General features: G+C 38.6%; 3 protein-coding genes and 1 long non-coding RNA gene across 5 annotated transcripts in view; 2 read left to right on the top strand and 2 right to left on the bottom strand.

Moving 5' to 3' along the window:
- The window catches only part of hacd1 (3-hydroxyacyl-CoA dehydratase 1), a 39,024-nt gene extending 32,128 nt beyond the window's left edge, over positions 1 to 6,896 (bottom strand). Inside the window, exons 1-5 of one of the 2 annotated variants that reach the window (XM_073836869.1) lie at positions 6,739 to 6,896; positions 5,312 to 5,429; positions 3,764 to 3,782; positions 3,588 to 3,676; positions 3,314 to 3,429 (exon numbers count right to left, since the gene is read on the bottom strand). In XM_073836869.1, the coding sequence (XP_073692970.1) occupies positions 3,314 to 3,429; positions 3,588 to 3,676; positions 3,764 to 3,782; positions 5,312 to 5,429; positions 6,739 to 6,857 (461 nt within the window). In that variant the 5' untranslated portion in view covers positions 6,858 to 6,896. Of the gene's footprint in view, positions 1 to 3,313; positions 3,436 to 3,587; positions 3,677 to 3,763; positions 3,783 to 5,311; positions 5,430 to 6,738 lie in introns of both variants that reach the window. The other variant, XM_073836868.1, reaches the window with a different exon arrangement.
- Positions 6,897 to 22,530: 15,634 nt separating this feature from the next.
- LOC141331835 (transmembrane protein 236-like) lies at positions 22,531 to 96,714 on the top strand. Its single transcript, XM_073836871.1, has 4 exons — positions 22,531 to 22,805; positions 25,459 to 25,531; positions 54,288 to 54,411; positions 94,268 to 96,714. The coding sequence occupies exons 1-4, from the start codon at positions 22,531 to 22,533 to the stop codon at positions 95,065 to 95,067; spliced, it is 1,272 nt and encodes a 423-aa protein (XP_073692972.1). The 3' UTR covers positions 95,068 to 96,714.
- A 13,606-nt stretch (positions 96,715 to 110,320) lies between these two features.
- Positions 110,321 to 117,490, bottom strand: LOC141332453 (uncharacterized). Its single transcript, XM_073837586.1, has 3 exons — positions 116,424 to 117,490; positions 110,788 to 116,280; positions 110,321 to 110,458 (listed from the first exon to the last, which is right to left on the bottom strand). Exons 1-2 carry the CDS (start codon positions 117,488 to 117,490, stop codon positions 111,495 to 111,497), a joined length of 5,853 nt encoding a protein of 1,950 aa, XP_073693687.1. The 3' UTR covers positions 110,321 to 110,458; positions 110,788 to 111,494.
- A 146-nt stretch (positions 117,491 to 117,636) lies between these two features.
- On the top strand, positions 117,637 to 119,222 carry LOC141332310 (uncharacterized). Its single transcript, XR_012355297.1, has 2 exons — positions 117,637 to 118,590; positions 118,905 to 119,222. It is a non-coding gene; the product is annotated as an uncharacterized lncRNA (long non-coding RNA).
- Positions 119,223 to 124,060: the final 4,838 nt, after the last annotated feature.

Consider the following 124,060-nt stretch of genomic DNA (forward strand, 5'->3'; position numbering starts at 1 on the left):
CGAGCTCATAGTTAGCGCGATGATTTGATCTTGGATGTAGTAAGCGAGGTACGAAGAACGGACCCCAGGTTTTAGAACCATAACTGCATCTCTCTTAGTTACACTTACTTATAAACACTCTAAATAGCAAAAAGTCCTGTGCAGTGTTAAATTGGTGAAATCATTTGATTCCGTCAACCATAATTTATTGCTACAGAAACTTAGGTCTATAGGTATTAGCGAAGCTCCTCTTAAATGGTTTGATAATTACCTTTCTGAATGGAACCACTGTGCAAGTATAGAAAATTGTAATTCTCCTTTTCTCCATGTTAAAAACCCTCCCTAGGATCCATTTTATCTCCTATTTTTAGTTCAATGAAGATTTATCAATGACTTAGGCTTTGGTGTGGACTCTGCCAATGTACATCTGTATGCCGATGATAAAATTGTTTATTCAGCAGCATCTTCTATAAATCACTTTAAATTTTTTTCTATAAATCAATTTTATAATTTTCGACTAAACCTAAAAAAGGTGTTTAATGTAATACAACAAGCTGAAATTGGTTTTAAATTTAAATAAGTTATTTAGGCATATGGTTGAATGAAAGACTAGCTTTTAACATCCCTATTGACAACCTGCTGAAGAAGCTTAGGCTAAACTAAGGGTTAATTTATCTATTAAAGGTTGTATCAGCGATTTCTAGCCTGAAACATAAAGTGTCAAATTCAGCTGACCTTTCATCACGATCCGCTCGCTGCCTGCCCCATAAATTGTCTGTGAAAAAAACGCGTCTCTCTGGTCAGCCTAGGGTCCGAGATATGCCAAAAAAAACAATCGGCACTACCAACCTTTCCACAGATAAACAAACAGTGTTCCAACCAATCAGCGTCAGGGGTTTGGTGTTGTTAACTTTCCTACTGGTGCAGGGATGTGAGGGAGGCGGAGCGAAAGTCCACAACACCAAACCCCTGACGGTAGTGGTAGTGCCGATTGTTTTTTTGGCATATCTCGGACCCTAGGCTGACCAGAGAGACGCGTTTTTTTCACAGACAATTTATGGGGCAGGCAGCGAGCGGATCGTGAAGAAAGGTCAGCTGAAATTGACACTTTATGTTTCAGGCTAGAAATCGCTGATACAACCTTTAAAACAGGGGTTTAAAACCTGTCCTGAGAGACCCCCCAGCACTGCATGTTTTGTATGTCTCCCAGTTCAGCTCTTCTCTACTCTGATAAGCTGATTAGTTAAATCAGGTGTGTTAGATAAGGAAGAAATACAAAATGTGCAGAGTTGAGAGGCTTCCAGGACAGGATTGAAAAATGCTGGCTTAAAAATTTGCTTTACCTATGAAGCTAGGACAAAACTGAGGTTTTTACTTTTTTTTTTTTTTATCTGTTATTGATTATGGTGATCTTGTTCATAAGGATTTAGCTTCGTCTTTGTTAAGGAAACTGGATTCTGGTTTTCATGCAGCATTACATTTTATGTATAGCGCAGAACCGCGTACACATCACTGTATACTGTATAATCTGTAGAATGCTAATCTTTAGAGCATAGGAGGAATTTGAACATGTACATATGTATTGCTAAGGCACTCCTTGGTAAATTAGCTTCTTATATTTCAAACTTTTTATCTTTTATCGTTTTATACAAACTGTGGTACTAGAATAGTACTAGATCTCAGTTACATCTTCAACTAAAAGTCTCAAGGGCATCTTCAGTATTGGTAAACATGCTTTTTTTCTTATGCCCCTTTGGCATGACTTGCAAAATATACTTAAACTATAGTTTTTGCCACCTTTGAGTGCTTCTAAATGTACTTTTAAATCTGTTTTAAAAGAGTCCTTTAGGTGCTTTTTCTTTTTCTCTTTATTATGGCTTGTCTTTTCTGACTAGAGTTTTGTCCTTTTTTTGTGAAACTGTGTGCTACCATCTTGTCAGGTTCTCCCTGTAAAATGAGAATATGATCTTAATGGGATCTTTCTGGTTAAATAAAGGATAAATAAATAAATAGAGTATGTGCTTTCTATACATAATAAAATGTAATTTTACGGTAAAAACATGGAAATAATTTGTTGTGTTTATCCTGTTGTTTACTACATTTATTTGTTTGGTCAGTGTCGTTGTGGGTTTTGGTTCTTTTGGTGTTGAAAGCTAAAAAGACATTAGAAATAACTGAAATCATTTGGCAAAGTGATATGGACAAGCAATGTGGTCAATGTGGAAACTTTGTTTGCCGTGCCATGCCCTGAAAATAATTGGACAGCTTAGAATGTTCATCACCCAATCAGATTCAAGCATTCAGCAGCCCACAGTAATCATTACAAAAATGTAATAATAAAAAAAGCTGATGTCTAAGTCTTCCAAGTGTATTTTAGCAAAAGTCATCATTACATAACTGCAAGTTAGACAGCATTTCCAACCACCATGCACCTAGTTGTGATCACTGGTTATCAGTTATGCACAGAACTTGCTAATTTTCAAAACATTTATACTGCAGAGTAATGCAATAAACTGAAACTGAAAATGTAATAATTTATTAATTAATTTTATTAAACAATATAAAGTAATTTTGTAAGACTGTTAATTTAACTCAATAATCTTAATTATGCTGAAAAAAAAAACAATCCAATAAAATATCCACACTACAATTGGACAGAAAGTGCATTAATATTAAATATCAATATATTATTTTTATTCAGCTCTATGCAACAGAATCAGATATAACTTTTTTGACTAATTACCCACATGTATAATCATATAAAGCTATTATTATCAGAGCATGTGAGCAGAGCATAGCGGGGAGCAGATAGGTGCGCCGCGTAATAGGCTATACTGTATTTTCATCCATTTTTCTCTTTGGGCCAAAAACAGCAAATTGAAAATTACAGATAATTTTCGCCGGCCGAAATTTCGGTGCATCCCCTACTACTACTTATTTTACACAAAACAGTAAAATAACACTGATATTTATGGCTGTGTAAGCACTTGTACAGATAGAGTTTGTGTGGAGAAACGTACTGCAAAACAAGCCACTCTGCGACGCTGAAAACACTACATCATGAGCTACTGATGTGTTAAAGTACACAATACAAAGCAGAAAATCACATCATGAAGGGTGTACACCTTGTGTTTAAAGGAGTTGCAACACCTTTTTCTAGTTTTTGAGGTCACATAAGCAAAACAAACAAACAAATAAAGTTTTTGGTCATTAAAATCATTTTAGCTAAAAGAAGACATGTTGAAACCACACCATGCAAACTGAAACCTGTGAAACTAAGTAATGCAAACTCTGCTGTTAGGAAATGAAATTTAGTGACATGCCACATTTGTACCTGGCCCACTTGATGAAGTATGGCAGATGATTGAGCAAGTTGAAAGTGTAGAAAGAGTAGCGAGTGATCTCTGTAATCGTCCAAACTACTACGAACAATATCACACTCTCCTCGTTCTGAATCTTAGCATGTTTCAAATGAAAGGAAAAATGTTAAATGTAAAAAAAAACCTAACAGATTGTACACAGGTTAACAGTGAATAGTTTCCATAATTCTGAGAGGTTTTATGGTTGTACAATATTTGAGAATTAATGTCCATATCATGCACACTGACCTGTCTGATGCTGTTTGTAATAAACCAAACCATGAATATCCGAGAACATACTTGGACCCCAGTCACAATTACAGATGTCCGCACAAGTCCTTTAACACACCAAAAATAACACCTGAAAAACTCTTCATATATCTGGAATTAGATACTTATATAACACTTTAAAATGCAGTACATACCAACAGCACAGTGTCCAACCTGAAATAAAAACAGAAGCAATGAGCTAAGAACATTTCCTTCAGAAAAAGAATGAGCGCAAGAAAAATAAATACAGACAGATTCAGTACACAGATGCAAGCATGCTAAAAGACACAACTCTTCAGTGAACCCATTTTAATGCTGCATGTCTTTTTACTCAGTCCCATAAAATCAAAAATAATTGATAACATTTTAATCACCATATTTTAGCCAATTTGTGGGTAAGTTGCCTCATAATAACGCTTCTGGGTCACAGTTCCTTATTTATACTTTTTTTTTCTAAATATTATTCTGAGAGTGAAAAGCAACAAAAATACAAACCATACTACATCACCAGAATTTATATGTAACATAATGTAATATATATGTAATATTTATGGTGCTCAGATATGAGATGATGGTATGGAATTGACCTTATTCTTTATTCCATAGGTTTAGAACACACTAACAGTACAACTGGAAGTAAACAACAGTACTTCTATATCTGCCTCGGCTGACTCAGAGGTTAAGTTACAATGCTTGAATGACAAGCACCATCTAATGGTCACACTTAACATGACATTTACATTCACTGCAGTGAGTTGAGTGTTCATACACACTGTTTTATTTATTTTAAGTGTCCACAGAGCTCATAATGAAAGGTGGCTGCTCACTTCTATGGGCAGAAGACTTAAAGTGATCAAAGGTTGCAAGGCATTACTGTCTCAAAAATGGCTGTTGACAATATCCCAAATGTTACTTCATCTTTATCTTTGAAGGTTCTAAACTTTTAACGGATCCTAACTAAGATTTATTTTTGTATTATTTATTTTTTTACCATTACTACCATCTCCACCTGCAAGTACTGTCTACTTGGCAGATAACAAGGTGATGACTATTTTGGCTATCAAGGTAACACTGACAGAGAGAAAGATTTAGCAAGGCTGGATCCAACATTCCTGACATAGTTGAGGCTGGGTATAACATTGTTTAATTTAAATGTTATCTTGCGCAACCAAATATATGTTTATAACTGCTTAGAAAAAAAAAAACAAGTGTCAACTCTCTGTGCTTAATTCATATTTATTTGAATGTATCTGTGTTTCTTGTGTGGTGCTTGGTAAATACATATATTAATTTAAAAAACACAATATTTCTCATTTTAATGAGTTTAAATCCCACATTTAGATATTTTTAAAAAATGACATCAGTTTTCAAAATGAACTATGAGGTTGCACCACTCAGGATCATGTGATCATAAATGCCAAAATCATTTTGTTGAAGAATTAAGTTGCTCACTTTTGCTTTGAACGTAGTGTCACCTTCTTGCAAGTACACAAAAAAAGCTGTTTGGAATTCACCTAAATAAAAGCCCTTAAGTCAAGTGTGAGAATTTAGGAATTGAGCCCACATATTGCATGGTTTTCTACAATTGTTAATTAAAAAAGTAAAAAATAAATAAATAAATAAATAAATAAATAAATAAACTATTGAAGTAAAATAAACTGCAGGTTTACATTACAATGGTGGTTAAAAGCAGCTGATCTTACCTCTAGTAGTGCAAATGTCTGGAAAAATTTAAGTGTCCTTGCTATATTTTTGTACAAGCCTTTATGGGTGCCTTTCTGAAGATAATACCGGACCATGGCAACAGCCAGTACAAGCCACCTGCAATAAAAGAAAAAAAAAAAACACTTTAACACCAACACTAATTAAAAAAGTATATAATGTATGCAGTACAGGCTGTGCTTTTTACCTTAATTCCAGGTAAAGATACAGCACATACACATACGCAAAGTATAAAGTAGTTAGCCATTTAAACCACATTTTTATGCATGAAATTCATTGCACAGGAGAATAAAAAATCTAACTAAGTTACATTTTTATTAAAGACAGGTAGCACTAGCATATTTTTTTAAGTCTAATCAGCTAACAAAAATATTTTTTTACAATTTAAATTAACAATATATTTGTCAATCAAATTTAAAAACAAAAGATATTTGATTTTCCATCAAATATTAGTAAAACATATCCATAGTTCATGTACTTTTGGGTACAGTTTACAAGCCTTAAAATTTCCATTTTTTATCCTATCTCATATTGTTGCAGCATTTGCATGTTAATTGCAATTAAATTCAGAATGAATTTCTTTAGTTTACATTTATATTAAGTTATTTTATATTAAATTAAGTTTTAGATTCTTTCTTGATGCACTTAATTGGGACTTAAGTACATCTAGAATTTCATAATCATTTATATTGTTTCTGAAAGTGCACTTCTGAATGTGATCAGCATTTATGTAAACTGAAATATACTTTATTTCTATTGAATCTTGTCATGCATTTGTGCTATTAAACAATTTTAAGTTGCGATTTTAAACATTTAAAATGTAAAACTGTAAAGATAGCATTCAAAAACACACTACAGTTAAAATTATATATAAGTACTTAACATGTGCTTTACGTTGGTCCACACTTCTATTTCACAAGAATATGCGCTTTAAGTCTACACCAGTTTAGAGCACGTTAAGTTATGTTTAACTGAAAAACTGGTGCACCGAGCTTTCATTATAATTATCGTGTTTTATTTTTCTTAGTTACATTTTGTCTATCGAGCATTTTGCCATGCCGGGCCAGAGTTCCAGTGTCAGCGCTAAACATATCACTGCGACAGTTGAGGGGGCGACACTTGCAATACAGTCAACCGTATTAGGAAAGGCTGAGCACGCTTCGGTAGCTGTGAAGAATATTCCTGTTACTTTGTAACAGCTGACCTTTCTAAAATAAAACGAACTATTACGTACGCGCTCTATGAGTGATTAACAGTAGTCTTTCGTGAAGGATTTAAAGTTGTCTTTGGTAACCGAACAGCTAGTCGAATGATTTACAATGGTCAGAACTATAAACAGACACACGACTGCATTCAGCAAGTACATTGAATAAAAGCAGTTCAAACTTAAACTTTCACCAGCAAGTACCCAGCTGTCATGGCGATATTGTAGAACGTGAGCCATGCCGTTGCGATGGCGCCTTTCGTCCGCTTCTTGTTGTTGGTTTCTTTCTCTTCAACAGTTCCGTCCTCCTCGCCAGACGCCATGGTACCGGGTACAGACTGCGAAAGTCACAAAAAAACATTGCGCCAGCACAGCTGTCAGCGGGGGCTGGTCATCCTTCCACGGGACCCCTTTGAAGGAGTCATTGCCTACTGCATGATTGTCCACAAAGGAAAACGCTTTTCAAATGAATTTGACTCATTATTTCACTCAAAATATCATTAAGATAACATAAAATATATGAACCAAAATTAGGTACAGTGACAGACATTAACCTTCCCATTATAAGGTGATATTTGACCCCTTAAAGATTTTTTTAACCTTTGTAATGCCAACGTTATTAAATGTATGTCATCTTTTGTGCCAAAAAATTGATTTATTAACTTTTATCAACAATTTTAGTTAAACAATGAATTCAATTAAAATAATAACATACAAGCAGGCTGAATAAGTTAGCAGTTAATTTAAATCAGCATCAACAATTCATATTTGCATGGCACAAAAGAGCTCAAATGTGGCATTAAGGAATATTTTTTTACAGGTGGAATTAATGAATTTTATAATAACAATGTTAGGAGGTTTTAAATTTAAAGTTTTGAATATAGAAATTTAAATAACTCAATGTATACTGAAACCGACAATAGGTGGCAGTAAGTCAAAGTCTTTGTGACTGAATAATTCATTAAATCGATTCGTTCAAAAGCGCAGTTTCATTCATAAATAAAACAGCAGCGTGTTAACTGTGGCTTTGTTTTACTTTCTGTGTTTTTCTTGATAAAACCAACTTTCCCGTCTGCTCCACATCGTGAGTGAAAGAAAATATCCCTGAAAAAACGTTTAGGAGAGCACAAATATCACTAAATATTAATCAATGTGATGTTATAAAATACATATTTTAAATGAGGTAATACATTTACTACTTACATTTCCCTTTTAAAAGCGACCTCTGCTTTTAAATATTTAAAATCTGTGAGAAATGTTTAGATGCACACAGCATATTAATGATGATGGTCACTGCAGTCCACTGGATCCAGTCAGTATCCAGTCCAGATGGTGGATCAGCACCTAGAGACGACCTCTACAGCCCTAAATGTCAGCGGAGGCCAGGACAACTAGATGAGCCCTAGAGACAGATTTCACCCTAGTGAACACCTCGTCAATTACACACCCATTGGCACAAGACTACAGGAACCAGACAAGTCCTCTACTAAGTCTGACTTTATTACAGCCTAGATTTAAACTGCTGGTTTCGTCAGGCCAGATGAGAATGGAACACTATTTCAACACACTATTTCCCTGTTTAATACTGTAAACCTGCTTTGACACAATCTGCATTGTAAAATGCGCTATATAAATAATGGTGACTTGACTATTGTACTATTATGTTTCACCTGATAAATGGATGTGAAATTATCCTGTTTTTTAGATTTTCGTTATTTAATTTTCCAATTTAAAGGAGCACTTTTGTGATGCTGCAAATGTGAGTGGATATCTAGCTTGGCTAAAAACTGCAGAGTAATACATCTCGTCATGCTGAAAACAAAGAATGAGACTACTCTCTCCAAACTCTTAGCAAAGGCTGTTGTTTAAGATGATAAATGTAAGCACTACAAACCTTATGACATTTTGGTGCAGGGAAAAATATTTAAATTGTTTAAATTAAATTATATATAAAACCAAAATTAGGTACAGTGACAGAAATTAACGTTCCCATTATACAGTTGCAATCAAAATTATTCAACCCCCTTGACCTGCAAGACATTTTGCTGCAGAGAACAACATTTTGTGAAAACAATTCAACAAAGGCATGAGTAAACTATTAAAGAAAGTTTATAAATACACATTTGAGTAATTCTGAGAACGTAAGTTGATGAATAATGACAAAAAATCAAATTGGCTCTAAACATTCATGTTCAAAATTATTCAACCCCTGAAAGTAAATTTGGTGTAGAATCTTTTATTCTTTAAAACCACCAATAAACACTGCCTGGAAGTGCTTAGATGCTTCTGTCACCTTTCTGCTGCAATCTTGGGCCATTCCTCCCCTGAAAAAGCTTTCAGATCACTGATAATCTTTGGTTTTTACTTTGCCACTGCTTGCTTCAAGTTCAACCATGTATTTTCAATGAGAATTAAATCTGTAAACTGAACAGGCCACTTAAAAACATTCTATGACTGATTCCTAAACCAAGCTTAAGTAGATTTGAACGTATACTTTAGGATGATTGTCCTGCAGGAAAGTCCATTGATTATTAGCTTTAGACTTTGCACAAAAGGCATCACAAAGTTTGCCAAAATGGTCTTATACTTTCATAAATCAATGATATCCTTTGTATGGTCATGTTTTCCACTTCCTGCTACAGTAAAACAACCCCATAACAGGACTGGCCCACCTCCATGTTTGATGATGGAGATGGTGTTCTTCTGTTTATAAGCTTTGTCATTTTTGCACCAGACATACTGCTGATCCATACGCCCCAAAAGTTCCAGTTTGGACACATCACCCCATAAAACACTCTTCCAGAACTCCACAGGTCTATCCAAATGAATTTTGGCATGTTCAAGGCAGCCTTTTTGTTCTTCTTGGTCAAGAGCGGTATTCAGCAAGATTTCTCAACATGAAGACTACACTTGTCTAGTGTTCCTCTTGTACACAGCATTGAAATATTTTTCCTCCTTTCGTTGGGTCATCTTGCAAGTCTTTGGCTGTACATTGCAAGTTTTTCTCAGTTGATCTAATCAAACATTTTATGATATTGTGCTTTTTTGTTCAACAGCCTCAAAGGTTTTCTGGTTCAACACACATTAATATAAGGAATACGGCTGCCAGCTGTGTCTCTAGGGACTTGTAATGTCTTAGAAATCTTCATGTAGTTTTAGACTTTCTAATATAGCAAACTATTTCTTCTCTATTGATTTTGTGTGAGCTTTGTTGACTTTACCATATTTGCTACTCCCTATCAGCACATGCATGGGCTAAGAGTATACTGTGTTACACCCCAAGCTAATTCCATTTTGAATAACTGTCTTAAAACAGCAATGTTGAATAGGGGTTGAATAATTTTGACATAGCTGTGTTATTAAAAAATCCTATAACTCAAAAACATTAAATTATATATTGACATTATCACTTTTTAATATGCCAGAAAACTGTTGTAGGATGCAATTTAGTCCTGGATCTTCAGAAAGAGCAAAAAACATTTGTAAAGTCCTGCATATCACTGTAAGGTGATATTTGACTCCTTTTTTAAACCTTTGTAATGCCAACTTTATTAAATGTAGTCATCTTTTGTGCCAAAAAGTTTACACTTTAACTTTTATCAACAATTTTAATTAAACAATAAATTCAATTAAAAAAATAACATACAAGCAGGCTGAATAGGTTAGCAGTTAATTTAAATCAGCATCAACAATTCATCTTTGCATGGCACAGAAGAGCTCAAATGTGGCATTAACAATATTTACAGATTTTTTTTTTTTACCGGTGGAATTAATGCATTTTATAATAACAATGTTTGTTTTTTTTTTTTTTTAAATGTAAAGTTTTGAATATAGAAATTTAAACAACTTAATGTATACTGAAACCGACAGTAGGTGGCAGTAAGTCAAAGTCTTTGTGACTGAATAATTAATTAAATCGATTCGTTCAAAAGCACCGTTTCATTCATAAAAACAGCACTGTGTCAAAGACTATAGCTGTGGCGTTGTTTAGAGCACAATCAGACAACAGTGTTCCTAAAATCTAGTCACTAATATTAACCTTTGTATAAAATAAAATATATATATATATATATATAAAACTATATGTATAAAACTGTTGAATAAATACAATTTCACATTTGCAAACTTCCATTATAATAATTAAAAAGCTTAAAAATATATAAAAAGTCTTAGTTCATCGCTATATTACAAACCTGCATTTAATTAATATAGTTCTCTACACTGCACACTGAATCTATTATTTACATAGTCTCTACACTTTGTTTCTTATAATGAATAACAAAAACTGCAGTCTCCTTTCACGATCTGTGCTGTGAGGAGGAATTTTATTCAACTAAAAACACAAAATGAAAAAAAAATGTAGGTGCATTTTGATATGAACTTGTACTTTATGAAATTAAACTTCTATTTTAATGAATTATATGCAGTAATAAACATGTAAACTAAAGCTGCATGATTCTGGACAATTTTCTTTTATAAATTGGAGATCACGATTCTCTCACGATTCTAAAGAAAAAAAGGATTAGAAATCGAAAAAAAAAATTACTTAATTTACTAGTGGTTCTGACAAAATGTTCATTGCTTAAGTCTATATTCGAACAAAATTTAAAGTCAGTGTCTCAATTAATAAAGACTTGTTTCACTATTGGAATCTCCTGAATGAATGATTTAATGATAAATAGTTTTTCAAATGTGCAGTTGTCGCCACCCCCTGGCGGAAGAGGAAACGTTACAATACTTATATGTTAAAAAACTTTTGTTTAAATCGCTACTGGAGACAATAAGTGTTTATACCCAAACAATAAGCTTTTATCCAAGTACTTGCGTTATTTATATGTCTGTATCAAGAAAATAATAATCATTATGTGGTTGAAAAGACTGTTTGTGTTGCTCTTTCTGGATCAGCAGCAGTGAAAATGCAGATTTGAATGTCTTTAATACTTGTTTCACATTGTAAGCGTCAGTGGAGCGTGAGCAGCACAATGTGAAATAGTTGTATAGACACCGCTGAATCGTTGCCATTCAGGAATAAGATCACGTGGGTGTTTGAATAGAGATAGCAATCTTTTAACCATTAATTGTGCAGCAGTAATGTAAACACTGCTAAATGTTTTGCTAGGATATCGTCACGTTAATAAGATCCGATGTGTCTCTGAGATCTGGTGCCACAATAGAGTGAAAGAACATTAAGCTTGTTCGCATAACAGAATAATCAGAAGGATCCCAGCATAAGAAAGAAGTGGATACTTTATTTTTAATGCCATTCCAGATCGTGTCAAAGGATTGTTCAGACTTTGAAGCATGCTGTTTTGTAAACGAGGCACAGTGTCACGGAGAGTTCACAAAGAAACATTTGTTGAAAGATGAAGTGGTACTATATCTGACTGCAGCTAAGTAAATGATTTCACAGCGGTTGCGTAGTCTGGAAATGTCCATTTTATTTGATTATGTTGTCAAAACACTGGCATGTAATAGGGAAGGGGCACTGATACTGTTTCTCTGGGGTATTTCTAGGATTTGAAAACATCCCGGGCTGCTGCCAAAACATCAGGGGATAGTGGTGATGGGTGGGAGATCACATAATGACTGAGTTATCCTCTATTATGTAGAGGGAGGTCAAAATGGCAATGTTCACCTTAGATTCAGAAAGAGTTACAGGGGGGTAAAATGACTTCAGAAAGATGGCAGCATCATTATCTTATTTTTACACAGAAATTGGTAGTTATATTTATGAAAATCTGCTGACTTTAGCAATCTTTGTTGCTTTTCTCCAAAGTTTATATGCCTGTTATTCAAGAAGTATTAAAGATATCTTAATGGCCTTTTAGATATTGGGTCTTAACAGACTTTCCTTTTGGCATCTTTATTTTTAATGCCCTATGAGATTCGGTTCCAGAGATAAATCATTAAAATGCACAGATTTTCAGTGGTCAAAAACCAAATGTGGGTCAGTTTAAAATTATTTTCTGAGTGCCATAAATATTGTCATGATTCTGGTCTGTGTTTCTGTGTCTGTGTCTAAGGACTTTCATTTTGTAGTTTTTCTCTCTCATTGTTGACGGTCTCCCTGCCACTCTGCTCCCTTGTTCATCACCATGGACACTCATTTGACCACACCTACTTCCTTGTTAGTTTCCACGGTTACTCATTAGTTCATTACCTCAGCCCTGTGTATAAATAGTCCTTGTGTTTCCCCTATGCTTTTGTTGGTTGTTAAATGTGTAATGGTTGTCTCTTGCCCTTGTCTGAGTTCCTGTACCCTCTGGATTTTATTGTTTTGTCATGGATTCCAATAAACTACTGCATCTAGATCCTCTTTCGCCTTGTATCTTCTAGCAACGTTACAAATACTATTTTTCTGATCTTTGTGTGCCTGTAACTCAAGTAGTATTACCGTTATGGTAACACTTTCTATGAAGCCCCTATTTATAATACATTATGAGGGTATTTCTAAGGCATTATAATGAATGCATAATGCATTATAATACAACTTATAATATGTTATATCATCTCATTAATACTCGTAACAACAATTATAATACATTATAATACTTGAGTATTTGAGGTTATAACTATTAAGATTATGATTATTTATAACACGCAATGGATGCCATTCAATATATCTAATTTATAATGGACTATATCATATTACATTTATTTTTTCATTTATATTATGTTTTATTAATATATGGTCCCCTTATTCTACTGACTATAAGCAACTTTTCAACTACATGTCAACTAACACTCCTTAGAGTAGTAGTAGACTTAGTTTAAGGTTAGGCTAGGTAGTAGGTTCATGTACTTGCAAAGTTACTTATAATCAGTTTGCCATTTGGGGAACCATCAAAATACAGTGTTAGCATATATTTTGCATACTACTAATAATAATTACTGTTAGCTGACATGCAGTTGCAGAGTTACTTATCAAAAGCTGTCTGAAGGATATACCATCCAAATAATCAAACTGATAATACAAATACAAACACATTTATCTCATCTAATACCTGATCTTATGGCTCTTTGAGAAATATTATTATAATTACTTATAAGTGGTCTTTGTGTGCTTTAAGTAAAGTGACATGAGAAACATGGCAAGATATGAGACTTATAATACGTTATAACTATGGAGGAGGTAATCATACTCTTAAAAGCTATAACCACAAATAAGTAAAACATTATAATACATTAAAACTGTTCTTATGAATACTCATAAGATGATACAACATATTATAAGGTTTTTTATAATGCATTATAAATGTATTATAACGCCTTAAGAATACCCTTATAATGTATTATAAATACAGGCTTCATAGAAAGTGTTACCGAAGCGAATCTACAGAGAGCAAGGTAATGTGCCTCAACTTGACCATTTCAGTGCACTTTTAGCACTCAGACAGCTATGTTCTATGCGATTATTTAAAGGGGTCCGTTGTTTTTGGGGTGTACTTGAACATGCTGTCATGCTTAGCAGTTCGAAAAACGCATTACTTTTCACACAATTTACATTATTACAATAGCTTTCTCCCCAGGCTGGCACAAACGGCTCGATTAGTTCCGGGTTCTGCCATCCGAAAAACCAAATGTGTTGTGACTGGTCAGCAGTCACACTGTGTTGCGATTGGCAAACAGCGTAGACCGCGTTCCGCCCTGCTGTGCCCCTTCCCAAGGCAGCAAACTAGATAAAAGTGATTCCTATGTTTTAAATATGGATTTTTTTTTTTTTTTTCTTTTTTACAAAAACACATCTGATCGCTAAAGGAGGCTTTTACTGACCACCCCGGAGCCATGTGAGGCACTTTTTTTATTATGGATTGACGTGTTTTCAGTCTATGCTGTTCTATGAGTGCCAGAATTGATTTAATATAACTCCGATTGCATTTGTCTGAAAGAAGGACAAAGACCCTTTAGTTAAAGCTCGCCGTTAAGAGCCGACCTATGGCTCGCTGTAGCATCCCAAAAGCGGCCGTCCATAATACATGGCTAAAGTTAGGCGAATCCCCCACCCGCCAATGAATTGAATTTCAGTAGGCGGGACTTACGTTGTGACATAACAGCCTCCGGAAAACAAACGCTGTAGTCCAAATAAGTCGTTTCGTTGTAGTTCTTGAAAAGGGATTTTTAAAAACTAAATATCTCCCCTTGGAGTGGACTTTGAGATTTGTAACTTTGTAGATGTTTTTTATGCCCAAACATACACACCACACACTGGCTAAAGTTCAAAAAGTGAAAAAGCATAATAGGACCCCTTTAACAAGATACAGTTCTAATTTCAACATTATTTATTCTCAGAAATTGTTCTTCAACTGTATACAAAGTGACCAACATTTGGTTTTCAACCACTGAAAATGGGTAACATTCAACAATCTGGAAATGGAGCCTTATTGAGATGCCCATATCTCAGGGACTGAATGATGTAGGTCCTTGAAAATATTCCAACTATTCCAAAAGAAAAGTTTATTAAGAACTAGAATCTAAAATCATATTGCAATATCTTTAATACTTCTTGAGTTATAGGCACGCAAACTTTGGAAAAATACCTATATTTAACTATGGCTATATGTCTTTAATAATTGATGTAATCTCATAGTAATTGTTGCCATTGCGTAACAGATACTGTGTTTTTATGTAGTCTGGTGTGAGGTTATTTTGTGAGTGGTCACCTAAGAGACATAGTAATGGGGTTAGTGGGATTTCACATTTAAAATAAATTGATAGTTTTGCAGTAACATCTTTCCAAAATGAGGTAATTGATGGACAGGACTAAAGTGCATGGAGATAATCATCTGAAATATTTGGTGTGTATTAGTGGATACATTTGTCAGAATTCGCCATACCCATTTTAAACAATTTTGTATTGCGTTAAATAAATTCTATGTAATATTTCATATTGGATTAGTTGTATTTTGGTATTTCTACTCAAGCTGAATGTACTCATACAAATTTGTCTCCAAAAATTATTATCTGTAATTATGTTTAGGTCCTTTTTCCATTGCTTAATCAGAGTTGAGTATAGTGTCTGAAGATATTAGTAAGGTGTATAGTTTTGTCAGTAATTGTTTTGAAGTACTAATCCTAATTATTTTTCTGATAAGAGCTGGTGGTTTGTTGAAGTTGTTGCCAATTTTAGTTTTTATGGAATTTTTTATTTGTAAATAATAGAAAAAATGATATTTACAGAAATATTTCTGCATAAGTACTGGAAACTTGGCAAGCTTATTGTCTATAACAAGGTGATGTAAATGTGTGATTCCTTTATTTTTCTATTTTTTGTTAACAATCGCAGCATTATTAATGGTGAAATCAGGATTATGCCATATGGGAGATAACATCTACAGAAAATGCAACAATAAGCCCGCAAAGATGTTGTTGTTCTATCCTGATGCATGACAGCTGAGGAATCCCGGGAAATAAACCATAGAACTTTGACCAATGAGAGGACATTTTACTTGCGCGTAACTTGTATTAACACATTTGGTCCGTTTAGAAACTTTGCCGTGTGAAAGCAAACTGCACCAAGAATAAAATGCAACATTGTAATAATTTTAATCCCTGTTTCAGATGTGAAAGCACCCTTACTATTTATTGACTGAACTATTTTTTAGTGGGTTGTGTAGGAATCATTGTAAACAACTAGTTGACTCTTGGTAATATGGACATTTTTACTGTGGCAATTTGTCCTAGGAGGGACAGTGGGAGATTCATCCATCGATTTAGGTCATCTTCAATTGCTTTAATTAGTGGAACAAAGTTTAGATTGAATAGTTCTGATAAATGAGGAGATATATGTATTCCTAAATAATGTCTGTTCATAAATCCTGTAAAAGTTTTTTTAATTGGTAAAATAGTAGATTTTGACCAGTTTGTGGTGTAATCTGATACTTTCAAGAATTTAATAATAAGACTGATAACAGTGTCACAGTTCTGTCTGTTTATGTATTTGGTTTCTCCCATTGTCTCCCCCCGTTGATCTGTCTGCTTTGGTTTAACCCTCATTAGCGTCATCCACTTCACCTGTCTGCAATGATTAGTTACCCTTTATAAGTCTGTCTTAGTGTTTAGTTCTCTGTTGGTCTTTAATGTTGTTTCGACGTGTGTGGATGTACTCTGTGTTCCTGCTTGTTCCAGTCTGATTCCTCTGAACATTTATATTAAAGTAATTGTTTGTTTGTATCTCGTCTCCTGTCTCGTCTGTCCAGCACCTAACCGTAACAGAAAAGGCAGACCGAAACAGTTCACAGTGTTTTTTTCCCTGCTTTATTTTCCAGTTTTTCTCAGTGTTTGTTTTTTATTTTTATTATGGATAACCCTGCCGTCCTTCTCCTGGTGCAGGGAAATCGCTCTCTCGAGGACCACACCAGAGACTTTGTGCACCTCGTACCACACATGCACTACCGGGTTAGCTGCCACTGTAGGACTTAACATCGCCACCAAAGCGCAGCTGTCCGGGGATGGTCCTCGGGAGAGCCTTGCCGATTACATCGAGTGCGTGCTGGAGTCCAGCAGAGCTTCGTTGACCGCGGAGGATGACACCAGCCCCACTCAAGACCCAGAGCCCAGCCAACCTTCACCCCGACACGTGGAGTTTGAGCCCGAGCCCACCGCGGATGACGAGCCAGAGCCACAAGCGACAGAGCAAAGGATCACCACAGAGCCAGAGCCCTACACGTCCGAGAGCCGGCTACAGCAACCGTGACGGTGGAGTGCTGCGTGGAGCAAGAGAGGGCTATGGAGAGCCCTGCGCACTGCACCACTGCTGGGGGTGAGCTGGAAAATAACGCTGGGGATTTAATAGACTTCTTGGTAACACTTTATAATAACGTTTAGTTGTAAGTCTTTTATAAGTGATTACATAATGATGAAATAATCATTTACAAAACATTCACAAATGATTAAGTGATATGCTAACAATTTGTGTATGTTTTGTTAATTCATTTACAAGTCAATTACAAGTTAATTTACAAGTAATTAGTTAATGAACTAATTATTTACAAAACATAACTGTGTTTATAAATTATTAATAAGTGATATGTTAATTTTATTGTAAGTAATATGCTAACGGTTTTACCAATCTGTCGTAAATTATCTTAAAAATGGCATGTAATGCAATAAAAAAAAACAGATCTTCAGTAAATGGTTAAAAATAATATATTAATTACTTATTAATCACTGAAATGTCAACATTGTACTATTATCTCAAACATTTGTTAATCATGAACAAATGATGATCAAACCATTAGTAAATAAGTACATAATTTAGATATTTCATTAAAGTTGTAAGATGATGATGCACTTAACACTTCATGCACTGTCGCAGCTTAAATTACGTAGTGAAGAGGGAGGGGCTATCAAACTGTTTATAAATGACAAAATAACCTTATATAATTCATACACTACATGGTGCATAGTGCATAAGTAAATAGTGTATAGTGCGTCATTTGAGTCGCAGCTCATGTTTGCCAGAGAAGACATCTTTACCCTCACCAGTCAGCCCTTGCAGTACACATTACAAAGTATTCAAAAGCTGTTGTGTAAATTCATGAATAAATCATTTACAAATCTTTCTGTATCCCCTAATCTAAAATGTAAACTACTCATCATTTGTGAATGTTTTACAATCCTGCCGGTTACACGCTGTGTGGGTATACACACTGGGGGAAAGACCTTTGAATAATGAGTAAAACATTTACAACTGATGAGAAGTTTACACTTTAGATTAGGGGATGCAGAAAGATTTGTAAATGATTTATTCATGATGTGATCTTCAGTGAAGGATAAATTTAAATGATTGATATTTTAATTATTTTTAAGTGACATATATTAACTAGTAACTTATTAACTGTTATGGAGTGCCCGGCAGCCCCACTAGAGGGCCCTCCGATATGAACTCTCTTCTGTTTTGTGTTCACACAACCCACCATGCTTTTACTCTTGTCTGTGTTATGTTCTCATTGGTTCCCCTATTCCATGTGTCTGTTCCCCATTGGTTGTTTCTGTAATGTGACCCCTTGTGTTTGGTATAAAGCCTCCCCCTTCCCCCTCTGTGTTTGCTGATCGTTGTTTAGCCTTAGTGTTTCCATTGTTCATTGTTTTCTAGCCTAGCCTTTGTGTTTTTGATCTTTGGACTGTTTCTACGTTTTTGAACCTTGCTGATTGCCCCTGACCTTCTCGCCTGTGTATTGGATTATTCTTTCGGATTACCCTTGTTCCTGTTTGCCGGTGTTTGACCCTGCTTGTCTTGACCACTTCTACAATAAAGCTTGCAATTGGATCCACCTCAGACTCCCACTGTTACATTAACCACTTACTAAGGATTTGTTTGATTATTTCATGATATGCTAATTTTTTTTAAAGATAACTTATGACAGATTTGTAAATCATTAGCATATTACTTAATAATCATTTGTAAACGTATAATCATGTTTTGTAAATTATTAGTTCATCGTTATCTAATCACTTGTAAATGATTTATTACTTAATCTACAAAACAGAAAAATACTAACATATCACTTATTAATCATTTATGAATGCATAGTCATATTTTGTAAATGATTAGTCCATTAACTAATTACTTGTATATTACTTGTAAATGAATTAGCAAAACATACACAAATTGTTAGCATATCACTTATTAAACATTTATGAATGTTTTGTAAATCATTATTTTATCACTAACTAACCTCTTATAAATGACTTACAACGGAACGTTATTATGAAGTGTTACCGACTTCTTTACTGAAGTACCTCTGGAACTTAACTCTGGGGATTTAATAGACTTTTTTATGGCAATATCTACCTGTCATGATCTACCTGTCTAGCCTCAGAGTCCAGAACTCCACCTCGGCCCTCCGACCCTTCGGCTTCCTCCACCAGGCTTCCTCGTCTCTCCGGCTCCGCCCTGGTCGGTCGTCGTCCCTCCGTCACCTCAGGACTCTGCTCCTTTGGCTGCGCCTTGTCACTCCGTCCCACCGGCTCCTAAGGACTCCTCCCTCCCTCCGGCACAGCCACCATCCTCTGTCGCTCCAGCTCCGCTGCGGACCTCTGGATCTCCGCCTCCGCCTTGGTCGCCAGAGCCTCAGGCTCCGCCTTGGCCCTCCGGATCCTCGGTGTCGCCCAGGATTTTCGGCTCTCCGTCTCCGCCTCGGTCTCCTCTGCCAGCTGCTCCGCCTCTGTCGGTCGGCCCCCTGGAGTCGTCAGCCCTTCCTCCACCATGGCTCTTCCCTCCGTCGGCTCCACCGTGGGTCGTCATCATGGCTGCGGTCTGGGTCTCTCTCAGCCTCTCTCTCCTCCCACCATCGTCACCTCCTTGGACTGTTTTGTTTGCCCCTAGGACTCTGTTCTTTGTCCCTCTCCCGGGGTTCCGTCCTCTGCCGAAGCCTCCTCCCACATAGACTCTGTTTTTCTGCTTTTTCGCCCCTCTTGTCTTGTTTGTTTTTGTTTTCTGCGGCGTGAGGACGCGCCTATCCGGAGGGGGCGTTATGTCACAGTTCTGTCTGTTTATGTATTTGGTTTCTCCCATTGTCTCCCCCGTCGATCTGTCTGGTTTAACCCTCATTAGCGTCATCCACTTCACCTGTCTGCAATGATTAGTTACCCTTTATAAGTCTGTCTTAGTCTTTAGTTCTCTGTCGGTCTTTAATGTTGTTTTGATGTGTGTGGATGTACTCTGTGTTCTTGCTTGTTCCAGTCTGATTCCTCTGAAGATTTATATTAAAGTAATTGTTTGTTTGTACCTCATCTCCTGTCTTGTCCGTCCAGCACCTAACCGTAACACACACATATATATATATATATATATATATATATATATATATATATATATATATATATGTGACCCTGGACCACAAAACCAGTCATAAGGTTAAATTTTACAAAACTGAGATGTATACATCATATGAAAGCTCAATAAATAAGCTTTCTATTGATGTATAGTTTGTTAGGATAGGACAATATTTGGCCGAGATGCATCCATTTGAAAATCTGGAATATAAGGGTGCAAAAAAATCAAAATACTGAGAAAATCACCTTTAAAGTTGTCCAAATTAAGTTCTTAACAATGCATATTACTAATCAAAAATTACATTGTGATAGGTTTACAGTAGGAATTTTACAAAAAAATCAATCATGTAACATGATCTTTACTTAATTTCCTAATGATTTTTGACATAAAAGAAAAATCTATAATTTTGACCCATACAATGTATTTTTGGCTATTGCTACAAATATACCCCAGCGACTTAAGACTGGTTTTGTGGTCCAGGGTCACACACACATACATATATATATATATATATATATATATATATGACTTGACCTGACTTTGAAAGAACAGCTGTGACGTGACCTGACTTTGAAGGAACAGCTGTGACGTGACTTGACCCTGGAACAGCAGCTTTGACGTGACTTGGGCAGCGTTTGTAACAGTTACTGTTTTAATAATTACAATTGGTATATATATATTTTTTTTCTATAAGAATGGCTACTTCTCTTTTCTTTGAGTTATAGGCTAAAAAAATATCTGTGTAAATTGTGCCGCTAATAGATAAGTTTCTTGCAACAGACATACTGTATATCAGCATTTAAATTTTTCAGGTGGGGGTTGATATTTTAGTTCTTTTAATTGGTGAATTAATGCCTCATACATTCTAACTAATTAACTTCATATGTTTTCTCATTCTAATGGTATTGCATACTGCTCTATTATTCTTAAGATATTTGAACAGAAACATTTTAGTAAAGTTACAGGTTGTGGTACATGAAATAAAAGGATGGATGGAACACCTAACAAACAAGATTAAGAAATTTGAAAAGGCAAAATGAAATTAGAGCACACAAGAAACTATTTGTTTATTTATTTATGTACCCCTCCCTTCATCCTTCATGCACCTTTCACCTTCCACCAAAGAAATTGTCCAAATTTAAATCCAAGTAATGTCAGGGCTCCTGTACAGTTGCCTATTGACATACAGTTTGTCTATTTGAGACTCGCTCATTTTCCTTTGTTCCTCTGTTGCTTCATTATCGGGATTAGTTTTTTTCAACGCTCTTGAATTTCTCAGGGAAACTGGTCATTCATCCCAAACTGGGTACCTCATAGTTCTCTTCCTTTAATTTTCACTAAATCTTTGATGGCTTTAAATGGACTAACTTTTAATCTTACCATGATCACTTTCTCTGATAGTGACCATGAGATGGAGGGATGCAGTTTAAACTGATTTAAAAAAAATTGTGTCAATAACAGTCTTATCAGTGGTACTTGCTAAGACAAATGTCATTTACTAGGGCTCATACTTGGGTTAGTGTTAAACTTCACTTCATGAGTCATTCATCCAGTACTGTTTGTGTTAATGACGTAAATGATATATCAAATCATGAGTAGTGTCAAGGAAAGTTGTGTTATTACTTTTCCAAGACTTACAAATTTCACCTGGTGTACAAAAAATCTCATTGCATACCTAGTGTCTCAAATATCATAGAGACTTTGGGGTGGGACCTGGGTCAGTTGGCAACCATCCAGAATATCCTAGAAACCTAGGATATCTATATCTATAATAAACACTATAGGTAAAACAGCCTAGTAAACTACCTAGTTGTGCAGTAAAATCCTTCAGAAATCCTTTCTTTTTACACCAATCAGTGTACCCTCATAATACTTCATTGCATGGGTCATGCAAAATAGGTATTTTATTGAATATATAGATATATAGTATTGTGTGCCACTTGATATACCTGCTTAATGTATAGTTTCAGTATGGTTTCATTGTAGTTTGTGCGTAAATGTGGACTGGTAGTTGGTTTGTTGCGTAGTTTCTGCATGTAATGTGTTTGGGTCCTGGCCACACAATAGTAGTGCAAAGTAAGCAGTAGCCTCACCAGCTGCTCAATTGTTGTGGATGGAATATGCCAGTGTTTTGGCACAATAAACCCCCGCCCCTCCAGTTTAGGAACTGGAGGTCAACGACAACCCCCCCCCCCCCAACCCCGCATCCCTTCCACAGCATGGGCTCAGGTAGCAGGATTAAATTTGCTGTTTGTGAGGTGCTGCAGTTTGCCAGTTTTTGTGTTCCACTTTTTATCATAATGCAACGTTTTGCACTTATTGTGGCTCGAGTAAAAAGTCAATTGCAACCAACTGGTGGAAATTCTTCAACAGCATATTGGCTAATTGTGGCTTCATCTGTTGCCTATGTAACATCAGTGGCAATGCTGATTTGGCTACCTATGAAGTATATGGTGTTTAAGAAGAAGAAGGCACTGGTTGCTCGGAAGAAATGGTGAGTGAAAAAAAGGAGTGATTTCGCTTGTGGATTTTATTAAACATACAAATATCTTTGTCTCTTTTGGATACGTTGCCATAGGGCTGGACAATAATTCGATATCAATATATATCGTGATAGAATTTTTTTTTGCATATATATACTGTATATATGTATGCAAATGTATATATATAATTTTATACATTAGCATTTGTCACTGAATGACGTTCAGCGCTCAGCTGTCAGAAAGAGCAAAACAATTGACGTACATCAAAGACATGCTGCTAGCGCTCAGCAGCAGTAGTTGGTTTTAGCTACAAAATGAGTATCCCTGACCGCAATACAGATGTGGATGAACAAGCTTCCACAAGAAAGAAGGCAGACGAAATAGTTGATAAGAGAGGAAAGACTAATTCAGTGGTGTGGAAGTGGTTCGGCTTTTTAAGTTCGGATAAACTCTGCCATTGGTAAGTTATACACGGTTCATGCAAATACTCGCCATAATATCAGCGCTGACCGTTCAAATAGATTTTCAAAAAGGCTTTGACTTCGTTAAATAAACAATCGCGATAGGGCTGGATTAAACTTTAAGAGGCAATGATGTAAATGAATAAATATGCACGCTGCACGTTTCAAAGTCAAAACGCGGCACTGATGTCTTTATATGAATGTATCTGAAGGGAGCCGACTGTCCTCAGAAACGTATCGTTGGCATTTTCATTTCATGCCTGATAAAACTGCTTTAATGCTGCTTTGTATCAAAGTCCCTTTAAGGCAAGTCATGTCACTCGGCGGCCATCTTTGAAACGCCTCTCGGGCATACAAGTGCAGCTCCTATCTGTTTGAATGGGGAAACATCAAATTCTCCAAAACTGTTCACCAAGCTTACGATTAAATTTCATATTTTAAATCTTCAAAGAAATCCAACAAGAACTGGCTCATAAATATGGTTCCTTGTGCTCCAATAGCGTGAAAAAACGCTTATTTTTCTGGCTAGATGAGCCAGTGCGCATGCGCAGTACTGAGCACACGTCTTAGAGCGCCGATTGTTTCTATAGCAACCGGGACTTCTAACGGCAGCTGCAGTGACGCGCTGACTTTTCTAATCAACTATTGCACGAGTGACATGTCTTGGGTATTCTATAGTCTTTGTTTGTATACAGCCGTTACTAGGGAAACGGTAATATTTCAGCGCTCCTAAAGCGCCACCTAGTGACAGAGAATGAATATGCACGTCCACATTTTCAGATGGTCAGATTATTGCAAATCTCAACCAATGTTTTTTATGCAGCAAACACAGAGTTGTAAATGTGAAAGAAGTTAATGTGCTTTCTAAAAATCTAAACAATTAAGACAGTTATATTTATGTTTTAAATAAATATAATACATTATATACTTGATTTATTCCTTTTAATGGTATAAAGGCTAAAATGCCATTTTATAAGATTTTTTTGTGAAAAAACTTTATATCTGAACTGTAAATTATGTAATTTTATGGCTTAATATGGCTTAATACCGTACATCGTCCAACCCCACTCATACTGTTCATTTTACTTGTGCAAGCTCTTAAAAAGGGTCATAAATTGCCTCAAATTGATATTTAAAAATTCTGCATACACTGTAAATAATGAAATAAAATTCATTCCTTGATATTTGTTGATATTTGTGTATTGAAAATATTTTTGATTGACATTTAGACTCCTATCTAATTTTTTTAATTTAATTTTTTTTTTTTTTTGGGCTAGTTAAAATAATTTTCGGGCTACCAAAATCTGAAGAGTATCTGTCCAAAGGGCTACCAGAGATTTAGAAATTTTGCGAGCCCTGACCTCCTTTCTGGAAGAGGATTAATAATTAGTTGGCCTAGTGGCATAATTTTTATTATGATGTCTTTCCCCCTTTTCTGTTGCGGCCAGAGCAGTGTGTTTTCGTTGTTGCTCACTCTTTATTTATTTTATTCTTTCTGTTTCTTTATCTGAAAACTGCTGAAGCAGTTTGTTTGTTGTTTAAATTTATATGAATAATCAGCCTGCTCTAGTTTAAATGGAACTATATTATTGTTAATAAGCTGAGTCTGATAATTTTATTTATGTGATAGATTATTTCACATTTCTTGTTTGTAAAGGCTAAATAAAAATAAAAAGTGAACCTTATTTCTTATTAACCTTATTTAACCTTATTTATATCGACCGAAATTAAGAAATATATCGTGATATAAAATTTTGCCATATCGTCCAGCCCTACGTTGCCATGGTAAAATCACATTTTAGACTTGGCACCAAGTTATTAACACAGAATACTGTGATATCATTTGAATGATATTGTGGTATTATTTGAAAAATCTTGAAGAGCCATATACATATGAGAGTAATTTGTTATTATGATACTAAGTACTATGATAAAACCATTACAGTGCTATGGTACTAAATTATTATTATATTTGTATCAACACAGTACTTCACAGTAAATACAATTGAATTTACCATGCCATTTATTTACATTTAAACTATTTATCAACATCAAAGTGTTTAAGAATATGGGCTTTGTGAACAACAACAACAAAAAAAAAACAACAACTTTATTTTACTCAAATGTTCTGATGTTAATTATTCTTTGATCAAATCTCATTATGATAGAATGACATAACTGTTTTGTTTTTTTTACCTTTCAGGAGACCTGTTGCTTTGGCCTTTGTGCTTCTCTCAACACTGCCCTGCTTTGCCTTCCTTATAGCCAGCTCTGAGGTGAATACATTTGACTATTCACAGAAAACAGACTTAAACAGATTGAAATCTTTTGTAACAATATACATTGCCATCAAAAGTTTGTTTTCTAAAATTTTAATACTCTTAGTCATATGTTAAATATGTTAATATGCTTATATTTTGACAAGGTAAATTGATAAAGTGATAGTAAAGTGAAAGCAAAATTCAAAATGAATTTTGAAAACAATTTTGAATAAATTCTGTTCTTTTTAACTTTTTTTTCATTGAATTCTAAAAAAAGGATCCCAGGTTCCTCAATCAATCAATCAATCAATCAATCAATCAATCAATCAATCAATCAATCAATCAACTGATTTTAACGTTGATAATAAATCAGCATATTAAAATAATTTCTAAATTATCATGTGATACTGAAGACTTTGGTAATGGCTGATGATTATTCAGCTTTGCCACCACAGGGATACATTATATTTTAAAGTATATACAATGTTATTGTTTATACTGTATTTTTGTCAAATCATTTTGTCAGCTTTGAGGAGCGTTAGAAACTTTTTTTTAAAAGTAGTTTCTTAAGCAGACTGCAAACAGACTGCAACACATGGGATTATAGGGTTATAGTGACATAGTAAGGGCTAAGCTGTCTTTGATAGCTATGATGTACTGCATTGATAATCAGTTGCTCTTCTTATTTTGGTTTACAGTTTTGGGTCTTTAGCCTTTCTTTCACTTTGTTTAAATATCTTGTTTTTGTGTGTGTGTGTGCGTGTGTAGTGCATAACGTATGAAGTCACTGTTAGACATTTCTGTAATTTCTACAGTTATTTACTGTATATCACCCAGTATAAAACAGCAAATTCCCTTTAAAGTAAATAACTGTAATTCCCTTTGCATCATGGAAATTTTCTGTGATGTCAAACACCACTGTATTTTTTAAAAATTGCTGAATTTGCGGTAACGACCTCTTTGGCGCCACTCTATTGAGGTAATTATTTTCCTCATTTCTTACATTTGGACTGACAGGATTTTGCGCTACAGGAGTTTATCCTTCGTGTCAGAAACAGCGCGAGTGAAACAGCGTGCTTAGAGTACTACTGTACTTCAGAAATATACTGGGGCATCAGTTTACTGTCCTGCACCTATTGTGGATAGTATCACGGATTTTAATGGTTTCTATACTGTCTTTTCTCGCGTCGCGCCGCTCGCGTCTGAGGACACGGAACCAGCGGGGCAGAGCCGGGGGTTTCCCCCGGGGATGGAACCCGCAAGCGGGAGAGTTCCGGAGAGCATCTGCGCTGTGTATTGATGCACCTTACGAGAGAATATGACAACAAGCAAGGTAAAATATATATTTGTATGTCTGTTTGTGTGTGGTTTGTAAGATTTTTGGCCAACAATTTAACCTATAACATTTACTCGTCAACATTATGGTACATAAACTTTACCACGGTAAACTGCTGCGTACTTTAAAATTAACAAACGACACTGTCAGCTTATTAAATTACCAAATAAAATTATTTTAATGCACAAGGCATAATCGTATATTAACAGTAAGTTAACTAATGTGAAATTTTGATCGTGTTAATTACCGTTGGCCAGTAGTCTAGTTGAGAATACAAAGTTGTATGTTAGCTAGGTTAAAAGTTTTATGACTAGCTGCCTTTCTAGTTTTAGCATTAGATTTACAAAAAAAAATGAATTTAATATTTACTGCATTTTGTGTGTTTAAAGGCAACTCAAATGAAGCATCACAACTAGGCGGCTGCATATATGAAAAGAAAAACACCTAACCCTAAAAAAATTCTAACAAAAGGTTTCTCAGCTGTTTTTTGTAGTATTAGGTGTCCTTAATAACATACTAAAAGTTTACCAAAGTTTGACCACTAGAAAGGTGTCATTTTCAAGATGGAGTCCAAGATGGGCAGAAAACCATTAAAATATCCTAAATCCTTCATTATTTGATCTAACCAAGTAATCTTGGTGTCTAACCCCATGTTTTCTGGGTCTATGTAAAAGTTATTGCACCCAAAAGTTCCTTAAATTGGAGTTGTATAACTTTGATCATAAACAACTCTGAATTATCCTGAACAGAGGCCTGTGTGTGAACCCTCTAAAATGGACACTCATTTCAAATTGCTTTAATATATAATTGTACTTGTAATCACTTACAGATGCATCTCAATAAATTAGAATGTTGTGGAAAAGTTCATTTATTTCAGTAATTCAACTTGTGAAACTTGTGTTTTAAATAAATTCATTGCACACAGACTGAAGTAGTTTATTTAATTGTGATGATTTGGCTCACATTTAACAAAAACCCACCAATTCACTATCTCAACAAATTAGAATTAGAATACTCATTAGAATACTCAAATTAGAATACTTAAAAAAAAAAAACAATAAAAAAAACTTTTAGTGAATTGATGGCCTTCTGAAAAGTATGTTCATTTACTGTATATGTAGTCAATACTTGGTAGGGGCTTCTTTTGCTAAAAATTACTGCCTTAATTCAGCGTGGCATGGAGATGATCAGTCTGTGGTATGGAAGCCCAGGTTTCTTTGACAGTGGCCATCAGCTGATCTGCATTTTTTGGTCTCTTGTTTCTCATTTTCCTCTTGACAATACCTCATAGATTCTCTATGGGGTTCAGGTCTGGTGAGTTTACTGGCCAGTCAAGCACACCAACACCATGGTCATTTAATCAACTTTTGGTGCTTTTGACAGTGTGGGCAGGTGCCAAATCCTGCTGGAAAATGAAATCAGCATCTTTAAAAAGCTGGTCAGCAGAAGGATGCATGAAATGCTCTAACATTTCTTGGTAAACGGGTGCAGTGACTTTGTTTTCAAAAAGACATAGTGGACCAACACCAGCAGATGACAATGCACCCAAAATCATCACAGATTGTGGAAACTTAACACTGAACTTCAAGCAACTTGGGCTATGAGCTTCTCCACCCTTCCTCCAGACTCCAGGACCTTGCTCTCATCCGAAAAGAGGACTTTGGACCACTGGGCAATAGTCCATTTCTTCTTCTCCTTAGCCCAGGTAAGGCGCCTTTGATTTTGTCTGTGGTTCAGGAGTGGCTTAACAAGAGGAATATGACAACTGTAGCCAAATTCCTTGACACGTCTGTGTGTGTGGTGGCTCTTGATGCCTTGACCCCAGCCTCAGTCCATTCCTTGTGAAGTTCACCCAAATTCTTGAATCGATTTTGCTTCACAAGCATCTCAAGGCTGCGGTTTCTTTCGGTTGGTTGTGCATCTTTTTCTTCCACACTTTTTCCTTCCACTTAACTTTCTGTTAACATGCTTGGATACAGCACTTTGTGAACAGCCAGCTTCTTTGGCAATGAATGTTTGTGGCTTACCCTCCTTGTGAAGGGTGTCCATGACTGTCTTCTGGACAACTGAGCAGAGCTCATTTGTATTTAAAGGGTCCATGCGATAAAATGAGCTGATATTTTGCAGAGCTGATTTTGACAAGGTAAAAGGGTGTTTTTTACACTACTATTGAGCATTTTTAACCAAGTATATTACAGACTTTTCATTAAGACCATAAAGAATCATATGAACTTCTGGAAAATGGGCATCCCCTTTAATATACACGACTTTCCCAATTTGAGGTGAATTACTGAAATAAATGAACTTTTCCACAACATTTTAATTTATATATTTATATTTTAATTTTATAATTTACCTGTATCTATCATGCAAATATGCTAATTAAAATATTACATGGCCAAAACATGTATCAGGCACCAGTATTCCTGGTCTAGGAGGAATACTAAAGAGTAATGGTCATTTTAAGGACCTGATGGCCGCCATTTTGAAAATGGGGCCTTTCTTGGAGTCCAACTTTGGTAAACTTTTAATATGTTTTTAAGTACATCTGATACTACTGTAAACCACTGAGAAACCTTTTGTTAGAATTTTTTTGGGGTCAAGCCATATATGCAGCTGACTAAACGGACAGGAGCAGGCCAGCCACGCTGGGACTGATATTTCATGGTAAGACAATCACTTCACTATGATTTTGTGTATTCCATATGGGGGTTTGTCTTTTACAAATGTGTAATTTCTTTTTTTTTTTTTCTTTCAGGGAACAAATTTCTCTATGTAACAAAGTGAATGGTGAGCAAAAGTGGCCTACGTTTTGGAGCAGCACCTGGAATGCCTTAGATGGGAGAAATGGCGAAGATGCACTGTTCCAGCATTGGAAGACTGTGTATATGCAATGTTTAAATAAAGAATGTGACATTTTGGAATAATTGTGTCTGTTTGAATTGAATCTCAGTAGGACCTATAAAATTAATTCTATATAAAAATTAAAAATTTAATGACATCTATATACAAAACAATGAATTACAATAATATTTGGCAGTACATTACTACAGTGCCTTACTGTAAACTGAAATACAGTTGGGTACTGTAAATTCTAATTACAGTAACTTACTGGCAACAGTGTTGCCCAGCCCCAGAGCACTCATGTCAAGGACCAGTGTTGGGTAAGTTACTTTAAAAAAGTAATTAATTACTAATTACTAATTACTTAATCAATGTTGTATTTAAAGTACTTATCTAATTACTGTGTCCGAAAAGTGATTTAATTACTCAATAAGTAATTTAACTAAATACTTCTTAAAATCCCTATAAACCTTGAGTGGACAAACAATAGAAATTAGACTCTTTAAATAATAAATAATTAAATAAAACATATGAGTCAAACATGAAATAGTTTAGCCTTTTAGCTTTCTGAATCATCTTTATTACATTCTATAATAATTCAAAAATTTTTAGTAAGAAATGTAACCTTCTTTAGGTAAGAAACAATTCCTGAATAACAAACAATATTATTCTGCAACATATCTGAATAACAAAAAAGCTTAACTTAACAAAAGTTAAACATGACATGTATCAAGCTGTAAACATGAAACTTAGTACCATATTCATACATAATGTATGTAATCATGGCATGTGTTTCAACAAAGTGAACTGTTTCAACAAAGTGAAGTTAACTGTAACCTTTAGGTAACAAACAGAATTCCTCTGAAACTTCCTCAAACCAATGAGCACTATATTTCATGCATACTGTTGTAACGTTGCTGGAAGATACAAGGCGAAAGAGGATCTAGATGCAGTAGTTTATTGGGAATCCGTGACAAAACAATAAAATCCAGAGGGAACAGGAACTCAGACAAGGGCAGAGACAACCATTACACATTTAACAACTGACAAAAGCATAGGGGAAACAAAAGGATTATTTATACACAGGGCTGAGGTAATGATCTAATGAGTAACCGTAGAAACTAACGAGGAAGTGGGTGTGGTCAAATGAGTGTCCATGGTGATAAACAAGGGAGCAGAGTGGCAGGGAGACAGTCAACAATGAGAGACAAAAACTACAAAATGAAAGTCCTTAGACACAGACACAGAAACACAGACCAGAATCGTGACATAGCCCCCACCCCCTCAAAGGAGCGGCTTCCAGACGCTCTAAACAAAAACAAGTCCAAGAGGGAGGGACAACTCAGGCAGAACAGGGGGAGGAAGGGAGGGCCAGGTCCATGACTGGGGAACTGAAGCAGAGCGGAAGGCCAGGGTGGAGCAGACTGAGCAGAAGCCCACCAGGGCGGCGCAGACGTAGCAGGAGCCCACCAGGGCTGAGCAGATGGAGCAGGAGCCCACCAGGGCGGAGCAGACGGAGCAGGAGCCCTCCAAGGCGGAACAGGAGGCCCAGGAGCCCTCCAGGGCAGGAACAGGAGGCGCAGAAGCCCTCCAAGGCGGAGCAGGAGGCACAGGAGCCCTCCAGAGCGGAACAGGAGGCGCAGAAGCCCTCCAAGGCGGAACAGGAGGCGCAGGAGCCCTCCAGGGTGGAACAGGAGGCACAGAAGTCTTCCAGGGCGGGACAGACAGCCACGTCATGGACTGGGACCTGGGGAGAGCAGAGACAGAGGAGACAGACAGAGCAAGGAGAGAAGCTGAGAGTTCATGGGAACACGCTGCCTCCATAGCCGTGACAGGGCAGACAGGGAGCCTAGGCGGTGCAGGCAGAGCAGGGAGCCTTGGCGGTGCAGGCAGAGCAGGCATGTGGCTTGGGAGCGTTGGCTCTGCGTGGCTTGGGAGCGCTGGCTCTGCGTGGCTTGGGAGCGAGACGTGACTTGGCAGTGAAGGAACAACAGCTGGTGCAGACTCAGGAGAAGCAGACATGACGTTCACAGGCTGTGGTTTGATTGACGTGACGTAAGCGGGCTCAGGCTTGGCAGACATGACATTGGTTTGGCAGACGTGACGTTAGCGGGCTCTGGCTTGGCTGACATAGCATTAGCAGTTCTTGGCCTGGCTGAAGTGGCTTTAGCAGATGCTGACTTGGCTGACGTAGCATTAACAGTTGCTGGTTTGGCTGATGTAGCATTAGCAGTTGCTGGCTTGGCTGGTGCTGATAGTAAGAGATCGACTGATCGAGCTGACAGCAGTGGTGGGTCCTCCAAGCTTGATATTAGCCTCTGATAAGTCATGAAAATGTGAGGGTGTGATGTTGCAGCCACCATTTCATTAATAATTTCGGGCATGACGGTCATCTTGGGTGCAGGCTTGGGCATGGCGGCCATCTTGGGTGCACACTCTGGCGTGGCGGCGGCCATCTTTGCGACAGGCTCTGGTGTGGCGGCCATCTTTGCAGCAGGCTCTGGCGTGGCGGCCATATTTGCAGCAGGCTCTGGCGTGGCGGCCATCTTTGCAGCAGGCTCTGGCGTGGCGGCCCTCTTGACGACAGACTCTGGCGGGGCGGCCATCTTGTGCAGTAGCTCTGGCGTGGCGGCCATCTTGACCGGGAACTCAGGAACGGAAGCCATTTTGTGAACGGGCTTTGGGACGGCGGCCATCTTGTGAACAGACTCGGGAAGGGCGGCCATCTTGTGAAGGGGCTCTGGGTTGGCAGACATCTTATGCTGTGGCTCTAGGCTGGCAGATATCTTGTGCTGTGGCTCAGGGCTAGCAGACATCTTGGGTGCTTTTCATTTCTTATTTTTGCATCCTCGTTTCCTTTCCTTGCTTCCTTTCCTCGCGTCTTAGCTCCACCCCCTTAGGATACGAGGGAAGGATTTAAGGAAAGGAAATGAGGATGGAGGAATCAAAGGAGGAACATTGGAATATTCTTGACCACTCAAGCGTCACTTCAAAGCGTCATCTGCTGCGCTAAAGAGATCTGCCCGTATGTTGTTAAAGTTCGTTATTTAAGGCATTCATAATAATTATTAACAAAGCAAGATGCCCTGTTTAAATATATGACATTATTTACACTGCAAAGGTAAAATATAAATGTAAATTATTATGACACATCCGAAGGGGGAGGAGTGCGTCACGTTTAGTCGATAAAACACTTCCGCATAGGAAACACCTGCGTATCCTCGCTCAAGACTCCTCAGGAAGCCTCCTCACTCCTCGATCCTCGCCTCCTCACGGTGCAATTAAAGAATTGACATGTCCTACAAGATGGCTGAGCTCGATCGGGTTCCGGGTCATAGGATGGAGGACGGAGGAGCGAGGAAACGAGGAGGGATATTGAAAAGCACCCCTTGTGCTGAGGCTCTTGGCTAGCAGACATCTTGTGCTGTGGCTCAGGGCTAGCAGACATCTTGCACTGTGGCACCTCTAAAACACCCACAGTTACCGGAGAATTGCAAAACAACAAGACAAAGTTGATGAACTGTGCGAGGGTCCTTGATCGCCTATGAGACAAAAATACATTTCACTTCACACTTCACATAAGAGCATGATAAATAAAAGAAAAATGTATTTTAGGGTAAGGCCAAAATTTAGCAATTTGCATTTTATATATATATATATATATATATATATATATATTAATTACCTTAACAATGACATCAAGGAGAGATGCTGTCAGCTTAAGCTCATCCTGCATATTAGAATCTCCAGAGTTGGAAGAAGGGTTCCAAAATAGCAGTTCTCTTCTCCTTGCAATATGCAGGCATGTGATTGGCATGCAGGCATGTGATTGGCTAAGGACAAAAAAGCAGGAAAATATACTAAGACACCCCCCCCCCCCCCCCGTTGGGAAAATTAACCGAAATGAGCATCCCTAATAGCTAGCAAATACAAGTAAGTTAATGTTAATGCAGCTTAAACATCCTGCCATAGTAGAAAATCACTCAAAATCGATCATCTAATCCAGGGGTCTTCAACTAAAACGGCTCGAGGTCCAGTAATGAACCCTGCGCACCAGCCGAGGTCCAGACAATTATATATAAAAAACTGTTTATGTTTTTTTTTTTTTTCACGAGACCAGGGTATCTGCAGCATATTTTATCTTAAATTCTAGACATTTAAATACTTTTTTTAAAGACCTGAACAAAATTTAATTAATAAATACATTATTACAATGACTGTAAAAAGCATGATTTACAATTGAGATGCAGATTTCACAAAACAAAAAAGATTTCTTAAATTATAAAATTCACATTCCAGCCTTCAAGAGTCAAAAGTATCAATTCTTATATTAATTTAAACAATTATTGTCAATCAAGTATTATATTAATTAACATATATTTTATTGCCTTAATTGTTTAAATTTGTTTAACACATGATCTTGACGATCCATCAGATAACATTTACAACTCTACGTGTTTGGTGCTTAAAACCATGGACTGATTTGTTTACATTGGTCTTTTTGACAACAGTAGACATACGAGCTGATTAAAAATGTCAGATCATTCTCTTCCAGCAGGAGGCGCTATCAGAATGGTACACAAAACAGCGCCGCAGATGACTTTATTTATTCAATGAATAACCTTATAAAGTTCCATCGCAATTCTTGCCTTTTAGTCCCCACATTTAAGACCACCTGAAATAATTAAGTCTTTCTTAACCCCTAATAACACTACAGTCATCAATAAAAATAAGAGCTTCATTTCAAGAACTGACTTTCAAAAACCCTTAGCCTACACAAAATACGTTTCTTTTTATTTTGCAGAAGAGAAATATTAGGGAAGTAAATTAATATCAGCATATGAAGTATATTCGTCTATCATTGTCTCTTAGAGAATGTGCACATTAGATGCTGAAAGCGCTGTTTTTACTTTCACTTTAATATGCAGTTTTCACGTTGCTTGTGTGATATCCATTGGCTCACCGTCGTGGTTTAAAATATAAATATGTATAAAAATACAGTATAAAAAGATATATTTACAATATTTTGCGACGTAACCCCAAAATAATGCATTTTCCATCAACGTTTTTCACTCACTGAAAGCTACATCTGTCTGCCGATCTCTGCTCTCCTCACTGCACGGAAGATTGCACCCAAATGCTGACCCTAGTGTGCTTAATATAAATGTATTTATTAGAAATAGCGTTTGGCATTTTTTTTTATTTTATTATTATTATTATTATTATGTCAAAAGCTTTCACGGTCCGCATGGACGCATCTTGCGGTCCGGAATCATACTTCGCCATCCGCCATTTGCGAACGGTCGCAAATACGTGACATAGGTCACATTTTCAGGTCGAAAAATCCGGAATTCCGGATTAATCCGGAAAAATCACATCCCTGAATATGTCTAGCACAACAGTGAGTGGCATCAACACGATACAATACTCCTTTAGAAACAGATACTCCCGATCAGTGAAGCATTTGATTCCAAACTGAGTGCAGACAGTATTTAATTCAGCAAGGGGAATGTCAGTGATCCTGGACAGGACATCATGAAATGAATTCCATCGTGTTGAAACAGGCATTATGAGCTAAAGCTGGCAAATTGAGCCTATTTTACAACTACTTTCCCGCTGACGAGTGGCAGACACCCCTCCCATGACACGAATCGCGTCTGTTGTGCAGTAAATTTCATGCGCGAATGAAGCGAGTAAACTAAAATGTTCAAGCGTCCAACTACGCACCATTAGAAATTGCACTTCTGTAGATGAATTTTAAAATTAAGTTCAGTGTGTGTGATGCACACCTTAAGTGTGGAGGGAGAGAAAACTGTCCTTCAGATTCTGCGGAGAGGGTCTGCTCAACATCAGTAAAAGTCATCTCTTCATCTTCTTCGGATTCCTAATCAGAGTCTGATTTTTGGAACATTCTAAAAAATTGGACCCGTTGTCGGTCACGGTGGCTGTCACTTTGGAGTTCAGTCCATAAGCCGAATGTACTTGCTCGATTTGATTGCCGATTACATCATATGTGTGTCTCCCTCGAACTCTTTTACATGCTAGTGCTGCATGTCCTCGTACAAAAGTAGAAGGATCAATCCAATGTGCCGTCATTCCGAGAAAACTTTTGTTATGGCTGGTCCAAATGTCAGCAGTCGTGGAAATATATTCCAAACTCTCGAATGTCCCTTTAAGCTCCATTTCCATGTCAGAATAACACTTATCTAAGTAAGTCGAAAACGTTTTTCGATCAGGCAGTTCTGCTTTTTTGCCACACACAGGTATTTTGTTTAATATGCACCTAAAAGATGGAGATTCTATAGTACGCAGCGGTAGCATCTCTTCCACAATGTAGCCTGCAATAATTTTTTAAGCTCACCTTCAGACACTTTCTGCGCTGTAAAATCAAGTTTCGCCTGCTTAGCAGGAGTTGCTGCGGTGTTATCCGTCGATGATGATGAACAAGGATCACTCAGAAGTGTTCGTCTATGCTGCCGTGTCAGGTGCTTTAGTAGATTACTTGTGCTATTGACAGCGGCCGATAGTTTTTTCTCCCCAGGACATAGCTTACATATTACTGTAATGTTCTTGTCTGCTTGTTTCAGAAAAGTGAAGTGATGGGAATATATCCATTTTGTAAAACAGCCACTCGCCTCAGCCGAGTCCGACATCTTCCGCTTTAGAATACGACAATGCAGCAAACTGTCGCGAAATCACGTGCACCTGCACTACAACGATTTTAAAGCGGCAGAGTTTACTTTTACCTTTAGAAGATAAATTAATAAAATTAAATAATGATATTCAGCGAGTTTAATTTTTTTTTACAATTTTAGGCAAGTACATTATAAGTAACTGTAATTAAAATACCTAAAAATGAACAGTAATCAGTTACTCTACTTTCTCAGTGGAAAAGTAATTTAATTACAGTAATGCGTTACTTAGTAACGCGTTACACCCAACACTGTTGAGGACTCCTGTAAGCACGAGCCAAAGGTCAGACCCAAGCCGCTAGGCTGAGGACCTCAAGACATAACCTTATACATTTACCAAGGCGAAAAAGGTAGAATTAAGAGGACAAAATATGTGCCTGCAGGGCAGAGATGTCCAATTTATAGAATCTTGCTAAGGTAGAAGGTGACGACCAGCCGGTAGTCGCAGAAATCTCACCAATAGAAATTCAGTTGTACCACACTAAGGAGGAGGCCATTTCTTTGGTGGAGTGGGCCCTCACCCCAATAGGGCACTGCAAGCCAACTGAGGCATAAGCCAAGGCTACAGTATCCACTATCCACTATCCTGCCTCGTAACTGGCAGCCCTTTAAAGTGGCCTCCAAAGCATGCAAAAATCTCTGAACAGTGTCTGAACAGACAGAAAGCTCAACATACACTGAGCAGGGTCCCAATCCAGTATGCCCCTCTGCAGTGAAGAGCGCTAGAAGGGTGATAACCTGGGCTCTAAAAGGAGAGGAGAGCACCTTAAGCACATAACCGTGTCTCGGTTTAAGGACTTTACAGCTATTAGGCCCAAATTCAAGGCAAGAAGCATTGACTGACAGCGCCTGAAAGGCGCTAAAGCCAGAAGGGTGGTCTTAAGCGACATGTCACAATCTGGCCAATTGGAGCGGCTCAAAGTTAGGACCTCGTATGGCCCATAGGACTATAGATAAGTCCCAAGTCAGCACTGTATGAAGACAAGGCTGGTTCAATCTCTGAGCTCCCCTCAAAAACTTAACTACCAGGTCGTTTCTGCCAGTTGACTGACCAGCTTCGAGGATATGATTTGCTGCGATAGCTGCCACACAAACCTTGATTGTGGAAAGAGTGCACCCTTGTCCAACAGCGCTTGCAAAAAGGTTAGCATGTGGGCAACATAGGCTTTATATACATTTCTGCAAAACTAAATATAAAACATACCTACACATAAAAATCACTGCAGTTTCCAGTTAAAATAAAATAGTAAATGGTACAGTAAAACTCTGACAACTTTTCCTTTTCACACAAAGTATGATTTACAGGTACAGAGTTTTGATTAATAAAGCCTACTTTTCACACAGTTACTTGCAAAATATTACAGATCTGGCCATTAAAAATGCGTCTATTTTCACGCGGCAGCCTGCAATTCGGCACGCGTGAGCACGCGTCCTGCCGCAGCGGCTTTTTTAGATTTTTTTACAACATTGTTGCACTTCATATAATATCCACCAGGTGGCGCAAGGAACAACATTCTGTAGCCAAACACCATGGCCAGCTCTAGTGGGCGTTGGTCACAAATACCAGTACAATAGTTCAATGATTCCTCTTTCCTGAAATTATGGTTCAAACCAATAGCAAAAAGATAGCCTATTCATAAGCAGGTGCAGTTGTATTGTTATTTTGTTTTCTTTCTTTGTTTTCCTGACGAACATTTATTAGACTGCATCGGAAACAGAAATGTTAATTTCGGTTATTTTATTTCTCCAACCGACAACTGACGTAAACCGCTAAATTCGTTTTCAGGGATTAATTATACACAAGCAAGAAGCAGCATAAACATCAGAACCTCACGTGCAGAGCTTATGCACAGAGAAAAACCCAATAAACCTATATATAATAATAAATAAAATAGGCCCACATAAGAAATATATGTTTTTCTTTTCTGAATGAATAATAATTTAACAAATTAATAAGTAGCAAGCCTATATGCAGAATTTTAGGCAATTTCTGTGATGCGCCCTTAAACCAGCATCTTGTTTCCATTTTTTTTTTTTTACAAATAGCCTACACGTTTTTTTTTGTTTGTTTTTTTTTATTTTTATTGTGATTGTACACAAATAACAGAAATATGTAAAATATCATAGTTTTAAGCAATGCCGTACTCTTGAACGAGTATTGTAAGCTGTATCCACTTTATTAAGGGGAAAAAAATCGAGTGATCCTGACGGCGCCGCGGGCAGTTAAATTACTTGACAACTTTCACCTTCAGAATAAAATACATTAGGCTATATATTTCAGCGTTTTAAAGCAACATCAAATTAAGATATGCATGTTTAAGAGGTAGTTCGTCTTTTTCTTTTTCTAAGATACACAATTTTAGATACACTGACAATTAATTTGAGTAGAGACAGATAGAAATGGGAAGGATAAATATAAACTACAGTATTTTTGCGATTTTGGTGCTTAGAAATGTATTCTAAGCGGGCCGCGGGCGAATAATATAGTTAATATAGCGCGGAGCGGGTGGATGCGGAATAAAACCTCGTGGAAGCGGGACTGGAAAAGCACTTTGTTATATCCTATAGACTATTTAGATACTTCATCATCAAGCAAAAATTTATTCATAAGCAGGAGCAGTTTTATTATTATTTTCTTTTATTTGTTTCCTGTTGAACTTTTATTAGACTGCATTGAAAATAGAAATGTTAATTTCTGTTTTTTTTTTCCAAACGACAACCAACGCGTTTAGTTATTATTAACGACAAGATTGTGTTAAATTACATTTAAATTGAAACGTGGCTGTGACACATTAATAACAGTTAAATTCGTTTTGAGGGGTTAATTGTACACAAGCAAAAAGCAGCATAAACATCAGAACATCACGCGCAGATCTTATGCACAGAGAAAACCCAAAAAAGCTGCATGTAAAATAAATAAAAATGCCCATATGCGAAATATAAATTTCTTAATGAATAATAATTTAACAAAACGAAATAAAATAAAATTAATAAGTAGCAAGCCTATATGCAGAATTGTAGGCAATTTCTGTGACGCGCCCTTGAACCAGCATCTTGTTTACATTTTTTTTTTTTTTACAAATAGCATACACATCTGTTTTTTCGTTGTGATTGTACACAAATAACAGAAATATGTAAAATAGCATAGTTTTGAGCAATCCCTTACTCTTGAACGAGTATTGTAAGCTGTATCCACTTAATTAAAAGGGGAAAAAAACGTGATCCTGACGGCGCCGCAGGCAGTTAAATAACTGGACCACTTTCACCTTCAGAATAAAATATATTATATATTTCAGCGTTTTAAAGCAACATCAAATTAAGATATGCATGTTTAAGAGGTAGTTCCTCTTTTTCTTTTTCTAAGATACACAATTTTAGATACACTGACAATTAATTTGAGTAGAGAGGAATAGGAATGGAGAGGATAAATATAAACTACAGTTTTTATAGAGGTAAAAATTAATTAATTTATTTATTAGTATTATTACTATTATTATTTTGATTTGTTTTTGCGATTTTGGTGCTTAGAAATTTATTCTAAGCGGGCAGCGGGCGAATAATATAGTTAATATAGCGGGAGCGGGTGGATGCGGAATAAAACCTTGTGGAATCGGGACTGGAAAAGCACTTTATTGTTATATCCTGTAGACTATACTTCATGATCAAGCATGGGCGTCGGAAGCAAAATAAATGTGGGTGGGTCCTCCCCCAGAAAAATAAATACTTTCGTATATGCCATTTTCTGTAGTCTGGTGCCTTTTATTTAATGTTTTTACACAATGCAAATACTCCATATTTACAAATATTACAAAAGACGGCTATACTGCAACATTTTCAGTGGCGTAAGTGATAATACGAGTAACATATCGTTTTTGACGCGGGAGACCCGAGTTCGCATCCGCCTTTTGGTGAAATCATTTTCGAAATCGTCTCCCTTTTCACTTATATCATATCGGAAAGGCATTTGTTTATTAGTTAATTAATGAAATAATTGAAAAGTTGAAATAAAGTATCAACTAGGGTTAGGTCACCTACCGTAAGTGTATCTGAGCACTATACTGTACTTTTAGGAGTGTTAATAATTAATTTTATTATTATTATTGTTATTATTATTATTATTATTATTATTATTATTATTATTATTATTATTATTATTGTCTTTAGATTTGTTCTTACATTTTGATGCCGTACATTAGTATGACGCACTGCCCATGCAGTTTTTTTTTTCTTTTTTCTTAAAAACTAATTGAAGTGAAAGGGAAGAAACCCATGTAGATTTGGCCTAATGTCCATAAATACTAGCCTAGTATTATATCCTAATATAGAAAATAATTTAGACAAATAAACAGAAGGCTCACTTTTCAAAACAATAAAGCTTAGCCTATATGACTGACAACGAATACAACAATTGTTAAGTATCAAAAGTGCTCCAGTGAGTTATGCAATTTTTTTCCACCTTTTTTTCTTTTTCTTTTTTTTTTTAAGTGGAAAAGTAGTTCTTCTATTTCGGAGAAGTTCATTAAGTCTGTCTCTTAACAGCTTCCAGTCACGAACTGCGGGTTGAATCTCCGACCAACGATCAGTAAGTTTTTTTTTTTTTTTTTTTTTCATCTTTAAACAGCTCCGATTCATTTTAGCCTGGAACTAGGCTTAAGTCTGTTCTGGGAAACCAAAGGGAAGTGTATTTTTTTTTTTCAGTTTTCTGAAAAGTAGCCGTTAATGAGGCATCAGCGTTAAGCGGCATGCAGTATAAAGAGCGAAATGTTTATGAATGGCAGAGTGGGGGTGGGGTGGGGTGTTGAATGCTGTCTGTTGCCTTGTTGTAATCAACATTTGGAGACTTGGGGGTGCTGGGGGCGGATTCCGACTGCATTCAGTTGCATTTCGAATTCAGCATTCAAATGCATGCCAGGGAGAAGGGGAAAGCTTTCCTCACACGCTCCACTTTTTTCAAAACATTAGTGTCCAACCTGACACGCGGGTCAGTGGATAAACAACCCGAACCCGACCGTTTTCAAATAACCCACCCGCAACTCGGACCGCAGAATAAAAAAAAATAAATATTGTACCCGACCCGCCTCCTGACCCGTATGTTTAATACTAAAGTGATTAAGCTGTGGAGATGCAGTCTGAAATATCCCGACATCAGAAATCCATTGGTGTACAAGCTAAAAAATAAAATTAAAATAAAACAATGTGTCCTGTTGTAAAGTCGTTGCCGTATTGTTGTGTATGAAGTTCAGATGTTATTATTTTAAGAAATATATATGTTTTAGGATTCTCCTTATTTTTGTTTTAGACATCCATCAATTACGGTGAATAAAAAAAATTCCGCGCTGGTGGAAACAAGACTTTCGCTTCTACTTTTGAGACCGGTGTTCGGACGTTTTTCTAAAAAAAAAAAAAAATAAGAATTCAAAATTCTAAATTTATTGTCATAAAAACAGAAGGCGAATATAATTCAAAAATGTTAAGTATTTGCTGATTAAAGAAAACATGAAGGATGCCGCTTAATATTTGGCTTTTACGTGAACTTTAAAGCATATCCCTCATTCCATTTGTTTTCTTTGTTTTGTAATCTTTATATTATTTTCGTGAAATGTATTTTTGCTCAACATGCATTTCTCGTGGCCACGAGTTTAATGAATAAACCAACCTGCGTGACATTAGTAACCCAAAATTATTTGAGATATTTCGTTTTGAGTTAAGAAATTGTTTGCCTATATTAATTGTTATAGAAATTAATAAAATATTAAATAATTATACAGGCGATGCTGTATATGCTAATGCTGTCTGTGCGCAATGTAGACAGCTTTCACAAGTGTTTACATGTATTACATGTTGGCCCTGCAATTAAATAGCCCTGCAAGAAACATTTCATGCATCCCACAATCTTGTCCATTGACTGACCTTCTTTTTTTCCCATTATATTTGTATTATTCGTTTGTATTCGTTATTTTTTCCTTCATTTTGATCTCGTTACATAACATTCTGAATGTAAATGATACTGTAAAGGTGCTATGACTGGGGTTTTTACTGGAATGCAGTTTAAAGGTTAAATTTAACATATATTGTATTTTATTTAGTCTAACTAATAGACAAATAACTGAAGAGTGAATCATTCACATAGTTTCATTTGGAAATAATTTATCGTCACACAGTAAAATAGGCCTACATTCCTTCTCTTAACTAAAGAATTGAACATATAAAATATGAATTGAACATATTTTATTTTGTTTAGTCTAATTAACAGACTAGACTATATAAATATTAAACTGTTTTACTGAGAAATGAATCATTCACGTAGTTTCATTTGTAAATGAAAACATCATGTATCGTCACACACGGGGATAAATACAATCAAAAAGTCAAAACGTAATTGCCATAATTGTCAGGCGTTAAAAATAAATAGCCCTAACCAGGTATTGAAATAATAATAACCTATAATAAGAATAAATAATAAGTGATTTAGACCTATCTACTTTTTTCTTTATTGTGAATCGCTTAACCTAAATAACTTTATATATGCTATTTGGCATATATTTAGCAAATATTGTGAACTACAATTATGCCAATAAAGTTTTGACTTTATGATTGTATTAATGCCCGTGTGTGACCATACGATTTACAAATGGAACGTGAATGATTCACTCGACAATGAAACACTATATAGGTTATAATTAGACTAAAAATGAATATATGCCATATAGTATAATCAAAGCTTTCATGGCATGTCAGCATTTATCATTTAGATTCGGAATGTTAAGAGATCGAAATTAAGGGGGACATACTGAATATAAACGAATAATACATTTATTACAGAAAAAAAGGATCAATTAATGGATAAGACTTAAGGATGCATAAAATGTTTCTTGCAGGGCTATTTAATTTGAAGTACTTATATGTAATAAATTCTTGATAAACTTTTGAATGCTGTCTACATCGCGCACAGACATTCGCATATACAGCATTGCCTATTGTTAATATATAACTTAATATTGCATTAATTTCTATAACAATTAATAAAAACATTTCTTAACTCAAAATAAAAAAATATTAATAAACCTATCTCTGATAATCCTGGGTTATGGTTACGCAGGTTTGTTTATGCATTAAACATAAGGATGTCGTTACCTCGACAAAATAATCTTGTGGCCACGACATAATATGACATTCCCAGGAATTAATATCTCGTGGCAATGACAAAAAGTAATATGACGTTCCTACGAATTCATTTGTGTGGCCACGACAAACATAAGTGAACCGAAGGTGTCCCCTCCAGGTTACCGTACCTTTTAGTTTGCAGCAATGTTTTCAGCCTGCTCCAGTCCAGTGCGTTACATGACTGCCCCCTACTGATCATGTCTTTCCTATGTCATTGTATTTTCCGTGTTCCTTTGGAATACACCGGCGTCACGCGAGACCACTTTACTTCCCGCGCGCATTTTAAATGGCCAGATCTGTATGTTTTGACTTTAAAACAATTTTAACATCCTGTGCAATTTGAAAACTGATACTTTTGAATGTTGTCGTCACATATACAGCTTCATATGCATGAGTTTTCTAACTCAGTAGGTTTTCCCGGTAGCTCACACAATACAGTGTTGCACTTGAGTGATGAAGAGCTCCGGTATGAACCCTGTGAAACGACAGTACGGTTCGACAGAACACCTCAAATCTGCATAAGGAAGTTAAAATGGCATGGCTGCATCAACAAATGTGTTTTTATATCACTTTTGCTTTTGTTAACACTATTGGGTAGGTTTAGGGTTAGATTTGGTGTAGGGATATTTACAACACGATAGAGCATTGCCCTTTAGCGACACTCCCTGGATATTTGAATTCTGAACATCCGCAATACGTACCTCAAGCAGCGTAATAAAAATGCAGCAATATGTGACTGTACAAATGTAATAAAAACGTGCCACGGTCACGTATTGAATGTGTTTTAGCAACACTTTCTGGACATTTCACTTTGAAACTGCCGCAAAATGTGCAATAATGTATGTAATTACGGTGTTGCATAAATGTATATAGAGGCTGGATTGCACGTAGGACACATTACAAAAACCCTGGTCCAGTCTTTGTGCTGAACACCAGTCACAAAAGAATGACCATTTAATAGCATAAAGGCATCTCGTAGATGGGGCTATAGCCTCTAAAATGGTGTTATTGACACTGGACAAGCTGCCGTCGAGGGACCAAACATGAAGGCTCCATAGCTCTGGCCGGGAGTGCCAAATCATGTCCTTCGCTTGCGAAAGAAGGTCCTGAGGTCCTTAACTTTCAGCCGGTCACTGAATAGTCATGTGACGGTGTAATCCATGCCTGCATCCAGGCTATAACCGTTCCCAGAAAGTCCACTCACTGTCTGGGAGACAAATAACCCTTCATTAAAGTGATTCTCAACTCAAGACGCTTCAGATGGCTGAGCAACAGTGACCTGTGAGCTACAAGTTCCTGTTCTGATGGCTAAAACCAACGAGTTGTCAAGGTAATTCAGATTTGATTTCCCACCTCAGAGGGGAGAGAGCCATGTCTATGTACTTCGTAAAAATACGTGGGGCCAGAGACAGTCAGAATGGCAGGACTATATATTGATAGGCCACTCCCTTGGATGTGAATCGCAAGAATGGTCTGTGATAGGGGTCTATGTGGATGTAAAAGTAAACGTCTTTCAGATCCACCGTCAAAAACCAGTCCTCGGGACATATTTGTGCAATATCTGCTTCAAAGTTAACATCTTGAATGGCAATCTCATAAGTGAGCAATTCAGATGCTTAAGATCTAGTATGGGTCTGAGTCCGCCATGTTGGATGGCAAGTGGTTCTATTCTTAATGTTGTCCCCGTGAATGTTTGTCGCACGGGGGGTGAGGAGCTGACATTCGAGGATATGAGGAAAGGAAAAAAGCTAAATATATGGGTCCGCTATCATAGCAGTAATTTGAGTGCTGAACTTGAAGGATGTGCTGAACTTAAAGGACATGCCCAGCTTAGATAAAGTCTCTATGGCTCAGAGACAGTTGGAGGGGTGGAGAATGAGCTTGAGTTTTGAAGATTTATGCTGGGGCTGAGGTGTCTTTGCAGGCTGCTGAGTGGTCTTCTGGGGGCAGCTGCAGCACTGGGGCGCATAGCCAAGACATAATGCGGAGTCTGCAAAGTATTCTGTGCCTCAGTGAGGTGCTCAGCAAACCCATCCACAACAGGGCCGAACAGTCCCTTGGGCAAAACTGGTGAGTCGAGAAGACGATCTTCTCAGCGTCCCTGATTTCAGTAAGATTCAGCCAAAGGTAGCGCTCCAGCACCGCCAAATTGGCTATGGCCTTGCAGATCGCCTGCGCTGTTGCCTCGCAGTGCCAGGTCAGTTGCTGTGCAGAGCTTCTTGAAGGTGTTAGGATCCTGGCTGGACTTGTCCATGTTCTGGAGAAGCTTGGCCTGGAACACCTGGAATACCACCATTGTATGTAGCGGCTGGCCAGGCTGACTTGTCCTGCAGGGCTTAGATGGATGCGCTGCACAGGCTTTTAATCCATGGGGTGATGGTGGGCACAGGTGGGCAGCAACCGCTCAAAAAGCTTGTTGTAACCTTTGTCTTCAGCGCTGTTGATAGTGAGTGCAGCAGAAGTAGAGGAATTAATATGGACCGAATAGGGGGTGTGCCACGTCTTCTGTGAGTTTTTCATGAACTGGTGGGAGGATAATCAAGGAAGCCATTGGGCGGCCTCTTCCGGGACCTTAATAATGGATGAAATATTTATACCCTTACTGATGAGTAAATCTAGAGTTTGTCCACGATTGTGTGTGGGTCCATGCACTTGCTGAATCAGGTCAAAAGTGTTTAAAACAGTTATAATTTCTTTTGTATTATTGCTTTCTGCATTATCTATGTGAATATTAAAATCCCCTGCAATAGCAAAATAGTCAAACTCTGAGGAAATCATTGATAACGGTTCTGCAAACTCTTCAACAAAGGCTGAAAAGTATTTTGGAGGCCTGTAAATGCTGATAAATAGAATGCGTGGAACACCTTTCAGAACAATCCCTAGATATTCAAAAGATAGATACTGATCAAATGACAAAAAGATGCAAAAGATGCATTGATAGACATCTTTAAATAGAACAGCTACACCTCCAGCTCTCCTAACAGCTCTGCAGAGACTCATGAAAGTAAAGTTAGGAGGGGTTGTTTTATTGAGCACTGTTGCACTGCAGCTGTCTTCTAGCTATGTTTCATTTAAAAAACATAAAAACTAGATTGTTTGTGGTTTAGTCATTGATCAGAAATGATTTATTTTTTAGTGAGAAAATGATTAAAAATGCTAACTTGATGGCATTAATTTTTGTCCCTACAGCAATCTTAGTTTGTCGCATAATAGGCCACAGATTAAATGGGCCATACAGCTTGAGAAGGCCTTAGATTTTCTGTCACGTGATAAAACAGAAATAGGGAAAGCTACAGACATACTGGGTTCCCGCATGTTCTGTAAACATTTGTGAATGTTGCTGCTATTGTAGCGGGGACATATCACTGAGAGCTGCTATCAGTTGATTTTGGTTCACCTACAGCAGATGGAGGACAAAATATTTTTGTTGTCTTTTATGTTATCTTTTATTTTAGCTGTGCATTAAACAATTTTAAGCAGTGCTTTCCACTGCTTTTTCAATTGCGGTCTCTTGTCTTCTCTGCAAAATTTCTATGCACTTCACATGGGACTGGCACTTTGCATGTTTACATATTTTGTCATTTAGTTTTTTGCCGACTTTGCTTTTATGCCTTTAATGAATGAAGAATCAATGTGAAGCCTCTCTTTTGTATACGGTCCTAAATCTCTAATGTCAGAGCAAGCTGTACACTGAATTGACCTTATGCACGGAGCGTTCTTTAGAACTTCCGCATAAAGATAAGCCAGCTCGTAAACTTCCGCTGAAGCTCATTTTCTATGTGCTACATATTAGGTGGACACTATTGAGACTCATCTACTGCCTCGTTCTTATCAGAAACTGAGAAAAATTATAATTGCAACATTATAAACAATGTTAGCGGCATGAACACTCAGATTCATATTATTTAACAACATATCATTTAAATGCGGAGCCTGGCAATCCCGTACTCTCTGTATCTGCATAGTTGTACATTTAAACGCTGACAGCTAAACACTATCATAACGTGTTTAAGCTAACGTTAACTAGCTAGCGATACTTCTCTTCAAGGACATCTTAATCGTATTCTTGATAATCACTAAATTGCCTTCATAGTCATGAACACATTTTTAAAATCTTGCAATATTTTAAAGCCTTTTTTATTTTCTAACTCTACAGCTGTGAAATAAAATGTACTTCAGGGACTCACTTTTCATTCATAAAAACGGCATCGGAAAAAAAAATGACTTCAGGGAAAACGTCTATTTATGGAATTACCCATTTAACCAATAGATGGCAGCAGAGGATTATTTATTGTGAAGCTGACTTTTAAAATCCCTATATATTTTTCAAGACGTCTTGCTTTTCGATTTATTATAAAATTACTAGTATAATAAATTGTAGTACTTATTATATTATATATTATATAAAATATTTATTAAAGCTATTTAATAGCCTATATTTAACCAACACAAACTTGCTACTGCTGTAGTTTTGTTACTGTGAAATTAGTCTGAATCATTTAAGCTCTTTTTTGACATCAGCTTGTCATTTGTTTGGTCCGGTTATTACTGTCAATCATAGCAATGACTCGCGCATATTTAGACGATTTACTCGCATATTTTTTTAAACTGGCATTTGTCATTCTTGAAACGGTGTACATGGACGTTTGGTCCTCTTAGACAAACAACACTTTTCTTCCATTGTGAATGGATTATGTAGAGAAAACGAACAAAGTGCGCTCATATTACGGCACAGTACAGTTGACCGGAAATGACTTAGCTGGCTTGAGTAAACAAGGAAGTAATTCGTGCATATGGTCAATTGACCCTTCTGTGGTAACAGCAAGCCACTCTTGACCCTCTCTCCATTTTGCAAAGCATCCTGGATCAATGCAGCCCCCAACGGTAGCCTCAGAAGACACATCATTAGCATGTAAGCCGGGATCGTTCGTCACATTAGCGTCATAATGAGGATTTCCCTCAGCCTGGGAGCTCCCTTCTTTGCTTGAAACTGTAACGTTAGCTCCTGTAGTCTCATTCTCTGAATTTTTTGGATTTTTTCATGATGGTCCTATAAAATACGCTGATATGCTGCTTTGAAATCGTTTAATTTTTCTCTTATTTTTCTATTTTTCACGCTAACATTGCCCGTTACTTGGTGCTTGGTGACATTTCGAAAAGATGTGAATGGAAGGCCACTGGAAGAGGACTTTGCGGTATTGTCCTAGACGCGGAGTGGGAGCGTTGAAAGTGAAAGTCCTTTTCTGGTTTTATTATTGTTTGCGCTAACAGCGTTTCACTTAGATATACTTTTAAAATATTTGAATATTTTATTTTTAGGCATTTTATATAATCTATTTTTGAATAAGCATTAATGACTATGGGAGCGGGGGGGATCAATTATTAATATCCCTACCTCTGCTTAATTATTTTTATCCCTGGTGGGGACAAAAATATATAAGCAGAGGTAGAGATATACTCTTCTTTTCTTAAATAGACCCCTAAATATTTAAAACCAGATCTTCCCAACTGCAGTTTGCCTGGATACAAAGGTATATTATGTTCTACACCACCATAGGGCATCATTTTTTTTCCAGTTTACTTTGGCATATGAAGCTTTGTTATAATGTACAATTTACAATTTTTCAGTTTACAAAGGAGAGGTTCAATAGCTAAAGTATAAAACTGTTCTGAAATCAGACAAGCTTGTCTTATACCCCTCCGCATCTTTACAGGGACACTTAGACCACCTCCCATTTTTATCATACATGTTGCATCTTTATATAGTAACTTTACCATTGAAATAAAATTATCACCAAACCCAAAAGCCTTCATGACACTGGAAAGATATTTGTGATCAATTCTATCAAAAGCTTTCTCCTGATCTAATGACATAATTCCCATGTTAATATTATCATACAAGACTAGATCAATAATATCACGCCTTAAATGCACCAGTCATATCAGTCATATATCTGTCTTTTATACAATATGATTGATCCCTGTGTACAATACTATTTAACAGTTTGTTCAATCCGGTAGCAAGACATTTTGATAAAATTTTATTTTCTGAACAAAATAATGCACCTGGTCTCCAATTCTTCAATAATGTAAGATCTTCTTTCTTGGGCAGCAAAGTTAATATTGTTTGTTGACAACTTTTGGGTAGACAGCCCTCATTAAGGAATTCTTGCAGTACTTCAAACAGATGAATCCCGATTATATTCCATAAATGTTTATAAAATTCACCAGGAAGTCCATCTATTCCAGGGGCACAACCTGAAGAAACTCCCATCACTGCAGCATTTACTTGCTCAAACGAAAGTCCAAAGTCTAGGTTTTCTTTATGATCAGAAGTTAGGCAGGGAGGATTCTGTAATAGTTAATTTTGACTCTGATCATCTGTTTTCTCAGCTGCAAAGAGCTGAGAATAAAAGTCCACTGCTATTGTAATGCCAAGCCAGCAGAAGGAGCCCTCACCTGACTACTGACTGTGTTCCTGTCCCTCTGCTTCTTCTCTGGTGACTTCCTGTTTGGTGGCTTCATAAGCCAGTGTCTGTTCACAAGGCCTTTGCGAAGTATTACCAGTTTACCTTCCTTACCAAGCTGTTCCCTGATTGTTATTTTGGCCTGCTGTTCTGTGTATTACCCTGCCTGTTTATTCACGACCATTGACTTCTTGGATTGGATTATCCCCTTTGCTTTGTTTGCCTGATCAGACTGATGTCTCTGCCTGCCTACTCACTCTCGCCTTTTGGATTACCCCTGTGTATGTTGACAGATTGGACTGCTCTTCTGGTTTTGACTCTCTGCCTGTCTTAACGTTACTGCCTGTTGAGTTTACCCTTAATAAACTTTTTCGAATTAATTCTAATTCAGCCTCAGCGCCATCCTTACAGAATACTTCGCCCCCAATGAATCCATCGGAAGTTTCCAGATAGCAAGTGCCGTTGGCTTATCTAAGTGAATTACTCAAGGGTTACCAAGAACAACTCGCTAACCGAGAAATTTGATACGGAAAAGAAGAAATGTGCATTTCTGATGAAATTATTGACTGGTAGAGTGATTGACTGGGCCGCTGCATCCATGTTTAAGAACCTCCATAGATCACTTCATTTCACAACTTCGAGAACTGTTTGAATACCCTGCCGGAGGCAAGAACATGGCGTCACAGATCCTGCACATCTCTCAAGGTAATCGCACTGCTGCCGACTATGCGGTAGAAATCCTGGTTTCTTCTTCATTGAGAAAAAGGATGGAGGTGTTCAACCCTGCATCGACTACAGAGGCCTCAACAATGTTACAGTAAAATTCTGATATCCCCTTCCATTAGTTCCCTCCGCTCTGGAACAACTCAGGGAAGCCACCATCTACACAAAGCTTGATTTAAGGAGTGCATACAATCTAATTTAGATAAAGGAAGGAGATGAATGGAAGACTGTGTTTCTCACCACTAGGGGGCACTATGAATATCAAGTCATGCCCTATGGACTTGCCAACTCACCTGCTGTATTTCAGTCATTCATAAATGTTTTCCGTGACCTACTCAACCAATATGTGGTCGCTTACATAGATGATATCTTGATCTACTCCAAGTCAGAACAAGAACACATCACCCACGTAAGAACTGTACTCTTGACTACTTGAAAATCAACTACAGTAGTCAACATTCGAAGTGGATCAAAACCTTTCATCGAATTCGTCCTAAAACCAAAAAGAATACCCATTCTTATCTTAGGACAACTTTTGATGAACCTTTTTGATCCACTTCGAATGTTGACTACTGTATATGTCAAGGAAGAAAAATGTGAATTTCACGTCAAGCAAACCTCTTTCCTGGAATATCACATCAGTCACAAAGGGGTAAGGATGGATGACACCATAGTCAAGGCAGTAACTGAATGGCCTCAACCCACCACAATAAAGGAACAATAAAGGATTTGCAAACTTCTATCGACGCTTTATCCGCAATTATAGCATGGTGTCCTCCCCTTTAACTTCCCTTCTCAAAAATAAACATAAATGACTAATCTGGACTAATGAAGCTAACCGGGCATTTACCACTCTCAAAGAAAGATTCACTACTGCTCCAGTCCTGAAACATCCTGATCCCAACCTACCATTCGTCATTGAAGTGGACGCTTTTGACTGTGAGGTCGGAGCAGTAGGTCACAGCCAACCAGGCAAACTTTTCCCATGTGCCTTCTTCTCACAAAAGCTAACAGCAGCCAAACGCAACTATGACAAAGGCAAAAAGGAGCTTCTATCCACGAAAGCCGCCATCAAAGAGTGGAGACACTGGCTGGAGGGAGCAGTCCACCCGTTCCAAGTCATAACTGATCACAAAAACCTAGAGTACATCAAGAGCGTCAAACGCATTCAAACAATAATAAAATCTGATTTTATTATTTCCTCTTTTTCCACTGTTTGTTATTATTCAAAAAAAAAAAAAAAAAAAAAAAAATATATATATATATATATATATATATATACTTTTTTTATTTTTATTTACCACTTAGGCATGCATCAATCCTGAGGAGTAACTGACATGGATTTACAGAAAATTACCGTTGTTTGGCAAATAAATAATTTAACGCAACACTTTATTAAGCTTTAAGTTACATCTCAAATGACAAGGGATCAACTTATAATCATGTTTATATTAATTAACCCATTCTTTCAGACTGCCTGTGTATGCGGAGCATTACCAGCTAATATGGACAGAACGCCAATGTTAGGGTGTACTCACTTTTGTTACCAGCTATTTTGACAATAATGGCTGTATGTTGAGTAATTTTCAGGGGACAATACATGTATGCGGCTATACAAGCTGCACAATGCACATTGACTACTCTAAAATATTTTTAAGTTTAATTTCTGTAGTATTGTCCCTTGAGAAGATATACTAAAATGGTTGCTGAAATGTGAGGGGTGTACTTCCTTTTGTGACATACTGTATTCATTGTGGCTACAGATCATTGAGTTAATATATAATTACACTCAATGTTTACTGGAGGAAGAGATTGATCGATTGTAATATAATAATACTACAGTAATGTTGTAATCAGTGTTGGGTAAGTTACTTTAAAAAAGTAATTCATTACTAATTACTAATTACTTAATCAATATTGTATTTAAAATACTTATCTAATTACTGTGTCTGAAAAGTAACTTAATTACTTAATTACAATAGAAATTAAACTCTTTAAATGATAAATAATTAAATAAAACTTGAATTTTTACTACATTCTATAAAAAAAACATTCTATAATAATAAAATTTTTTAGTAAGAAATGTAACCTTATAGGTAAGAAACACAATTTCTGAATAACAAAAAATATAATTATTCTGCAAAAAAGCTTAACTTAAGAAAAGTTAAACATGACATGTATCAAGCTGTAAACATGAAACTTACTTTCAAAGCAGTGAGTACCATATTCATACATAATGTATGCAATCATGTCGTGTTTCAACAACGTGAACTGTTTCAACAAAGTAAAGTTAACTGTAACCTTGGTGCTTCAGACACTTTCTGCACTGCCGAAGTAAAATCAAGTATTACCTGCTTAGCAGGAGTTGCCGCGGTGTTATCCGTCGATGATGAACAAGGATCACTCAGAAGCGTTCGTCAATGCTGCCGTGTCAGGTGCTTCAGTAGATTACTTGTGCTATTGACAGCGGCCAATAGTTTTTTTCTCCCCAGGACATAGCTTACATATTACTGTAATGTTCTTGTCTGCTTGTTTCAGAAAAGTGAAGTGATGGGAATATTTCCATTTCTTAAAACAGCTACTCGCTTCAGCCGAGTCCGACATCTTCCGCTTTAGAATAAGACTATGCAGCAAACTGGCACGAAATCGTGTGCACCTGCACTACAACAATTTCAAAGCGCCAGAGTTTACTTTTACCTTAAATTAATAATAAATTAATAAAATTAAATTATGATATTCAGCAAGTTTAATTATTTTACAATTTAACGCAAGTACATTACAAGTAACTGTAATTAAAATACCTAAAAATGAACAGTAATCAGTTACTTTACTTTTTCAGTGGAAAAGTAATTTAATTACAGTAACGCGTTACCCCCAACACTGGTTGTAATATAGGTCTGCTTCAGTTATATCAGTTATATTCTACAAACCAAAAACTAACATTCTATTTCTGTTAAGAAAACTTTCCTGGCTAAAGAACTCAGTATAGGTCATTATACAAAAACATTTCCAAGTTTTAATTGGAAGGTTAGTTTACATGGTTATAAAACTATAGCCTAAAAATAACCATTAGGTAATGTTGCATATACAGTACGTTATTTTAGATTATTTAAAAATAACTACCCTGCAACATTCTGGGAACATTCTATATAAGTAAATTATATTTTATTTAAATATATAAACCCTGCAATGCTTTGTGGTTGCAAAATAATGACCTAAAATTAAACATTAGGGACCTGGAAACGTTATTTCATTTAAAAAAAATAAAATGTAAAAAGAGCATTCCTAGAACATTATTATTTGGTTCTAACAGAAAAATAAGTCACCTAATGGGAACTAAATACTAACGTTAGGGAAACGTTCTGTGTTTGCTGGGTTTGCTTTAGTCATCAATGAATTCAAAAACACCTTGCTTGTGGGGCAGCATTCCAAATTATTAAATTCCAAGTTCTACGTTTGAAAAAAAAAAAAAAACACATTTAAAAAGCATACGTATCTCCATGTCTTACTGTCTTGTTCTCTCGTTCTCTCTCTCTTCCTTTTAGGTACAGATTAGACATAATCTGAGGTTGGACACTTTTGCTGAACTGCCAGTGTCATTAGTTCTATTTTCCCTGATCTGCATTGATATAGTGGAAAGAATCCGACATTGCAGACTTACTGGTCAAGGTAAAACAAAAACAAAAAAAACACCATCACATTTTTCGTTTAACTAACGCATTCAAAATATAAACACAATATAAATTAATATAAATGCATGAGGGCTTGATGTTGACTGTCTTTATAGTACCTTACTTGGCTATACTGTTTATACTTTTTGGAACCTGACAGGCCCTGCTGTGTCTTGTCATTTTATTGAACAGTGCTTCAGTTGTGGAGTATGAAAATCAGTAATGACAGTAATGATACAAATGAAACCATATTCTATATTTCTCAAAATCCTCTTATAAATAACTGCTGACTAAATTTGAAAACTGTTAAACTCACATCACACTTTTCAGCAACTGACAAAAGTCACAAAACCATTTCCATGTCTTATTGTTTTTTATCTCATTCTTTGAGTTAAATTTCATTTACTGGGCTTAGTCCCTATGGTTAAAGACTTGCTAATTGATTAACGCTATCTGTTGCAGGTTTTATTATTTTATTTATTTGATTTTGTTATTTGTTGTCTTTTATTAAATACAGCTTGCATTCAGATCCTCGCCTCACACACAATAGAAGTGGATTCAGAAGTGGCATGCTTCATGATTAGTTAGCATACTTATCACTTATTATGGCCTGCTTAGCCCCTTAAAATGCATTCTGACAATACTACAGCAGTGGTTACAGACTACATTGGAAGTAAAATATAACATTTTTGTGGAAGTAATGTACAAAGGAACACAGAACACATTACATTGTTTGCCATCAAAACCAAGGCAGAAGAAACTAGTTTGATGCCCTTGGAAAGAGTACACAGGTTATAGCTGCAGTCTATAGAGGAAATATTGCCAGATTAATTTATAATAATATTGGTTCCACAGCTACCCTATATTTTGTCAAAGCATACCCAGTTCCTTTTGCTTTACGGCCACAGATTGACAAGGAGATGGACAAATTTTTGGCTTAACTTAATTACTTAATCCAGAAAGAAATAGAGGTGGACCAAAAACTTCTGCATACAGTAACCTAGAATACTGTATAACGCTTGGCTGCTTTGTCAATTCATTGTGTCAGTTAGGAATCTGGGTGTGCTACCTGATAGCAATCTTTAATTTGAAAGTCACACCTCTATGATTTGTAAATCTGTCCACTTTTTACATCTTTTCCCTGATGAACCAGCATGGTGTTGTTTAATTCCAGGCTGCAACACAACTCAGATTGAGCAGAGGACTCCAATAATGGCCAACTAGTTGACAAATGTCTTCAAAGGGGATCTGTATCTAGGGCTTATCTGGTTGAGATGTCTCCCCTGACATTCAGGGCTGTAGAGGTTGTCTTTATGTGCTGTTCCATCATCTGGTCTGAAAACAGACTGGATCCGGGTGCTATGGTGACCTCAGAATAAGAGTGAATTAGCATATATGCCATTCTTTTTCCAGTGTAACAGGTACATTGGTTCTGGTTGACCTAATTAATGCAGCCTAACAATACTTTAAAATATTTGAATTATACAAATTTGATAGTGTGTTATGTGTATGCCAGGTTAAAGAGATGGGTCTTTATTTTTAGATTTAAAGTGGCAGAGTGTGTCTGCCTCCTGAACAATCCAAGGTAACTTGTTCCAGAGTTTGTGCGCTAAACAGGAAAAGGGCCTGCCGCCTGCAGTTGATTTTGATATGCTAGGCATTATCAAATGGCCAGAATTTTGAGATTGCAGTGGACATCAGTGTAAATTTCGTTGACGAATAATTTATCATAATTTTCGTCAACAACATTTTTTCACCAAAGAAAACCAGACGATAACGAAATGAAAATTTGTTTTGAATGACAAAAGCTATGATGAAAATCTATTGACATTTTCATCAACAAATAAAAAATGAGACGAAAATGTTAGGGGAATTATCTGGGAGTAAGAGAAGAGTAGACATATGGATAAATTTGACAACGCAAAAGAGGACTCAATTCAGTCCGGTTTTCTAAGCGCCTCTCCCTCATGAACGGAGAAATACACAAAAAAATATGTTAATTTGTCCGTTTTAATGAGTATTTATGTAAACACAATCGGTTGCAATGTGAACATAAACAACTGGGAGACTATCAGACAGTGTTGGGCAGTAGCGTCGCTACAAGTAGTGACACTACTAGCTTAACTACATTTCTCAGTAGCGTGGTTGTAGCGTCGCTGTTTTCTGAATCAAATAGCTTTTCAGTAGTTAAGCTCTTTTTTTGATCAAGTAGCGCGGTAGCGTCAACTAAAGCTAAAAGCTATATATTTTTTTCTTTGCTTTAAACTCAAATCGGAAATATAACTGAAGCATCTCAGCTTGTTTGCAGACAAACTGTTGATTGAAGAAGTACATGTTTTCTGTATTTATAATACAACACTGTATTTATAAAGGCTAATGTTTTTTTTGCATTCAAGGAAAGGAGAAGTTTTGAGAAAAAAACTAAGTATTTGAACTAGTGGTGGTCGCCTTGATTTTAGTCTTTGAAGATCTCAAACTCAGAAGTATGAGATGGGGAGTGGGTGGGTGTAGGTTGTCAAATTCATGGCGAAAGGCAATAAATAGTTTCGGTTCATTCTCAGCAAAACAAACAAACAAACAACAACAACAACAAAAATCAGGTTCCATAGCGGAATAAGAATGAAACAGTGTTCTAATAGTCTAAACGAATCATAATAATCTTTGCTAAAAATATATTGACACTTCAAACTGCTTTGCACTTTGCAGTATCAAATTATGCCTTTACTATGACCAAAAGGACGCAATATGCTATTCAGCTGTTTGATCGCGCCGGTGTCGCGCATACTATTGCGGCCTGTTCATTTGAAAAATAAAACACAGCCACCCAAAAGTTACACTAGTCAATTGAATAATGTGTATTAAGTGCAGTTCAGCGTGACCACCGGTCCCGTGGCACATTTTTGCTCATTATGATATTTTCCGTCGACGTGCATGAAATACAACGCTTACCCAATGCATATAATAATTTAGCTTCAAATACATTGCAGATATGGAAACATTTGTATTTGTGGTGAGAGAGGTAGTCTACTGTTACACCAGGCCAGCAGAGGGAGCCTTGCCCCTCACTGACTGTTGCTGCTTCCTCTGCTGCTTTGCTGGTTACTTCCTGTTTGTCAACCATAAATACTAGCTCAGGACACACTCACGGTGCGAAGTATTGATTTGCTATTGTGGACTCTACTTAGCGGTTTTACCCGTTTCATTTCCTGGTTTTCCTAGTCATAAACTTAGTTCTGTTTATTCCTAGTCTTAGTCATAGTTTACCTTGTTTCATTGTTTGTTTCATTCTTCACTGCTCTTTGGATTTTGACCCTCTGCCTGTGTTCTATTGGATCACTCTCTGGATTGTCTCTGCTGTTGTTGTTGTTCGCTGGTGATTGACCCTGTCTGTATCAACCTCGTCTAATAAAGCTTTGCATTTGGATCCACCTCTCACCGAGGAAAATGACTAGGAAAACCAGGAAATGAAACAGGGAAAACCGCTAAGTAGAGTCCACAATAGCAAATCAATACTTCGCACCGTGAGTGTGTCCTGAGCTAGTATTTATGGTTGACAAACAGGAAGTAACCAGCGAAGCAGCAGAGGAAGCAGCAACAGTCAGTGAGGGGCAAGGCTCCCTCTGCTGGCCTGGTGTAACAGTCTACATAAGGCCAACTTTACGCTCAGTTTAGCTTTAAATTTGTTTTGGGTTGTTTAGGCAGTTCTATTTATTTATTTATTTCATCCTTGTTCTGTTCTGAATACGGTTAAAGTTAAAGGATTTGTTGTGTAGGGAGGGAAATAATGTCGGAATATTATAACATTACGCTGTAGGCCTGTTTATTTCAGAATGTAATAAAATGTGACTTTATAGCTGCCAGCTTAATTTTTCCTCTCAAAGACTTACAATTTATGTTAGCGTGTTTTTTTTAACCCTTTAGCAAACGAAAATAGGTGCTTGATTTGGTTAAATATTATTACTGTCAGTTAAGAAATTTACAATAGAATTTAGCTTGACTTCCCAGATAGTAGGCCTATGGGTCTGGGCTAAATCTGGCTTGTTATTTATTCACAGTCTTGACTGCAAATGTTTGTGATTTGTTTTTATTTTTTTTATTTGTTATGTACTAGACTCTGACAATTAAAAAAAAAATCAGACTCCTGTATTCATGAAATTAATATCTTTGTTCAAAAATGGCAGTAAATTAAAGTGTTGTGTTTGTGCGGTCTGTAACCGTCATATTTTAGTACCTATACAGCAAAACTACTGCGCTTCCATTAGACTAATTTATACAAAGCTGTCAACACTGTAATGTAAACTCAACAGCATGCAATCAGTTGACGAACACCCATTCATATATAGGCTATATGTTATTCAATTATATATGTAATTTTTTTTTTTTTTTTTTTTTTTTTTTTTTACAAATGTTGTGCTTTCCCTGTTTTATTCGTTCAATATTCCGAAACAGGTGCCATTATTTTTCAAAAAAATATTTTTCAAGAAAGAATTCAACCCCCCAAAATATGAGATAAATCTAGTCCTGTCTGATACTGATTTTTGTTGCCAAATTGGTTAAGAAGAGTGGTTAAATAAACAGTTAAACTGAACTTTTATGCCTGTATGACTGACAATTTAATTGATTACCGAAAAAGCATTGATTTGGTATGATGTTGGTTCAATTGAAAAATGAAATTTATAAAATAGCTTAGATGTAGTAAACTACTTTTGCCATGTTGTTGTAGCTTAGCTTGCTACATTACCCAAGGCTGTAGCTTTAGTGTAGTTAAGCTTCATTTAATGAAGAGTAACTGTTAGCTTAGCTCACTACGTTTTCCAAGTAGCTTGCCCAACACTGCTATCAGATGTGTATCAGTGCTTTGCATCCGTGCATTCGGGACATCAGCGTAATTTAGTTGCAATTGTCTGTGGCATCAATGTTAAGCAAGCAACAACAACAACAACAACAACAAAAAAGATAGAAAATTACTCCCTGCTCACTGTAGTAGCCTTAATAAAGATTAATCTAAATGTATTTATATAAATAAATGTCTGCTTGAAAAAATGAAGAATGTGGTAAACAAGTTGTTATAAAGAATGCATAATTAGCCTATATGTTCTTGTTTCTTTATGATAAGTGGTTTCATTTAATTTTAATATAAAGGCATGTTGCATATCACAGCAGTTAAATCTGTGTCTATCATGATAAAACCTTAATATACAACCTACATAATGAGTCATTTTAGAGAAATGTTTAATAAATGCATTACACTGTAACTAAAACCCATTATATTTTAGCCAACTAAATCTACTGTATATTTGTAGCGGATTACCAACTAAATCTACTGTATATTTGTTGCGGATTTTGGCCTTACATTATTAAGTTTGGGCGTAAACCTGCAATTTAGGACATATTATAAAGAAACAACACAACCAGGAAATAGCTTACAGCTTGTATCTATTTAGTTTCAACTTCGTTTGTGATACACCATATAATAAGTGGACAAACAAACTCAAAAACAACAACAACAACAACAAACTATTTCCAGGCCCAGGAACAATACCTTTTAATACCTCACACAAAAATAATAACGGGTGAAAACATGTCAGAGTAGATCTCCATAGAACCAAGTCCACAAAATAGTGATCAAATGTTAGTCCATCCACATTATGATAGGCCTCTACACATGCACATCACAGTAGACTTCAACACAACACATATGCACAGTAAAGTAAACCTCAGTTTGTGGACACTATAGTAAACTTCAACATATGCACACCATAATAGACTTCAACATATGTACAATAAAGTAGACCTCAATTTGTGGACACTATAGTAAACTTTAACATATGCACACACCATAATAGACTGCAGCCTATGCATAATAAAGTAGACCTCAATTTGTGGACACTATAGTAAACTTCAACATATGCACACCATAATAGACTTCAAAATATGTACAATAAAGTAGACCTCAATTTGTGGACACTATAGTAAACTTTAACATATGCACACCATAATAGACTGCAGCCTATGCACAATAACGTAGACCTCAATTTGTGAACACTAGACACATTGCACATTATAGTAGACTTCCCCTATGCACATTATAGTAAACTTCACATATGCACATTATAGTAGACTTCACATATGCACAATAAAGTAGACTTCACATATGCACAATAAAGTAGACTTTAACATATGCACAATAATGTAGGCCTCACTTTATTTCACCCGTTAAACTACTGAGCCTGGAAAAATAAACAACAATCTGACCCCAATATTTACAAAAAACACAAAAACAAAATCATTACCTGCAGCACTCTAAAAAATAAACAACTGCCTGCCTGCATCACCCTTAATTGCCGTAATAACCACGCACTCACTTTAAGATCAACAAAAAGATCGCTCACATTCGGCTATCTAAAGACAAAACTCTCTCTCCAATAGGGCTGCAGCTATCGAATATTTTAGTAATCGAGTACTCTACTGAAAATTACATCGATTAATCGAGTAATCGGATAAAACGTATTTTTGCTTCGTTAAAGAGCAATTATGAATACACAAGAGAAAATAACATATTTCACTTAATAATGAATGACCAATTGGTTTCCTTTTTTAGAATCAACTGTTTTTATTTCTTAAATTCACAAGCAAGTATTTTCTGGTCTTGAAACATTACCAAAGAGGCAACTGCTAACATAAATAAGAATAAATAAAACACAAATAAAAATAAATTAAATTACTTTCAAGATATCAAAAATAAATAAAATAAAATTACTTTCAATATATCAAAAATAAATACAATTAAATTACTTTCAATATATCAAAAATAAATAAAATTACATTACTTTCAAGTTATCAAAAACATAAGGCATTTATAAAAAAGAAAGAAGGCAAAATAAGCCTTCATGTTGTGCATAACATGTACATAACAACTGTAAAACACAAGATGCTATTTTGGCATATAGGAGGGGAGACAAAAACAGGAACTTGGAACAAGTAAGTCCATATCAAGGCAACAGCCACCCTCTTATTTCTCTCTCTCTCATCTTGTGTGTGTGTGTGTGTGTGTGAGTGTGTGAGCAAACCTTTAAAGGAGCTCTTTATTGCAATGTAAGAAGGTAAGCATATCAACATGGTCAGGGCTGAGGCTTGCCCTCTTCTTAGAGGCAATGTTGCCTGCGGCGGAGAACAGGCGCTCTGAAGGTGTAGATGTTGCCGGAACGCACAGCAGAGCCTTCGCCAGTTGTGCCAAATGTGGATACCGCGCTGCATTGTTTTCCCACCAAGACAGTGGGTTCTCCCTCTTGGATAGGGGCCGATCTCCGAAGTACATCAAGACCTATGGAATAAGACACACACACACACACACACACACACACACACACACACACAAACACTTCATTATAAATAACTGCACTGTAATGTGTCCTGCTGATGTATCTCATCTCATATTAATAGCCAAATGTAAAAAATAATTTAGTTACCTCCTGCTGTACAGAATCATTTAACTGCTGCTCCTCATCTTGTTCTTCGTCACTTGTGGTGGAGTCTGAGTCGAGGAATGACGTAGCCCCCTTGGCCTTTGCTGCTGGTGGGGAGTCCTGTGCTGTGCTGGATGCTCCATGGTTACTTGCAGTGGGCTTCCTCACTTGCTGGCTGGCAGCAAAAGCCATGGCTCGCACTGTGTTTTGGATCTTGAATACTTCATCAGCAGGCAAGAACTTCATTTTTCGGAACCTGGGATCTAGAGCAGCAGCAAGCAGGGTGATGTTTGGAGATTCAGGAGTAAACTCAGTTAGTCCTTCCCATCGTACTGTTATCTGCTCTGCTGCATGAGTTTGGAACAACCTCACAGGTGCAGTCTCAAGTTCTGGCTCCTCTATGTTCTGCTTAAGTTTGCACACAAGATGTGGAAGTACAGACAGTGTGACATATTGTTGTCCACTTAAGAACACTGTGGCTGATTCAAAGGGTTCAAGGACCTGGTTCAGCTCTTCAATCAGGTTCCATTGTTCAGGTTTCAGGTCCAGATAGTGTTTCCCTCTCTGGGTCTCTGCAGGGTCAGAGAGTGTGGCTGTCACTGGCCACCTCTGTTCTTGTAGCCTGGACAACATGGCGTACGTGCTGTTCCAACGGGTACAGACATCTTGTACCAGCATATTCTCATTAGCACCCATTTGTTTTTGCTTGTCCTTCAACTTCGTGCTCGCCAATTCACTTTTTTTAAAGTGTTCGACAAGGCATCTCGCAGACGCAACACATTTGGAGATAGCTTGATGGATCTTCAGAGAGCTTTGCACAACTAAGTTGAGGGTGTGCCCGGCACAACGCACTGATGCCCATCCGTGCCTTTCTTGCAAAATCTTTGCTGCTGCTACAACATTAGCGCCGTTGTCGTGGACGACAGCCTTAATTTTCTTCACTGGGATGTCAAATTTTGTTATCACCTCCTCAATCCATTGTGCAATATTTGCAGCTGTGTGTCTCTCCTCAAGGGGCATCGTTGTCAGGCAGTGGGACACCATGCGCCAATTCTCCCCTATGTAATGGCATGTCACCCCCATATAAGCCTCTGTTGCAATGCTCGTCCAGATATCAGTGGTGAGTGCAATGCACTCAGTCTCTTGCAGCGCCTGCTTCATCTTCGCTTTGACATCCTCGTACTTTTTCTCCATCTCTTTTGTGAAGAATGTTCTTGATGGAAGCTCGTACTTCGGATGGAAAGTTGCAACCATTGCTTTAAAACCACTGTCCTCTACCATACTCAGTGGGCGCATGTCTTTGACTAACATGTTTAAAATGCTCTTTGTTAGCTCAGCTGCTTGCTCAGGGCCACAGAATGGTGCTTTACAGATAAATTTGTCCATCCGAGACTGTGATGATTTACTGGAAAAAAGAAGAGAAATAATAATTAGTTAAATGATATTACTATGACTAAATGACTTAATACAGTAGGTTCATGGCTGTGCATTTATGAATTTACACCAGCTGACTAGGAATACTTTTTTTTTTTTTTTTTTTTTTTAAGATTTTGAGTTTTTGCAGTGTCCACAATTAAGACAACTACTGTATTGGAACACAATAACCACACACATAGCCTAATCAATAGAGTGAGGCACACTGTGACCAGTGACCAGCTACTTAGTAGTTGACTAAATTTTAAAACTGCTTAATTAACTTTATGTTTTTATTTCCATCTAGACTTATCAGCGCTGTCCTTTTAAATTTTAAATTTTAAATCAACCCTCTATGAAGTTATGTCGTCACGCTCGTAATAAACTAACCACAAACTTGACAGTAGTCAGTCATAATTAACAAAAACCTAGCCCTCTGCAAGGCTGGCGTTTATGTTCGTAAAATACATTAACGTTGATCACACTGATTTGCTACAGTACGTTAATATTACCTTGTCTCCGGTCCTCCGCTCAAGTCCGGGTGTTTTCTGCGGAGATGCTGCAACATAGAAGACGTGCTGTTGTGGTATGCAAGGGCCGTGTTACAACTAATGCACGTCACGGTGTTCTCCTTTCTTTTCAGTCGGAAATGCTCCCACACTTTCGACATTTTCTGTCTTTTTTTATCGCCTTTTTCATCTGTTTCATCGCTATTTCTCCTCGCCTCTGCCATTTTCCCGCTCCCTCAGTCAAACACCTGTACGTCCGCTTCCTCCTCCTCCTCCTTTCTTCCCCGGCCTTCCCTTGTGTAGGTGACGTAAGCACGTTGTGCCACATTGAAAGTAATCCGTGCGGCCGCTTGAACCACAATTAAATTGACGATTCCTCGAGGCAGAAAAAAATCCTCGGACCACTTTTTGTAATCGAGGTACTCGAATTACTCGAGGAATCGTTTCAGCCCTACTCTCCAATCAAACTTTACGGTTTCCTCGTAAAGAGAACGCTAGTTGTATCAAAACTAGGAATCAGCCGCATCATTTCCACAACTCCCACATTAAAAAACATTAAGCATTTGTGAATTATGCAAGCAAGCGAATTATGCTCCCAACATACTCACGGTACCGCAACAAACTGCACGCTCCGACCACAGGGAAAGACAGCGTGAGAAAGAATGCGAAAGCAAGTGAAAGCGAGCGAGTGTGAGAGAGAGCGAGCGTCAACAACAAACTTCCTTAAATAACTTCCGTCCCACAAATACACAGCAACCCCCCAGAGGAAAGGATCACTGAGGACTGTCACACTCTTCCCCCATGAAAAAAAAAAATATATATAATGTTCGACACTATTACAGGCTATACATATAAACCGGAGAATTTATCCTTTGATCAGTATCGGAAAGGGATCAAAACCCAGTAACAACAAGGCATGTAAAAATCATTTGCTCTTATATTCCCCATTTAAGAGGCTACTCCCAGCTAACAAAAAAAGGTCCCCAGGACGTCCCCTAAATGGCCTCTGCGAACGTCCCCCGGACGTCATTGTGTAGGGTCCCCGTTACGTCTAGCGGACGTTCGCGAAGACGTCCTCCGGACGTTCACTGGGACGTTCACAGGACGTGCAGCGGCCATTCGGGACGTTTAGGGGACTTTCACTTTAAATTCTCTGGATGTCATTTTATTTTACATTTAGGCTAATCAAAGACAACAAACACATTGTATAGAGTAAAATACGTTTATTTTAATTGAACATTTGTAAAGTAGCAGTGCTCTTTCCGTGTGTGGGTGTGGTTGCCAGCTGTGGGGTTAGTCCGACGGCAATTCTTCCCGTTATCTTCTATCCTAAAACAACAAAATTAAAACATGCAGTAGTATTATGATTTTTTATTTCTAGAACTATAGTTTGTCCATTGAAAAATAAATTGCAAAGACTGTTGAGAATTTGGATTTAGACCAGGCGGTCAGTAATTTAGTGAATGAGGCTATCCATCCCAAATGTTTTTTTCTTTTGCCGCATTGGCGTCTCTGTGTGTATTTTACCACATGAAAATTAAATACCTAAGTTCAGTTTCTGTAAATATCAAGTACATTTAATCATTTCACCTTTACATGCTAAGGTTAGCTTCAAAAAGTGTTCACATGCTAACTGTCAGCAGCCATACACGACGGACAACTTCAGCAAACGTTTTAAAATGTTAACTTTTCAGCATTGCGACGTACACAGTGGTTATGGTAGCTAATGTTTATAAATATAAAAGTATAAATACCTTTTCGACCGACAAAAGCGAAAACAAAAGGCTGTGTCTGAATAAATGACCGGGAGGACCGTTAACCGTCACTAAGCAGCTGAGCGTTGCCATGGATACATGCGCGTAACCCTAAAGTGATGTCACTCAATCACGCGCTCATTCGATCTACACTTGTAGCCTATCTCACAATATGGCTATATTGTATTACACATTTAAATGCAAAAAGAAGAATTTTCCTAAATATCTTTTCTTATTGGTTTACCAACAGTTTAATATGTAAATAGAATACATGTACTTGTCTTACCTGTGTTATTTTCCACTTTCTTTTCCATTCTTCGTTTTCTTGGCTGCATTCATCACTCTATAACATACTTTTAGAGCAACCTTATAGGGCCTATTCTTCATGCATGGGGAATGCATAGAGCCTAATTGTAGCTTGTGTTCAATTATATTATTGAAGGGTATCATGTTTTTGATGTTTAAATGACATAACTGCTAAAAACAGACTCATGATTTGATGACATCTTTAATTGCAGAAGTCACTCCTATTTTCTTTTTCCAGAAATGAGTTATAATTAGGGGTGGGCATAGATTAATTTTTTTAATCTAGATTAATCTAGATTAAATCTTGGAATTAATCTAGATTAATCTAGATTAAAATGGCTAATTTGAATTCTGCTGAAGGCATTCAGAATATGTGTGCTACCCAAATAATGACTTAAAGTAAGTCTTTGAGAATGGATCATAAAGCTCATAAAGCTGTTCTATGATAATTTGTTGATGAAAATAAATTATGTTCAATTAGATGTACTTGTGTTTACTAACTAACTAACAATGAAATTATTTTTCTACCTATTAGATTGTGTTTTTTTAACGTCAACACCTACCCAGCCCAATACATGTTACACCGTACTTTTATTTTGACAGGTTGCCGTGAAGTTTCTGTGTATACAGTATGATATGATGCTAGTTTTCTCAAATGAAACGGTAAAAGTGACACTCACAACAGTTTGGGAGATTGAGTTTATCTGTTCATGTAAGATGAAAATGCCAAAAATTACCGGGAGCGTCACGTGTGTTTCAGTATGCGTGTAGTAAAAGCTCGTCTCCGCCATGCATACATACAGCTAGGCAAACGGAACATATCGGATTCATCTTAAAACGGTCTTTTTGCATTTCAGTTTTCACATACACTAGTCCATATCGCGATTTGAATTAAGTGACTGACCAACATTCGATTTATGAATCCAAAAAACGACGAATTTACGTGGCATTTCGCTATAGTAGATTCGGTTTTTATGAATGGAGGACGACGTGATCCCGTCTGTGTTTTGGCGGAGGAGACTTAAACGCGCGACCATATTCTATAGTCTTCGGTATACATCCGCGTTAAACTATCAAGGTGAAAGTCATCATAGCTTGCGTAGTTTAGACCCAGCTCCCAACCCAAATTTGAGAATAGATTAACGGCGATATTTTTTTTATCACGCGATAAGAGTCTCACGTTAACGCAGCACGTTAACGCCGATAACGGCCCACCACTAGTTATAATTAACATTAACTTATTATACAATCAATTCAAATATATTACATTTACAATTAATTCATTTAGCAGACGCTTTTTTATGATATGGAATTGATATGACGGTCTCAGTCAGTTTTTTTAGTTTTTTTTTTTTTTTGCTAATTATATAATAAATAGAAAACAGATAGAATAGAAAAAGAATAGAGCAAGCTTAGATGCCTTTTTGTTTAATATATAACAAATAGAAAATATATATATATATAATGCAAAAATAGATGTCCCCCGAACGTCCGCCTGCGAACGTCAAAACTAGAACCAAATGCGGACGTCCTCAGAAAGTCCGCCAGCGAACGTCAAAACGAGGACCAAATGCGGACGTCCTCAGAAAGTCCGCAAGCGAACGTCTAAACGAGGACCAAATGCGGACGTCCTCAGAAAGTCCGCCAGCGAACGTTACAAATCGGACCAAATCCGGACGTCCTCCGAACGTCCGTCAGCGAACGTTATAAAGCGGACGTACTGCGGACCTAAACGGACGTTCGCAACGTCCGGGGGACGTCCCCTGTTTGCTGGGACTAGAGTCATAAAACAGGGTCTAATTTATCAATATATTAAAACCCCAAGAAATCCTCTTCGTCTGAATCCTCAGAAAAAATCTTCAACACTTTCTCCTTTTCTTTTTGATGTAATTTGGCAGCTGAGGGAAAATCAGGCTTTAAATTACATACATGTACAGTACGCAAGTCTTCCCCATTAGCCTCACGTACAACCCGATAATTTACCGGGCCCAGTTTTTCAACAATTCAATAAGGGCCGATCCATTTTGCTGCAAATTTAGCAGCAAATTCTTGAGAGGCCTTGGAAAGGGGATGTGCTTTCATCCACACCCTGTCATTCCTAGAATAATTCACATTCCGCTGACCAGAATCATAGAGACGTTTTTTGTTTTTCCTTAGCTTGAGACATGTTCTTTTCCACCATCTCATGCTGATCTTTAAGGACTCTGAGACTAGTTTGATGTGGCTCTAAAACACGTTCAAAAGGTCCTTTCAACCTTCTATGAAGGAGCATCTCTGCTGGGGTGTATCCAGTACTCTCCCGAACAGCAGAATTAATAGCATACCTCAGTTTGGGCAAATAATGATCCCAGCGATTGTGTTCCCCGACTACATACTACGATATCTTGGCCTTAATTGTCCGATTCACATGTTCAGTGAAGTTAGTTTGGGGATGGTATGCTGTTGTCAGCAGGTAAATTGGGGGCCCCTGTCCGACAACAAAAATTTTGGGACATGACACCGTGTCACTTTTCTGTGCAATAGTCATAGCCGTAGCTTTTCGAAGTGGAAACAGCTCCACCCAATGGCTAAAATAATCCACTACAACCAATAACTGGGTGTTCCCTTGCGTACTCCGAGGCAGTGGTCCCATCAGGTCCACGCCAAGCAATTCCCACGGTTCCTGTACTTAAGTCTGCTGTAACAGACCAGCGGGTTTGCAACACTCTGGTTTATATTGCTGAAAACAGACACAATTTCTTACAAACTCTGAGATATCTTTCCACATATTTGGCCAAAAGGCAACTTCCATTAACATTTTCTGTGTCTTATACTGCCCAAAGTGTCCACTTGGATTGGACTGATAGGCTTCCAACATAGTTTGGCGGAGACTCTGTGGAATATACACTTGAAAATATGTCCCTCTGGAGGGATGAGTCACCTTCCTGTAAACCTTGTCCTCTAAAATGACAAACCCAGCATTGGAATCATCAGGACTCTGTTTATTGTCACTTATACTCTGATATAATTTTTGGACATTACCATCCTGCTGCTGTGCTGCCCAAATATCTTCATCTGAGAGGGGAAACTGTGAAACCACACTATCTAAAGCTGTCTTATGGGTATAGACAGCCACTACTGAGGAACACTCCAGGCTACTAGCACGAGACAAAGCATCAGGGGCACTGTTAAGCTTCCCTTTACGATATTCCAGAGTGTCCAGCCTTTTGTAAACATATCAAAACCCTGTGAAGATCCTGTATATGCTGGTTGAAATCTGTTGAATAAATGACTATGTCATCTAGATAAACTAATGGAACAAATGGAAGCACCTTGAATTCATACAGTACAGCCCAAAAGGGGACACAAACGCAGTCTTAGCCATACTTTCCGGGTCCATTGCCACTTGCCAGTACCCACTATTTAAATAGGGTACTGAAAATAAGCAGCAAGGGACTCCAGGATTTCACCCACAGTAGGAAGGGGAAATGCATCACTTTCACTCACAGCATTTAATCGGCGGTAATCCACACAAAAACGCTGGCCCCCATCTTTCTTAGGTACTAAGACAATGGGAGATGCCCAGGGAGAATGAGATGGCTGAATTATGTCTCTTGCAAGCATGTCATCAATTTGCTCCTTGACGATTTCTTTTTTTGTGTACTGGTAACCTATAAGGCTTTTGTGCAACAACCACATCTGAGCAAACAGTGATTTTATGTTGAACTAAATGAGTTCTACCTAGGTCAGGGGTGCATACTTCTGAATGGTCATACAAAAGAGTAAAAAGAACATGAGAGTCTTTTACAGATAAATTACTCTCATTGACTTTAGTTTGAACCAACTCTACTAGTTTTACCTGAGGTTCTTCCTGAACACAATTGTCCATATACTCGCTTGCTGACCACTCAAGTTGAATCGGAGATTATGCAGAGTAAAGAGAAGCAGTGGGTTTGCCATCCACTGGTGGTTTACAATACCTCCAGGAATCTCCCGGGGTAATTGGTGGTTGAAATGGAAAAACACAATTTTCTGAATCCAGTTCATAGCTTTTAGTAGGGCTTTCAAAACCTCATCTTCAGTTGCATCTTTTTTCCACCGCTTAAACAAAGCTTGAAATGAAAATGCAAAGTCACAAACACTTTCAGTTGCCCCTTGTAACCGATTTTGTACTTGATCTTCCAGTACATCTTCATAGTCTTCTGGCAGGAAGACAGCTAAAAACGCTTTCTGAAAATCTTCCCAAGTGTCAATATTAAACCTCACCGTCTCCCACCAATCACGGGCTGAGGCATGTAATACACTACGCATTGTTGCAAGAATCTCACTGTTTGACATAGGTCCAAGAGCTAGGTAATCTTTACACCTTTCTAGGTACACTACTGAATCAATCTCATCGTGCACTGCCCCAAAAGATGGAAATACCATCTTAATAGGCAACTCCCGAGTGCATGTCAGATTATTTGAAACCGAAACAGGATTAACCAAATCTCCAGTGTTACACGGGGAAGTTGGACTCGAACATACCTGCGAAGGGGCAGCTTCCTCCCGATCAAGTAACTTGCTGTCAATTTGAATACTTTTCTGCATAAGAACATCCAGGGAAGTTTGCACAGTGAGCAATTGCTGTTTCAGCCCACACACTTCATCTTGCAACCCCTTTACCCCTGCACTGTGTTCTTCTATAGCAGTTTTAAAAGAAGAAAGTAAGGAACAGTTTGCCTGATCAAGCAAGACCTTTAATTCAACACAGTCTCACTCCCAAGTCGTCACATATTGACGTTTGGTCAGGACCCTTTGGCGTCACATTTTGATGCACAGGGTACCCCTTCAGCGTCGGACGTGCAGGGTCCTCCACTGCTTTAAATAAAAAACCCTTGGCGTCAATAAGCTGACGCGAAAGGCACTGTGAATTTTATCGTCATGATTAACCTTTTCACACGTGAGTTTAAAATATTCTATCTAACCCCAAAGAGTGAGTTTTTTTAGGCGACCATTATTTTAGAATGTTTTGCATCACTGTTTCCATGGTGATGCGTCATGTGACACACCACAGCCACAACAGCACTGTAAGACACATGGATCACTTTTATTTTGTTTATCCTTTTTTATTATTAATGTTCATAAGCATGCTCACTATATTATGAAATATCTGATATTACGATTTCGAAATATGTGCAAGTAATACCGGGTGATGGGCGATGCCATGTTTGTTCGCGCTGAATCCGAGCTGTGGGATTTATAACACGCAAATTCATCCTCTCCTCCCGAAAGACATTAAAGTAAGTCTCTGGTGAGCTGGGAGAAGAGGAGAGTGAACTTAGTTACCTACATAATCTGTAAAATATGTTGTCAGAATATATTTCGTCACCTTAGAATTATAAGGTTCTATCTGCGTTCCGAGTGGTTTTGAGATATTGAGCTTCAAAGTTTTTGCATTCTATATAGCAAAAATGATATGGGGAACAAGTCTCTTTCCTACATGAGAATGACAGAGACCCTAAATGTATTCTAAATGTACAATATCAAAATCCTCTCAGATTTTTAAATGGGGATTTTGGGAACAGGTCAAATGCAGATAGAACCTTCTAATTCTAAAAAGTCCTTTTCTGCTTGGAATTATAAGGTTCTATCTTGCAAAACATTAATTAAAGCAACAATTTTCAAGAAATAAAAGTAGTTTACTTATAATTTGTTTTAAAACATAAATTACTGTTGTAACAATGTGTCAACATGTATGAGAATTTAATGCTTTAATGCTTTCTTTATCACGTTTATTTAATATTTTAGGACAAATATTTTTTTCTTGTTTAAGTTAGGCATAAAAGGCAGTGCTGAATATTTTGTCAAGAGCAGATGTTAATTTTATAATTATAGTGGGTAATTAAAGACATTATTGCAGAAACAGTAAAAAAAAATCAGCTTCTCTAATCCATCTGACCAGGACTTTATTCCACAAAAAGCCATATTCAACCATATTTGCAAAACTATCGTTTTCAACATCTTTAATAACAACAGTTTGATCGCTATTGACCACATTCAACATCAAACGACAGTGACACTTATATTTCATTATGTACTTTACATTATGCAATTGCTCTGCAGTAAAGCCATTCAAGCCAGTTGCAGATACTATTATTTGTTTTATGCCGGTAATGTATATAATGCCGGTAGCGGTAATTATGAGAAAAAAAAATCACGCCATCATTATGTTTTAAACACTGCCACTTTGAGGAATAAATGTGAATTGCACTCATTGATTCTACAGACGTGTAATTGTTGTTTTACGTTTAATCTTTCCTGCGGTTATGGAGCAGTCCGGTGACATGACAAAGAAAGTTGATCCTGATTGGTCCTCTTGTTTGCATTCGAAGTGCTGATTGGCTCACAGATAGAACCTTATAGAACCAAGTTATAGTTCGACTCTGCAGATAGAACCTTTTTCTTTTCTAAATAAAAAGTCCTAAAATGTACACAACTTAAAAAAAACATCACATAATGTAAATAAGTTGTCACAGAATAAGAATATGTGAATAACTCAATTTTGACAAAAATGTCAGATAGAACCTTATAATTCTAAGGCGACGATTTGTAGGGTCATTATTGCCGCTTCCATAGACATCAGTGTGTATTTTACAAACTAACCATTTGTCAATAAAACACAGATATAACAGGCAGATACAACTAGAGTCACAATTTAAAAAAAAAAAAATGAATATACCAAGTCTTCCGAGGCAAAACGATTGATTTGTGAGAGGAACAGATGCAAACGCCATCTCCGTCCGCTGTAAAGCTCATCCTGTTTGCCGCAGTCCGTGCGCGAATTCAAAAAATGCCGCCAGACAGCAGAAGCATTACGTCAGCCTTGGTTGTGAAATTCTATTGGCTCTTGTGTGTCTCGTGACCGATTACGTCATGCTAATGCTCGGGCGTATCTTTTTGAATAAGAATGTGAGCACGTTAACGAAGTGGGATAATTTTTAGCGATTAAAACCTTATGTTTTACTTTCTTCTTCACATAAAGATATCGTATGGCTTCAGAAGACTTGGAATGCAACACGACTTGTTTGTAATGCTTTTTTACTGCTTGTTTATGGTCAGTTTTTGCAATAAATACATGTGACTGTACTTATATTTGCCTGTGCTTTATATTGTTCAGAAGTGGGCAGGTTTAGGGTAGGGGTGGGTTTAGGTGCTCCAGTCAAAGTATAAATTTATATAAAATTGTTTACATTTTTACAAATGCATGCAAACCAGTAAGACAAACAACTGAAAACAGTGGAGGACCCTTCACATCAAAAAACTATGCTAAAGGGGTACCTTAAGCATCAAAATGCGATGCCAAGGGGTCCTGACCAAACGTCAATATGTGACGACTTGGGAGTGAGACCGTGTTGTTTAATTCGCTATGTGAGTGTTTGGAGTTCCACTGAATAGCCTCAATTATCTGATTAGTAAAGTCTTGTATACGGTCACTAAAGACATCCAAGAAGTCAGTATGAGCTTTTTCAACCACAGATAAGGTTTCTTTTGGAATATCATGAGTACAAAGTTCAGCATTTTGCTCAAACCATTTCTTCTGCCAGGCTATAGTATTGTAACGTTCTCAAATAATGAGGAGACGTTTTTTATGCAAAGGGGTGTTTATTTGGGCTGTTGTCGGCCACAACCCACGCCGTACACACCCCGGCTTGAGAGAGAACCGCACTTGAACCAGCGAGGCACTCTACTGACTCCCCCCTCTCCCTGTTTCCCCTACACACACCCCAGGAGGTGGAGCCTCTTTCCATATACACTTGAACATCTAATAACAGTTCCAAAAGCAGAAAGGAATAAACTGCAACTCTAACATTAAACACATTGTTATCCACAACACAACAACATTCTGAACACGTTACACTACCCCCCTCTTACTGAAGTCCTCGACCCCGAGGACAAAGTCTTTGAATCTAACTGGGGTTCTCCTCCTCCTATTTGGACGCCCCCTAAGGAGAGTGTGAGTTTTGTCTTCAGGTGCTGATTCCTCTGAGCCCTGTGAACTCAAGCCCTGAGGAAGGCCTGGCAGCAATGACACCTGCTGGCCACTTTTGGCCATATCGGCTGTTTCAATTACCCCCTCTGACTCCACTGGAGTCTCAGTGTTCTGTGAAGGAAGTACTGTGTTGCCCTGTGGTGATGCGGTGCCCCGGTAAGGGGCAAGCCTATCCCTGTGCAGCACCACTTTGCGCCCCCGAGGAGGCAACTGCACACGATAGACAACCTCCCCCGGCTTTTCCAATATTGGGCATGGTCCTACCCAGTGGCTGTCTAGCTTTGGACACCTCCCTCTCTTCCTCACTGGGCTGTAAACCCAGACTAGCTCCCCTACCCCAAAGTCGCGCCCCCGTGTATGCAGATCATAAGCCCTTTTTTGCCGCATCCCTGCAGAAACCAGCTGCTTCCTGGCGTATGAATGGGCAGAGTCCAAGCGGTCCTGGAGCTGTCTAGCATATTCGGGTCCCGCCTGAACATGTGGAGCATCTGGGGGCCGACCAAAGGCCAACTCTGCAGGGGTCCTAATTTCCCTACCGAACATGAGCAGGGCCGGCGTACATGATGTAGAGTCCTGAAGAGCCGAGCGACATGCCATTAAGACCAGTGGCAGATGTGTGTCTCAATCGTTTTGATGAGTAGATGTTAAGATGGACAACTGTTCAGCTAGCGTTCTGTTGAATCTCTCTACGAGCCCGTCGCTTTGAGGGTGGAGCGGGGTGGTGCGGGTCTTGTTGATTCCCAAATGACTACACATAGAAGAGAATACCTTGGACTCGAAGTTTCTGCCTTGATCACTATGGATACTCTCGGGAACCCCAAACCTACTAAACATTCCCTCCACCAAGGCATTGGCAACAGTCTCAGCCTCCTGGTCAGGTAATGCAAAGGCCTCTGGCCATTTTGTGAAGTAATCCATAGCTGTCAAAACAAATCGATTTCCCCGTGTGGTGCGAGGAAACGGCCCCATAACGTCAACCCCCACCCTCTGCATTGGCTTCCCCACCGGAAACTGCTGAAGTTGGGCCCTAGACTGACCTTGTGGCCCTTTACGTGCTGTACAAAGATCACAACGCCTGCAAAAGTCCTCCACATCCCGCCTCAGTCGTCCCCAGTAGAAGGCCTGAGGCAGACGTCGAAGTGTCTTTGTCACTCCAAAATGTCCTGATCCAGCAGAGCCATGCATGGCCTTCAACACCGTCTCTTGCATGTCCCTGGGCACCACGACTTGCCATCTCTTTTCTCCTGTTGCGGGGACCACCCAAGCTCGCTGTAGGACCCCCTCCATCAGCCGCAGACATTTGAACTTGGCCCAAAGTCCCTTGGTAAATGGGGAGAGGGCTGCTACCTCCTCCCATGGAGGTCGCTGCTGTGCCTCCATCCACAGAATCACAGCTCTCACCTTGTCCTCGGCTGTGCCAATCCCCTCACTGCCTATACGATGGCCCAAGAAGGTCACCTCCCTGCTCAACAGTCGGCACTTATCGGGGTGTAACTTCAAGCCCGTGGATCTCAATCTTTCCAGAACTGCTTTTAAGGCTGTGATAGCCAAATGGAGCGAGCTTCCATGTGCCAGTATGTCATCCAAAAATACCAGACACCGCTGCTGTGGAATGCCTTCCAGTACCCTCTCCATTAAGCGTTCAAATGTGGCTGGAGCATTGCACAGACCGAAACAGAGAACTTTAAATTGCCACAGCCCTCTACCTGTGCAGAAAGCAGTCTTGGGTCGAGCTTCTGGTGTCAGTGGCACTTGCCAGTACCCACTCCTCAAATCCAATGACGAAAACCAGCTAAAGCCAGCCACAAGGTCCAAGCATTCATCCACCCGCGGGAGAGGGTACGAATCTTTCAGTGTCACTGCGTTGAGCCTCCTGTAATCAACGCAAAAGCGCCAGTCCCCCCCCCTCTTTGGGACCATAACTACCGGGGATGCCCAAGGACTCTCAGAAGGTTCTATTATACCTGCACGCTGCATCTTCAACAATGCCTGCTCCGCAACCTCCTGTCGTCCCAAAGGCATGCGTCTTGGCCGTTGCATCCCCTGTGTCAATATTGTGTTGCACCAGGGAAGTCTGACCCAGGTCTTCTTCATTACAGGCAAAACAGTCCCGGAACTCAACCAACAGCTCCCACAACTGTTCCTGTTACTGCATGTCTAAGTCGCCAGAGCTCCACTGCATTATCTCCCGCAGCTCCATCATTATGTACCCCGCATTTCCAGAAGCGGATTCAAGCCATGTGTGCATTAGCAGGGGCTCCTGCTGGGACACACAAGGTGGTAATGTGCAGTTGGAGCCATTCCTATTCTCTAAGTGACATGCCCAGGACCCAACCGCCAATCCATTTGCATGACGAGCTCCTGGTGGTCTCATCTTCACAACCTGACCATTGCCGAAACTCAACATGGCCTTCGACAGGTCCAACTGACAGCCATGATCCCTCAAAAAGTCCAATCCCAGGATACAGCTGTCCTGCACATTAGCTATCCAGACTGGATGCTGCATGTTCACACCCGCCACAGTCAGAGTCAACAGCCCTTTCCCCTTCATTGGCGCTAGCTCGCCGGTCACTGTGCGGAGCTGAACTGCTGTGTCCTCTAGCTGCGTTCCCTCTGGCACCACCTCAGGATGAACCACAGTCACAGTAGACCCTGTGTCTACTAGGGCAGTGCATTCAACTCCCTCAATGCAAACCGGAATATGGCAAAAATCTGATATGGCTGTTCTTCCCACTACCACCACCCCATGTTCACCCATTCCGCTGCTCCTAGCGGGCTTATCTGTTGGTTTTGGCGATGAGCGGGACTTTGGCTTGGGGGTCTGCAGCGTCCCGCCTACTGCGCCCCTTCCTGTTTCCCGCATTCTTAGCTAGCGGAGGGCATTCCTTAACCAGATGCCCTGGCTGACCACACCCCCAGCAAAGGCAGGCCTGTGCGTGCTGTGTCTGCCGCTTTGGTAAAGGCAGTGCTAGCCCCCGAATCATCTCGGTAATTTCCTCCAGCCATTCTGGTCTTGGTGAAGCTGTTTCATCCACCCCAGCAGCCCTTACCATGGTAGAGGGGTCTACAACTGACCGCATTGCCGCCTCAACAGCCATCTCCCTCTCTAGAGCCAACTCCAAAGCCTCAGCTAAATCGCGTGGGCGTGCAAGCTGTGTATGTATGCGCAGCTCTGCTGGGGACAGGGCTCTGATGAACTGATCACGGGCTAGTTCGCGTTGCACTGATGGGGGAATATGAGCATAAGCTCTCCTCGCTAGGGATTCAATATCATTGGCCAGAGCCCGTAGCGGCTCTCCTGGTATTCTCTGCCGACTGTGTAATTCAGATCGCAGAAGCTAAGATCGAAAACACTGTCCAAAGCGGCGTTTTAATGCACCGACCAATGCACCATAATCAGCTCTTTCACTAGTGTCAAGCAGCAGTAAACACGAAAGTGCATCATCTGTCAGGCAAAGAGCGAGTTGAAGGGCTTTCTGTTCCTCTGACCAAGCATAAGCATGAGCTAATAATTCAAATTGTGCATGGAAAGCCTCCCAGTCTGATCTACCGGAGTATTTTGGTGTTTTTATTCCAACCGGCTTATTCAATTCATGGGCGCCGCCATTACTGTTTATCTTCGGTCGCGTCGCTTCACACCCGATCGGCGCCTCCACGTCACGTACGCCTGACGTCATGGCGGTCGGCAGCGGCGGGTAATGGCGGCTTATTTCTTCGCCCGCAGCCGTGGCATTGCATGGCTCATGTTTCACTGAGGTTATCTTACTCTTACTGGAACTCGCTGCTGTGTGCACACCAAACATATGCACCGTCCCAGCGCCAGCATAATTGTCATCACCCTCCATTTTAATACGAACTGGATTATCCATTCTCACCAGCGGAAGATAGGAGTTGCACTTCCAATCCGCGACTGCACCTTTCGCTGTTTCAGATTCGTTTTTAACTTCTGACACCAGTTGTAACGTTCTCAAATAATGAGGAGACGTTTTTTATGCAAAGGGGTGTTTATTTGGGCTGTTGTCGGCCACAACCCACGCCGTACACACCCCGGCTTGAGAGAGAACCGCACTTGAACCAGCGAGGCACTCTACTGACTCCCCCCTCTCCCCGTTTCCCCTACACACACCCCAGGAGGTGGAGCCTCTTTCCACATACACTTGAACATCTAATAACAGTTCCAAAAGCAGAAAGGAATAAACTGCAACTCTAACATTAAACACATTGTTATCCACAACACAACAACATTCTGAACACGTTACAGTATCAACAAATACACTCTTAAGTGACTCAATTGCCTGAGAAAAAATCATCTAATATCATCATCTAAATGTTCCGAAGAGTAGAAGGACTATCATGAGGTGGTCCAATATTGCTATCATCTATTTCAGGAAAATTAATAAGAGAAGTACCAGTGTCCATAATTACAAGAATGATCACAATAGGCCAATAAATGTACAACATCTGAGGGTCCCTGTTTCGGGCGCCAAATCTGTAGCAGATTTTGGCGTTACATTATTAAGTTCGGGCGCCAGGGGTGAAAACCACCACAATAGTTAATTTAGTTTACAACGTAAACCTGGAATTTAGGACATATTATAAAGAAACAACACAACCAGGAAATAGCTTACAGCTTGTATCTATTTAGTTTCAACTTAGTTTGTGATACACCATCCAATAAGTGGACAAACAAACTCAAAACAACAAACAAACAAAAAAAACTATTTCCAGGCCCAGGAACAATACCTTTTAATACCTTACACAAAAATAATAATGGGTGAAAACATGACATGAAGGACTAAAATGTGATATGAGCTCGCTTAAGTTCAGGGGTTTATGAGTAATTAGCAAGATTTTAAAATGTACATGATTTTTAGGTTACAGAATTGAAAGAACTAGGGTAATATCATACTTCCTGGTTCAAGCTGCTGCATTTTGGACCAGCTGGAGTTTGTTTTTTAAGTGCACAGAACAACCACCCAAAAAAGCATTACAATAATCTAATTTTGAGGGCATGAATGCAGGAATTAATGCTACTGAGTATTGTGCTACTCCATACTGTATTTCAATATGATACTTTTTCATTCACTGCTTTGAATTGATGACACTCAGATAAAAAAGATTTGAACCATGCCAGTGTAATTCCTCTAATGCATACAAATAATTTTGTAGTCTACTCAAAAAAATAAATAAATAATAATAATAATAATAATAATAATGTGGTTGATAGTGTCAAATGCAGTGCTGAGATCCAGTAGCACTAACAGAGAGATACAATCATGATCAAGATGATAAGAGCAGGTCATTGGTACCTCTGATGATTGAATTAATACTATTCAGAAGAGGATCCAGAACTTCTAGAGGCACCTCTTTTAGTAGCTTAGATGGAATAGGGTCATACATGTTGTTGGTTTTGATGATTTGACAAATTTACAGGTATACAATTCTTCCTTTCCTATAGCAGAAAATGAGTGGAACTGTTTCTCAGGGGATCTATAGTGCACTTCCTGATGCAATACTGTAACTGATGGCTGCATGGTTAGAATTTTATCTCTACTAGTATCAATCTTGGAAGTAAAGAAGTTCATAAAGTCATTACTGCTGTTGTGTTTGTTTTAATTTAAAGAGACAAAGAAGTAAGTAGATCTAGCTTTTGTGTAAGTAGAAGTACTTTCCCTCCATGCAATACAAAATACTAATATTTTGTTTTCTTCCAGATACGCTCTATTTTCTGACATGCTTTCTTTAGGGTGCGAGTGTACTTGTTTTCCTTTATACTGAAAACATTACTATAAATTTACCCTTTACCCTTTGGACATGGCTCATGTTTATAATAGTAATCTTGAGGGGTCGACTCATTTAAAGTAATGTAATCATCTGGTTTTAGCTAGGTTTCTGTCAGAGCACATTTAGGTTATGATCTGTGAACACTTACAAAAAGCACTTTCATAGAAATAGATATAATATTCATTAAGCCAAGATTCATTATTATTTTTTCTGTATTATATCTGTTTTGTTGTTGTTGTTGAACATCACTTAAATTGTTATCCTTACATTGTTTTGGATGTTTGTTTGTTTGTTTTTCCTTTCTTTTTTTGTATTTGCTAATTTGGGGAACAGACACAGTGAAGGCCACATTATACATCTGGCAAGCAGTGCAAGTAACAATAACAGGAGAAGAAGCCATGACTCGCCGTGATTGTTTAATGATTTGACATTTGACCACAGTTGTTTAATAAACTTGTGAAAAACAGAGCAAAAGAGAGGAAAAAGAAACATGAAAAGGAAGGAAACATGAATGAATTTGATTAAAAGCACACGGTCAAATTAGTTTGATATATATCATATATCATAATATCAGAAATGTAGTGAGAATTAAGTTATGTTTTAACAGTTTAAACAACAGAGAGTGATACTAAGATATTGATTCCAAGAGAAACAAAGTTACATAGAGCTGCAATTGCAAGCCACTCAAAAGCACAGCAGACATGAGCTGGAAGCCAAGTAAACAGTTTTATGTCTGTAGGTGGTACTGTGTAGCTAAAGCCAAGCAGACTTCACCGTCAATGCCACAGTTTTCTCAAGGGCTGGAATATTACAGATCTCTGACAACAATGACTTTAAGGCTGGATTATTGTAATACTTTACTGGGTGGTGATCCTGCAAATAAATAAATACAATTTAAAAAGTAAGTAAAAAAAAACAAACAAACAAACAAAAAAACAATAAGTCTAGTCAGTAAAGCTATAGGTGGTATGTGTTCTGGATCAACAATCTTGTGTCCAGCAGAAATACTATTCATTCATTCAGTGGGGAGTGTTATTTGCTTTTATCCAAACTGAATGAAACAGCTTAAAACCAGAAATCATATATTTTTTAGAACAATAGAAAAATGTACTTTAAATAAATGGCGCGGAGATTTTAGTCTTTATTAGTTTTTAACCAGAAGGCATGGCTTTATGGGCTGTTATGATTCTCTTTTGTACTATTTTTGACTCTTTTCACCCTTGGAAACTGTCTACACTGAAAAAATGAACTTGTAGATTTTACTTAATTGAATAATGTCAAGTGGTTGCACACAATTGTTTTGCTTTGAAGGCTAATGAAACTATTAACTTGAATAAACACACGTTTTTCATTTTTAACAAACCCGTGTGTTTTGTTATTGTATAATGCCATTGATTCATGTTTATATAAATTAATTTAAGCTCCTCAAACACTTTGTTCCAACACTATTTGCTCACTTTGTTCCAACACTATTTGCTCACTTTGTTCCAACACTATTTGCTCACTTTGTTCCAACACTATTTGCTAACTTTGTTCCAACACTATTTTCTCACTTTGTTCCAACAGTACCACCGCCCACCCCCGCCAAATAATAAGAAATTAAAGTTTCATGTCAAAGCATTTATTCAAATGCTCCAGGATCAACAGTGATACAGCAAGTATCAAAACTGCAAACATGGTGTAAACATCTTGTTGCAAAACCAGCACTCTTGAACAATTAAACTGTTTAACAGGTTTAAATGCAACACTAAAGACACTGCCCTGATAGGACTATAATGTTCTCTCTTTACTTGAATAAACAAAAACAAAAAAATAACTTAACAAAAATAGAGCAGCTGCCTATACAGAAAACTTGTGCATGTAGCAATGAAGACAGAAAAATTAAACTGGACCCCCTTATCAGAACAAAATAGAGAGCAAAACTGAAATTTTAATGTCCTGTGTCATGTGCACTACGGTGTGCTTTTTTACAATGTCATTTTTGTCTTGAGGTTTTGGACTTTTCTGGATAGTTGAGTTGCATCCAACTCCATTACCAACTTTTGAATCGCCTCAAAAGTGTAACGAAGCCGTGATGGGTAAGTCATGTTGAGAGAGTAAAATAGTCCAAAGAGCATGGCTGTTGCAAGTGCCACATTGTCCAGATCCTGGAGAATGACCACACCCTCAATGATGACGCCAACATCTGAAATATCAGCGTCTGGTCCATCTCTGGCGATGTAGATGCCCACTGTTGTTCTCTCAATGCTACTCAGTGTCGTGGCCTCAGTCAGGTCCTGGTGAAAAAAAACAACATTTGCCTAAGAATCTGGATAACTTGATTGCATAAATTTTAATGCTGTAGCATACAGGTGGAACTTGAAAAATTTAAATAACATACAAAATTCCATTTATTTTAGTAATTAGTGTGAATGCTGGAAGGCATTGTATGTTTTCATGTTTATCTTTATTTTTTTCTTTTATTATTTTATCTTCAGTACGTTTTTCAGCATCTAACTGTTCTACAATTTTCCACCGATTTCAAAAATTTATAAATCAAAACGTGCGGCTTGTTCAGAACAATGGAGCTATGACTTTTGGTATTGATATTTCTGTAAATTATTAAACTTTTGGCACCCTTTACAGCCCCACTGAAATACATTAAAATCTCTTCAAATTCCTTCAACCTACTTTGCTATTCAACTACTTCAGCATACTTCAACTTACAACCTTCATTCAACTTTTAAACAAGTCACAAGACATTCAGCTATTGTGGTATGATTAAGCATTTTGATATCTTTTACGGGTTTCAATAAAAATCACAGTTTTAGAAGTGTAGAAATCAGAAGTTTTAGAAACTTTTCAGCTCTCACACAAAAAAGCTAAAAAAAAAAATGAATGGAAAAGATAGGGAGGAGATGTGGACTTTGTGTGCTTCTGGAACCCATAGCAGGAGAGGTCAGACCATCTGAAAGCAGACAAAAATCCCTGCCTTTTGGTGTAATTTGTGAGTTTATCATGAATGGTGTGGAAGCAGGAAGGAGTCGTTCCCTCTACCAAAGTTGAATCTGGAGAAAACCACACTCTAGCCACAGAGGAATCTCATTTTTAATGCTCAAATAAGCCAAAATAAGTCTCTGCACCCTAACCATTTATGATACACACACAAATTATACTTCACACAGTGGGGATTTTTTTGTCAGCTACACAACAGTGTGAGACAGCCATAAAAGCTAGACAAATGACAGTTACAATGTGGCCTGAGGAGGACTGGTCAGTGAAAACTCTCAAACTTTCATTCAAAAAATCAGCTAGTTTCTTCAGCGGCTAAAGTACAACATGTTCACATCGTATCTCCCAAACAGAAGATTGTAGAAAGCTGAAAATTTACATGAATCAGCTCCAAAGTCTTCTGTCACCTACAGTTTAAGAATAATTTTGATAGCTGTTATAATTTTTAAACGGCGGCTTCCTCTTTGGGACCATGTATTCATCCATCTTGCCTGTATTAAGCTGTGTGTCAGGTGATATTCCATATAAGGGCGTGTGTATCCTGTTCTTACATGCATTGGGGCCTTGTGCTGTAACGAGGCTGTGTCTGTCTCTCATTCAACTGTCTGTCTGTCCACATGTCTCTTCATTCATCTGTCCCTCATTCATGTCTCTTCATTCATCTCTGTCTGTCAGTGTGTCTCTCAATCATCATCTGTCTGTCCGTCACACATTCATCATCTGTCTGTCCGTATGTCTCTCAACAATCTCAATCTTTTGTTTCTTGTATGAAAATACACAATTTAAACCAGTCAGAAATTCAGACACCAACCTGTTAGCTAGCAGGCTTCTGTCAATATGGAGTATCACTGAGTATGCATGTTCAAATTTTGCAAAGCTACAATCAACTTCAGAAACACTCACCTTGTACTCCTGCACCAAGTCATCTGGATTCTCATTTAGATAGATGCAGAGACCTTTGATGAGAGACTCCCTTCGAGCATCAGTGTCATCCTTAAGGATTATAAAAAAAAAAAAGATATTGGCAAGTTGCCTGCATTTGTAGTCATAGAACCTCCAAGGCACATTACAACACAATTTAGTTACCCAGATACCCCACCAGTACCTCTGACCACCACCAGTAGCCTAAAAGGGTGAAGTGTCCATGAAACTCATTTCCAATACAGAAGAACGTGATGAAGGATAGATACTGTAAGTGAACTAGTCAGATTCATAATCTAAATTTTACCTTTTTAACTTGACGATGGCTTTATAATATCCAGGTGACATAAAAATGATACATTTATTTTATTTAGTAGGCCTTTAAAGCATGAAAAAAAAAAGACAGGAACAATTCAGTGAAATTCGTTCTTTCATAAAAAGATTAAGCATGAATGTTCCATATGAATGTTACTGTACTTGAAAAATTGCTTACGCTCATCATGGCAGCCATAGATCTCAGCTTTTTGCCCTGCTCCCCAGATCGCTTTGCAAACACTCTCAGCAGATTCTCAGAAATAATGTCCAGCTGTGACAGAAATCTCGACTGTAGAGGCATGGTGGTGATGCGTTTGAACTCTGCATTTATCTGAAAGACATGAGACCAGTTTAATTAGTAGCACAGCCGACATACTCTAGAATACATTTCTAACATTAAAGGTTGAACATGGAACAAGAACACCAAAGCGTCAGTGTCGCGGCTGTAGTTGTAATAACAGCTTATGAGCTCATGAGAAAATTCACAATTTGTGTGCATTTTGATATTATGAACATTTTTTTTTTAATTAGGAACAATCTGTTGTAGGCTTCAATCTAAACACATTCTGGTTTTAGATCTTTAATGGTATCTCCTCTTTAGAGAAGGCTAACAACATATTCTGTTCAGAAGCAGCTGCTTGGCTTGAGCCCGATAATTTTCACAGTGCCTGCCTTGTCTGGTTGACAAACCTGGTGTTGTGTCCGATATAATATTTGATTTAATAAAACTATAGCTTTTAAAGGAAGTACTGAACCTTCATTCAGCACAATTCCATATTCAACCTTTAAAACCACAACTGCCTGCCATACGTGCCTGCCAAGATCAATTGCAGGAAATGTGTTATTTTACCTCATCACTTGTGCTTGGTTTTTCAATCAGCACCTGAGTCTCTCAGTTTTGGGGCACATTCTAATAAAGTTAAGCATTACCATTACACAATAATGTATTTGGCAAAACCAATCGATGCATTTTTACATTACCTCTACTGCCTGAAAAAGAGCTGGCCATCTCTCTTGTAGATCGCTGATCATGGGAGCATCATAGATTATTTCTTGTCTTCTTAATGCAAATGTTTTCTTCATTTTTTCTCCTACTGTTTGTCGGTTGTTACGCTTCTTCAAATCTGAAAGAAGTTCGACCCTCATCTGCTCAAGGGACTGGTCACTTTCTCCGGGTGGAAAAGAGGGGCAGTAATCCACCTCTCCCCTCTTTGGTCCCATTTTCTTTGAAAGCCGCATTGGCCCTAGCAAGCTTAACTTCTGCATCATATGTGAAATGGGGAACACAGAACAAATCAGGCCATGAAGACCGTGATGATGTTGACTCTCCAGATGAAAGAATTATAGTGCTGTCACTTGACCTGGATGAGGTGTAACCAGGTGAACTACTTGATGGAAAAGAAACGTCTTCAGCTTGGTCTTGAGGTTGGCAGGATGAGTAGACAACTTTGATTGTTGCTTTGTTTTCTATTTCCTCCATTGAAGTTAAGTTCACAAACTCGTTGCCAAAAAGCACATCCATGAACTGGAGTCTAAAAGGTTCTGTTATATTACACTGAGTCTTTACTTCAGTCTCCAGTTCAGCTACAGTTGAAGGCAGACCAGCGGCAATCATGACCCTCTGACTGCTGTCTGGTCCAAGGATGACCCGAAGAATGGCAGCTTGAGTTGTCATGGTCCCACTTCACTGTCTGTTACCAAATGAGAAAATGGAATTATAATCAGTTCTATAATAAGACAATCTTTATCATCAAATTCCGTCTTCTTGTTATAAATTTAATATGGTTGAGTTGACTAAAGTCTGAAAAATATGTGAATATCAACTTGTCAAAGGTGTATGACCATTTTAGGCAATAAACACAAAATTACACTCTTGGTGTGTCCAGGGTTTCCCAAGGATATTAGTATGTGTGAACATAAACAGAAGACAAATGAATGAGGAGCAAGACTGAGAAAGGAAAATTGAATTAACAAAGGGGGAACACAAGGAAAATTAGATGGGGAGGGGCTGAAAAGCTGCAAAAGAGAACAAAAGGTCCATAGCATGTCAATATAAAAAATATTTAAAACAATAGCTTTATTTTGAATTGTTTTTATATGTGAACCCCGGGCCTCCATTTAAAGACTATGCGCCAAGGGCACAATGACTATTAAAATCTTACCCAAAGACACAGATTGATCTCTTCAAGGTCACCATCCGTACACCATCAACAACATAGGCAGCCAGCGGATACTCATCAAGCAGTTCAGAGACTTCCACAAGAGTGAGTTCTCGTGCCGGAGATGGAGTCAGCTGAAAGGCTCCATAATGCTCACAAAACCATCCACACAGCAATTTCAACACAAAAAATAATTTCTGCTGCACAATACATATTTGATGTATTTCCCCAAATTCAGGCAAACCACCAACAGATCCATATGCCACTACCATGCCTGGTCTGTACTGCATTCCCTTGCTCCAAACATTTTTTGCAATGTTTATTTCAGATACTTCAGGATTTCTCTGTTTAACAGCTTGAGCTAGCTCATCTTTCAATATTTGTAATGGGACAGTGGATACATCTGACACATCCAACACTGGTTTATCAATGTCTAAAGATGACAAGTGAAAACCAATCATAAACTGATGTTTTACAGCCAGAGTCAATGGAATGTTTTTGAAGCAATTGGTGTGTTTCACTACTTTTTTAAAGAAACTGTGCTTTGCCTCAAATCTGAGGGTCCAAAGTCTCACAAGAGGCCCAAAACACTTGATCAGTTCTGGGTAATGTTCTACGTAGTGGTGTTTGGGCAGCAGCTTTTTGTTGGGAAACACTTCTTTAAACCTCTGTCTATGATCTGTAATTTTGCTCTCAAGGTAAGCAAGAGACTCGTCAGTGTGAACTGGGGCAACAACAAGCTCAACAATCTGTTTTAGATCCAACAACACCTGCCACACTGGCTCATTTTGGGGAATCTTGGGGCCAATAAGAAATGGGAGCAATCTTAACAAGCACCAATTCTCATGAGCATTACCCCCTATGGTTTTCCTGTTAGAGAGGTTTTGTGGCAAAGTGTGAGGCTTGTTGGTTTTGTCTGTCCACTTGTACGGAAAATTTAGAATGGAATGGTTTATATCATCCAATGTGATATACTTCTTTGAAATCAGTAATGTGAGACAATGTGCTATTTCAACAGGCACAATGCCTTCAAAAAGGTCATGAGCGATGTCAGGAGGATAACCACAGACAACATGAAAATGAGAAAGTGTGCTGGTAAAAGGACAGCCTCTTTTAACTCCAAAAGAGCTGCAACCACTATCTAGGGCTGCTTTGACATGGGTTTCATGTGTTTCTTTAGTTCGAAGGCTGAAAATTCCTGACCTGACCTCATGCAACTGAACGTCTGAAGCTGGTGCTGTACAAAAACGACAAATGAAGGGACCTGTAAAGTTCTCAACAAAACCTGCTATTCCATGTGCTCCCAAATTGTCAGCAACAATAGTCTGCACTGTACCCTTTACTGATTTTTCCAGTTGTGGAACAAAAATTCCATCAACTTCTAAAGACAATAGATCATGTAAGAGGGGCTCTAAAACCTTATTATAACCAAATGACTTTACATTGTTGGTTGTGCACAAAATGGCCAGGAAAATTGATGACAAGCTTGAATGGGACCCTGGGGGGAGGTTATTCAGAACCCAATAGACAGCACAAAGTTTGTGAGTTTTGCGAGAAGTGCCCAAAGGGTTACAGACCTCAAAGTCATCAGCATACAAAGTAATAGATAAACTTAGGTCTTCCCCTGACAACAATCTATTTTCTTTACAATGTAAACCATCTTTATAGCACCTGTACAAAATTTCTTTTCCAGTCTCTTTCTCCCTCTGTGTTTTGTGATCACCAACTATCTTGTCCACAATATCTTTCCTACTCAGGAGCACCCGAAGGGACTCTAGGATGGGAATATACTGTAATGTTTTGTTCTCTCTTGCATCCAAAGTATATTCAACTGGTTCAACAACATTAAAACGTGCCTTGTAATATTGCTTTCGTTGATGTGCAGAACTCAAAATACCACCCTTCTCAATAGCCTTATTTAGAGGACTTGCAGAACACAGAGAATAAATTATATCCTCTATGACACCTCTGTCAACTTGGAGCGCATACTTCTTAAAAATGTCCACTAGAACACCTTCAGCATATAATTTTGAGAGAGAATCAGTTAAGTGGTCAAGTTCTCCCAAAAAGTCACTGATCACTTTGCTTGGTACATTGGAAATATGTTCTAATTTTAACAAAGCTGCAGCCAAACTATGAGTAATTACATCTGGAAGGTCATTTGGAGCATCAGAACTACTGCCTGGTTGAGCATTCTCATGAATGTCATCATCAAAATCAATAGCAGGAGATTCAGAGTTATCAACTGTGGCTAATACTACTATTCCAGATTTGAAATCTTTTAGTGAATAAGATCTGTGTTTCCTGCTCTTGTGGGATTTAAAAGATCCTAATATGTTTGACTCAAAATTGCAACCTAAAAACATGCAAGTTACAACCTCATTTTGCTTTAAGTGTGCATTGATATGAGTCCAGTAATCCTTCTCAGACACAAGATCCGTACAAGAACACAAATGGCAGTTAAACGTACAGCCCCCTGACTGATGACTAGGTTTACTTGCATGACATCTATTCAAATGAGTGTGTAGTGCATTCCATGTCCGAAAAATGCATGGACAGCCTGTGTGCACACACGGAATACGATTTATATTTACGTACTTGTTATGTGTCAATCGATAATGCCTCAGAATACAAGACCGACTTGGAAAAACTGAGGGGCAGACCTTGCATTTCCACATTCACTCTGACACTGGAGAATTCAAAGACCCATTCACTGTAATAAAGAGGGAAAAGAAAGATTAATGTATATTAAGGACCACATATTTTCATATTTAATTAATTCAAAGTAAAATCACATAGAGAACAATGGACCCCTGGGAAACTGCAAGACTGTTTTAAAAATAGCACAACTCACAACTTAGTAAACTTTAAATGTAAACATTTCAGTACACTGCATTACTATAAACATGCCAATGAAACACAGCAATTATTGCAATAATGTCCTTATTTTGCCATCAAATTAATTTGGTGCATCAAACGGGTAGCCAAATTTATTAGTTTTTTTTATATGTATTTCATACATATTCTAACGATATTTATTAACCTCTCTGTATGCAAAAATGTAACGTGAATGGATAATAAAAAATAGCAAATAAATTAAAAAAGTAATGACAGTTGAATTTTCCTAAAACAGTGCTTTATTTCTGAAGAACAAAGTATTTTTTGCGGTTTTACATCTCTACCTCGGAACTCTGCCCGCGCGGCACTTGTTCACAACAAGGGGGAGGGGGGAGGGGATAAGAAAATGCCACTGATGCCAGTAAAAGTTTGTTTAATATCGAATTATTAACACAACAGTACCGTTAACCGACAATGTTACTGAACGGTCATTTTGTAAACTAATTTACATTTAAAACCAAAGAAAATTGAGTCTTTGAAAAGATATGCAAACGAGATTGAAGCAACGAGTGCAAGTTATTTGATACAGATAAAACAGCGCGAGCAAAAGTGTTCATAGCACTCAATTAAAGTTTGGATAACATGAAATGCTGACTTTCTAAACATTAGAAAACGTTTGGATGAAATTTTAGGTCTTACCGAACAAAGTGGCGTGCAGCTGCACCTTTGCTGGCGGGCCGAAGTGAATAAGATGGTATCCTTCTTCTTCCAATGATGCAAAACGCGGGCAGGGAAATCACGCGAAGTATCGCGAGATTTTACATTGCTACGCTATTCATTTGCTTTACTTAAACGTGAACGAAACAATTAAATGTACCCGCTCTGCATATCACTTAGTTTCTACATGATGCATTTACACTCAACTTTAAAACATGAGGCAATTATTTTAAAAGAAACCAAAACTATTACATAAATAAAAAGAAGGCCATGTTCTGTTTTTTCAGTGTAGCTCAGCTGTCCAATCCTGCTCCTGGAGGGCCACTGTCCTGTAAAGTTTAGCTACAACCCTAACTAAACACATCTGAACCAGCAAATCAAGGTCTTAGTAGGCATAATAGAAACTTTTAGGCAGGTGTGTTGAGGTGAGTTGAAGCTAAACTCCACAGGACAGTGGCCCTCCAGGACCAAATTTGGCGAGCCCTTTACGACATAGCCATAGAAGGGCATACCCTTAGACGCTGCAGCAGCTGTTGATGATGCTATCCCTTTCAGCCAGAGGCCTGAGTTATCCAGGAAAGCCCAATCCTAGGGCAGAACCTAATACTTAGAATCAGACGTAGTGTGATTCTTTCAAGTTATTTAATGGTAGAGGGTCTAGGCCTGTCCTGTCAAATCAAGTCACCATTCATATAGCACTTTTTACAATACATTGTTAAAGCAGCTTTACAGTATTAAACAGGAAAATAATGTGTCGATAATGCAAAAGGACAATAATAACAACCAATTTTCAGTTAATGTAAGTTCATCATTGATTCAGTAATGTCATCATCCAGCTAAGTTGACGATATTGCCGAAAATTAAGTGTCCCCAACTAAGCAAGCAAGAGGTGACAGTGGCAAGGAACTAAAACTCCATCTGTGACAAAAATGGAGAAAAAAACCTTTGGAGAATCCAGGCTCAGTCAGGGGGCCAGTTCATCTCTGGAGCTCATCTAGTTGACATGGTCAAGTAATTTGCTAGATTTTAAAGTCTGTATGGTGTTTAACCACCAGTGGTCCCTGGCGAAAAAAAAACAGCATATGTTGGTTAGGTAGTTTTGATGCTGGGATGCTGGTTAGGTATTTTTTGATGCTGGTTTAAGCTGGTCCTTAGCTGGTTTATGCTGGTTCTTTGCTGGTTTATACTGATCTTTAACTGTCAAGGACCAGCAAAAACCAGCAAAAGGACCAGCATAAACCAGCAAAGGACCAGCATAAACCAACTAAGGACCAGCATAAACCAACTAAGGACCATCATAAACCAGCAAAGGACCAGCTTAAAACAGCAACAAAACTACCTAACCAGCATCTCAGCATCAAAACCTACCTCACCAGCATATGCTGTTTTTTCAACAGGGGTCGACAATGGTATCAGTGGAATTACTTGCATTTTCAGATTCAGGTTGTTTCATTTATTTATCTGGGAAGAAAGTGACGAGAAGGCGTGCACCCTGTTTGTTTTCTTTATTTTACAAAAGCACATTGTTTTGCTGTTATTATGACTATACACAAGTCATGCTCATAGGCGACCATCTAGAGTGAGGAGAGCTTTAACAAGCTTGATCACAGGAGCAGCCTAACAGGGAGGCGAAAATATGGCCTAACAGCCTGGTATGACTGTGCATGGAGCTCCAGTAGGAGAGTCCTTGGGACTTGAATCAAGAGGAGAACTGACATGTTCCATCCGGGTACTGCAGGCTCACAGTCAACCCTTCTAAATGAAGGTAGCACTGCCAAGCCAATAAGTGCAGCCTTGGCTGCACACAGACCTCGAGGAGCAGAGTTCTTATCTCTCAAAGCCGGTGGAGAACTCCCTAGCAATATTGGAACTGACCGCAAGGTCAGGCCATTACGGAGGCCAGGAAAGGCCTATCAACCTGGAATGACTCGAGAGTGAGGTACTCAGGCACTCAGCCCTCAGAAGCGCAAGGGAGGTACAGCCAGCTCCTGCTCCCAGAGAGCGGAATGCTCAACTACCCCAACTCAAATGTGAGAGGCAACATCTCCACCTGGGGGCTCAAAAGGGCCAAGGATGCCACGCAGGCCTACACTGTTGTATAAAATTAATAGCACATTTGCAATCACTGCTAATGGTAGCTAATAGTAAATATGAAAAAATAAAAACCCATAGAGGGTTTGTTTTCATTTATTGCTTGATTTATAAGGCTATTCTAACAGACTTCTAATAGGCTTCATCGCACAGTGAATGCTTTTAGACCCTAAATAGATGTTTTTTTTGTTTTTGCAAAGTCCACAACATACTATCTACTGTCACCTGTCAGTACCGTCTCTCAAGGAAATATCATACCTTCTGTTGTCTTCTTTTTAAAGAAGTTCAAAAGTTAAGCTTAAACCATTTTGCACAAAAATTACAAAAAACTTTAAAAACGCAGTTTGTTACAGGAGTTCTGACTGGCCATTCACCGTTATTTACTTATTAAATTATTATAGAGAATGTAAATATTTCATTTGCATGATAAGTTTTGCACAGTACACATGGTATTCTCTGGGGTTCTGAAAAAAAAACTATTCAAATTTTGTCTGATTCTGAGAAAATTGGCTCAGATGATTACTGGACTGAACCACACTAAATATTTTATTTTGTCCCATTCCTCCATTCAAATGTTACAATGGCATTTTTGCCTTCCCCTTTTTTATTAGTCTGATGTATTCCATTTTTCATAATTGTTAAAAGTATCAATAAATGTAACAGAAGTCTGCAATTTACACACTTTGCAATGTGACAAAACAAAATGCAGATTTTTAAAAACAAGTGCAGATATTGCAAATAATTTGTTTCCTTACTTTTATTATGAAAGAAAATGATATCACCTTGTATTACTAAATTTTGTGTGTGCCCATTTTTTTTGTTAATGATGATTATTGCTTACATAGAGCAAACATTTGAGCAGTGTAACTCATGATTGCTGGTTATTTCCATTTTTGTGGTAATTTTTCCCATCATTTGCTCAAAGCATCATGGGAAGTAATATAAAAAAGCAATTAGATGCTATTTACACTAAGTATAAACAGCAGTGGATTCTATTTGCATCAAGTGAAAATAGCAGTATTTTCTGTGCGATATGCTATTTACACTAAGTGCAAATAGCGATATATTCTATTTACACTATATAAAAATAGAGGTATTTTCTGCCATTTATGCTACTTATAAAAATAGTGGCAAATATCTGCACCTCAGTATTGTAGTACATTATGAAAGAGTATGCAATACATTGCAGATATGCTCACTGAATATAAACCTAACAGACAACTCAGATCACTAGGATCGAGTCAATTAGTAATATCAAGGGTTCACACAAAACAAGGGGAATCCGCTTTTAGCCATTATGCCGCCCACAGTTGGAATCAGCTTCCAGAAGAGATCAGATGTGCTAATACATTAGCCACATTTAAATGCAGACTCAAAACTCATCTGTTCAGTTGTGCATTTATTGAATGAGCACTGTGCTACGTCCGAACAGATTGCATTACTTTATGTATAATCATTTTACTGTATTAATTAATTTTAAATCATTTTTTAAAAATCATCTTAAATGTTCTTAAATTTTGTTTTTATTGTTGTGATTATTATAAATTTGTATGATTTTTATGCTATTATGATTTTAATTCCTTTTATGTACAGCACTTTGAATTACCATTGTGTATGAAATGTGCTATATAAATAAACTTGCCTTGCCTTGCCTTGCCTTGCCTTGCAATAATATTTTGAGTGTAAATTATCATTTTTATCAGAATTATTTGTCCCACTTTAAATTAGGTGGCCTTAACTACTATGTGCTTACATTTAAATTAATTATTTGATACAATATACTTATTGTGTACATACATGTTTTTACATTGTACTCATAGATTTTTTTTAAAACCTATATGTAATTACATTTGTAATTAATTTCTGCAATTACCACTGTTGACTCATCCCTTACACTTTAACCTACCCTTAAACCTACCCATACCACCAAACCTGTCCCTAACCTTACCCATATCCCACCTTAATAGAAGCAAAAGTGTTTTACAATGCAATATGACCACATATTGCACATTGTACTTATTTTTTTATGTAAGTACATAATAGTTAAGGCCACCTAATATAAATATAATATATTAAATGGATGCTGCCTTATTGAGACAATAAAACCCTTCCTACACCTATCCTAACCCTACCCGATACTTTATATTAAACTTTTTGATTATTTCCTTAATTTTGTTTAAAAATAAATGCCTTTCCAATGCGATGATATGTGAAAAGGGAGAAGAATGAGTTCAGCAAAAGGCTGATTCGCTCACATCATAAAGAATGCATTAAGCACTTTATCATCTATGCTACAGAAGCCATCAATTAGCAGCTGTTTTTTGTATTGTTGTCCAGCCCAACCACACATTGGTGGGCGGAGTTAGTGCAACAAAGCAGACTATTTGCACTTAGTGTAAATGGACACTTTGTTTTTTTATTTTGTTTGTTTTTTCATCAGACCATAACTAAAATATATAATTCTGCTTGCACCTAAACCTAATTATTTGTACTTTCCATTTTAGTATTGAATCACATGTTTACATCTTTATATTTCTCTAACGGGCTCCTTATTTTTTTGTGTTTGTGTGTGTATACAGCTAACGAACTGGCTCGGGATGCAGACATTCCCACTACCTTATTGACACATGTTGGAAGAATTACTCCTATTGTCACTCCTATAACGGGTCCTTTTCCTTCAACAACTACTGGCAGTGCTGGCACAGAGCATGGTGCAGGGGCAGCAAACACGATTATGCGAGGATTGCCTGGCAGTACTACTGTTCAAGGCATACCCGGAAATGGGACAGTCCTGGGTCTCTCAAGCAACACAACAGTTCCAGGGTTGCCAAACAACGGGGCAGTTTCAGGACATATTGGCAACACAACAGTTCCAGGGTTGCCTGGGAATGGTGTTGTTCCAAGAGTCCCAGGCAACCATGGACAGCAACTTGGCATTACCGGAATTTATCCACATTCTAGCATACCCTTCCAAAACATTACCTCTTCATATTCTGGACCACTTAACTTCCTACTGGCTAGCGATACTCGTGCTGAAGTCTTTGCAGACAGTTTCCTGTTCTGGCTGGACACAGTAGAGATGGTTCGGGTTGCAGGTCACACTCCTGTATATTTTTCAGGCTGGGCATTACCAGTTTACCTTTTCTGCTTCCTCTCCACAATGCGATTGGCCCTAACACCTCACAGTCCCCTGCTCTCACCTCTGGGTGTGGTCTTTCAGGACCTCCCCTTCCTAGTCTTGAGGATGGCATTGATTGGCATGTTTGGTTTTGTAACACCACTACTTTATGTAATGAAGAATCTGCTGGTCTGTCTGGCCTACATTTATTTCAACTTCATGACTAAACTTAGACTTTTCAACACTGAGAGGATGTTCTAATGGGACAGTTTAGGACACTAATATAGGCCTAGCAACACAACAGAATTGCAACATGTTTGTTTGTTTGCCTAGTCCACTAGGCCTGGGACAAGGCGTTATTTTAGCATAACTATTTTTTACACTTCTGTTTGGTTCACTAGTGGTGCAGAACTAACAAACTATAAATATATATATGCATAAAAAAGGTAACCAGCATTCCATTTACATGTCTTTACACAACAGTCCTTTACCATAAGGGTACATGAATAATCATGTGCTAATAGCTAAATTCATATTTAATTCATCATTTACTAATTATTATTAAAGTCATTAACTAATAATAAACTAGCAAAGGGCTGTCCTAAACTATGACTGAAGTCATATGGATTCTTGCATGAATAAGGGAAGCCCTAACTACATGCTAGTACATGTTTGATAGTTAATGCATTAATTAACATTTATGGGTAAACTAAACCAAACAGCCTCTTTAAGAAGGAATAATAAGTACTTTGAATTATCTTTTAAGATTTATTTTAATCATAATTTCAGCTTTTAACATCTGCAGTTAAACATTACTGGGTGGCGAAGGATTGGTTGATCCTCCTCATCAAGTGTAGAAAATACTAAATGCACTAATAACTGATCTTGTTTGTTTCGTGCTGTTCTCTTTCCTTTTAAACTCACCCTATTTTAACTTATACGCAGCTAAAAAAACAAAAAACAAACAAACTCAAAATCCACAAAAAACATTTTTAGAACAATTCCAAATGTTCAAACTAGAAGCACACTGCAGGTAAGGTCAGAACGTTTGCTGGGTATCAGTTCAGTCTACTCTCCATCCAGATGGAGGCTGTGATGATACTGTACCTTCGTTCTCTTTGTTTTTTTTTTGAAAAGCCACACAACATCCCTTAATTGGGCTCAATACTCTTTGGGTTAGTATGTGTGTTTTATATTAAGTCTAAACTGAATCATGAGCTGAATTTAGTAATTAAGTAGTTAACAACTAATTAATTATGATTTGGCCCCCTCAAGTAAAGTAATGGCAAAATAATGCAGTTCACAACATTTACCTATATATGTCCCCTCAGTCAATACTTAAGAATCGGTCTTAGACTTTACTGAATGTTGCTTTTAGCTTCTTTATAAAACTTTATATAACTACTCTTAGAACAGTCTTAGAAAATTGTATGACACTTAAGTCAAAGTATTAATTTCTGAGAAGTTTTATACATACAGGCCCTGATATTCATTTGGCAGTGACATCATTAAAATGGCATCTGGAAGACCGCATGGTGCTGTAGGAAAGTGAGTTTATTGCTCTTAAATATCATTTCCATTTTTCATGGTGTGCTCATGTAGGTTACGAAACACGTCATTCAGTGAAATGCCAAAAAACACTTTTAATGTTAGATTTTATGAAAAATAAGTAGATGTTGTGAATAATTGTAATTAACTGTACTGGTCAAGTTCACTGTTTGAAACAGGTGGCCATTTGGTTGCCTGCAATATTAGCTTAAGTAGAAGTTTCATCATTCAGGGTAATGGTTTTGTCATTGAGTGTAATGCTAATTCTCTGATACATCACAGTGTTGTCTATTACACTGAATGACAGTATCGATGTATAAATAATTTTAGCATCTTATTGATATTACAAGTAAATGAGGAATGATTATCATTGACAAATATGTGTTAAACTTAATAAATATTAATATTTAAATGCATTTTTGGTTTAAATGCATTATTTAATTTGTGTTGTTGATTAATTATAAATGCTAGACACTGTAAGTGTGGACCCAGTAGCTTGGCTGGCACTTTTTAAGCCAAGAACAATAACTATAAAATAACTATAACAGTAACTATGTTAGCCTACACACCAATGAACAATCGCATGTTCACTCTAAATATGTGCTGCAGGTTGGTTGTCTGCCACTTTAAATGCTCAAGCTGTTCAAAGTTGAATGGATTCTTCTGATTGGCTGTCAATACTTTTATCATTCATCAGCATCAAAAAAAAAAAAAAAAAAAAAAAATCCAACAATATAAAAGTGTAACAATGAGTCAGGCAAGAGGATCCATCTGCAGCAAGTTTATTAAAGATGAAGACATACACACAGTAGTAAACAGTAAACGTAATCCACAGATGGGCAGAATGGTCGGGGTAGGCAGCTAGAATCAGAGTCCAATAGTCAGGCAGAATGGTCAGGGCAGGTGGCTAGAATCACACACGAGGAAACAGTCCAAACAACAACAGGAATCAACACACCGAAAACGCTCAGAAATGATCACCAGTGGCAAATCAAGACTTCGCGGGGAACAACAGGAAGCAGGCCATTTTATAGGAAGTGGGTAATAGGCTACAGGTGAGGGGTCAATGGGAAATGGAGTCCGAATCAGAAGGTTAGTACTCGGGTGAAAGCTCCCTCTGATGGTGCGACAGAGATGCTGCAGGAGTCTCACTTGTAACAGAGCCCCCACCCTGTGAGCGGCTGCTTCCTCCTCCTCCGACCTCTCTCCCGGATCATCAGCGGATTTCAGCAATGAGACATAAAAAGTAGGAGAAATGCGGTAATTAGCGGGTAAGTCTAAACGAAATGAAACAGGAGTGATCTGTCTGAGAATTTTGAATGGGCCCACATACCTAGGATTGAGTTTCTTGCAAGGTAGTCTGAGTGGCAGGTCCCTGGTGGATAGCCATACCTGCTGTCCTGGAGTGTATTCTGGATTGGGGCGCCGCTGACGATTGGCCTGTTCCTCCTGACTCACTGGGAAACAGAGATGGTTGGTACCCTAGCACGCACTTGAATGGGGTTAGGCCTGTAGCGGGTTTTATAAGGGAGTTCTGTGCATATTCGGCCCACATTAAGTATCTGCTCCAGTCAGCTTGATGGTTATGGCAGTAAGTGCGGAGGAAGCGAGTAAGCTCCTGGTTAAGCCTCTCTGTCTGACCGTTGGCTTGTGGGTGGTATCCTGAGGTGAGGCTTACGTTGACGTTAAGGCTGTGGTGGATGTTGGGCATTGGCTAAATTGATCTTGGTCATGATATCCCATTGGACTGGTGTCACGAGCAGATTCTCGGGGAGAATGTTCTCTTCGTTGTTGGGCTGGTTCACTGATTCAGACATGCGGGACAATGAAACGGCTTTTGTATTCTTGGTCCCAGGTCGGGAAGTGATGGTGAAGGTGAAGCAAGTGAAGAATAGAGCCCATCTGGCCTGTCGTGAATTTAGACGTTTAGTGGAACGGAGGTATTCAAGATTTTTGTGGTCGGTTAATACCGTAAAAGGATTTTGAGCACCTTCTAGCCAGTGGCGCCATTCTTCCATGGCTGATTTCATGGCCAGTAATTCCCTGTTGCCCACGTTGTAATTGCGTTCGGCCGGGGAGAGTTTGCATGAGTAGTAGGCGCAAGGAAACATTTTGGCGGGTGAGCCGTGCCGTTGAGATAATATTGCCTCTATGCCTGTATTCGAAGCGTCTACCTCCACGATGAAGGGGAGTGAAGGGTCTGGGTGATGAAGAATGGGAGCTGTTGTGATTCTTGACTTGAGGTCTGCAAAGTCCTGGATGGCCGTGGCCAGGTGAGGTGTGGTGAGTTTCTTTTGGTCATGGAGGTCAGGGGGGGTGCGATGATACTGTAACCCCTGATGAAGCGACAATAGAAATTGGCAAAGCCAAGAAATTGTTGCAGTTCCTTAAAGGTTTGAGGTTGTGGCCATTGAGTCACTGCCCGAACCTTAGCCTCATCCATAGAAACCCCTTCATGGCTGATGATGTAGCCAAGAAACGAAATGGAGGTCTGATGGAAATCACACTTCTCAGCCTTTGCATAGAGTTGGTATTGGATGAGTCGTTGTAGGACTGCATGCACATGGAGGATATGATCCTGGAGGGAACTTGAATAAATGAGGATGTCGTCAATATACACAATTACCCAGCGGTCCAGCATATCCCGGAAGACGTCATTGACGAATGATTGGAACACGGATGGACTGTTCGCTAGCCCAAAGGGCATAACACAATATTCATAGTGGCCAGTAGAGGTGGAAAAGGCAGTTTTCCATTTGTCACCTTCACCTTGACGTAATTGTTCTTGGGCTGCTGGAACCAGTGGAAGAGGGTACCTGAATTTGATGGTGATATCGTTGAGGCCACGATAATCGATGCAGGGTCTAAGGGTACCATCCTTCTTTTTGACGAAGAAGAACCCGGCTGCTGCAGGTGAAGTGGATGGCCCTTGGAGAGTTCCTCTTCAATATATTTTTCAATGGCCTCTGACTCAGGTTGTGATAAGGGGAAGATTCTGCCTTTGGGTGGTGTGCTTCCTGGAATTAATTTGATGGCACAGTTGCTGGGTCGGTGTGGCGGACGTTGGGAAACCTTGGACTTGCTGAAAGTGACTGTCAGGTCGTGATACTCGGTGGGTAGGCCTGGGACCTCGGTGAGAGAATCAGCTCAGGTAATGGTGTTCACAGGAATGGAAGGTTTGGAAGACATGCATTGATTGTGACAGTCTGGACTCCACTGTTGAATCTCACCCTTCTTCCAGGAGATGTATGGTTTGTGCTTTCGCAGCTAGGGTAGTCTGAGGATGAGTGGATGGTTAGGAGATCGAATGACGTAGAATTTGAGAGTTTCTGAGTGCAGTGAGCCGACCTGCATTCTAATGTCCTCCGTAAGGGCGGTGATCCTTCCCTCTCCTAGGGGTCGGCCATCTAGCGCTTTGACAGCCAAATGAGAAGTGCTGGGTGTTAGAGTGAGGTGGTGTTTCTCAGCAAAATCGTAAGACAGGAAGTTTTAGGGTGCCCCAGAGTCTATCAATGCATTTACTTTTACTGACTTCTACTGACTGAATTAGGGTTAACCGCACGGGTATTCTGACACATGAAGTTGAATAGCAATGTTGAATGCCAGAACTCACTGCCTTGAAGCTAGAAGAGCCGGGTCAAATGGGGCATGTAGCCCTAAGATGACCTGGTTTCCCGCAGTAAAGGCAGAGATGGAGTTGCATGCGGTGCTCCCGCTCTTTGGGGGAAAGGCGAGTATAGCCGAGTTGCATGGGTTCGAGGTGGAGAGCAGTGGAAGAGCCTGTGGTATAGCTGGGAATACTGAGGCGTGTGGAACAATGAGATCGTATCAGATTATCTATGTGGATAGTCAATTCAATGAATTCCTCCAAACTCCTTCCCTCATCACTGCATGCAAGTTCTGTTTGTAGTTTCAAGCTCAGAACACGAAGAAAAACAGCAGTTTTAGCGTGTCCTTGACCCAAGTGGTTTGTGCGGCCTACGTTGGAGGAAGTAATCAAAGGTGGGAAATATTGACCCATCGGAGCCCCATACAGCCGTTGCCCAATCCAGAGCTTTACCGGTGAGCAATGAACAAACAAAGGAGATCCTGCTAGCTTCAGAGGGATACAGAGCGGGTTGTTGATTAACAAATATGGAACACTGAAGGAGGAATCCTTTACACTTAGTTGGATCTCCGTTAAATTTATCAGGGAAGGCTAAGCGAGGGCTCACAGATGCAGGTAAACATGATGGTGGGCTTACCGGTGTCGTGTTAGCAGCGGCGGCCGGCTGAGGGGGCGTGAGGGGGATGGCCTTTTCTTAAAGTGACAAATTCCACAATATGACAGGGTGGACAACCATTCAAGGGACATGGACAAACTTTTTTTTTTATTAAATAAAAATATTGTTTTTATTACCAAATGATCAATACACTCAAACTGAGTAATCTCTTATTTAACAAAATATTAACAGAAAAACGAAATTTTAAAATTTTATGATTTGACTATATTCTATTCTCATTCAAATTAAATGAGCAGTGCATGGGACATAGCAAATTAACCCTCTGGGGCCTGAGGGTGTTTTGAGGCCCTGAAGAAGTTTGACATGCCCTGACATTTGTTGTTTTTTCAGTATCTTAAAAACATTTTAATGGCTAAAGTCTGATTACATTGTAATCAGCACATATTGGGCTACAATAATATGTAAGCAACATTAATGTACATGGTTGTGTTTTTGAGAAAACTACGTTTATGCGTGGTTAGTGAAAAACTAAAGTTTTGAAGTCACTGAAATAAGGTCATGAAACACATACAGGCCATTTGTTAACAAGACTTTTGATAATTGGATGTCGTAGGCTAGAATTTTATCAACCAAATGATGTGAAAATCATCTCGTTCACTCGTTCAGAAAAAACAATATATTGATGTAAATTTTCTAAAACATGTTTTGTGATCGAAAGGGATTATTCATAGGTGTGGCAATGGCCCATGAATATTTAGCAATTCACACCTGAAAGACAAAAGAGCCCTCCCTAATGGCCCCATCAATGACTGACTTGACTAGCAGAAGAAGAATCAATGTGAGAAGATTAAAAAAAAATCGTTTTTTAGATTATTTGTATTTTATTTACAACACAGTATAATCAAAACATACATAATGAAGGTCAAAGACACAATATTGAGCTCCCTCATCTAACCACACAGACGTGCACAGACTTTGTGGCATTTCTGAAAACTTTTTCTGAATTCAGTTCAACAAATAAAACAAGTAAATCTTACCTGATATTAAAGTGTGTGCACTTTAAATATCTGTATTTGTACTGTATTTTTATCTGTATCATCTGAAGTTTGTACAGCGCTCTCAGAGGAAAACAGTTTGAAGAGACTCAAGGAAAGGACAGCAAGATTCATCTGTTGAGCAGGTTTCTGAGCACTAAAAACAACAAAAGCAAAACATCTGTGAGCATATTCATATTAGAAGCATCTATAATAAATAAATACACACACATACACTACCAGGCAAAGGTTTGGACACACTTCCCTTTACAGGGGAATAACTGGTATATAGTATATAGTCATAGATTCTAGCATTTGTACTAATGTAAAAAAGGACATGTAATATCTGAGAAACTAATAATTATCATTTAGCACTATATTACTAATAAACGTGATGTAAACATACATTCAGTGTAAGCACACATATTACTTTTACACCCTACTGTTATACAATAAAATAAATAAATAAATAAGTATGATTCTACAGTCATAAACATATCGTCATAAATGCATCTCACAGTCATAATCACATCGTTTTTCTAGAACATTATAAATATCCTGGCATCGTGAGAGATGCAATGCAATCAAACGTACTTCATAATGTTTCATTTGATAAAGTCAGGAATTTTAGTTTGGAATAAGTCTAACTAGTAAAATGTGTACACGTTTTGTCACAGTAAATAACAGCGAAAGTTAGTAGGAAAATGAAAGTAAGACTTACTCATGTAAACCCTGCTAACACACGACGTAACAGTTGTTAATGTAATGTGTTGGTCATTTTTGGTCATTTCATGACTTACCAATTGACAACGTAACTACGACGTCGCATGCCCGTAAATTTATTACCATCAAATGACCAACTCACAACGTCGTCAGTACGTCCTCCTAACGTTGTGTTATTACCAAGGACGTCCCAGATACGTACTCTATTGGTAATATATTGGTAACTTTATGACTTACTGGCAACGTAACTACGACGTCGCATGCCCGTAACTTTATAACCATCAAATTACCAACTCACAACGTCGTCAGTACATCCTCCTAACGTCGTAATATTACTTAGGACGTCCCAGATACGTATTCTATTAGTAATATATTAGTAACTTCATGACTTACTGGCAACGTAACTACGACGTGGCATGCACGTAATTTCATGACAATCATTTACACATACGCATTTACATACACTATATGCTCAGATTACCATAATTTGCTTTTTAAAAAGTGTAAATAAATGTCAGACACAAGATTGAAAGTTCCCTTATTTTAGATAAAATGTTCTATTCACCAAGTCGGAATATTGCTTAATATTCAGTACGAGATTTTCTGTGCAATAATGATGTTGTTTTATATATACACACAAATGTAGGTTTGTAAACGTTTCTGCTTGTTTTATGGTATTGTTTAGAATTTTATTTCAATCCATAAAATATTTTGAAAACGAAGAGCGATATAAAACTAATTACATTTGTGTTAATAATTTGCTTTTTTAATTATTTTAATTATTATTTTATTTTTATTTATATTAGTATAATTTTGTTTATTATATATGCTGCTTGTATTTATTGTTAATGTATTTAACAATGAAAAGGTTTAATAAAGAAAGTGATTTTAAAAAAGCTAATTATAGTGACGTCGATCACGTGACATACGTGCGCGCCTCCACTATGACTGCAACTGACACTCCGCTCGCACAGGATGTTCACAAGAAAGGAAAATACACTTTCTGAGACTTGAAACTTTTTATTTCTTAACTAGTTTTAAGGATAACGTTGAAATAATGAGACAGACTGGGCAACACCATATCTTCTGCCGCAGATACAGGATCAGGACAGCGCGTTTGTCTGAGGCACTTCTTTTTAGCTACTTCAGCTGTGTCTGAGAGAACAATTCGTCTTTCTAAGGTGAGTCTTACGATTTATAACAAGTAAATATGTTTGTAAATGTATAAAATAAAGTACTTTAACTCTGTAAAATAGCTAAAACCCTTTTTGTATTATTGTTGTTGTTAATAGTACTGGTGGCGGTTGAGAGTTACCATAGCCACCGCGGACACAGCTGCTGAGAGAAGAGGACGCGTTCGACATTTCTCTCCGTTTCTCGTCAGTTATACCAAAAAAGTTAAACAACTGCCTCAGATTGGTTAAGTAACATTATCCACTGTCTATTTAAAGTACATTTGTTAATATTTATACCCCTGTGATTATGGTATTATCTGAAATGTTTGGTAGCTAATGTTACCCTAGCATAGCACATCTGTTTATAATGATTGTGAACACGGAACATCTTGAAGGCTTTCATTCATATTTCGCTGTATATCCTATGTTTTCGTTAATAATTTCAGTGTATTTTACTGTTTATATTTGTGTTTTTCTCTAAATAAATAAACTGAATTTATTTCGAGTGTGTATTCATCATTCACAGCTGTTGGAACAACTTTGCATTAGTTTGGTCAAATTAGGTCATTAATTAGACTAACTACTGCATGTCCACCCATAGAAAATAAATAATAATACAAAATTACCAACTGATTACCAGCACACAACTATTAATCCACGACGAGTCCGCAGTTACTGGCAACGTCACAACATAACGTTGTGGCGACGTATAGGCACCTTTCACTTTTCCGGTTGCCACAACGTAACTGGTTTACCAACACACGACTATAGATCCACAAGGTCGCCATGACGTTGCTACGACGTTGCAGTTACTTACTGGCAACGTCACAAAGTTACGTTGTGGCGACGTATAGGCACCTTTCACTTTTCCGGTTGCCACGACGTAACTAGTTCCGTTGCCACGACGAAACTTTGGTCACCAGATTACGTTGCAGCTACGTAACAGTTACGTAATTTTGTTAGCTGGGAATGTCTCCTCCTGCTGGGTTTGCGTTGCATCGCGTCCTTCTTGTGATCGTGGTAAATATAAGTCTTATTCCTCACAGCATATCTTCATTCAGAAACAAACTGTAACCAAGATGAACTTGAAGTCATGTTGCTTGGTTTTGGTGATGTGGGAGTTTCCTCGCCTACAGATACTCTGGTCCTTGCCACGCTTGTGGCACATGGCTAATTTGCATATCTAAAGGAATTTCGCTAGGGGGCGCTGTCACATTAGCGATAATTAGTTGGAACTGGATAGACTAGACATCTCCTTGGTTTCATATAGATTAATTTATCACAGATTATTTGTTTTTGATCAAACTTACTTCGTTTAAAAGCATAAATCTCAAGCTTTCAGTAGATACCACTTTTCTGTTTGTGTGCTGAGTATTCACTGAGTTTGAATGATTTAAGTGACGCATTTCTAAAAGCAGTTCGCGGAGACAGAGAAAACAGAAATCACCCTGTTTGTTTTCTTTATTCTAAATAAAAAAGCTCAACTTTCTGCTGTTCTTGTGAGTGTGCACAAATAAAAGTACACACTTTACAGTTTCCAATGATGTATATCTCTAATTTGTATGACTAAAACCGACAGAGCATTTTTAGTGTCTTTTGCGCTGATCTAAAAAAAAAATGAGCTGGTATCGCCGGCGATACAGCCGGCCTCAGGGGGTCTGAGGGTGTTTTGGGGCCCTGAAGAAGTTTTGACATGCCCTGACATTTGTGCTTTTTTTAGTATCTAAAAAACATATGAATGGCCCAAATCTGATTATATTGTAATCAGCACAATTTGGGCTACAATAATATGTAAGCAACATGAATGTACATGTTTGTGTTTTTGAGAAAACAACGTTTATGCGTGCTTAGTGAAAAACAAAATTTTTGAAGTCACTGAAATAAAGTCATGAAACACATACATAATATTTGTTCACAAGACTTTGAGAACTGGATGTGTTAGGCTAGAGTTTTTTCTATCAAATGATGTGAAAATCATCTCGTTCACTTGTTTACACAAAACAGTATATTGATTTAAATTTTTGAAGACACTTTTTGTTTAGAATGGCTGTATGCGAAGAAGGCGTGAATGATCATGAATAATGCTGTGATTTACACCTGAGAAGACCTGCATAATGAGCCGCATAATTAGTTATTCAGTCAGATGACTGAGAGGAACAAAGGAATAAATGAAGGAGGAATATAAGGACAAAATATGTTTGTAGCTTATTTTGAATAGATTTATTTATCAGGCAAAATAACTTGAGATTCACTTGTGAACTTCTTTAACATCTGAAGTTTGTACAGTGCTCTCAGGAAAACAGTTTGAGAATACTCAAGTAAATGTCAGCAGGATTCATGTGTTGAGCAGGTTTCCGATCACTAAAAACAACAAAAACAAAACATCTGTGAGCATGTTAATATCAGCAGCATCATACTATTTATTTATATATATTATGATTTTGTAGTCATAGACCCACGCATTTGTACAAACGTAAAAAGGACATTTTATATCTGAGAAACTAATAATAATTGTTTATCGTGTTAAACATCCATTCTTGAACACAGTATTACTACATATTGTCTAAACATACACTAAGTGTAAACCCTCATATTGCATCCTATTATTGTAAGATACATTAATAACTAAATAAATAATATGATCTTATAGTCAAACATAAGCATGTTTTGTGTGTATTATAGAATACAAAGAAACTAGGCTATATTATAACTGTTAAGCTTAAATGTGAACACTATAACCTTTATATTGCATCATTCTTTATTGAATAGACTATTAAAAACATCCTGGCATCGTGAGACATTTAGATGCAGTGAAATGAAACGTACTTTATAATGTTTCACTTGCTGTAGTCAGGAATTATAGTTGGCAAAATGTCTTAACTGGTAAAATGTTTGCACATTCTGTCACAGTAATAACTAACAAGTAGGCTAATAAAAAAAAAAAAAACTTACTCATGTAAATATCTCCTCTGCTGGATCCTGCTGTGTCTCACATAATGTTCATCTTCTGAAGTATGTTTTATTCCTGACAGCGTCTTCTTCCAGAAAGGACTAACTTGAACGACGTTTCTCCTTTGTTTACCTTGATGTGGGCGTCTACTTTTGGTGCGGCGCCCTCACGTGGACATTAGAATATAAAAAGGAACAGCTCGTAGGCGTGATCTAATTATAAAATAATGAAGCGGACAGGAGAGACTGGACATCGTGTTGGTTTCATATTGATTATTTTATCACAGAATATTTGTTTTCGGTAAAACTTACTTCGTTTCAAGCTTTGTCTAGACATATTGCTCATGTCTATGTTGTGTATTGACTGAGTTATAGTATATTTTACTGACGCGTTTCTGAATGAAGATCACGGAGATCAATGCGGCAGACAGCACACCCTTTTTGTTTTCTTTATTTTGCAAAATCACAATGTTTTTTTGATTTTGTGAGTATATACAAATAAAAGTAGACCCTTTACAGATTCGATTGATGTACTGCTTTTATCTGTACAATCAGAAATGACAGAGTAATTGAAATTCCTTTTGGGAAACTGCCTCAAAACGCCCCAGGGCGTTTTTCGACCCCAGGGGGTTAAATTGTGAAGATATTGAGTTAAGGGCGTTAGTGACGGCCTGACAAAGTTTGTTGTTTCTCCATGGACATAGAAGTTGTTATAACTCAGCCATAAAATATCCAATCTGCCTCAAACTTCACAGGTTTGGCGGTCGGCGGTGAGCCCGGGTGTGAGGGCCCGTTCATCGCTGCTTGCAGCTTTAATTAATTTTGTTGTTTGATTAACAGACATCACAACAGCTGGTTATTAGGCTATTTTGGCTGCAACATCTCATCTGACTGCAGTTCAGTGTGTGTATGTGCACTAACTTATGTCACATTTGGGTACATTCGCCAGAGTACACATCAGTAAAATGAGGACCACCTTGACAATTTAGGACAGTTTTGTGTGACCGCGCATGTGTTTAGTTTTTTCCTAATATGTATCATTACATTATTCAAGTAAGTTCCTGCAGCAAACTAGTGTAAATTACGGTCTTGGGATGCATCACCCAGCGACGCCGTGGGTGAAACATTCGCACCATCTCCTCCATTATGATGTAAAACATAAAAACTAAAACGAGCAATTCTGTCTCCACCTATCCCCTGGTGGTGCAATTAGGAAATCCTGCAAACGCAGAGCGTCCTTCATGCACTTCTAAGGGTCCTTTGTGCACTTCGAAGGCGTGGCCTTTGAAGTCCGCACACCCTTTACTTTGGGACACAGCTTACAGTTTCTAAAGAACTTTGCATTTTAGAAATAACCAAATGTTATGATTTTTTTGCACTATAACTGATATATCTAAGATGATAACCACTAGTGTGTGTGTGTGTGTGTGTGTGTGTGTGTGTGTGCACCTAACCATATTTTTTGGACAAATTGGTACCCAGAAGTGAGCAAAACAAAATCACCAAAAAACTCCCTTTGAGGACTTCCTCATTTGGAAAACTGTATGCAGGATACAAGGGAGATGAATTGATCAGAGATGTATTAAAGGAAGGAGCTTACCTTTCACCTGAAAATTTCAGTTACAGTATAGATTCAGTATAGTCATATGCCATACCGCATTGGCAGTAAACTCTATTCTAGCACAAAACCTTATGGCCATGCCATACCTTCATCATACCTTTTGACACAGTAAAACACTGAATGAATACTTTTACAAACATTATGTATTTTATGTAAGTTATGCAAGTAAGGTAATTTAAGTGTACTTTATAACATGACAATTATTGTATTGTTATTACTAGGGATGGGTATCGATTGAATTTTATCGATTTCGATTCCGATTCCACTTATCGATTCCGATTCTTTTCGATTCCCAGTTTCGATTCCAGTTTAGTAAAACAACAACAACAACCACAAAAGTCAAACATTAATATATCACACATGTTTATTTTCAGTGCTTGCTTGTAACATATTATTTTATTACAGGGGTTCTCAACCTTTTTTATACCAGGGCCCCTCTTCTTTTTGGGTAAATTTTGCAAGGCCCCCATATGCCTGACATTTCCTCTAAAGGTGTTTATTTTTTAACCTTTTTTATTAACCAAATCGTTTGTTTTGCCTTTTTATTTTTCTCCTGCATGTTATAAAAAATTCAAACAATCTTTAAATTAAAGCTATACTTTTTAATTTAAAAGAAAACCCTCTGCTCTAACTTTTTAACATGCATATACATACACAGATTTAAAGCACTTAAATTATTTAATTCAGACATTCTTCACAACTTAAGAGTACTCTTTCTTTGTCAGGGTTCTGTCACTTTGGTCTAGTTTTCTTGTGGTTTTGTGACGGAGCCATGACACTCCTACCATGTCTTGTTTTCATGTTGTCTGTGTGCCTTGTTTCTTGTTGGAGTGTGGTGTTCGGATCCTGGCACTCATGTTTTGTTGAGTTTCGGTATCGTGTCGGGGTTCGAACACTCACACTCCATGTTCTGTCTTGTTGCGGGAGTGTGCGGTCTTGAGTTCGCTCGGGACGTACGCTCTCCTGTCATGTGGATTTGTTTTTTTGTATTCTCTTGTCTTGTGTTTTTTTTTTTTTTCGTGCTTTCATGTCAGGTTTTGTGTGAACACGCAGCTTATGAGTTTTCTCATTAGCTGTGTGTTTGTGTCTTGTTTTGTTCAAGCACATGGCTTGTGATTTTGTATTGCTGGCCATGTGCTTGTGTTTTTGTTTTGTGTGAGCACATGGTTTTTGTCTTGATTGGTTTCTTGTGCCATGTGCTCTCATGTCTATTGTCTTGACCCCACCCATCTTGTTTCCTGATTATTGGTTAATTTGCCCCACCTGTGTTTCTCTCGTTACCTGCCTCATTTGCTCCCTACTTATTCTCCTTGTGTTTGCAGTCCTGGGCGAGTTTGTCATCATTCGTGCCTTGTCGTGTCGTGTCCAGCCCTACGTCATCCTGCCCAGCTGTGTTGCCAGCCAGCTAGTTTTTTTCCCCCTCGGGGTAGTTTTTGTTGTTGTTTGTTTATTTTTTATTGATAATAAAAGGCCCATCTCATCCCTCTACCCTAACCCTGACAGTACAAACTGGCCAAAAGAGGACTCAGTAGAGATGGGCATCTTCCTTTTTCCATCTCCCACCACCGGATTGTCCACCCGCCAGCTAATGGTCCAGCATGTAAATGCCCGATACTTCCGTCAGCAGGGGGCTGATGTGAGGGACTTTTGTAGCGCTTACTCTATGAAATACCCGGACCAGCGTTTCAGAAGAAAATAGATTCGCTGCTGAGAAAGATGCCACAACAACAGTGATCAGATCTGACTCGGAAGATTTTGATTTAACAAGCGAATTGTATTTGCACAGACCACACTTGGTAAGTTGTTCAACATTTAGAACAGTGACAATGAAAAACAATATGTTTACAAATTTTCAGGCACTTAATTTTCTTTTTGTCTTTGTTTTAGGTTTTAAAAACCTATCTTTGGTTTCTTTTTCCCAGCAAGGTAAGTTATTAACTCACTATTTGTTCCTTTAAATGAACCAACAAAAAACAAACAGCATAAAATCAAAAAATAAATAAAATTACAATTTCAGTTGTAACTCAACAATTTGACAATTTGAATTTTCAATAAAACAAAGTTTCCCTATTTCAACCTTAAATTGTCCAGTCTCTCAGAAAACCAGATTTTGAATTGTCCATAGAGTTTATCCGTCACGAGGAAAGAATGTCTTCATCCAAGAAGGAAGAAAAAAACAGAAGAAAAGTCATTCGATTTCCTACCCTTCGCAGAGTTCACTAAGTGGTCTTTTTTCACAGACTATCCAAGAACGGAATCCAGGGGGCTCGCCAGTCCAAACCCTCCTAAGCACCAACAGAAGGTCGGGACAGATCCAAGATACAGACTTCGACAGAGGATCGACTCATGGAAGAACAAAACCACATCAAAAAACCTGACCTTGAACAAACAAGGTCATAAAACAATAATGAATATCTTCATTGTAACAACAGTCAATAACATTGTATCAAAATAAACTCATGAAAATAAACTAATCGTTGTACATATACACATTTTAAACACAACTTGAATATATGTAAATGAATCCTTCAAATAAAGAATATTTTCTTTATATGTAACATGTCTGTGACTGTTTTTCTACTTTCCAAATACAGCTTTACACAGTTTCACATACATAAATCATACTCACAGATTTAATTCCTCCTATTTCCCTTCTTAAACAATAATAACAATTTGATTTGTAACTAGTAATAAGTCAGTTGACTTACCAAGGAGATCGTTAAATACAGAAATTTCCAGAAGGCACCTCGTCTCCTTTAAATCCGTTTCTTTCTCCTTTTTAATCAAAAATACATGCTGTAAACACTTAAGCATTTCTCTGATGCTTATAAAGTACATAAATATCAGCATATCTTTTGATATTCATGAAATAGAATGTGTTTCACTCGATTACATTACTAATTTGCTTTTATGAGTATTACAAAATAAAGTTTGTCACTTTACTTACAATATCCTTTATCAAAGTTCCTCTAGGAGATCGTTTCTCTTTCTCAATTTCTCATGAAGCAAAATGAAAATATTCTCTTCAGGAATCAAATGCAAAAATAAAGCAAAAACCGTTCTCCACATAAATCGATGCAATTGTTAAGCGAGCTGCTGCTAACTCTGCGTGCATTCCATGTGCGAAACCCGGATATCAATTTCTCTGCCGTGCCGCATTCAGCGCTCTCATTGGTCCTTCTTAAATCAAAGACGGCTGACTATTGGCCACATATACAACCAATTAATAGTATGTGTTTACATAAAATTAAGATTTTCTTTTAGAAATAAACTTATTTTAAATATGTTTTAATACTTTATGTATTATTAGATTTCCACTTAAAATTTATAAATTAGTTTTCTTCCTCTGTTACTCTCTGGTAACCTTGGTTACACTTCCCCCTCCTAAATCACAGCACGTCCCTGTGCGTGGGAGTCACACAGGTGAATCTACACTGGGTCCAGTATTGTTATATGCAATATGATCATGTTCATCTACTGATTCTGATAGTGCAGAGCTCAAGCCTTGCAACAAAGACTGAATGACTGAAATCAATGGATTTCCCAACCGTGCATACTGCAGCTTGTCTGGTGGTCTACTCTGTCTTTTTGAGCGTCTTGGTTCCATATCCCCTGCCTCATCTGCCACCGTTGGAATGTCTGGAAGATGTCTGACAGAGGGTGATGGAGGGTGGGTGTTCTCTACATGTGCATCAGGTCCAACTTCATTCACCACTTCAAAGGACTCATCTGGTACCTCGCTTGAGTCATTACATTCTTGCTCTGAGATTACTTGTACTAATTCATCTTCTCTATTCTTTTCAGGCTCAACTCCAGAGGCATCCGGTTCTCCATGACACATCTCAGGTGAGTTTCTCTCTACCCCAATACTGGTTAAGTTTCTTTCAGCAGGTGCAGATTCCCTTAACCGATCCAGGACAACAGATGGCGAACTCTCGGACACAACTTCAGGTAAGTTCCTTGTAACCAATGAACTCTCTGAATGGTGAGTAGGTCTCCCTTCCAGAATAACTTTAGTAGTGAACTCTAATGACTCTCCAGGTACATCAAAGTGAACAGATTCACTGTCTGATTCAGACTGAGAATGCACAGTCTCTTCTTCAGCAGCATTTTCAATTCTGGACTGAGCTCGGGTTCTTGGCCTACGATGTTCTTTCTGCTGGGCAGAATCTGAAAACTCAGTGTTGGGTAAAAACCCACAGGGCAAAAGCAAATCACGATGCAAAGTACGCATCGGACCTTCCTTTCCTTCCGGGCAAACCGTGTAGACTGGGATACCACTGTTTTTCTTTAACACAACATAGACGTTAGGTTCCCATCTGTCCGCTATTTTGTGTTTTCCTCTTAGCCGGACATTCCTTACTAGGACTCGATCACCTACATCCAGAACAGAGGCAACTACATTCCTATCAAACCTCCTCTTATTTCTTCCAGCCACCTTCAAAGCGTTGCGACTGGCAAGGCGGTAGCTCTCCTCTAGCCGGTCCTTGAGAGATTTTACATACTGCGAGTGAGAATGAGAGGAGTCACTGACTGGAAGTCCAAACGCGAGATCCACGGGTAACCGAGGCTGTCGGCCAAACATCATTTCGTAAGGTGAGTACCCCGTCGCATCATTTTTTGTGCAATTGTAAGCATGCACAAGCGGTTTAACAAATTCCTTCCAGTGGGCTTTCTTGTCATTCTCCAGGGTTCCCAGCATTTGCAGCAAGGTCCTGTTAAACCTCTCTACTGGGTTCCCTCTCGGATGATAGGGCGTCGTTCTCACCTTACGGATACCCGCGACTTTGCACAGTTCTTGAATGGTCCGTGATTCGAAATCTGGGCCCTGATCACTATGCAATTTTTCTGGGAAGCCGTAGTGTAGTAAGAAATGGTCCCAGAGACATCTGGCCACTGTTCGAGCCTTCTGGTCCTTGGTAGGTACTGCAATAGCATATCTTGTAAAATGATCTGTAATGACCAATATATCCTTCGTATTGCTATTGTCTGGCTCTACTGTTAAGTAGTCCATACAGACCAGCTCCAGAGGTCTGCTGGTCTTTATGTTCACTAATGGAGCTGCTTTCTGTGGTGGAGATTTTCTCCGAATGCAACGTTCACAGGTTTTTACTTTTCTCTCCACAGCATCAGCCATTTTAGGCCAATAGAACCTGGAACGGAGGAGGTCAAGAGTTCGCTCCAGACCTAAATGACCCATGTCGTCATGTAAACTGGTAAGTACCATCTCTCGAAGATCCTCGGGTAACACAAGTTGGCTCAACTCTCTACCTTGATCCATTCTTTTCCGATATAATACTCCATTCTTCACTTCAAGTTTATTCCACTGTCTCATCCACATAGACATTGTAGGTGACAGGTTCTTCCTACTAAGAGGTTTTTCACCAGACTCTAGGTACTCCAGGACTTCCTTCAACTCGGGATCTGCTCGTTGCCGGTTTACTAAATCTTCCTCAGAGAGGTAAGGGACCACAGGTAGGCCATGTTCAAATTCTTCTCGGAATTCTTGAGGTAATGCATCCGCATTCATCGTCAAGGATTCTGCTAATGTCATCCAAACAGGACAATGTCCATCCTGTGACTGGCTAACCTGATGTTTCTCACACACAGCCTTTACTGCTTCTGGCAGGATCACAGGCGAATGTTTGTCAACTTCAGCTAGATGGTTCAGAGTGAATTGCTTTATTCTCTCCTGTTCTTTTTGGGACTCTAGATCATTCATCAGCTGACCGTTTGGGCGCCTGGACAACCCATCAGCATCCTGGTTTTGGGCTCCTGCTCTATATTGGATCTTGAAATTGTATGTTGATAACCCAGACAGCCATCTATAACTGGTCGAGTCCAATTTGGCAGAAGTTAGGATATAAGTTAAGGGATTACTGTCAGTTACAACAGTAAATTCAGTCCCGTACAAATAGTCGCTGAACTTCGTGGTAATAGCCCACTTGAGGGCCAAAAACTCAAGCTTATGAGCCGGGTATCGGGCTTCACTCTTATTTAATCCACGACTAGCATAAGCAAGAACCCTCAACTGCCCGTCCTGTTCCTGATACAATGCGGCGCCTAAGCCGACAGTGCTGGCGTCCGTATGTAATATATAGGGCAATCTAGAGTCAGCGTATCCCAAAACCGGAGCAGTTGTTAATTTCTCCACAATTGTTTCAAACGCCTCCTGACAAGAAACATCCCATCTGTCTCCCAGCTTCCCTTTTGGATCATAGTATTGTCGGTTTGTGTCCTTACTCTTTCTTCCCTTCCGAAGTGGGGGATATCCTGCCGTGAGGTTGTTGAGAGGCTTAACTATTTTCGAGAAGTCCTGAACAAACCTCCTGTAATATCCGGCAAATCCCAAGAATGATTTCAGCTCTTTAAGAGTCTGTGGCCTTGGCCAGGTTTTAATGGCCTCAATTTTGTCTGGGTCCGTTTCCACGCCATACTCAGAAACAATATGCCCCAAATATCGCACTGATGTCTGAAAAAATTTACATTTTTCAGGCGAAAGTTTCAAGCCATATTCTTTTAGACGTGTGAGGACCTGCACTAGTCGGTGTTCGTGCTCTTCAAGGGTTTCTGAAAAAACTATAAGGTCGTCTATGAAAACTAGCACCTTTTTTCGGTTCAGATCGCCCATACAGCGCTCCATGAGCCTTTGAAAGGAACTGGGAGCATTTGTAATCCCTTGTGGCATTCTATTAAACTCCCAGAATCCTTGGGGGCATACAAAAGCTGTCTTGTGTTTATCCGTTTCCTCCATCTCGATCTGGTAGTATCCCGACTTCAGATCTAAGACGGAGAACCATTTCGAACCAGTTAAAACAGAAAACACCTCCTCCAAATTGGGAAGCGCATAGGCGTCCTTTATAGTTTGTGAATTAAGTTTCCTGAAGTCGATGCACAGGCGCACTGAATTATTCTTCTTCCTCACTACCACTATAGGGGACGCAAATGGGGACTCAGATTCACGAATAATTCCAGCAGCCAACAGATCTTGTAAGTGTTTGCGAACAGCATCGACGTCCTGTGGGTGAATAGGCCTTGGGCGATGTTTAAAGGGAGTTTCATCACTAAGTCTGATGCGATGCTTTACTTTATCCGTGTGCCCATAGTCCATGTCATGTAAAGCAAACACCTCAGACATTGTGTTCAACACAGCTGATATTCGGCTCTTCCACTCTGCTGGTAATGGGGAATTTCCAAAATCAAACTTTATCTGCAAGCTGTCAGAGTTTGTTTGAGTCTGAGAAACATCATGTCCTGGCTTTGTCTCAATTGCACACTGAATAGCATGCATTTCAGCAATCACAGCTTTTGGTGGGACAGCTATGTCATGCTGCGTGTCATTCCTCACCAATACAGGTAAACTAAAGGAGCGCTTAGCAGGCAAAGTGTAAAGACCACTGGCTACCAATAATCCGCCTGGCATAGACGACATTACTGGCTGTTCTAAAGTTGTGAAGTTTTCTGTAGGACAACTACTTAAATGAACAACTCCATCAAGAACAGCTACACTTCCTGCTGAGACAACTTTAGAAGCAGTTCCTGCCAACATTACACATCCCAGGACTTCAGTGTTCATCTGTTTGTGTCTCACATCCAGAATTTTTAGGACCGCTCGATACCCATTAAAAGCTGGACTGAGGTTCTCTGGGTTTTCTTGAGCATGGTTAGCATAAAGAGCATCGAGGGAGTTGGTTCCCACAAGAACTTGGGGAACGTGTATCAAATCAGGGACCACTAGGGCTAAAGTGTGAACTTCCGCTTTTACTCCTAAGAATTCCTTGGGGAATGTCAGAGTGAGTTCTACATAGCCCAAGTAGGGAACTGACTGCCCATTTGCTCCTTCTACTTCCAGTAAAGACTCCAACGACTTCAGAGGGTGACTTGAGAGATGATCTTGATAAAAGGAAAGTGGAATGGTGGTTACCTGGGAACCTGTATCTAGCAAACAATTCACAGGAGTTCCTTCAACAAACAGCTGGGCAGTACATTTCAGGCCAACCAATCCTCTTGGTAATTTTTCCTGCTTCACTGTATCACAACATTTGTTAAACACTCTTTCAGGCTTGTTAGGGCATGTGGGTCTTGCTTCAGTTTCTGTAAGCCCTGCTACAGAGACTGTTTGTAGTTTAACCGTGGGGACGCACCTCGGTTTTTCAGGTCCCACTGAGCTTGTTTCTCTCTCAGCTGATATCGTTTGGTTTCTACTTTGGAAGGATTTGGTTCATTTTCACAATTCACAGAAATATGACCGTCCTCTCCACATCGAAAGCAGTAGCCTGGACGAGGTCGAGCTAAAGTCAATCCACCACTTCCGACTGATTTACTTTCTTCATGTCTAGCTTGCTTGGGCTGTGACATTGCAGAAGGACTCCTGAACTCAGATGTTCTCCCTGACGGATGTTTCTGTGATTCTGAGACAGTTAATTGGGCTTTTAACTCTGCAACAAGTCTTGTAAGTTCAACAATTTCCTCAACCTCTGAGTTTCTGTTTGGAACCTGCTGAGAAACTGCAGCTTCCACAGCTTGAATCTGAGCTCGCAGTTCAGTCAGTTCTTTTTTTAGTGAAGTCACCTCCATAGCTTTGGAACAAGTGGGCTGGCACTTCTGGTGAGTCTGTGGTTGCATAGAGGCAAGTTGGGCATGAATTTCTGAGATTTGCTTTCTCATGGAATCTGTTTCAGTGATTGCTCCAACGATTGCATCAGGTGAGTGAGCGGACAACTGATGAGTGGCAGCTCGTGGCTTGGAAGAAGCTAGACCTTGTTTAGCCACCCCAAAATAACTTCTCATCCGATCCTCTTTTGAAGCTTGTCTGTCTTCTTCTGTTCTGACAGACACTACTAGTTCCGCAAATGATGGTGGGTTAATCTTTCTTCTTTCTAGCTGAAGATTGGCAATTAAGCCATTATCCCAGCACCCACGGCAGAACTGCTTTAACAAACAGCGATCACGCTCACTCTCTGCAATACCACCCCTCCTTACTGCTGCACTCAACATCACTTGTAATCGATGCAGGTAGCTGGAAGGCTTTTCTCCCTGATTCTGCAGCATCGTCATGAACTTCGCCAGCAACTCTTCTCCATCCTCCACTGATCCATACACTGATTCTAGCAACTCTAAATACACAGAGGGTGATGACTGTGGGCTAACATGTTTGATTACGTCAGCAGCAGGTGGAAGTAAGCTGTCTAGGATTCTTCTTGTACGAGACAAGTCCGAAACAGATGGATCATCCAGAAGGAATCTCACATTTGCTCTCCATGTTTCAAAGTCTGGCTCATTTGGTGGACGTGGAATTTTCCCTGAGAAAGATCTTAGACGCAAAGTGGTATGCTGGGCTGTCACATCACTTGTTCTCACGACATGCTCAACCACAACTCTCTGCACACCTGGAGGATCTATCATATCCATGGTCAGAACTGGACGTGACACCCCCGTAGCTGTAGGATGGTTAATTCCACTACTATCAGATACAGAATTAATCTCATTCTCCTTGGACAGGTTTTGGGGTTTTTTCAGGTTATCACCCAACGATGGAGAAACGTCAGGTGAAAGAACTGCATCTCTACTTTCTCCCATTCTATGTGACGTGGCAGGTGACCCACGGTCATGTACCGAACTGGCAGTGCTGAGTCCCCGAGTTTGGGAGTCTGCTGCAAGAAATCCTTGTCTCTCGCTCAAGCTAGGCAGCTGTTCAGTGGTAGGGCTAACTGACCTCATCTTTACTAACTCCTCTTGAAGCACTTCTTGAAAAGATTTGCCAGTAGCTTTAGCAATGGCTTCCAGCTCTGCCAAATAACTCTTAGTAGCATCATCTTTAGCTACAGGTGAGTATACACTACTCAGGGCACGCACAGTGAAAATGACATCAGCATCTGAAGTGCTAACAATACTTAAGGGCAACAGAGGCTTCAGATTTTCCATTGCAGAACTATGCGCAAACTCTATTATAGCCTGCCTATGAAATTCAGATGTTGGATCATCTATAAGTAGAGTACGACTAATACTGCCATACCGCACAAGCCATGCTTCTAGGTTTTGGTCAGATTCACTCAATGTTATGCCACCAACTATGACAGCATTGGAAACATTCACGTTTTCGTTTTTAACTATATCCATAATGTTAACACTTGGATAACTTGTTTCACAATAAGAGTTGTCTTTGATTTGTCGTATCAAGAAATCACTGTTGTTGTCAGGCAAACAATCTCCTGGACTGGCTCGCCAACTTTTTGTAGCGCTTACTCTATGAAATACCCGGACCAGCGTTTCAGAAGAAAATAGATTCGCTGCTGAGAAAGATGCCACAACAACAGTGATCAGATCTGACTCGGAAGATTTTGATTTAACAAGCGAATTGTATTTGCACAGACCACACTTGGTAAGTTGTTCAACATTTAGAACAGTGACAATGAAAAACAATATGTTTACAAATTTTCAGGCACTTAATTTTCTTTTTGTCTTTGTTTTAGGTTTTAAAAACCTATCTTTGGTTTCTTTTTCCCAGCAAGGTAAGTTATTAACTCACTATTTGTTCCTTTAAATGAACCAACAAAAAACAAACAGCATAAAATCAAAAAATAAATAAAATTACAATTTCAGTTGTAACTCAACAATTTGACAATTTGAATTTTCAATAAAACAAAGTTTCCCTATTTCAACCTTAAATTGTCCAGTCTCTCAGAAAACCAGATTTTGAATTGTCCATAGAGTTTATCCGTCACGAGGAAAGAATGTCTTCATCCAAGAAGGAAGAAAAAAACAGAAGAAAAGTCATTCGATTTCCTACCCTTCGCAGAGTTCACTAAGTGGTCTTTTTTCACAGACTATCCAAGAACGGAATCCAGGGGGCTCGCCAGTCCAAACCCTCCTAAGCACCAACAGAAGGTCGGGACAGATCCAAGATACAGACTTCGACAGAGGATCGACTCATGGAAGAACAAAACCACATCAAAAAACCTGACCTTGAACAAACAAGGTCATAAAACAATAATGAATATCTTCATTGTAACAACAGTCAATAACATTGTATCAAAATAAACTCATGAAAATAAACTAATCGTTGTACATATACACATTTTAAACACAACTTGAATATATGTAAATGAATCCTTCAAATAAAGAATATTTTCTTTATATGTAACATGTCTGTGACTGTTTTTCTACTTTCCAAATACAGCTTTACACAGTTTCACATACATAAATCATACTCACAGATTTAATTCCTCCTATTTCCCTTCTTAAACAATAATAACAATTTGATTTGTAACTAGTAATAAGTCAGTTGACTTACCAAGGAGATCGTTAAATACAGAAATTTCCAGAAGGCACCTCGTCTCCTTTAAATCCGTTTCTTTCTCCTTTTTAATCAAAAATACATGCTGTAAACACTTAAGCATTTCTCTGATGCTTATAAAGTACATAAATATCAGCATATCTTTTGATATTCATGAAATAGAATGTGTTTCACTCGATTACATTACTAATTTGCTTTTATGAGTATTACAAAATAAAGTTTGTCACTTTACTTACAATATCCTTTATCAAAGTTCCTCTAGGAGATCGTTTCTCTTTCTCAATTTCTCATGAAGCAAAATGAAAATATTCTCTTCAGGAATCAAATGCAAAAATAAAGCAAAAACCGTTCTCCACATAAATCGATGCAATTGTTAAGCGAGCTGCTGCTAACTCTGCGTGCATTCCATGTGCGAAACCCGGATATCAATTTCTCTGCCGTGCCGCATTCAGCGCTCTCATTGGTCCTTCTTAAATCAAAGACGGCTGACTATTGGCCACATATACAACCAATTAATAGTATGTGTTTACATAAAATTAAGATTTTCTTTTAGAAATAAACTTATTTTAAATATGTTTTAATACTTTATGTATTATTAGATTTCCACTTAAAATTTATAAATTAGTTTTCTTCCTCTGTTACTCTCTGGTAACCTTGGTTACACTTTGCATGTGACTTCCTCATTGAAGTGGACAAACTGGACTACAATGAGGCTGATATTAAGGAGGTTTTTAACATCTGCCTCGATCAACCTCTCAGCCTATGGGAGAAGGAGAAGCTGGGGAATCTTGGCTTCTGGGACTTTGTTTACCATGTGTTTCATCGTGGGGAGCCTGAACCCCCACCCCAAACAAAGCCCCACCTCTCTGACTGTTCCCCCTCTCCACCTGCAGTCAGGGGAAGCCCCAGCCCTCTGATGACCCGTAAACGGAGATGGAGGAGGAAGAATGGGCCTGCCTCATCAGCCACTTGCTCTGAAGAAGAGTCTGCAGCACCCCCAGTGGTGGCTGACGATGCTGCAGTGCCACCAATGGCAGCCGACGATGCTGCAGTGCCCCCAGTGGCAGCTGAAGATGCTGCAGTGGCAACCGACGATGCTGCAGTGCCCCCAGTGGCAGTCGAAGATGCTGCAGTGCCCCCAGTGGCAGCCGACGATGCTGCTGTGCCCCCAGTGGCAGCCGACGATGCTGCAGTGCCCCCAGTGGCAGCCGACGATGCTGCAGTGCCCCCAGTGGCAGCCGTCGATGCTGCAGTGCCCCCAGTGGCAGCCGACGATGCCGCAGCGCCCCCAGTGGCAGCCGACAATGCTGCAGCGCCCCCAGAAGCGGTCATCGAAGGCACAGCGCCCACAGAGGAGGACGACAGCGCTATAGTTTCCCCAGTGAAGGGCAAAGCTGCAGTGCCCCAAGAAGCACCCGAAGAGGCTACAGTGCCCCAAGTGGCGGCCAAAGAGGCTGCAGCACCCTGCCCTCGGAAATGGAGGAGGAGGAGGAGAAAGAAGTCTTCTTCTGTCCTGCAGGCTGTCCTAGAGGTCAATGCTGCTCCAGCGCCTCCCAAGCACCTCGCCCTGCCGGCACTTCCCAAGCTCCGTTCCCTGCTGGCACCTCCCAAGCTCCTTACCTTGATGTTGGCTCCCCCCTTGAAAGGGGCACTTCTAGCCCCGCCCAAGCCTGCCATGCTCTCAGCTCTGCCCTGGCCCCCTGCCATGACCCCAGAAGTGCTAGAGCCTGTCTGTTCTGTCCCTCCGACCCCACCCTGGCCATCCGCCAGAGTTCCTGTTAGGCCGGAGCCTCCCTGGTCTGTGCCTCCGGCCCCGCCCTGGCCACCTGCCAGGGTTCCTGTCAGGCCGGAGCCTCCCTGGTCTGTGCCTCCGACCCCGCCCTGGCCGCCTGCCGGGGTTCCTGTTAAACCAGAGCCCCCCTGGTTGGTCCCTCCGGTCCTACCCTGGCCGTCTGCCAGGGTTCCTGTTTGTCCAGAGCCACACTGGCTTGTCCCTCCAGCTCCACCCTGGCCTCCTGCTGGGATTCCTGAACTGCCCGAGCCTCCCTGGCTCAACCCCCCTGCCCCTCCCTGGTCCCATTTATGATTGTCTGGGCTTTTCTGTCGGCTGGCTTGGTTCCCCTCCCTCCCTCCCTCCCCTCTATGTTTTTGTGTTTTGTTTTCCCTGTCTTGTGTTGTCTGTCGGTCTTGTGTTGTGTTGCCATGCCATGTTCCTGTCTTGTTTATTGTGTTCCTCGTTAGGGACGCCCGGTGGCGTCCCTTTTGAGCGGGGGTAGTGTCAGGGTTCTGTCACTTTGGTCTAGTTTTCTTGTGGTTTTGTGACGGAGCCCTGACACTCCCACCATGTGTTGTTTTCACGTTGTCTGTGTGCCTTGTTTCTTGTTGGAGTGTGGTGTTCGGATCCCGGCACTCATGTTTTGTTGAGTTTCGGTATTGTGTCGGGGTTCGAACACTCACACTCCATGTTCTGTCTTGTTGCGGGAGTGTGCGGTCTTGAGTTCGCTAGAGACGTACGCTCTCCTGTCATGTGGATTTGTTTTTTTTGTATTCTCTTGTCTTGTGTTTTTGCACGCAGCTTGTGTTTTTGGCTGCATGCTTTCATGTCAGGTTTTGTGTGAACACGCAGCTTATGAGTTTTCTCATTAGCTGTGTGTTCGTGTCTTGTTTTGTTCAAGCACATGGCTTGTGATTTTGTATTGCTGGCCATGTGCTTGTGTTTATTTTGTGTGAGCACATGGTTTTTGTCTTGATTGGTTTCTTGTGCCATGTGCTCTCATGTCTATTGTCTTGACCCCACCCATCTTGTTTCCTGATTATTGGTTAATTTGCCCCACCTGTGTTTCTCTCATTACCTGCCTCATTTGCTCCCTACTTATTCTCCTTGGCTGTATCCGAAATCGCCCCCTATACCCTCAAATAGGGCACTATTTGAGGGGACAGCCATTTTAAGTGGTGTTCGAAACCATAGTGGACGTTCTCGAGTGCACTCATTCAATCCCACAATGCACCGCAAAAACGAGTGTACAACCGATGTACGCTCAATAGCTAGAGATAACCCATAATGCACTGTGAGAGTCGCGCGCCGACTGAATTCCCGCGTCTCTCCAGACGATGGCGCCCGCAGCTGAATCATCCATCTGTTCATTTTACAACGCGCTCGTCCACTGCGTAATGCAGCGTACAACACAGGTACAAATTTGTTGTAAATTGATTATTAAATTGTTTAACCAAGGTTTATACATAAACTCCTTGACATAGTTCAAGATAAATCCTTTAATCTTACTATTCGAACTGTCCGTTTTAAATGATTGTTAAACAGTATAGCAATACTATGCAAAAGTGGCAGTCCTTCCGGTGCACTTAGTGTCCGAATTCACTCACTCGTTTTCATTCACTCCTTCAAGTGAACTGTACGAGTGGACTAATGTAGGGAATAGTGAATAGGGTATAGGGGGCGATTTCGGATACAGCCCTTGTGTTTGCAGTCCTGGGCGAGTTTGTCATCATTCGTGCCTTGTTGTGTCGTGTCCAGCCCTACTTCATCCTGCCCAGCTGTGTTGCCAGCCAGCTAGTTTTTTTCCCCCTCGGGGTAGTTTTTGTTGTTTGTTTATTTTTATTGATAATAAAAGGCCCATCTCCTGCATCGAGTCCTCGCCTCTCATCTTTTACCTGAACCTTGACATTCTTAAGTGACTGAATATCTACTGTTTGTATTTATTATAAAATAAACATATAAATGAAAAATACAGTAAATACATTCTTAATCTGTTTATGCTCATATGTGCATAAACACCACTGACCCTTACAAAAGCCACCTCTATTAAGCATTCATTATAAAACACTCACAGGACATTCATTTTGAAAACTATGCAAATATTTTGAAATTTCACGCAAAAATACTGTAACAGATAAATTCCTGAGTTTAAGTTTAGGCAATGAGATGTTACATGTATGTGTGTGGAAGGCATTCTGTCCCTCGGGGCTTGCGGTAGGCAAGAAAAAGTGCACGCGCATGGTGAGATGAGGGCGCCCCCGCGTTTGGGTGTTATATGTGAAGAAGGAAAATAAAAAGTATGCACCGTTCAGTGAACCTCTTGGTCTCGTTTTCATTATTTTATTATCAATAAAGTGTTTAGGCGAACCCAATACGAACACTCGGTTACAATACTATGGATCAGAGCCCCGAAAGCATGAATGGTTTGTGAATCAACATCGGTCTTATGCGTGCCTTATGTACGACTGCAATATACAAGAATGAATACATTTGGCACGTGCGAGTTTGTTACTATTACTATTCATCTTTGCCTTTACATTAACGGGAGGGTTTGTTTCATGCAGCCAAGAGATGAAGTAGATACCAGTGATGCGCGGGTTGATCCAAAATGAGCGGGTGCCTGCGGTTACCCGCGGTTACGAGTCATCCAAAAATATTTTTTAATGATATTCGGGTCGCGGTCGGTCTTTTCAAATGCCTAGGTCTGTTTAATTTCCTTAATTATATAATTTCTCGCACTATTTTTAAACGTTTATTCTAGCAATAATATATAAATTATCTCATGTATATGCTTGTTTAAAACCAGGGATTAAAAACGAATTCCAAGTAAAAACGGTATTTTTTCTTTACATTTCCAGAGAGCGAAACGAACGAAATTAAACATTACTTAATAAATTCAAGGCACTATAAT

Source organism: Garra rufa, chromosome 3 (assembly GCF_049309525.1).
Source record: "Garra rufa chromosome 3, GarRuf1.0, whole genome shotgun sequence".
Lineage (NCBI taxonomy): Eukaryota > Metazoa > Chordata > Actinopteri > Cypriniformes > Cyprinidae > Garra > Garra rufa.

What these genes read in the sequence shown, in the direction of transcription:
- LOC141332453 (XM_073837586.1), bottom strand. Translation starts at nt 117,490, where the DNA reads ATGGATATGATAGATCCTCCAGGTGTGCAGAGAGTTGTGGTTGAGCAT. An exon ending in TCTGCAATGTCACAGCCCAA is followed by an intron (nt 116,281 to 116,423) that starts GCAAGCTAGACA and finishes CTTCCAAAGTAG; the next exon opens with AAACCAAACGATATCAGCTG.
- LOC141331835 (XM_073836871.1), top strand. Translation starts at nt 22,531, where the DNA reads ATGGGCTCAGGTAGCAGGATTAAATTTGCTGTTTGTGAGGTGCTGCAG. An exon ending in CTGGTTGCTCGGAAGAAATG is followed by an intron (nt 22,806 to 25,458) that starts GTGAGTGAAAAA and finishes TTTACCTTTCAG; the next exon opens with GAGACCTGTTGCTTTGGCCT. An exon ending in TTGCAGACTTACTGGTCAAG is followed by an intron (nt 54,412 to 94,267) that starts GTAAAACAAAAA and finishes GTGTGTATACAG; the next exon opens with CTAACGAACTGGCTCGGGAT.